At 43.8% G+C, this 132520-nt stretch overlaps 2 protein-coding genes across 3 annotated transcripts in view; both read left to right on the top strand.

The window, feature by feature from the left end:
* Positions 1–20660: 20660 nt before the first annotated feature.
* Positions 20661–84921, top strand: LOC135204902 (tigger transposable element-derived protein 1-like). 2 transcript variants are annotated; one of them, XM_064235144.1, is made up of 4 exons: positions 20661–20870; positions 44936–46927; positions 47058–47157; positions 84079–84921. In XM_064235144.1, the coding sequence occupies exons 1-3, from the start codon at positions 20819–20821 to the stop codon at positions 47150–47152; spliced, it is 2139 nt and encodes a 712-aa protein (XP_064091214.1). In that variant the 5' UTR covers positions 20661–20818; the 3' UTR covers positions 47153–47157; positions 84079–84921. The 2 variants fall into 2 exon arrangements, with proteins under 2 accessions (XP_064091214.1, XP_064091215.1); XM_064235145.1 differs by lacking the exon at positions 84079–84921 and adding an exon at positions 58530–58732.
* A 24666-nt stretch (positions 84922–109587) lies between these two features.
* LOC135204505 (uncharacterized) overlaps positions 109588–132520 on the top strand; it is a 59858-nt gene continuing 36925 nt past the window's right edge. The window contains exon 1 of the mRNA XM_064234675.1: positions 109588–109861. Coding sequence (XP_064090745.1) covers positions 109705–109861 — 157 coding nt within the window. The 5' untranslated portion in view covers positions 109588–109704. The remainder of the gene's footprint in view (positions 109862–132520) is intronic.

The raw sequence follows: 132520 nt of genomic DNA, 5'->3' as shown, positions 1-132520 counted from the left end.
TCTCTTGTGGGGATTCTGATTGGAAGTTCTAATTGGTGAATGTCTCGTGGTAGTGTTCCCACTCGCCCCTATTGCCATACCGACACTTCTTTTTAAGAGTGAGCGAGTCAGTTTTACTGACATTTTCTTAATTTTGTTTTTCTCTGGTAATTTTAGATTAATTTTACCTAGAAAGAATGATATTAAGGATCCTTTCATAGGGCGACACGAGCCAATCACCAGAAATAGATTTTTCCTTCGTCAAAATCCCTTTGTAAGTCGACATAAAATACGTCCAGTCGGCACACGGGGGGAGACAAAAAATGTTGACGTAAAATACGTCCAGTCGGCGTAAGAGGGTTAATAAAAATAAGTTTCTGGTTAGATTACAACAAAAATTTTGAGGTTATGATGATTTTTCAACACTTTTTATGTCGTATTTTTCTATGTTTTTTAGTGACGCCTCATATGCGGAACTAGTTCCGAGAGAATGAATACATACTAGCTTGCGGTGCGCAAAGTTTACATAACAGTCCAAAAGTGCAAATAATGAAAAAATCATTGCTTGTTCCAGTAATAAAATAACAAAACGAAGTTTCTGGTTAGATTACAACGCAAATTCCAAGTATCCAAAGAGAGACATTATCCAGTAACTGGAACCTTGACATACGAATTTAATTTGTTCCGTTACCATTGTCGTATATCAAAACAGTTGTATCTCAAAGCATTTTTCCCAATAAAAATAATGTAATATGTATTAATCCGTTCTAGCGCTATGAAACCACACCTAAACACAGTTAAATTACATATAATATACACAATTTATACACAAATAAACGAGTAATAACTCACATAATGATAAAATAACATGTCATAAATGATAATAAATGTTAATAAAATCAATTAAAAAAAAGAAAGGAATTTTACTTACCACAACGAAAGATGACGTGAGGCCAAGCAGGGGGAGGAGGTAGGAAGGGTTGCAGGGAACGATTTGTTCTCTTTTTATTTACGTATGTACACTGATAACTACGTAATAAACACAAATGAAATAACATTGCTAAACTATCTTTTATTTATTTTTTTTAATCAGTTCGTAGTTTAGAAATAATGGTGATGCCTTTGGAAGGTTTTTATAGCTTCCTTCTGCTTGTTGATCGTGGATTTTGTAGAAGGATTTCGACCATACTCGTTTGCCAAATCGACGATACAAAACGCCATGTTCATGCTTTGCATAATTTCATGTTTTGCTTCCATCGAAATCATTTTCTTGGTTTTTTCTATCACCTGCTTTGTCTTTAGCTTTGAGACCCATGGTAATAATAAAATAGACAAAATAACACGAAAAATAGGCGCAAATACAACGAACTAAACAACGACGTGTTAACGTGCAGCACCAACAAACAAACAGACTGAACGCCATTTATCGGTCGCCTATGCAACTAACACTCATTGCAAAATCGTATCTCAAATATTTCGTTGTATATCAAAGCTTATATTTTCGCAAATTTTCTGTTGTATCTCAAAACATTCGTATATTAGGGCAATCGTATGTCAAGGTTCCAGTGTAATTTGATCAGAGAGAGAGAGAGAGAGAGAGAGAGAGAGAGGAGAGAGAGAGAGAGGGTGAGAGAGAGAGAGAGAGAGAGACGCCTTGGCAACAATGGTCTCGGGGATTGACGTAACGTTTATTTTCTGAACAGATAGGACAGAGAAGTGTTCGTTTCATTAAACGGCCTCTGACTCATGGCAGGAAATGTTTGTTGATACTAATATATAAGCCTATTTAAAGATACGTTTACTTTAATTAGTCTATATGATATGTAAATAGTAATCAGCTGTTCTTGTAGCCCTCAAGATTTGGCAAAATCACTCCAGGTTGTACATAAAACTTCAAGAATGTAGTGTCACCAGAGGATTACAATAGTTTTTACCTTCAAGAACCAGCATTCTTTTATGAAAATAACTCCAGGTTGTACATAAAACTACAGGAAACAACATGTAGTGTAACCAAAGGATTACAAGTAAGGTTTTTATAACTTTTTATTAGTTTAAGACATATTTCCAAGCGTCGTTCCGGCTTACGACGATTTTCGGCTTACGACGCGTCTCAAGAACGGAACCCCCATCGTAACAACCCGGGGACTGCCTGTATATATTACAGTAAAAAACATAATATCAGAGTGTGTCCGTGTGCTATATCCCACGGGTGGATGGGCTCCAAGAGATTCCCTCCTCACTGACCGTCCGGTGGGGGACAGAGTAGTACCGCCGGAGCCGAGAGAGGAGGGAGGGTAGGGGGGTGGGGTGGGTGTAGGGGGACACCTTTCCACCCATCCATGGCCAATGTAAGGCCGGAGGGGGAGGGGGAGAAGGTCCTGAGCCCCGAGCCACGCGACAAGGGAGAGAGCACCAGTGGAGGGGGAAACCTCCCCACTACCCCCTATGAGTCACCCCCTCTCATGCAGACTCGGAAGCTAGCTATGAGCAGCGAGTCATCACCCAGTAGCATGGGTGGGCAAAGTGTGGAGGGGGGGATGGAGGGGACGGGGGAGGAGACCCAACAACCAGGTGGCTCCTCGTGATCAACCAGCGACCCTCCCGCCCAGGTGGTAAACACGTGGTGAGGAAGGCCAGGCGATACAAGGGAAATGGTCGCAAAAGACACACCAATAATGAGCACTGATATAAAAAGAATATATATATAATGTAAAAATACACATGATATCTAATAGTTAGGCTAACACGGGGGAAAGGAAATAAAAACATGATAAGAGAAAGAAGGTCCATGGGTATAGGCTAATCGCCAATCCGCAGAATGGGGTATGTTAGCCTAACCCAAGCGCCTAGACCAATGAGAATGTATCGTAAAACAAAACATAGGGCTAGAGGCAGGACAAAAGGGAGAACATGGTTCTAACGTAAAATAACCCCTAACGAAACGGATGGGCTAGGCTAGGCTAAGATCCGAAACGTGCGGTCGGAGTGGGGTCCCCGTGAATGCCCGAACTAAAATAATGTAGCTAACTGCATGAAATGATATCAAAAAGTTAAATATATCATAAAATACTGCAAAAAGGTAATTCTAATGGTATGGGAGACCAAAAGAAAACCCAGACCGCCATGCGGTTGAAGGAGCCGGCTCGGGGACGGTGACGCTCCCACTACTAAACTCCTACCGAGTATAAAACAGGGAAAATCAGCATAAAATGTGATCTGTAACCTTAAAGCAGTACTTAACTTAGAAGCAGTAGCTGAAGACATCATGAAATGAGTAGAAAAAACCTCGAAAGCAATCGCACAACACGAGAAAAAACAACGTGTGTGGTGACGATGGCGGCTATCAAAGGAATGACGTCACAGGCGTTGGAGGAGCTCACGGTAGTAGTAGAGGGTACCGGGAGCTGTAGTACGGCTCCTCCGTAGTTGGGGGTTTTGTCAAAGGAAGAAGCTAAATGGCAAGGGACCTCTGGGAGTGATTCCACTCGCTCTTTTAACTATACCGACACCTTTATTAAAGGTGAGCGAGCCATTTATCTTGGCATTATATTGTTTCTTTTTTCTCTAGGATGAATAGCAATATTTATACCTAAGAAATAGTATTAAAGGAACCATTTCACAGGGCGACACAGGCTAAGCCCAGAAATGTAATTTTTACATAAGTAACTTACCAAGTAATTACATAGCTGCGTCCACATTGACTGGAAGTGGGATACATGGACTACTCTACCCCAAATCATTATGTGATAATGAATTTGTGAATAGAAAAGGGGGGTCACATTTTTTAAATGCTTGTGGTTTCCTTACCTTGTAAGAGAGCTGCTACAAGAAAATACTGCCTCTGGTCAACGTCATCTTACGTGGTAGAGGATGGTTAGTTTGACCCGGGTAGCCTTTCTACCTTAGTGGGAGCTTTGAAGCAAAGCCTATGGGTCTAATAGCTTGCAAAGATTAAGCACACAATGCCCCTACCCAGTACCAACAAAGACCAGAACAACCATGTTACCCATACCATAAAGCTAAATTCCAACCCTTCACCAAAACAACTGGAGGGTATCCTGGTACCATATACCCCCAGACTCCCCAAAAACACAACCTTAAATCAAGGCAAAAAGTTAGGAAGAAATGCTTCGTAGGTTCTCTTCCCCAACACCATGCCAGCCACTGATACGGGACCTAACAAATGGCATTCACTATATACATATTCTATCTCTTTTAGACAGTGTGATGCAAACACTGACTTGCATCTCCAGAAAGTTGTTTGAAGGATCTCCGTCAGGGAAAGGTTCTTCTTAAATACCATAGAAGGGAAATCGCTCTGATTTCATGCACTTTTAACTTGAGAATAGGTAAAAATTCATCCCCTATTTGAGAGTGTGATTCCCAAATCACTTCGCTTAAGAAGAATGACAAGGCATTCTTAGAAAGACGACGTAAGTGATCCTTAACCCTTAAACGCCGACTGGACGTATTTTACGTCGACATTTTTTGTCTCTCGGGTGCCGACTGGACATATTTTACGTCGACATACAAAAGTTTTTTTAAAAATTCGCGGAAAAATTCTTTTAGGCCTACCAGCCGAAAACTCTTGAATACACGCGCCTTGGGGGATGCTGGGAGCTCCAGGATCAAGGTGTTGTTTTGTTTATAATCGTTACGCAGGCGCGCAAGCGCGAATTTCTTTCTTGCCGCACTGAAAAAGTATCTGTGACATCTCGGAAAATTATTTCGTCACTTTGACATAATTTTTTTACCATTTTAAATTAGCCATTATATGTAGTATTATATATGAAAATGTGCGCATTTTTATGTAGAATACAGCTAAAAAAATACTCATGATTGTAGCTTTATCAGTTTTGAGATATTTTCATCATTAAAATAACGATAAGTGCCAAAATTTCAACCTTTGGTCAACTTTGACTCTACCGAAATGGTCGAAAAAAACGCAATTGTAAGCTAAAAACTTTCTATATTTTAGTAATATTCAATCATTTACCTTAATTTTGCAACTAATTGGAAGTCTCTAGCACAATATTTCGATTTATGGTGAATTTATGAAAAAACTTTTTCCTTACGTCCGAACGGTAACTCTTCCGAAAAAAATCATACATGCGATTGTGGTAATGTTTGCACCATTTTAAATTAGCCGTTACATAAGTTTTTATATATGAAAATGTGCGCAATTTCATGCACAACACAACTAAAAACAACCCATGGTTGTGAGCTTTATCAATTTTGAAATATTTTCATATAAAAAATGATAAGTAACAAAATTTCAACCTTGGTCAACTTTGACTCTACCGAAATGGTCAAAAACGCAATTGTAAGCTAAAAACGCTTATATTCTCGTAATATTCAAGAATTTACCTTCATTTTGCAACAAATTGGAAGTCTCTAGCACAATATTTCGATTTATGGTGAATTTATGAAAAAAATAAAAACATTTTCATTTACGTTCCCTACCCCGCGCGGTAACTCTTCCGAAAAAATCATACGTTCGTTGTGGTTTGGAATGTTTGCACCATTTTAAATTAGCCGTTACATAAAGTTTATATATGAAAATGTGCGCAATTCATGTATAATACAACAATAAATAGTTGAAGGTTGAAGCTTTTCTCATTTTTGAAATATTTGCCATATAAATCACGATAAATAGAAAAAAAAAAAAGCACGTTCGGTCAAATTTGACTCTACCGAAATGGTCGAAAAACGAAATTTAAGATAAAACTCTTACAGTCTAGTAATATTCAGTCATTTATCTTCATCGTGAAATAAATTTGAAGTCTCTAGCACAATATTTAAATTTATGGTGAATTTTTAAAAAAAACCAAAAAACTTTCCTTCCTCCCGCGCGGATTCTCCGTCACAAATCTTTGAAATGCGTAAGTCCCATTCTCGGAATATTTGCTCAGTTTCATATTAGGCATTTCATAGAGTTTTATATATGAAAATGTGCGCAATTTTATTTAGAATAAAACGAAAAATATTTGAAAGTTGTAGCTTTTCTTATTTCCAAAATAACTTGCATATAAAAAAAAATATATAAAAAAAATTCGACATTCGGTCAATTTTAACTCGTCAGATATGGTCGAAAACTGCATTTGTAAGCTAATATTCTTACAGTATAGTAATATTCAATCATGTGTCTTCATTTTGAAAGAAATTGGAAGTCTCTAGGACAATATTTAGATTTATGGTGAATTTTTGAAAAAATTATCTGTTTACGTCCGCGCGTTACGATTCATGCATTATTTTTGTGATAATATTTTCTCTGTGTTGCTTTTATTCGTTTTACAATGTGTATATACCAAAATGATCGCAATTTAGTGTAAATTACAAAAAAAAAGTAACTTGTTACTTTAACCGTTTCGCGCACAGCGCGATTTGAATACAATTATATATGAAATTTCATTTTTGCGCTATCATATATCGCATTATTTATATATGATAATGATAATTTTTTTCATTTCTGATGGTTTGCATACTAACCTTCAAGCAATGAAAAAAAAAGGAGCCAAAAATGAACTCTTAATCTTGAAAACTAAGCGCGCTGTGATTTTTTGAAAAAATATATTTTTTCCGCTTCCGCGCTCACTCTGAAACGTCTCCGGCACACGGGAGACTTTTTTTTTACCGCTTCGGCGTTTAAGGGTTTAATGGACATCCATCAATTACTGGAGGGCCTCTAGTCTTCCTCCGTCCATTTTCAAGTATGAACTTCAGGCTCTTAGAAAGTAAGTACAGTGTCCCCCCCCCCCCCCATATTCGTGGGGGATGTGTACCAGACAACCCTGTATTAATCTTTGAGGTTGTATTATTAACCTTGAACACCTATGCAGTATTTAAAAAAAAAAAAAACGTCTCCTGTATGCCGGAGGCTTTTCTGGGAGTGAGCACCGAAGCGGAATTTTTTTTTTTTTTTAAATCACAGCACGCTTAGTTTTCAAGATAAAGAGTTAATTTTTGGCTCTTTTTTGTCATTGCCTGAAGTTTAGTATTGCAACCATCAGAAATGAAAAATATCATTATCATATATAAATATTGGAATATATGACAGCGCAAAGAAAAATTTCATATATAATTGTATACAAATCGCACTGTAAGCAAAACGGTTAAAGCTAATGAGTTAATTTTTTTTCGTTGTATTGTACAGTAAATTGCAATCATTTTGGTATATAACAAATTGTAAAACGATCAAAGCAACACAGAGAAATATGATTACAAAATGATGCATGAATTTTTAATGCGTGGACGTAAAAAGAGTTTTTTTTTTAAATTCACCATAAATCGAAATATTGTGCTAAAGACTTCCCGTTTGTTGCAAAATTAAGGTAATTGATTGAATATTACTAGCCTGTAAGAGTTTTAGCTTACAATTGCATTTTTCGACCATTTTGGTCGAGTTTAAGTTGACCAAATGTCGAATTTTTTCTATTTATCATGATTTATACGCAAATATTTCAAAAATGATAAAGCTACAACCATGAGTTATTTTTTGCTGTATTCTACATGAAATTGCACACATTTTCATATATAAAACTCTATGTAACGGCTAATATAAAATGATGCAAATATTACGACAATGTGACTCGAGCATTTCGGAGATTTGCGGCCGAGATTCCGCGTGAGGAGGGAAGGAAAAAGTTTTTTCAAAAATTCCCATAAATTGAAGTATTGTGCTAGAGACTTCCTGTTTGTTGCAAAATGAAGGTAAGTGATTGAATATTACTAGACTGTAAGAGTTTTAGCTTACAATTGCGTTTTTTTACCATTTTGGTCGAGTCAAAGTTGACTAAATGTTGAATTTTTTCTATTTATCGTGATTTATATGCAAATATTTCAGAAATGTTAAAAGCTACAACCATGAGTTGTTTTTTGTTTTATTCTACATGAAATTGCACACATTTTTATATATAAAACTCTATATAACAGCTAATATAAAACAGTGCAAATATTACGACAAAGTGACTCAAACATTTAGGAGATTTGCGGCCAAAATACTGCGCAAGGAGGGAAGGAAAAAGTTTTTTTCAAAAATTCACCATTAATCGAAATATTGTGCTTGAGACTTCCAATTTGTTTCAAAGTGAAGGTAAATGATTGAATATTACTACACTGGAAGTGTTTTAGCTTGCAATTGCATTTTTTTACCATTTCGGTCGAGTCAAAGTTGACCGAAGGTTGAAATTTTGGCACTCATCGTTATTTATATGAAAATATTTCAAAACTGATAAAAGCTACAACCATGGGTTGTTTTTTGTTGTATTCTACATGAAAATTGCGCACATTTTCATATATAAACTTTATGTAACAGCTAATATAAAACAGTGCAAACATTGTGACAATCCGACGAAAGAATTTCTGAGTCATCGTGCGGATATAAGGAAAAAGTTTTCTTCAAAAATTCACCATAAATCGAAATATTGTGCTAGAGACTTTCAATTTGTTGCAAAATGAAGGTAAATGATTGAATATTGCTAGAATATAAGAGTTTTAGCTTACAATTGCGTTTTTCGACCATTTCGGTAGAGTCAAAGTTGACCGAAGGTTGAAATTTGGCAATTATCTTGATTTATATGAAAATATTTCAAAACTGATAAAAGCTACAACCATGGGTTGTTGTCTGTTGTATTCTACAACCAGGCAGCAAGAGAGAGAGACCAAATTAGAATAGCCTAACTTTATCTCGTTTTCTAGTTAAATAAGTTAACCCTTTAACGCCGACTGGACGTATTTTACGTCAACATTTTTTGTCTCTCAGGGGCCGACTGGGCGTATTTTACGTCGACATAAATAAGTTTTTTAAAAAATTCGTGGAAAAATACTTATAGGCCTACCAGCCGAAAACTTTTGAATCACAACGCCTTGGGGGATGGCTGGGAGTTCACCGGATCAAGGTGTGTTTTGTTTTACAATCCGTTACGCAGGCGCGCAAGCGCAAATTCTTTAACTTGCTGCACTGAAAAGTATCGGTGACAAATCTCATGAAATTATTTCGTCACTTTGACATAATCTTTGTACCATTTTAAATTAGCCGGTACATGGAGTATTATATATGAAAATGTGCGCATTTTTATGTAGAATACAACAAAAAAATACTCATGATTGTAGCTTTTATCAGTTTTGAGATATTTTCATATAAATAACAATAAGTGCCAAAATTTCAACCTTCAGTCAACTTTGACTATACTGAAATGGTAGAAAAACGCAATTGTAAGCTAACACTCTTATATTTTAGTAATATTCAATCATTTACCTTCATTTTGCAACAAATTGGAAGTCTCTAGCACAATATTTCGATTTATGGTGAATTTATGAAAAAACATTTTCCTTTCATCCGCGCTGTAACTCTTCCGAAAAAAATCATACGTGACGATTGTGGTAATGTTTGCACCATTGTAAATTAGCCGTTACATAAAGTTTTATATATGAAAGTGTGCGCAATTTCATGCGCAATACAACTAAAAACAACCCATGGTTGTAGCTTTTATCAGTTTTGAAATATTTTCATATAAAAAATGATAAGTGACACATTTTCAACCTTCGGGGCTCAACTTTGACTCTACCGAAATGGTCAAAAAATGCAATTGTAAGCTAAAACTCTTATATTCTAGTAATATTCAATCATTTACCTCAATTTTGCATCAAATTCGAAGGTCTCTAGCACAATATTTTTGATTTATGGTGAATTTATGAAAAAAATAACATTTTCCTTACGTCTGCGCGGAAACTCTTCCGAAAAAATCATACGTGCGATTGTGGTAATGTTTGCACGATTGTAAATTAGCCATTACATAAAGTTTCATATATGAAAATGTGCGCAATTTCATGTAGAATACATCAAATAATAATTGAAGGTTGTAGCTTTTCTCATTTTCGAAATATTTGCATATAAATCAACGATAAATAGAAAAAAAACTATGTTCGGGCAACTTTGACTCCACCGAAATGGTCGAAAAACGCAATTGTAAGCTAAAACTCTTACAGTCTAGTAATATTCAGTCATTTATCTTCATCTTGAAACAAATTTGAAGTCTCTAGCACAATATTTAGAATTATGGTGAATTTAAAAAAAAAACTTTCCTTCTCTCCCGCAAATCTCCGAAATGCGTACATCGCATTCTCGGAATATTTGCTCCATTTCATATTTGGTATTTCATAGAGTTTTATATATGAAAATGTGTGTAATTTCATTTAGAATAAAACGAAAAATGTTTGAATGTTGTAACTTTTCTAATTTCCGAAATAATTGCATATAACAAAAATATATAAAAAAATTCTACATTCGGTCAACTTTAACTCGTCAGATATGGTTGAAAACTGCAATTGTAAGCTAATACGCTTACAGTATAGTAATATTCAATCATTTGTCTTCATTTTGAAAGAAATTGGAAGTCTCTAGGACAATATTTAGATTTATGGTGAAATTTTTGAAAAAATATTTGTTTACGTCAGCGTGTTACGAATTCATGCATCATTTGTGATAATATTTCTCTGTGTTGCTTTTATCGTTTTACAATGTGTCATATACCAAAATGATCGCAATTTAGTGTACATTACAATGAAAATAAAATTAAATTGTTACCTTTAACCGTTTTGCGCATGGCGCGATTTGAATACAATTATATATGAAATTTTGTTTTTGCGCTATCATATATCGCATTATTTATATATGATAATGATAATTTTTTTCATTTCTGATGGTTGCATACTAAACTTCAGGCAATGACAAAAAAAGGAGCCAAAAATGAACTCTTAATCTTGAAAACTTAGTGGGCTGTGATTTTTTGAAAAAAATATTTTTTCCGCTTCTGCACTCACTCTGAGACCCCCTCGGCACACGGAAGACGATTTTTAATATATCCCTTCGGCGTTTAAGGGTTAAAAAACACAGCAAAAGAGAATAAATGTGTACAGCCATGAACAGCCGAATAAGAAACATTTTGGTAAGTACAACCGAACTAGATAACATCTATTTAGCTTGCATTTCAACCATTTTACAATAGTAAACAATTACCGCAGTTATGTTATAAATGACGTTATGTATAATAGGACTGATATTTTCATGTAATAACTGTGTTCACTATAGATTAAAGATCACCAAGGAAACATACTGTTAAATTTAAACAAAGTTGTAGCTGAAGTTGAGAACACTTTTCGAGCTGCTAATTACTGTTATTGTGCATCGGTAACAAAGATAAAACTCTCGTAAACTTATCCGATCAAGCATTACCATAGATAAAGTTGAGAGAGAATCATTTCAATCAAAACTTCAGGTATTGAAAGAATACAGTTTACTGATTTTTTTATGCTGATAAAAGATACACAGTCATACCCTTACATACGAAAGTCCCTACGTACGAAAAATCCACGTTACGAAGGCAAAGACGAAGATTTTTTTATTCTGTGTACGAAAATAATTCAGGTTGCGAAAGGATAAAGTCTGAGATTTGCCCAGGCTGCCAAGAACAATTTTAAAACTTGTGCGCCGCCAACTCAGTAGACTCGCTACCATCCTCCTGCTCTCCCATTGGTTCCTGATGCTAGTCACTGCCGTAAGATCCTACTCTCCTATTGGTCAGCGTCTGTCCCATCATGCTTCTATGTAAAGGTGTTCTTTGACCATTTTTTGCGGCAGTGTTATCGTGAATACCTGGAATTCGTTCATTCACATAGATTTCGTTTGTTAACGTAAATTTGTGTTAGTGATTTGACTTTCGTTGTACTGTAAGTTACTTTATCGTGTTGTGTGTGAACTTAATTACTTATGCTATTAGCCATGGGTCCCAAGAATGTTGCTGAAGTTCATGGAAAGAAGAGGATGCTTTCCATGGAGACGAAGTTGGAGATAATCAAGAAGTGTTAATTTTTTCTGCCATTTGTTAATGTGTTTTGTAAAGTTTAGTGTTAATGTTTTCTGCCATTTTTTAATGTGTTTCGTAAAGTTAAGTGTTCATGTTTTCTGCCATTTGTCCTCCTCCTCTGTCGCCACTTTTGGACATCACCTCACTCGAAAGGTAAGGTTCCACATTTTACTACATATGTACGTACATGTACATACAGTATTTCTTGTACCCTGTACACTTTATGTACAGGTACAGTCATGGTTAGGTTAGGTATTGAATGGTCCAAATTGTTGTATTTCATTGTTTATTGGTCAATTTAGCTTTATTATAAAATTTACCGTGGTGTTTTTGTAGGGCTTGGAACGAATTAGGCAGTTTACATATAAAACCTAGTTATAGATACGAAAAAATCAGGTTATGAAGGCCGCTTCAGAACGGATTAATTTTGTAACCTGAGGCACTACAGTATAACGTAATGGTAAAGCTTTTACTACGAAGAAATCATGTGAAAATAGCGAACAGAATCACATGATTTTCCTTACACAATAAGCATACCCACAAAGCAATCTATTAATGAAAAAATCATTTAGTTCCATACGAGGTGTATTAAATTCATATTTCGACTTAAAATCAACACTTCCTCATAACGAAAAGATGACCTTGTCTCTTATAAGTAAAGTATCTAGATATTCGTTTATGCTAACTAGAAGCAAAACAATTCGCTCCGAATTGAGTTAAATATGACGAAATTAACTCTTATTTGACATCAGCTGATTCCCAAACCAAAACATTGACCACTTTGTTAGTATTTTATGATACAATACGTAATATGAGAATACATACAATATAATAGGATAGAGTAATGTATCATTGTTTTAAAAGATTCATGGAAAAGATGCATATTCATTATGTTTTTATTCATAATTATATGTAGGTGTCAGCAGCCTGATAGGTATCACTCAATTATGCCGATATCAGTCCGAATCAAAGTCCGATTTACCATGGTATCTATCATTGTATACGCTAGGCTAACTTGTTTGTTATTCAACTTCTCTTAGTACTGAATTATCATGAGCCAATATGCATTGAAGCTAGAGAAATAACTGAAATTAATATTACAGTGGTCCTCCCCCGTATTCGCGGGGGGATGCGTACCAGACCCCCCTGTGAATAGTTAGAACCCGCGAATAGTTGAAACCCCTATAAAAATGCTAAAAACAGCCTATTTTGTTAGTTAAAACTCAAGAAAAACCACTAAAAATTTTTATACTTGATTTTTTAATAGCTGTATGACAAAAAGTGCATTTTATGATGAAATTTGTGGATATTTCTCATAGAAAAAATACCGCGAATGCACGAATTTTCCGTGAATAATGCAGGGAAACATTCCCAAGAGAAATCCGTGAATGTGAGAGTCCATGAATCTGGAGAACGCAAATAAAGGGGGGTGGCAACTGTACTATGCCTTATATGTATAAGTATACTGTGTGGTGTAGGGTATGCTACCCTATATGTAAAGATACTACTGATTACCCTATGTAGGGTAGGCTATATTCGAGATATGATTTTTTCTACATACAATGAGTTTTTCGGAACCTAACCCCATCGTAAGTAGGAGAATATCTGTATACCTACAGCCAATAAGAGAGAGAGAGAGAGAGAGAGAGAGAGAGAGAGAGAGAGAGAGAGAGAGACCATTGAATGGCAACATCATAGATCTGACCATCAAGAGTGAAATTATGAATTATTTCTGAGACAGAGAGAATAATAATGGAGAGAGAAAGAGAGAATAACTCCTTGACTCGACTCCTTCCCCCCTCCCCAGTTTGTATATCAAACAAGTGGATAAAAAGACTGGGAATCACTATTTTTTTTATTAATCTTGTTAATATTTGAAAATTAGTTATAAGGTAAATCATTTATTTATACTACAAAACAGATAAACAACGTAAGAGAGAGAGAGAGAGAGAGAGAGAGAGAGAGAGAGAGTAGATGAGAGAGAGAGAGAGGAGAGAGAGAGAGAGAGAGAGAAATGTTATTGTTTAATCTCATTAAACTTATCGTTATTTGAAAGCTAGTACACTGTATATTATTATTTTACCATAAAATGCAGTAATGCCGCCCTCAAAGATATACTATATACATACACTTCCAGGTCAAACAGAGGGCGGGAGTTACCACTGTGACATAGGTATCTGTAGCAAAAGAGAGAGAGAGAGAGAGAGAGAGAGAGAGAGAGAGAGAGAGTTACCCTTATTGTTCATACGTGATCAAACCTTCGGTCTTAACAGTAGGATAATTTCAAGCGCCTAGCTGGAACCGGTTAAAAAACACGACCATTCACCTACGATCACTCATCAGTCTTTCTTTGACCACCTGGGCGAGAGTAGTGTTTACCTCTCTTGGCCTTTACCCCGGTTCATTGTCCGTTTTGCTTGCATTTAGTGTATGTGTGTGTTTGGCAGATATTATGGCTTCTTCTGCTCCTTCTTGGCCTCGTCAACGTGTGTGCCCCGGAATTCCAGGTTTTCTGTGTTCTCATCTTTGGCTTCGGCAGCGGCTGACCCCCACATCGTGCAGTAGGTGCTGTTCTAATTTTTGCACCATGGATCCTTGCACGGAATGCCGGGCATGGCCTTAAGAGCAGTGGAAGTCATTTTATGGTAAGAGAAAACATCGGAGGGTTTTGACTCTACCTTCCTGGGAAGGTTTCTCGCCCCTTCTAGATGTTACGTCTCCTGCAGTATTCAACCCCCATAGTAGACTTGTTCCTGTATCTCCTCCTTTTTCTTCCTTTGATTCGTTGCTGGAAGTATCGGGAGGCCACCAGGCTGATGTTTGTAATGTCGCCCCTTCTTCTTCGGGAATTAATTTGATTCCCGGGAAGGGGGAGGCTTTTTTTTTTATCATTCCCATTTCTTCCAGAATTGGAGGTGTCCAAGATGGCGGCGATTGGAAGACGCTCGAGCTAGGGGTACCCCGTCCGTTCTGGAGGGGTTGTTTGCGCGCCTTTTGGAGGCTCGCTACCCCCCCCCTCCTCCTCAGGCTGGCCAGGCCATCTCCTCTCCTCCCAGCCTTGTCTTTGTGGGTAGTCGAGGTCAGCCAGTGACTGTTGCCACTATTTCGAGTCGGAGGGAAGCTGTGACGTCACAGGATCCATTGTAGTGTATTCTTCCACCAGTGGTGTCTGATTACCCTTCTCACCGAGGGAAGGCCGTGACGTCATCACCGCTTGTGACGTCACTGCCAGTCATCATCTGAGCACTGCCTCTCTCCGTCGTGACGTCATCCCTGCCGCCCCGTTCGCTACTTCTCCCTTCCATGTCATCGGAGCCTTCTCTTGCAGATCAGTCTGCGGTTATATGCCAGGCAGTGCTTAAGAGGTTGGACTCTGTTTTGTATGTTAGGTTGGCTGCCTTGTTGGTTGGGAGCATTGGACAGAAATGCGTTGCTTCGTTCTCGCCTCCTGCGAGGAGATCGCTTACGGAACCAGTGCTATCTTCTCCCTCTTACCCCTCTGCACCATGTCGGCATATCAAGTGTTGGAAGGCTAAGGACTTTGCTCTTTCTTCGCCTACGAGGGAGGAACTATGAGGACGTGTTCTCAAGAATGTTGGTGTTTTGGAGAGCATTAGTGGCTTCGTCCTCTGCGTCGAATCGCTGGCTTGTTGCAACTTCCCCTGTCCATGCACGTCTCGAGTGTTGCAACCTCCCTCATCCATGCACATCGCGAGCGTTTTGCAACCTCCCCTGAGAGTGTAGTGTATCTTCCATTGTGTATCCTGCAGCGGCTGCTTCGTCCTCTGCATCGAATCATGGGCATGTTTTAACTTCCCCCATCTGTGCACATCTCGAGTATGTTGCAACCTCCCCAGTCCATGCACATTGCGAGCGTGTTGCAACCTCCCCTGTCCGTGCACTTGATGCAAGTGCTGCTTCTTCTCCACGGCCTATTCGTCGCTGTAAGGATCTCAAGGTGCCTGTCAATAGGTCGAGGGTGGTGAGCGTGGAGTTGCTCCAGCAGGAGTGTTTGCCTGCCTCTCGCACTGATGCTTCTTAGAGTTCGATTCTCGAGGATTCTTCTTAAATCTCAAGTGATCGGGATTCCTCTCCAACTCACGTTCGTAAGTCGGCCACGCCCGTGACCATTCACGGACATGTTAATGAATCATCTGTTGGAGGAGAACATAGTGATGTTCGTTGTGTTATAGTGGGTTTGTCTCGGGAGCCAACTCGTGCACCCAGCCCAGACAGGTTAGTTGGTGTGTTGGGCTGTTTGGTTGCTGATCCTACCGTTAATTTTAATGAACAATGTACCTTAGAGGGGCCTACGCATCCTTCTCATCCTTCTCATCGTCGGTCTCTGTTGCCAGAGCAGGAGGAGGGAGACACGCAAGAGTTTTTGTCATCCTTTTCAGAACTTGTTGATCTCATTTGTGGGTTCAACAATTTGGAAAGTAGGTCTCAGGTTCAGTCGTCTTCCCTCCTTCTTGCTTGGAATCCTGGTGGGAGCTATTCAGGATCCCAAATCTTCTCTCCAGTTTCCCTTGGGTTAACGCCTCTGTTTCAGACCGGGACGGTTCGCCTTGCTCTAGAGGCTCTGCCAAGTTACTACTCCTGCCTCTCATGGGGCTAGGAAGTACTATGCTACGAGCTCTACTTTTTTTATGTTGCGCTATCTTAACCCAGACATTGTTCGTCTGAAGCCGGGATTGTCTTTGGAGCAGGTGTAGCCGGTGGCTCCGTCCTTGTCTCCGCAGGATGCCTCAGCATTGGAATCTATGGGAGCCTCCATGCTGCTCATGGTTGCTTGGCTGGACTTCTGGTCTGTGATCATTGCTAAGATAGCTCCTGACAGGTCCCCAGAAGAGTTGGTGACTGCTTTCTGTCTTGCTAATCTGTTGCAATCCAGAGGCAAGGCATTTTTGTATATGGCTCACCTCAGTGTTAATTTATGGAATATCCTTCTGCTGATTAGAATACGATAGGCCAGCGTCGGGCTGCCACCAAAGACAGACTGGTGCGCCAGGCCATGTCTTAAGTTGGAGTCTCGTCCTTGGAAACATCCGGCTCCTCCTCCTCCCTCGTCCAGCAGTAGTCAAGAAGATCGTCGCCTGGTAGGCCATTGAGGAATTCGAGTTCGGCAGGGCCTTCCCGTTCGACTCAGCCTTGGTCAGAGGATCAACGTCCCTTTCGTTCTCGTTCCTTTAGACCAAGATTGGCCGAAGGGGCAGAGGTAATGGGGCCCTCGGTAAGTTAGGCGCCTCTTCTGTGCCACGGAGGGGGGGTGCCTAGTGGGCCATTGGGCCAAGTGGCAGAGTTGTGGGCGGAGAATTGGGTGGTAGATACTCTTTGGGTGGGGTACCTACTGCCATTCGATTTCTCTCTCCCTCTGTCGGACAAACCGCAGCTCACAAAGGCATATCTCCAGATTCTCTGAAGTTCTTGGCTCTTCGGGAGGAGGTGCAGAAGATGCTGGGCAAATTGCGATAGAGGAAGTGGTGTGTCCGTCTCCATTTTACAGTCACATCTTCTTGGTGCTCAAGGCGTCGGGAGTTTTGTCATCCCTGAAGTAGCTGGTCCCTCATGGGCGTCTTCATCTTCGGTCTCTGCAATGGAGATGGAGAATTCTGGTCTCCAGTGGGGGACTCACCCCTGTTAATGTTCCCTCTGTTTCTGGAAGTGAGAGAAGACCTTTGTTGGTGGTTGGACGACCAGAATCCTTCGAAGGGTGTCCATCTGCATCTCTTCCACCAGACTTCCTTCTTTTCTCAGACGCCTCCCTTGCAGGTTGGGCGGCCTTATGTAGGCGACCTCATCGCTTCAGACGTTTGGAGGACAAGCAGCAACATATCAACTTTTTGGAGTTGAAGGCAGCCCTCCTGGGTCTGAAGAAGTTTTGGGAGAAGATAGAATGTCATTCTGTCGTTCTCATGTGAACAAACAGGGATGCCTGGTTTCTCGTCAACTTCGCGCCTTGACCGTCGAGGTTTACCAGTGAGCGGTCAGCAGTTAGGTAGAGCTCTCAGCCAGGTATATCCCAGGCAAACTGAATGTGGTCGCAGTCAAACTCAGTCGTCGGGATCAGATCTTAACACTGAGTGGTCGTTTCATCAAGTGGTAGAAGACAAGCTTTTCCAGGTTTTGGGTAGACCCATGTTGGACCTTTTTGCGACTCGCTTCAACAGGAAGCTAGAGATATTCTGTTCATAGGTCCCAGATCCTTTAGCATTGGCAGAGGACGCATTCCAACATCCCTGGGACAACCTGGAGGTGTATGCCTTCCCTCTGTTTTGTTTGATCCGTCAAGTTCTGAACAGGCTAATGAGTTCACAGGGTCTCGGGATGACTTTGGTAGCCCCTCTGTGGCCTCAAGCGGAGTGGTTCCCAGATCTGCTGTAGTAGTTGTCAGAGGTTCCAAGGGAGATGTCCCCCTTGGTGACATCTCCTGTGTCAGCCCCATGCGGAAGTGTTCCACCAGTCAGTAGAATCCCTGTCTTTTCTCGGTTGGAGACTTTCAAGTTTCTCCTCCAAGCGAGAGGCTTTTCTCAGGAGGGCGGCAGGGCATATGTCCAACAGTCTCAGAAAGTCGACCTCCACGGTTTCCAAGGCAATAAGTGATGTACTGTGATTGATGTCGTAACAGGGTTTTTCTCCACTCGCAACCTCTATTCAGCGAATCACAGACTTTTTAACCTTCCTCAGAGATGAGAAACATTTGTCCGTTTCTGCCATTAGAGGCTACAAGGCGGCCCTGATTTGGTGTTACACCTTAAGGGTATCGACATCTCTTTTCCCAAAAAAAAAAAAAAAAAGTGGGAACTTTCCCTTCTAGTTAAGGGGTTTGAGTAGTCAAGTTCTCCTAGAGAGCTCAAGCCTCCGACGTGGGATGTTTCCTTGGTTCTCAAGAGCTACACTAAGAGTCCATATGAGCCCTTGCATCGCTCATCTGATAGGAACTTGATGCTCAAGACAGTTTTCCTTCTGGCTTTGGCATCTTCCAAGAGGGTAGGAGAGCTCCTTAGTCTGAGCTATGAGGTGAAGCACACCAGGGGTTGGGGGTTGATGTCCTTCGAATTTGTCCCGGAATTCGTGGCCAAGACCCAAAATCCCTCTGTGCACGATGACATGTTCACTTCATTTTCCATTCCATCACTGAATGATATTGTGGGTGGTGATGCTCAAGAGCTTTTGTTGTGCACTGTCCAGGCCCTACGTTACTATCTTAAAAGGACTCGGCACCTTAGACCAGGCTGCCGCAGACTTTTTGTTAGCACAGACCGTACAAAGAAAGAGGTGTCTAACAATACTATCTCTTTCTGGATACAGAAAGCCATCAGACAGGGTTAATTGGCTCTTGATGATTCCACCACCACGTCTGTGCAGGCTAGAGCGCATGACGCTAGGGGTATTGGTCCCTCTCTGGCTTTCAATAAGAACTTGGCTGTACAGAGAGGGCTGAGCGCTGTTACTCGGTTACACCAGTCCACGTTTGCCTCTTTCTATCTTAAGGATGTTGCCCACAGATCTGCGGACACGTTTTCCCTGGGTCCTGTGGTGGCTGCCCAACAGGTTGTGTACTCATAGTTGCCCCAAACAGGGCACATTTGTATCTTTCCTAAGGTGATTGTGTGGATGAGAGAATGAGGGAGTTGGCTAGTCTCCTTTCTCTTGTACCTTTCCTTCTTCCTTCAGGCGGGTTAAGGAATAGACACGTCATTCGCTGGACTGGTCTGATACAATGAGTAAGGTAAGGTAATCATACTGATAGTGTGGTCACTTATTATGCAAATGTTGAACCCTCTATTCGGTAGCATATGCTCCACTCCTAGGCAAGGAGGAGTTGAGTGGTACAATCCCTGGTGTGTTGGTTTGCTATTAGACAGTCAAAGTTTCTCTTTAGTTCCCTATACAATGGTTCTCCCATATATCATTGTACATCACTCAGGGTCTGAGTGGTTAGATATCAATTTATCTAGCTTCTCAACAGGCTACAGTCCCTCTCCAGAAGTCATTTCTTCTGGAAGCTGGACTGGTGGGTAGGCCCCCAGCCGGTTTAGGAGGTCTTGTACCTCCCTCCAAGTATGAGTCTATCCTGTTGTTAAGACCAAAGGTTTGCTCGTGTATGAACTTATGACAAATGTTCTAAGACAATTTGTATGTTTCATAGCTACAAACCTGAGGTCTGAACATTATACTGCCCGCTTCTAGCTGCCCCTCTGTTTGTTAAGACATCCTGAGTTGGGAAAGACTGATGCGTGTTTGTAGGTGAATGGTTGTTGACTATCCTTCACCCGATATACGAATGCATTGCCAGATATCACAAGATTCCTTGCTTTCATCTGTTTTTTAACCGGATCCAGCTAGTCGCTAGAAATTATCCTATTGTTAAGACCTCAGGTTTGTAGCTATGAAAAATACAAATTGTCTTAGAAAATTTGTCATTTTAAAAGAGTGAAATGGATAGATTATTGTATTTCTTTAAAATACTGTCACATATGAATTTTGAAATTATTTATATTATTAATATTATTATTATGTGAAAACATTAATAAACTTATACACATGTACCATAGAAATTCTCTCATCTCAGTAATGAATTGATTGCTTTTTACATTAATATTAATATTTGAAAATTAGTAAGTCATTTATTTATCATACAAAAAACATACATCTCTGTAAGAGAGAGAGAGAGAATTATTATTGTTATTATGTGATATCTTTTAATCTTTTTAAACTTACTAATACAGTAATTTTATCATGAAAATACCCTTTTATTTAACTTCTACCTCCTCAGGCCTTCTCTAACACTCATATGTATTTGTCTTTCAGCTATTGCACCCCCCCGTGGAAAGAGAAGGAAAGGTTATCTTTTAGATATTGCACCCCGTGGAAGGAAAAAAAAAGGTCGCTCAACGAATTCAGTTGCTACCCAGACTTCAGTGGCTACCCAGACTTCCTTCCTCCACACTGAGTCTCCACCCCTAGGCTACATGAGCAAGGACAACGATAGTAATGACCCTCCTGATATAACATATTATTCAGGTAAATCATAGCCTAGTATGAGGAAAATCTTCTTCTTCCCAGCTTGTTCCCATTTTTATATGGGGTCGCCGTTTCGGATGAGCCGTTTCCATCTATTTCTATCTTGTGCTTCTGCCTCATCAATTCCCTTCTCATGTAAGTCTCCTCTCACACAGTCCTTCCATCTCTTTCTTGGTCTCCCTCTTTTTCTTCTTCCTTGCACCTCCACCCCCATAGTATGTCTCCCAGCGTGGTCCTCATCTCTCCTCAACAGGTGTCCATACCATCTCAGCCTCCCTCCTGCACTTTCTTTGATACTTCCACCACTTAGTTGACCCCCTTGCCCCCTTATGTAGTCATTTCTGATCCTATCCACTCTTGTTACCCCAGACATCCACCTAAGCATTCTCATTTCTGCCACATCCATCTTCTTCTGCTCTGCTTTTCTCATGCTTGCTGTTTCCGTACCATACAGCATTGCTGTTCTTACCACCGTCTTGTGAAATTTTCCTTTTAACCTAAGCGGCACTCTTTTGTCACAAAGAACTCCGAGGCCGCCTCTCCAGTTGTTCCAGCCTGCCTGTACCCGATGTACTTCTTCTTCCATACTTCCTCCAGCGTTAACAAAAGATCCCAACAAATACTTAAACTTATCAACTCTCCTTATTTGCTCTCCACCAAGCTGAATACTTTCTCTATCATCCCCCTCAGTGGTGGTACACATATATTCTGTCTTGGATCTACTTATTCTCATTCCTCTGTCCTCCAGTACATGTCTTCCATCTTTCCAATTTCACTTCCAGATCTTCCTGCTCTCTGCACACAGAACAATATCATCCGCATACAATATGTTCCATGGTACTGTCTCCTTTACTTCCTCTATTATAACATCCATCACTATGTTAAAGATAAATGGGCTCAGAGCCGACCCCTGGTGTAATCCTACTCTCACCTCAAAACCTTCTGTCTCCCCAACACTGCTCCTCACTCTGGTAAATACATTCCGGTACATCTCTTGTATCAATCGCACATACTTCTCTGGCACCATCTTCTCCCTCAGGCTCCTCCATACCTCTTGTCTCGGGACTCGGTCATAAGCCTTTTCAAGGTCAATGAATACCATATGTAGGTCCTTTGTCTTTCCCGAATTTCTCCATTATTTGCCTCAGACAAAATATACCATCTGTTGTTCCCCTTCCCTTCATAAATCCCATCTGCTCTTTACCTATTTTGTAATTCTTCTCTCAGTCTAGCATCTATCATCCTTTCCAGTATCTTCAAAGTGTGGGACATCAATTTAATGCCCCTATAATTACCACACTCTTGGACATCGCCTTCCCTTTAAAAATTGGGATCAATATACTCCCACCCACTTATTTGGTATCTTTTCCTGTTCAAGGATCTTTATCATAAGAATCGTACAGTATATCCACTCCTTCATCTCCTAATGCTTTCCATTCCTCCACCGGGATCATGTCTGGTCCGGTTGCCTTCCCATTCTTCATCTTCTTCAGTGTATTTAGTACCTCTTGCCTAGAAAACCTCATTACCATGCCAATGTTCACTTGCCCATCCTCTCTTATTAGTCTATTATTTTCTTCATTTAACAACTGTTCGAAATATTCTTTCCATCTCTTCACAATGTCTTCCTCCTTTCTAAGCACTACACCCTCTTGATCCTTTATTTGTTTGATATGTGTTATATCTTTGGTGCTCTTTGATAGCTTGATCATCTTCTTTAATCCTTCCTTTGTCCCCAGCTCATTATACACATCATCATACGACTTGCTTTAGTTTGGGCTACCACCTTTTTCACCACCTTGTTTTTCTCTCTGTACCTATTTCTGTATTCCAACGACTGTGAACTAATCTTCCCCATCGTTTTCTTTGCCTCCTTTCGTTATCTTTTACTACTTTCTCAATGTCTTCATCCCACCACCAACTCTCCTTTTCTTCCCATATGATACCAGATGTCTCTCCTAGCAGCTCCTTTCCATGCCTTCTTATTACTGCTGCATTTCGTGCCCACCATTCTTGAACATCTTCAATCCCTATATCAATATCCTCCAAAACCCTCCTCTTAAACTCTCTCTTCTTATCCCCTTCCTTCTGTAATTCGTACCATTTAATTTTCCTTATCCCTTTAGCTTTGGTTTTTCTTTCCCTTTTCAACTTCAAGTCCATACATAGCAGCCTGTGTTGGGGGGCTACATGGTCGCCTGGAATAACTTTGCAGTTCTTGACCTCCACCAGATTTATCCTTTTATACAAGAAATAGTCTATCTGGGAGAATCTTCCCCCACTCCTATATGTTATTAGGTGTTCCCTTTTCTTCTCAAAGAATGTGTTTACTATTGCCATGTCGAATGACACAGCAAAGTCCACTACACTCTCTCCTTCTGGGTTTCTCTCCCCAATTCCATGGCCCCCATGCACCCGCCCAATCGCCTCATTTTCACTTCCGACATGGCCATTCAAATCTGCCCCAACTATCACCCTCTCATGCTCTTCCAGTTCTTGCATTATTCCATCCATGTCTCTCCAGAAATTTCCCTTCTCTTCTTCTGTGCAACCAACTTGTGGTGCATATGCGCTTATAATATTCAGAATCTCTCCTCCATAACATATCTTCAATCTGATGATACGGTCATTCGTTTCTTATGCACTTCTATTTACCGAGTTCTTTAGTTCACTAGACAGTACTATGCCAACTCCATATTTTTCATTTACCAGTATTAATAATGCAAATACAGTAAGCTTCTGTGCCTGGTGAAGGACAAACAGTCTAACTGGTGAATAATTGCTTAATCTATTGAAGTGAGGCATAGTAGTGAAACCCGGTCCCATATGTTAATATCTGAAATCTCATATCTTATTGTATTTACCAGTGTCCTACAGCAGACAAGATAGAAATGCCATAGTTTTTCCTTATGTTTGTCAGTCAGTCTTTACATCTGTCCATCCGTCTGTTTGTGATCAGCTGTGTGTCTGTCATGCTTACTTAGACATTAGTTGAAAGGATTCTGGTCTGGCATAGTAGTTTGTACTAAGGTAGAACATGCATAATTGTGCATGGAGGGAGTTGGTCATTCTGTCCATTATTATCTTTCATAGTTGTCATGGCATTGCAAGAAAAGCATGAATGGGATCTCAGGATCTTATTTTAACTTCCTATGTAAGAGCCAAAATGTAAAATTGTGGTTCCAAATTCCATAGACACTGTGAGTAACTTTAACCTTGGTACGAACTAGCTTCTGAACCTAATAAATGATAGAGACTTTATACATGACATTTACGTATATTTCATTAATAAGCTCTCTCAAGTTAGACCAGCTTAGTGATGTCGTGAGTTTGACCTTGGCCTTTACATGGAAAATAAGTGGTGCTGTGGTATTCATGTATGAAAAGCACTTTGTGTAAAAGGAGAATACATATTGCATGAATTAAGATGTCGTGTCTGTAACATTTGAAAAGTGACTGAATGTTAAAGACATCACAAAGAGGATTTAGTCAGTTATTTGTTAAGGGCCATATGTTGCTTTATCAATTAAAATTTTTCGGAATTCTTGTTACATTAGCTCATAATCAGATGCTTTGGAGATCTGGCATTCTGATAAGTAAACAAGGCCTTATGGTATAGCCTACACTTGAACATTCAAGATATCCCACACCTAACAATAATTCTATATAATTTCTAAAGAGGAATCAAGACAGTTACTTCATCTCTGAGTACCTTGCATTTAACTTAAACCCTATAAATTTCTAGACTGGATCACTAAACTTGATAGTAGTATATTTACTCAGGATGAGAATATAAAGTAGCATGAAGTTATGCTGCTTGCTAGATATTTTAGACTTCTGAGAAGAGATTACTAGTACTAATATATACAATTAAGTTGTATATCCTGTTTTCATTAGTAAACAGTCCTCACGCAAGTGAACCTGCCACAAATAATGATAATAAAATAGTCTGTAAGATTATCAAATGGTTAAACTCGATGCTCAGGGCACTATTTTTGTTCCGATACGCAATACAAACCATCGGTCCTTTAACAATAGGAATGTAACTTGCGGCAGCTGGAACCGGTCGTAAGATTCGAACAAGGGAGTTCGGTAGTTAACTGCTTGTCCGACAGTCAGCGCATCGCGTGACTGGGAGGTGAAGAATCACTTTGCTTTCGGCCGCGCTGGTTGACAGACGTGTTCTCCACTTCTCTCTGGCCACCTTTTGTCGTATGCTTTGGATCTTCAAATCTTTGGTTTGCTATCTAATACTAGTGTGCTTGTGTCAAAATACTGTGAGTACTTGTGCATTTTGTATTTTTGTTATTATTATGGATTCTCGTGAGCTGGAGAGTTCCCCACGTCCCCCCATCAGCCGCAGACTATGCCCTGGTGTGGAGGGCCGTAAGTGTGGAGCCTTCCGCTCCTTTCCTGAGGTTGACCCTCATAAATTATGTGCTCGGTGTCGGGGGCGCGAATGCTCTCACACCGAGCCCTGTGATATTTGTTGTTTGTGGTCGGAGGAGCAGTGGGCGCGATATGAGGGGAGGAGGAAGCGACGTAAGCCTGCCAGGGAGTCATCGGAAAGTTCTCTGGCTACTCCCCTGGTCACGGACACGTCGTCTTCTTTCCTTCCTCCATCTCAACTCCCACGTATGGCTCCTTCTCCTTCGGGGGGTGGGGGGGGGGGGGGTCCCTCGCTCCTTCTCTTCGCCTGATCCGTCGAGCGTAGAGGAGGGGGCGAGATACCCCGACATTCAGTTGTACACGGGGTCTTCCGTTCGCTCGGGGGTGGGACTTGTCCCCCCCCCCCCCCTTAGGCTTAGGCGAGGGGGAACCCCCTTACTAAACACCCGACCTTTGCCTCCTCAGGTGTGCCTGCCGCAGGTGACGACCTCGGCCAGGTTTGGTTCTCGCTGGGTCCCCAGTGGACACCGAGTGTTTGGGGGCTGTTGCATCACCTGGCGAGTGGCTCTGCACCGGTAACGCACGGTCCGGTAACCACTACTACCACCACCGTCTCGACCCCGGGGTATGCCGCCATTCTCACCTTGTGTACACTCAACATGTGACGATGGTAACACCTTCAGCTGCTGTTCAGGCACCGCTTCCAGGTATTCAGAGGAGGGTCGTGATCCTCCATCCGTCCTGGATGGAGGATCTGACGACTGTCCTGAGGAAGCTGATGAAGAAGAGGAAGAGGAGGAAGGTGTCGTCGTCGTCTTCATTGTCTTCTTCGTCGTCGTCTGCTGCCGCCTCTTCCCCTTCGACTTCCAAGGCTTCACAGCCAAGGAAGAAGAAGGCCGCCTCCTCCCCCCCTAAGAAGTCTCCTTCGGGAACTTCTAAGGGCACGCCTCACTCCGGTGTAACGGGGTGGTCTTCCGCTGGTCCTCCCGCTACTTCGGGAGCGGGGCCCGTCTCTCCTTCCGCAAGGAAGAAGATGGGGACCAGAGGGGTACTGGCTAACACCGGTACCTCCTCACCTGGTGCTAGGGGCTCTGCTGCTACATCAGGTTCCGTCTCGGCCTCTCGTTTGCGAGAGGTACCGGATGTGCGGTCGCCCGCGGGTGACCGTGCAACCAAGGCTCAGGCTTCCGAGTTTGCTCGGCGCCAGGACCGAGGCACGGAGCGGAAGACTGGTGAGAGTCGCTCAGGTGACTCCCACCAGACCAGCGAGAGCGATCCACTGGTACCCAGGGTTGACGCGACAGTCCCAGACTGGCCACGGGCTGAGGCAAGGAAGAGGTCCCCTCGGTCGCCGGTTCCAGCGGCACGACGCGCCATGAGGACAGGCCCCGATCCCACCGCGACAGCAGACTCTGCCGGTCCCCTGACCGCCACTCCCACCGGCACTGGGCGGGCGGGTAGGGGGATCAGCAGCAGGCTCCTCTTGACGCTCACCGGCAACTGGGACGGGTAGGGGGATCAGCCAGCAGGCTCCTCTTGACGCTCAGGACCAGAGCCGCTGTTTTCGGTCCAGCCACTCTCCTCCGGAGAGACGCACGACCAGGCGTGCAGCTCGATCGCCTGCAGCCCCCCAAGCGCACCGGTTGTGCTGGCTGGACGAGGGGGGAGTGGTCAAGGTCATCCTCTCCGATCCTTTCAACTTCCTCAGGTTACACCGGGAAGAGCGAGGCGAAGGAGGAGGGTCTCGGGAGGCGCTCTTGCTGGAGGGACTTGACGGTCCAACTCCACAGGACACAGTCACTCCCGAGATCCCGAGACCTCGGGGAAGGATCGCCGCTCCCACCTTCTGACCCTATGTCCAGGCTCGAGTCGTTCTGGGGTCCTAAGAAGGAACCCAAGACGACAGTGGGTCTGCCGCGATCTGCTCTGGCTGACTCGGTGCTGGGCCAGGTGGACGCCCTCGTCTCCGGACAGGAGGGTTCGCTATGGTCTGGCAGTCTTCCAAGCTACTTCCCCCCCCACCCCCGCCTCTACTGCGACAGAGAAGATTCTACGTGCCATCGGAGGACCCTATGCCGCCCAAACAGGTGAACCCGAGCTTGCTAGTTCTAACTCTGGGGGGTGTCTGCAGCAGCTCCTGTCGGAGAACCTATGGTTCTTGCAGCAAGAGGCACTCTCCTTGGAATCGACCGCCAGGGCGGCATTCCAAGCAGTCTCCTGGCTAGACCTGTGGTCCCTCATAGTGTCTAAGGTTGCGGCCACCTCGGGGAACATCACTCCTGAAGGTGACCCGGCTTTCGGGAGACTGTGCCATCTGGAGGTAGAGCCATCTCCTACCTAGCCCACCAGACGGCAAACCTGTGGGCCAACCTGGTTCTTCAGCGTAGGGACGCAGTCCTCACCCGAGTGACCAGGGCGGCTGGGCGTGAGGCGGCTCTGGGTCTTCGCAACACACCGGTGCGGAGTTCCTCCTCTCTCTTCTCAGGAGAGATGGTGGACGCTGCGGTGGAACAACAGTGCACTGACGACAGTGACCGTTTAGTCCACCAGGCAGTCTCGAAGGTGTCTGGGCAGCCTCGAGCTACTGCAGCCAAGCCTAAGAGTTTGGTTAGTGCTTCCTCTGCAGCCAAGACAATCGCATTGTCGAAGCCCAGAGGAAAGACTCTGCCTTCGACTTCTTCAAGGAGCGACCATCACCGAGGACCCTCCTCCAGCCCTCCTTTCTCACGAGGGGGAGCTGGGAAGAAGAAGTCGAAGAGAGGTAGGAAACGCTAGGGATGGCGTTCCCCCTCACCTGCTGCCGGAAGTGTGGGGGTGCCTGGCGAGCCATTGGGCAACATGGCAGCGCTATGGAGCGGAGACCTGGATAGTAGACGTCCTTCGGGAGGGGTATCTACTACTCTTCGAGTCTCGGCCACCCCTCACCTCCAACTGGGTCCACCTTCAGACACGTTTCCGGATCATCCAAGGACGTAGCACTTCGGCAGGAAGTCCAAGCCATGCTGAGCAAAGGAGCTGTGGAGATCGTCAGGGATCGGTCACTGGGCTTCTACAGCCGTCTTTTCCTGGTGGAGAAGTCTTCGGGGGCCTGGCACCCGGTGATGGATCTCTCTCCCCTGAACCGATTCGTTCGCCAGTCTTGGTTCACGATGGAGACGGCATGCTCCGTGCTCGACTCCATCAGGGAGAACGACTTCATGCTTTCGGTGGACTTGAAGGACGCATATTTCCAGATACCCGTTCATCAATCCTCCAGGAAGTACCTCCGCTTCATCCTCGATGGGACGGTGTACCAATTCAGGGCACTTTGCTTTGGTCTCTCAACCACCCCACAGGTGTTCATGTGAGTGTTCACTCTGGTGTCTGCTTGGGCCCACTCGTCATGGATACGTATCCTAACTTCCCTTCCAAGAGTTGCCACACTAGATACCACGAGTGAATGTTGCCATGTAACTCTTTTTCATCTATTTCAGGGGGAGATTACGGTTGTTTCTGAATACTTAAATTTTTATCATAAATATATTATATGTATGTACATGTATGTGTGCATGTATGTATACACAGTATATATCCAAATGTCTCCATCTAGATAGCCAGCAATAATGTTTTCTGGGCTGACCTGTGTTCGCCGGTGAAAAGATCCTGCTTTCCTCTTTTCTAGTATAAATAATCTCTAAATATACCAGAGAAAAAAGTTGGCATGGTATGCAGAGGTTACTACCCTCGCGCGAGCACCCAAGGGGCGTCGGGTATAAAGTACTGGGCGTGTGGAAGCCACAATTCACAGGGCTCCTGCCAATTAGAGGTTTCCTCCCCAAAAACCCCCAGAAGGGGTGAGCTGACCCAACGGCAACGCCTCCTCCAGCCTCGAACCACTACTGCTACTACCCGACGCCAGCGACCTCTTTAATCCTGTTTTAGAGATAGAACACGGTGTACCACCTTTCGTATGCTCGCTGTTTTTTCTCTGCTTTGTGCTTGTGTTTGCAATGGCTGCTGCAGCTATGTCTCCTGCACCAAAGTTGAGTACCCCAATTTATGTTTTTTCCATATTTAGGTTGTTGCGGGACCTTTACGGTGCTCTCAGCCCGTCTGAAAATTGTTGGGGGACGCGGCGTCACCCGCCATCTTGAAGATGAGCGCTGAAGCATGCTGTCGGGTACCTCCCTTTGTTTACATTTTATTCTTACGGTACCCGACCCGTGTTTTATGATCTTTTATTTATATTACCATGTTTATGAATACGCTTCGTTCGCGCCCACGGCTTATTCGGAAGTCGATTGGGACCTTCTGTTACCTGCTTCGGCAGTAGTACGGATTAATTTCAAATTGACACCCCCCCTCCTTTGTTGTCCCCCCCTCCTTACTCTTAACTCGTGGGCGCGTTCGTGTGACTATGTTTAGATTTTATATTTATATTATTATTACATAGCATTTATGCATATTTGCATTTACAAGGCGGAGAGTTGCTCATGTGGCCGTATTTTCGTAAGGTAGGCTAACCGCCTATATCCGTTCCCCCGTTTACTTCGGTTACTGAGCCCTGCTTTTGGCCCCTTTCTCATGCATTCTATGACAAATAATTCGGTTTAGTGCGTTTTGTGAGGCCAAGGTTCTAAACACGGGTTTAGTAGGTTTAATTTGGGATGCAGACCACTAGCGATCAGGCCTATCGGTTTTTCCCTTACGTTTACCCATTTCACACGTAGCCTATGCAGCTCTTTCCTATGCCTCTTGTAGAGTATTGATTTCATTTTATGTCCGTTTTCCTGTGTACTCCCTGGGGCCTGGTCTTCACAGTCTCGGCCTAGTCTCCTGCGGTTTACCGCAGTTGTAGGCTTACCTCTCAGTCGAGGTCCCCCTCTGGTCGTGTGGCTACTGTTATATGGGTATGCGTTAAACTCCGGTGACGGAGGGGATAAATGATTCTCCGCCGGTACCCCACAGGTCCGGAGGCACTCCGTGTACTAACTTCCCCACCCCGATAGTTGACTATAAGCCTCATTCTTTGTACCGTTAAATGTGGAATGGCCGGAGTTAGCGAGACAGGGGAGGACTCCGCGCCTGTCAACACGTCTCCGTAAAGGGTGCATAACCTCATACTATTCCACAGTGATGGAGACCAAGGGAGAGGCCATGAAGCGTGAAAGGAAAACACGGCGCCGGAGTATGCACACCATTGGCGGAGCTCTGGCAGCCTAGCTCTGGGCTAGAATCCTTATACGCTGACCCCTGGTCCATCACCCCCACCTCTCCTCCATCCCAGCCCCTACCACTCAGGGACACTTGAGCGGACATACTCTAGTAGGAATATGGAACCGCGAGTAACGACTCGGCTGAGCCAGAGACGTAAGAGGGTAGGGGGAGAGGGGGGTGGGGTGGTTGGTCATGGATGTCTGGCTGCCTTCCCGATCAGAGGTGGCCACACCACTGGTAGTGTAGGCTACGCCCGTAGGGGAGTAGAGAGATGAGACCATGGCCTGTCGTGAATGGTACGGCCACCGGTTTGGAGTGGTCGACCACAAGCCGATGTATAGGCTACCACTTGCAAGAGGCATAGGGTAGAGCTGCATAGGCTACGTGTGAAATGGGTAAACGTAAGGGAAAAACCGATAGACCTGATCGCTAGTGGTCTGCATCCCGAATAAAACCTACTAAACCCGTGTTTAGAACCTTGGCCTCACAAAACGCACTAAACCGAATTATTCGTCATAGAATGCATGAGAAAGGGGCCAAAAGCGGGGCTCAGTAACCGAAATAAACGGGGGAACGGATATAGGCGGTTAGCCTACCTTACGAAAAAACGGCCACATGAGCAAAACTCTGCCTCGTAAATGCAAATATGCATAAATGCTATGTAATAATAATATAAATGTAAAATCTAAACATAGTCACACGAACGCGCCCACGATCTTCCAGGCTGCATATATGAAATTCCTTGCAAAAAGTGTGATAAAGTCTATTACGGACAGACCGATAAATCTCTTTCACAACTTCTCAAGCAACATCAATATTCTGTGAGAACTGGACAAATATCGAATGCATTATCGTTACATATGAGATTTAGACCATCCTATTAAACTGGAGTCAAGCAAGAGCCTTAATCCCATGTAATGACCACAGTTAAAAGGAATATCATTGAATCTTGTTTTCATCAAGTCAAATAATAGAAATGTTCTAAATTTAAGTCTTGGTTTATTTTTAACTTGATGCTTTCATTATGAAAAAAGTTGTAGATAAATATAAGCAACAAAATTAATATATATTCAGTTTTTACATGTTTTGGACCTGTAAAGATACTTTGTAGTTTCGGTTAGGTTTGTGTGACCGTGTGATATCCGACAATCCTGATTATCTCTTTAAATTTTTACCCTTTTGACAATTAACCATCTGGTATTCTTGATCTTTTTTTGTACCTGAGACCTTTATCTCCAATTGTACTTCATTAGCTCCTTGACAATGTCTGAGTAAAGACGAAAGCGCTTGGATTTCTGAATATTATTTTCCTGTGGTATTCGCTTATTATGAAGTCACGTGCATCTACAGTGATTTTTTTAAAGCATATTATATTATATATATTATATATATATATATAATATATCTATATATATATATATTATATATATATATATATATAATATATATATATATATATACAGTGGGGCCTCGTTATCCACGGGGATAGGGCCCAGAACCCCCCCGTGATAAGTAAATACCCGTGTTATCCTGATACCCCCCTCAAAAATTGCTTAAAACTGCCTACTTTAATAGTTAACCCACCCAAGACCACTATTCCAATGTTTATAACTGCCTACTTTAGTTCAAACACCAAATATGTTTTCAACTATCACCTAAAACTAAATTCAAGACAGTTTTAAAGTTATTGTACAAAATTAGCCTTAAAAAATAAATGTAGTATGTATATGTACTACTGTACATATGTAGCCTACTAGCCTAGGGATTACAGCTAGAAGCCTACATACGCATGGTGGGCCTCTTTTTTTTTACAAGGAAAGAGAGGATGAATGGTAAGAGAACTATCAAAATATGTAAATCATATGGGTACTCACCAACAATCTATGTTGATAAAAGATGGCGACGATTTTGCAGTGCAATCCAGTAATATAATAACTATAATGCTACCAACAGTATGCAGCGAAACACCTCTTCCCTTCGTCACAACACGTTAATACTAGTATATTCCACGTAAAAACCTTCATCTGACCTTTAGGCGTCTTTCCCATAAGAGTAAAAAGAATCAGGGCTTTTGGATGCCACATAATTAAACTCGTTTATATGGGTACAATTTAAAGAACGCGCCGCACACCACATTTCATAACAACAACAAACAAACGTTTGTAGGCCAGTGTTGCCAACTGGGAATGGCAATTTCTTGCTAGATTTTGTTCCATAAAAGGCTAAAAAAAATCACATACCGTATATACTCGAATAACGTGCAATCTCCCATATCGTGCGACCCCCTAATTTTCACCAATAAACAGTGGTTTTGTGTTTTGTCATGTATCTCATGTATCATGCAAGTTCATAAGGTTGGTGGTTTAGCCTGCTAATGGCCGAGTCATTCAGATGTGTGCTAATGCTAGTCAATTTACGGTAATTTTCTTATTAATCTCGAGAATTGAATAGAAAATCTCAAGATTAAAAAAAAATCCCAAGATAATAAAATAATTGTAAAAATAACACGCCTTGGAGTCCTTAATCATTCTCTCTCTCTCTCTCTCTCTCTCTCTCTCTCTCTCTCTCTCTCTCTCTCTCTCTCTCTCTCTCTCTCTCTCTCTCTCAGGAATAAATACGTATGTACTGTAATTTGCAGTAAAGTGTAGACATTGTGTGCGTGTTTAAAAAAATGTGCAGTACACACACATTCCGATGTTTCGGTTTTTGGAATTTTTCAGATTTCGGAAATGTGAGGTCAGATGCATAATCAACAAACACCACTACTGCAGCAAAAACATTTTTTTCCCTTTATGTTTTTCATTATTGTTATTTATTAATTACAGTTTATTTAAATAAATATTAATATAATACTGTTAAATGAATGTGAGATAATTAAGATCACCTATAATAAAATAGTGGGACAATTAATACAATATGTTCACTAATAGGTATTATTTTCAAAACAAACATTCCGAAACAAAACCAAAAAATATAATACATAACAATCAAAATATAATAATGTTTTGCAGTTCAACTTGTGAATTTTAACAATAAGTATGACTATATAAGGGATTTTGACGAAGGAAAAATCTATTTCTGGGTGATTGGCTCGTGTCGCCCTATGAAAGATCCTTAATATCATTCTTTCTAGGTAAATTTAGCCTAAAATTACCAGAGAAAAACAAAATTAAGAAAATGTCAGTAAAACTGACTCGAATCAACTATTAAAAACGAACGTGTCGGTATGATAATAGGGGCGAGTGTGGAACACTACCACGAGACAAACACCAATTAGAACTTCCTATCAGAATCCCCCCAAGAGAGAGCTGATACCAACGGGCGATGCAGCCTCTACTACTACTACTAGAGGGACGCCACGGACAGCAGCGCCCCCTAGCGGACATCCTTAATTAAAACAGCTAAATACATCTTGTCCTGCAAGGGGGGGGGGGAAAACAAACCATAAAAAATGGGGGGGGTTTCATAGGGCGACACGAGCCAATCACCCAGAAATAGATTTTTCCTTCGTTCAAAAATCCCTTTTCTGGGCTCAGCTCGTGTCGGCCTATGAAAGAGTACCAGAGAAACAGACAAGATGGGAAAAAAGGGAATAATGAAAAACAGTTTAAAATGATGGATATAATATAAGTAAATCAATTACAGCATACAAACTAAGCACTTAAACTAACTTATACTAAACAGTAAAATAATAGAACGTTAGTAATCTTAAAGTACTTAAATGGTAATTACAGTAAATTACAGTGCTGCATGTAATATAAAGAAAAAAGGGAGATTTACTTAACAAAATTATAAAATATACAAACTCATGTGTCCTACCCTAGCATAAAAATAAGGGTAGGTACACTGAAATCCATCATTAATACAAGTATTGTAACATATATACAAACACATTGTGTCCTACCTAGCATATAAAAATAAGGGTAGGTACACTGAAGTTTCATCATAAATACAAAAATGGTGAATATATACAAACATATTGTGTCCTACCCTAGCATAAAAATAAGGGTAGGTACACTGAAGTACATTATCAGTACAAGTGTGGATGTCCCTAGCAAAAAAAATAAGGGACAATCCACTATATGATTCAACGGCTAAGGCTATGATATTGAGTAGCCTGGCGATAGGGTGAGGCATGTTGGCTGATGTAGGTAGAAAGGAGACCTGGATCTATACTACAACTACTATACAGTATCAGGGGAAACTATGTTTCCCGCTGCTACTGCTGAAAACTTTAAGATTCCCAAGGACTTTAGATAATGCCGTTTAAAGACTGTCGGATTTTCCTCAGTATACTTTCTAAGATCCTCAAAGTTTCATATGTTGGAAAATAATTAATTGAGGTGGCTACTCCCCTGATATCATGTGCTTTTGGGAATGACTCAGGGTTGGCTTGTTTAATGAAGTAAAGGATTTGTTGTCTAATGCCTTTCACTGACAAAGTACCACCTTTTTCTCTCATGAAGAGAGCACCTGAGGATCTTGAAGAAGTACGAGATAGAAAGGCTCTAAGAGTTGATACTGGGCAGAGAGAAGGATCCTGTGGAAGTGGGATAACCTTCCAAGGAGCCCACCTTGCAAGAGGATCCTCATTCTTTTGGCTAAAAAGCTACGATCCGGAGCAAGTAGAACTTCTCCTGATGGGAGAAATTCCACATGACCCGCATCCCTGGATAGAGCCGACAGTTCTGAAATTCTAGCTCCTGAGGCTAGGCTTAATAAGAATAATGTCTTCCTCAGGAGCATTATGAATGTACAAGATGAGTTGTCAGTATCTGAAGCTAGTTTGAGGACATCATTTAAGAACATGAAACTGTAGTAGGCCTCTGAGAAGGTCTAAGTCTAGCACAGGCTTTAGGGATAGATGTGAAATAAGATTCAGTCAGATCTATCTGAAAACTACTTGAAAGATTTTCTTCAAAGCCGATGTATGAGTGGTAATCGTGCTAGCTGCTAAACCTTTTTCAAACAAGGATCTGAAAAAGGATATAGCCAAATTAACTGTCATGGTTGTAGTGTTCGATTCTCTCAAGAAAGATGCTAATTTTTTAACAGCTGAGTCATATTGTCTAATGGTTGACTCTCTCTTATCTGATTCTAGGAAGAGAATATTCTGTGGATCAATATCAGCATCTTTATTAGCCGCAAACTTCATGAAGTCCATAAAGTTAGGGTCTGGAGAGTTCCTGAGGAAGCGAACACAGTCCTCATTTGTACTGATTGTGATAGCTTGGGATTGGGGATCCGTTGAGGTCGGAGACCCAATTCCAGAAGAAGAGGATACCAGTTGCTCTTGGGCCAGTCCGGTGCAATCAGAGCTACTATCCCTTTGAAAGACCTTAGTTTGCTAGGACTTTCAAGAGAAGATTCACTGGAGGAAAAACATAAATTCTCCTCCACTAATTCCAATCCAACGACAGGGCGTCCGTGGCATAAGCCAGAGGGTCCAGGTTGGGGGCCACATAGCAAGGGAGCTTGTGGTTCGCTTGTGAGGCGAAGAGATCCACTTGGAGACCTGGGACTCTCAGGCTTACCCACTGGAATGACCCGACGTCCAGAGACCACGTCTGATTCCAGAGGAACTGACCGGGAACCAGGGCGTCTTGCTATCACATTCCTTAACTCCTGCCAGGTGAGTGGCAGACAGATGCCATTTGTGTTTGTTTGCTAATGCAAAGATGGCTATCATGACATGATTCACATGCTTGGATTTGGACCCTCCTCTGTTGATGCAATGAACTACCACTGCACTGTCCAAAACTAACCTTAGATGAGACTTCTTCGGGGGAAGCAGTCTCTTCAGAGTAAGAAATACTGCCATTGCTTCCAACACGTTTATGTGGAGCTGGCGAAATTGAACTGACCAAGTCCCCTGAACCTGTTTGAACTGAGAGTATCCCCCCCATCCGGACAGGGATGCATCCGTGTGAATGGTTAACACTGGGAGGGGATATTGAAGGGGTACTTTCTTGGCTAAGTTCTTTACTTTTGACCAAGGCCGTAGTTTGGTTGCGGAGGATCTGTGGAATTACTGACAACTTGTCTCGATATTTGGAGTTTGCTTTTGACCGCCAAATTCGATTTATATCTTTTAGCCTTGCTTTCAGAAGGATATCTGTTACGGAAGCAAACTGAAGAGACCCTAGGATTCTCTCCTGGTTTCTTCTTGACGTTTGTTTGCATTTGAGAAATTGCCTGACAGATTTTGCTATTTCCTTCCGTTTGACTACTGGAATTGACAGATTGTGGGAAGACAAATCCCATTGGATTCCTAGCCACTGAAAACGAGATTCCGGAGTAAGTCTGGATTTCGTTTTGTTTATCTGGAACCCCAGATGTTCCAGAAAGTGAACTACCTTTTTGGTGGCTTTGAGACATTCCTCGACTGTTGGTGCCCAGATCAACCAATCGTCGAGGTATGCTGCTACCATGATTCCCTGAGCTCTCAATTGTTGTACAACCACTTCTGCTATCTTTGTGAATACCCTGGGGGCTACATTCAGACCGAAGGGCATCACTTTGAATGAGAATGTTTGATTTCCTAGCCTGAATCCTAGGAATGGGCGGAAGTGCCTGGCTATAGGGATATGATAGTATGCGTCTGTAAGATCGTGGAGCATGTGACGGCTCCACGCGGAAGTAAGGTCCTTACTTGCTGAGAGGGTAAGCATCTTGAACTTGTCGCAACGAATGAAGAGTTTAGCCTTGACAAGATCTAAGATTACCCTTCTTTTTGTTGAGCCTTTCTTTGGCACGCTGAATAAGCGACCTTGAAATTTTAGATGTTGACTCTCGCAATAGCTCCTTTCTGAAGGAGTTCTTCCGCGTAATCTGTCATTCCTTTGACGGTATCTGATGGAATGATTTGATTGGAGGAGGATCTTTGATCCAACTCCAGCCTAATCCTTTGGACACTATGCTCTGTGCCCAATTGCTGAACCCCCACCTGTGGCGGAAGAGGAACAGCCTCCCTCCTACCTGGGGAGCCTCATTGTTGATGGGCGGGTTGGCCACCACGCCCTCCTCTGAACTGCCTGCTCCTCGTACCCCTTCCTGCGCCACGCTGACGAAAGTAACCTCTCGCCCTACCTCTCGGCTGAGTGTAGCCTTGAGCCTCATATGCAGGGTTGAAGGCCGGCGAGATAGCGTAGGAAGTGGATGGCTGAGATTGCTGGGGCAACAGGAGGATCGGCTGGTTCTGCTTTGAGCTGGTAGGTTGTCCCTGTTGGGTAACCGGGACCGCCTGCACAAATTGCTGCTGTTGCTGGAGTTTTTTATATGGCTGGAACCTCTTACCAGCCTTCTTCGGTTTCTTGCCAGCAGTGGGAACGGATTCCTGTTTCCTCTTTGAGGAAATACCACCTAGCTCTAAGGCTCTGGTTGAGTCTAGCAGCTTCGTGGTGTACCTCGTTAACCGCGGACTCTGGGAAGAGATCCGCTCCCCACATGCTAGCGGCCAAGAGTCTATTAGGCTCATGCCTGATGGTACATTCTTGTAAGACATGCTTCCGGCAGTTCCTCCTAGCCTGGAAGAAGTCAAAAGCGTCCGTTAGAACCGTCTGGAACTGAGATTTCGCCAGAATCTTGAACAGCGGTTCCGTCGCGTAAGAGAGGGCAGCCATTTCCGTGATTATCAGGGAATTGAGGGACCTGCCAAACCTAGTTCGCGCATCAAACTCTGCCTGGATTAGGGAATCCGGCAGCCTTGGTAGTTTCTCGCCGAACTGGTCCATGGCGCAGTCCGGTTTGAGCTTACCAAGCGTGAACGTAGCTGGCAAGTTCTCCCACAATTCTCCGAAGGCAGGGAAGAGCGGAGAAGTAGACTCCGCCTCCCTCAACTGTGGAATGGGCTCATCCTTGAGGACTGCCTGAAGGGACTTCTCCACTAATTTCGTGGCGAACGGAAGAGAAACCTCCTCTTCCGTCGCGAAAATAGTGAAGGTGGACTCTTGAAGGCCTGGAGTTTGGTGTTCGTACACTCCCAGTCCTCAAGGCAGTGAACCCATTCCCGCTGAGCGTGATCTCTACTATATAGGACCGACTCCTTAGAGATCTTGTCTTCCCTCGTCAGAGCCGTTGGCGTCAGCCTAGCATAACCGATGAAAGGCTGCGTCAGACCCGGAGGGTAAAACTCGAAGTCCTCAATCCTTCGAGTTCCACACTCCGGGATAGAGATCATTCCATCTTTGAACGGAGCGTAGGCAGCTACTCTCCATGGGTTCTCCATAGAGAAAGCTGGCAAAGAGTCATATGGCGGGAGTTGAAGAATCCCCGTGCTTGACGCTGGGGAGACTGGGGGAGGAACCTGAGATAGCCCAGCTACTCGGTCCTCATTCTCTCTCATTCTGTTAGAGAGATCCTGGATGATGGCCAGATTGAGACAGAGTGTTTGACAACTGTGCAAACATCTGCTCGAATCGTGTCCCCAGTGCGGAGATTTGCGAGCCTACCAGCACGCCCACCTGTTCCATCACCCCTGCTGAGAAAGCAGAGGGATCAAAGGTGCTAGTGCCTGCTACCCCTACCGGCGTAGCCGGAGTGGAAGCGGTGGAGGCGGGAGAAGGCAGTGGCTCGCGGGAGAGCGAGCCTTCTCCTTCGAAGAACCTTGTCTTCTGGAGCTCTTTGGGTGAGAAGAGCTCGGCTTTGCTTTCACCGCATCGGCGTAGGAAGTCGACGACTTCTTAGCCGAAGAAGACGAAGACGACTGCCTAGAAGTCGTCTTGGCTAGAGTCTTCGGTTCTCTCTTTCCCTTTTCCTTTGGAGGTACAGAGAGAGCGGGAGAGCAAGTAGGGATCTCAGATCCCACAAAGCCTTGGAATGAAGCGCTAGAAGAAGGGACAGGAGAAGATCCAGAAGCACCCAAGGAAAGACCTTGGGCGCTCGACACACCTACCTCAACCAACAAATCCTCTACCCCTACCGCCATAGGTTCAATGTTAAGGTCCAGGGCAGCGACGTCCGGGACCGACTCCTGGGAGGCTACGACATCAAAGGACTGCTGGAGGTCTTGCTGGATGGAGGCTATCAGCGGGGCAGCGGACAAGGGGTCAAACGTAACCCGTCGACTTGCCCGCCCGAAGATCTGGACGGCCAGCTTCTTATCCAGAATGTAGGGCTGGCCTTTGGCGGCGTTCTTCCCGAAGCCGCCCACCCACGCTTTCAGGTGGCGAGGGCGACTTCCCTCACACCGGTAGCCTGAAAGAAAGGCGAGATTAGTTGCCAATGGTGGAACGGGGTTAACAAACTTACGACTAAAAGTTGTTAGTAAAATGATAAGTAAGCCTATAATGGACTTACCCCATCTCCCAGCTGACCGACCAGGTCGTAGCAGATGGCGCAGGCTTCAGGATGCCAGACGATCGTCTCGTTGAACGACGTGGCACAGGGGGCGTGAGACCTACACTCATCATGTCCACAGGGGTCGAACAGCGTCGCGTTACACGCTGGGACCTGGCAGTTGGTAGCCTGTAAGTGGAAAAGTACATGAGTACCAAGTAAACACTTACAGTCTAACAGATGCTCCGCTGGTGCCGGAGCGATAAAGTTAGATTAAACCAGAGCCCCGCTAAAATACGTGTGGTAACCAGGTTGGTATCCTAGGCTATGGCTCCGCTGATGGCGGAGACACAAAAGGAAACCAACCAGGAGTGGTGGTAATAGGAAACCACGACGGAAAATAGCGGGGATGGTAGATAAAAATAATAATATTACACAATTCATTGTAAAATATTGTACAATTAGGGTATATCCTTAAATTAAAAATAATAAAACAACCTCTCTCCGCCCGTCTACTAGAAGAGTGCGTAGGTAAGAAGTAAGCTCCCTTCGGTAGCGGGGGGGGGAGAGATATAAGGATATAGTAGGCAAGCAACCGACCACTAGTAGTGCCCACCCCGCCCGCTAGCGGAGCCAGTAGCCTATAACCAAAGGTGCCCCGGCTGCGACGGAAGGCTCCTTTCGTATAGCAAGGGAGGTGGCTGAGCAACTGGGGAGGGGGGGGGGGGGGGGAGGAAGGTCTCGGCGAAACACGGCGGGAGCGAGAGAGGGGGGAGGGATGGCCTACTCCTCCCCGCCTCACCGGCTACCCGCATGGAGACCCGGTACCTCATGAGTGGCCGCCCTATACCCCCCGCTGGAAGGAACCCCTGGCCACCTCCTAGTAGGAGTGAGAGAAGGCGACTAAGGTTGTCTTGACAACCAAGGGGTCCCCCAGCTCCTCCCTATACCAGAAAGGGAGGACAGGGGCAGGGTAAGGTGCGATGGAACACGTGACCGCAAGTGGCCTAGGCCGCGAGCAACACAACCGTGGGAGGGCCACGTGAACCAAGCTGTACCAATACACGGAACAAGCACCTAGGCTAGCCTAACACCCTAAATAAAATATATACATCGAAAAGATGGAAGAGACACTTTTAGTAAAAGAGAAAGAAGCCCAGGAGGAGGCAGACTGTTCCAAGAAACAGAAGCCTACTCGGAGCCAGCGATAGCCGATGTAGAGCAAGAGCCGGGATGCTGGGCCGGAATAAAAATAATAATAATAGCCCTAAATACCAAGCTATGAGAATGGTAGGAGGGCTAAACTAGCTAAAACTCGATGTAAAACAATGAACGTGATAAAGTAAGCCCATAAGTATAAGAAGTCCCAGTATGGAGGACCGGGAATTCTTACGAGGCAGCATGGCCGCCACGAGACAACCGGGGAACCGTATATGACCTATTAAGAGGAAAATACTGGTACCCGGAAGATAAAACTGTGGTAAAATATTACTTATGAGTTACTTAACTTAGCCGTGGCAATTGCAGAGCGTTCCATCGTAGATTATAAGGATAAATCCCAAAAAAGCACAGCACAAGAAAAATGGCGACTTGTCGCTAGCGCTAAAAATTAAGGATGACCGCTAGGGGCGCTGCTGTCCGTGGCGTCCTCTAGTAGTAGTAGTAGAGGCTGCATCGCCCGTTGGTATCAGCTCTCTCTTGGGGGGATTCTGATAGGAAGTTCTAATTGGTGTTTGTCTCGTGGTAGTGTTCCACACTCGCCCCTATTATCATACCGACACTGCTTTTTAAGAGGAGTGAGCGAGTCAGTTTTACTGACATTTTCTTAATTTTGTTTTTCTCTGGTAATTTTAGGCTAAATTTACCTAGAAAGAATGATATTTAAGGATCTTTCATAGGCCGACACGAGCTGAGCCCAGAAAATATATTTATTTCCATATCGATCTTGAAGTTGAAGAGTCGTAAAATTCTGAGGATGGTCCGGGAAAAGGATTTGTACTTTGTGATTACGTATCGCTACAACACCATGTGGTATTTTCATACCACCCCTATATTGATGACGCATCGCTACGACACACTGGTGTTTTTCATACTATACGTTAAAGTTAAAAAACATGACATAGAATCGACTTTGCGACTCGTTCACTTTGATATTTTTAACGATACAATAACTATCATTTGTACTACTAAAACCATCTTCACATAAGTAATTTTTCGTAAAGTATATGTTGTTGCAAAAGCTAGCTTATACATAAAAGGCTTTTATAATTTAAGTCATCTTAGATATACATATGCACCCAAACTCATTGTGTAAATTTACTACTGTTTCCTCGGATATTGAAATACTTTAGCATCATTCAAACACTTTAATAATATAATGCATAAATACTAGGCTATACATATTTACATCGTATACAAATACTACATACAGTTTATATACACATACTTTTATATACAAAGTTAACAGTTATATACACATATTTTATATACAAAGTTAAGCATCATGGTAGTGATCAGACGACAGCTGTGCACTGGATTACGTACGTACTACTTGGAAGATAAAACGAACAAAAATTTTGTTGTTGTTAGTCGCCGGGATAGATTAACATTTTTCCAGAGATTAAAAAGTTGTTGAATTTGTTTTGAAGTATGCCAACCGCGATATTATATTATTGTTTTCACGAAGGAATAATTATATAAAGAAAATTATTGAGTAATTTTTGCAGTCAGCAGTCAGAAAATCACGAACATGGTAACGTTCAAACCTAGTGCCATCCATGGCGTATGTCTATAAATAGAACAGAAGCAGAGGGCAGTCATTGGATAACAGATCTCCCCAATGGCTACCAACCAACCAATCAGGTGTTAGTTATACTACTCTGTAATTTCTTAGAATGAACGTTTACACACACGAAGCTAACGATGATGTATGTGTTTTGCATACAGTACGTAGTTTTAGTTTTTTATTATTAGTGTAAGTAGTTTACTGATTTCATGAAGAATAGAATGATTCCTTCTCATTACTTTGAATGCAAAATGGCTTGAAGATTCTTCCGCAAAAAGAAGAGAAAAAAAAATTCCTTAGAAGATGATACTATTTACTAACGCGGTTGACATACCTTCAAAAACAAAATTCAGTCTCTTTAATCTCTGGAAAAATGTTAATCTATCCCGGCGACTAACACAACAAAATTTTTGTTTGTTTTCATCTTCCAAGTAGTACGTACGTAGTCCAGTGCACAGCTGTCGTCTGATCACTACTCATATGATTAATTTTGTATATAAAAGTATGTGTATATAACTGTTCTAACTTTGTATATAAAAGTATGTGTATATAACTGTGTTTAGTATTTGTATACGATGTAAATATGTATAGCCTAGTATTTATGCATTATATTATTAAAGTGTTTGAATGATGCTAAAGTATTTCAATATCCGAGGAAACAGTAGTAAATTTCCCCACAATGAGTTTGGGTACATATGTATATCTAAGATGACTTAAATTATAAAAGCCTTTTATGTATAAGCTAGCTTTTGTAACAACACATATCTTACGAAAAATTACTTATGTGAAGATGGTTTTAGTAGTACAAATGATAGTTATTGTATCGTTAAAAATATCAAAGTGAACGAAGTCGCAAAGTCTATTCTATGTCATGTTTTTCCTAAACGCGTTGACTTAAAGGAGAACGTTATTTTGGTTGTTTTATCACTGGCACAAACCCATAACAATGCAGTGTATGTATGATAATTCTAAACTATTATTCACTACCAAAATAACGATGATATTTTGTATTGAAAATTAATGATACGTATATTCCAAACATTATTACTACGTAGCATGAATAGTACTATAAAAATTTCGAAAGATAATCTTGCTGTGAACGCTACCATAATTTGATTTTCATATACGTATGTACATTTTGTCAGCTGGCTGGCCTCGCATAGATAAAATTGATTTCACTGATATGGAATTACTCCACGAATAGCCTTTTTATTATGAAGATATGACGATAATATATAAGGTAAAAAATGCTTTTATGTATTTCGTTTACGCTTCGTCGCCAATAACAAACAGCAATACTTACGATAATCTATGACAAATAGCGTTTGTATGACTTCATTGTTCAGATAAGTTATACGTATACGAATACTGCCAAAATAATAATGAAGTTCGAATTAATTTTAGCATTAATGTTATTACTACTGTAATTACACTACCACTACTATTAAAATTTCTAAAAGTTTATCAAAACAAAAAATGTCGCTTTGAACGCAACCGTGTACATAAACCATTTTCGTACGTAAAGGTATATGCTTACATTTTGTGGCTGGCCACTCCGACGATAAGTTGAGTGCAATGATGTGGAATTATTCTTCGAATAGGCTATTTATTATGAAGATATGACTATAATATATATGGTAAGAATGGTATTACCTTTATTGTCAGTTAATATCATAATGTGAATGTTTGTGTACGTTGGTGGTTATCGCACTGCAACTACGCTTAGCCTACCAATGAACGTTGTACATAGGTAAACCTTGAATAGGCTATTTATTTCGAAGATAGGACAATAATATATTAGGTGAGAATGGTTTTATTACCTTTATTGTCAGTTAATATCATTATATGAGTCTTTAAATGAATGTTGGTAGTTATCGGACCACGGCCGAGGGTTAGGCCTACTGAAAATAAAACATAAGCATACGCAAACAACAAACCCAAACCCGTGAGTGCAGCTGATTTACATACCAGTGATGTAAACATGAGAAACGGTCCAAGAAAAAACCCGTGATTAACTGGATCCGTGAATACTGATCCGTGAATAAGCGATGCCCCACTGTATATATATATATATATATATAGTATATTATATATATATATATATATATATATATATATATATATATATATATATATATATATATATATATATATATATATATATATTATTTTTAGTTTCCCATTTTATTTATTTCAGCATTAATAACCTAAGTGTTGTGATGGTAGGTTTAGTAGCTATAATCAATTAATCAATCCCATTACTCATACATATTATTCTTCAAGATTAATCTGTAAATTCATTTGTAATATTTATCCTCAAACTTCACCATAACATGAATCATGGTAGTATCTAGTTTTTTATCAGTGTCTTGAATGTTCATACTTGTTTTATTTCCCTCTCTATTTCCTATCTTTGCAGAGGTTGAAGCAGAACTTGGAAATAAGTATGATGGTTATTTGAGTAGTGAGGAAATTGATATAAAGGAAGAGCCAATTGAGCCAATGGAGGAGCCATCCAATAGAGAAGGTATGGCTCCAAAACGTAAGGTTGATTCAGCCGATGGCAGCGCATCAAAGAAAAGGAAAACCGTCCCATTGGACATGATATTAGAAATATTTATGCTTTCAGAGAAGGGAGAATCCAACGTGAGCATCAGTCGTGCGCTGGACATTGGTCATATGACGGTTACATTTATACTAAAGAATAAGAAGAGTATCCTTGAACAGGTCAAAATTACTGCACCTGAACGGGTCAAAAGTGCTGCACCTGAACAGGTCAAAAGTGTTGTTCGTAGAACGCCCTATAAAAAGAAGAGTATACATGAACATGTCAAAAGTGCTGCACCTGAACGGGTCAAAAGTGTTGTTCGTAGAACGCCCTATAAAAAGAAGAGTATACATGAACAGGTCAAAAGTGCTGCACCTGAATGTGTCGAAAGTGTTGTGCATAGAACGGCCAGTAAAATGATGCTGGACACTGTTGAGTTAGAAAGGTCATTGTTGTTCTGGCTTAAAGATCAGAACCAGCGGCGTATGCCATTAAGCCTTGGTGCAATTAAAGAGAAGGGTAGAAGGTTACATGAGGCATTAGAAAGTGAAAGGGAGAAAGGGAGTACAAGTGGACAGTTTGTGGTGAAGAGTGATTGGTTTAACCATTTCATGGCTCGTGCTAGATTGCAAAATCTTAAGGTGCCAGTTGAAGCTGCTCGTGCTGATGAGGAAGCAGCAAAATATTTTCCTATTTGGTTGGCTGAGATAATTAGGGAGGGGGGTTACTTACCGGAGCAAGTGTTTAATGTGGATGATACAGGCTTATTTTGGAAGCGTATGCCTAGTCGTATGTTTGTCTCCAAGGAGGAGAAGTCGGCACCGGGTCATAAAGTCAGTAGGGAAAGACTGACTTTACTTCTCGGTGGTAATGCTAGTGGTGACTTAAAACTTAAGCCTTTGTTAGTGTATTTGGCTGAGAATCCAAGGGCATTCAAGGGAATTTTGAAGAGTCAACTCCCCGTCATTTGGAAGTCTAATCAGAAGGCTTGGGTTACACTTTGTATCTTTGAAGACTGGTTTACAAATCACTTTGTGCCAACAGTGAAGGAATATTGTATTCAGAAGAATCTGCCTTTTAAGGCTTTGCTTGTGTTGGATAATGCCCCTGGACACCCTTCACAATTGGATTACATGCATCCTAATGTGAAGGTAGTTTACTTTCCCCCAAATACTGCTTCCATTTTGCAACCAGTGGACCAGGGTGTCATGGCCTTCTTCAAGGCCTATTACCTCCAAAGGATGATGAACAATGCCTTTGAGGCCATTGGAAGAAACAAGGAGTTGACTTTCAAGGAATTTTGGAAGTCATACAACATTTTAGAAGCTGTGAAGAACATTGCAGGTGCTTGGGACGAGGTACAGCAGACCAGTATGAATGGGGCCTGGAAGAAACTGTGTCCGCAGTTTGTGAATGACTTTATAGGATTTGAGGACTTAGAGACTCATGAAAGTGTCACCAACAATATTGTTGCAATTAGTAAGGTGCTATGTTTGGAGGTGAATGCTCACGATGTCAAGGAACTGCTGGAATCACATGCAGAGGAGTTTTCTGAAGAGGACCTCATTCAGTTGGGGAAACAGATGACTGAGGAGGAGGAAGAGGCACCAGTCCCAGAACCCAGGTTATTAATTGATAAGGATTTGTCAAAGGCGTTTTTCCATGTAGAGAAAGCGATAGCATTGTTTCAGGCTGCGGACCCCAACATGGAAAGGCACACCAAGATACTTAGAAGGGTCATGGATAAGCTCACGTTTTATAGGGAGACTTTCGAAGAGGAAAAGAAGAAAAAAACTCTCCAGTCTAGCCTTGATTGTTTTTCCAACAAGCAGTCTCCAACATCATCTGCCTTTCCTAACCTAGGTAAGGAATTCTTAATTTTTTCATTTATATAAATTGTTTTATAAGTTTTATATAAAAAAAGTACAGTACAGTATTATAATATTTATATTTATTGTTGCATACTCTATAATTTTTATCATTATCATTCCAGAAGTGAGCGTCGTCCTGCCCAACCCTAACTTCCAGTACATCATGTTAGTTCAAGAAGGAACTGTCATCGCCTACCAGAATGAGCCTTTCTCTTAACCCAGGTAAGGAATTCCTCACTTTTTATACTGCATTCAACGAGCGAATGGGTAGGGGTAAGACAGTGGATGTTATGGTTTATAACCATTCCTTTCTCTTGTAAGTGAATATGGCTACTGTGTATGACAGGTGATCTAATATTTGTGTTTGTTTTCTGTGTTAAAGATTAGGTTGTATGGATTGTGGTCTGTATTTGGCAATATGGTTTTTTCATCTTCTTGTCTTCTCTATTGAAATTGCTAGATTTTGTAAGGTAAGTTACAAGACCAGATTGACTAATTGACATACAAACTCACAAACTTGCATGGATCATCGAGAAGTGGTGTGTGACTGTCACCCTTCATGATCATTGAAAAGATTGGTCTATGGGAGAGATAGAGAGAATAAATTGCAAAATTAAAAGAGAAAGATATACTTCAGAGAGGTTAGACAGAACATTCTTGAATCTAGGTTTTCTTTAGAATTAGCACTAGGTCAAGGGAGAAAGAGAGAAGTCTATATGTACAGTCATCCCTTGTCTATCGCGGGGCTTAGGTTCTAGAACCAACTGTGATAGAGGTGAAAATCCGCAGAGTAGTGACCTTATATTTATTTTGTTCCTACACGATATACAAACCCTCGGTCCTTTACATGAGGAATTACTTTCAGCGTAGCTGGAATTATGGCTGTTAAATTCTTGAACAGGGTGGTTAGGCAGTAACTTCCGTGTGGGAGGCAGGTAGGCTAGCCTGCCCGGATTGTAAACACTCCACTTTTCTTTTGTCCATCTTCCGATGAAGACGTGTTTTTGTGAGCTCTTGCTGACTGGCCATTGATAATTTTCCCGGTAGGATATTTCATTTTTTATTTTTTTAATAAATATGTACTGTATGTACTCGCATAACACGTGATCTCGCCTATCATGCGACCCCCAAATTTTCACCCTCAAAAAATTATTTTATCACGTATCTCATGTATCATGCGAGTTAAATTTACGAGACCAAAATTTAACAATATGGGCTAACTTCTTTCCTTTTTTTTATACTATTCCCATTTTTTTAATTAGGCTAACCCCTTTTCCTCCATCTCTTAATCTGTCCCATCTTCTAGTTAGTTTAAAAAAGTAAAAGACAATGCAAAAAGTGTCTGTAGTAATGATATACTTGTTTGGGAAATGCATACAGCCAGAAACAGCTGATTTGCTGTGAACAACCAATCCGATAAAAAACAGCCTTTTTGCTTGCATTTCAACCATCGTACGACAGTAAAAAATTACAGTAGTTATGTTACAAATGACATTAATGAGAATAGGACTGAGATATTTTTACTTTACAGGTAGTAGTCAACTTACTACTGCAATTGGTTATGAACAACCAGTCATAAATTGATTTGGATGTAAGTTGGCCCATGTTATTTTACCGTAAGAATATTATACTAGCGTAGCCTACACTAGGGTAATCAGTACCAGCTTTACATATAGGGTAGCCTAGCCTAACTTTATACATATATGGCATACTGATTAGTAATTTCAGCTAATTCTATGATGATTCAGTACAAAGAGAAATTGAATAACATTTAACAAGTTAGCCTCGCCTATACAATGATAATATCGTGGTACATATATTGTATATATACGAATACAGTAGCCTAGCCTTCAGTATACTGTACTAGCTAACGTATACAATATATTTAGTAATTTACTAATAAAAGCAATTTTGGTGTTTCAATGCATTCTGACTGTGACATATTAGCGGGGGGGGGGATTGCGACACGAAAACGGGAATCAGATTTGGACCCTATCGGCATACCCAATTGAGTGATGTCAGGCTGCTGACGGCTACGTATATTTATGAAATAAATACACAGTGAATATGCAGCTTTTCCGATTCTTTTAAAAAGTTATACATTACAGTATCCAATAATATTTTATGTATTCTCATATTATTGTATCAAAATACTAACAAAGCAGTCAGTGTTTTGTCTGGAAATCAGAGTTTATTTCTCCGTATTTAACTCATTTTGGAGCAAATTGCCTTTCTTTTAGTTAGCATAAAATATCTAGATACTCTACTTATATGAGACAAGGTAATTTGTCACTGGATGACGTGTTTTTAAGTCGAAATATGAAGTTGATACGTCTCGTGAACTATACGTAGTATTTTTTTTCGTTAACAGATTGCGTTTGGGCATGCTTATTGTATAAAAATATTATGTGATTTCGTTCGCTATTTTCACTTGATTTCATCATAGTACAAACTTTACCGTTACGTTACTTATCTTTTATCAGCATGAAAACAACAGTAAAATGTTTTCTTTCAAGACCTGAAGTTTTGATTAAAATCATTTTCTCTCAATTTTATCTATGGTTGTGTTTGATGGCATAAGTTTACTGGAGTTATATCCTTGTTGCCGATGCACAATAATAGTATTGTAGCCTTACTCGCTATGGATAAAAGATCAGCAAGGGCATATACTGCTAAATTTAATCTGTAAGTTTTAGCTAAAATTGAGGAAAGAATGTTGATGTGCTAAGGACTATTATCGTGCATCGGCAAAGTGGATGAAACTTTCGCAAACTTTGGTATAGTACCATCCTACTCGACCATAAACAAAATTTGTGAGAAACGTGTTTTAATTAAAACTATTGGGCATCAAAAGAACACATTTTAGTGTTTTCACTCCAATAAAAGATAAATACATAGAGCTCGTAGTATTCCGATGAGAAAATGTTCTAATATTGAACGGAATGTTGATTTTTGTTTACGCAATAAACATGCCCTTAGCGCCATCTACTAACAAAAAAAATAACTAAATCTCGTTCACAAACGATACGTTTTCAAATTATATTTCCACTTGAAAACACTTTGTATAACGTAAAATAACCTTGTCTCATATAAATAGAGTATCTTGAGATTCATTTACGCTAACTAGAGGCAAGAAAGTCGCTCTGATTTGAGTTCAACACAGCACAACAAACTTTCTTCGCAATCGCCCAAAGCTGATTTCCAAAACAAAACACTGATTGCTATGTTTGTATTTTGTAATACAAACAAACTGTAATATGAAAATACATATAATATTTCTGGGCTTAACCTGTGTCGCCCTGTGAAATGGTTCCTTTGATACTATTTCTTAGGTATAAATATTGGCTATTCATCCTAGAGAAAAAAGAAACAATATAATGCCAAGATAAATGGCTCGCTCACCTCTAATAGAAGTGTCGGTATAGTAAGGAGCGAGTGGAATCACTACCAGAGGTCCCTTGCCATTTAGCTTCTTCCTTCGACAAAACCCCGAACTACGGAGGAGCCGTGCTACAGCTCCCGGTACCTCTACTACTACCGTGAGCGCCTCCGACGCGTGTGACGTCATTCCTTTGATAGCACGCATTGCCGCCACACGTTGCTTTTTTCTTGTGCTGTGCAATTGCTTTTTCTGGATTTATCAAGGATTTTTCAAGATGTCTTCAGCTTCTGCTTTTAAGTTAAGTACTGTTTGGGGTTACTGATCTCATTTTATGATGATCTTCATGTTTTTTGTATGTTCGGAGCCTTATCGGCCCGGTCTGCCCCTCGACTGCATGGCGGTAAGGGTTCTCTCTTTCGGTCTCCCATACCGTTAGGGATTTCCCTTTTCACAGTACTATTGATATGGTTACTTACACATAGTCTCTATATCTTTTATGCAGTTAGCTTATTAGTTAGGCCTTCACGGGGCATGCTCCGACCGCACGTTTCGGGCCTTAGCCTAGCTATGCCTTACGTTGTTAGGAGTTTTTATCAGTCATGGTTTAGAGAGTCATATCATACTATTTATTCTTATGTTCCCTCTTGCCTACTCTAGTTCCTGATTACCGTTTAATCTTAATAGTAGGTACTAGGTTAGGCTAACATACACCATACTTCGGAATGGCGATTAGCCCACCCTGTTATCACTGTCCTTACCGTTAGGTTAGGCTATCATACCCCAATTGTCGATTGGCGATTAGCCTGCCCCCCTTATCTTGAACTAGAGGTTAGATTAGGCTAACATACCCCCTTTCTTCGGATTGGCGATTAGCCTATACTTTTCTGATTGTTTAGTTTATTCGTGTCCCCCGTGTTAGCCTAGCTTGAAGATATCGCATTATATTTATTTGTTTTGATTGATTTATTTTATTATAAGTAATCCTATATATATCAGTGCTATTAGATTCGACCTTGGGCAGAGGTAAATAGGATGGTATTTAACTCTGATATATTTAAATCAATAAATTATGGAGATAAAGAAGGAAAGCTATATGCATATAGGGGACCTAATAACGAGACAATCACAAATAAGGAAAAAGAGAATGCTGCTGCAAAAATCCTACTAAATGTACAGGAGCAGCTCTCCGCTTTAGTAGGAGTTTTTACGAAGGAGAATCCCAGAAAAAAGGACTCTTTCCTTCCGATAAAGAGAACTAAAGGAAGAAAAGAAGGATCTAACATAAAAATTGCGGATTCTCCTCGGACGAGTATGAAGAATGCGCCAAAAGCGCCAGCCTGGCGCAATGCGCCAAATGCGCCAGATGCACCCAGATGCGCTAGAAGATCCATATGAACCAGAAGAGCCAGAAGTGTCAGATGTGCCAGAAGCGCCAGCCTGGCGCAATGCGTCCAGCCTGGGCGCAATGCGTCAGCCTGGCGCAATGCGCCAGAAGCGCCACCCTGGCGAAATGTGCCAGAAGCGCCATTCTGGCGCAATGAGCCACGAGCGCCAACCTGGCACAATGCGCCACAAGCGCCAGCCAGGCGCAATGAGCCAGAAGCGCCATCCAGGCACCAGATTATACAGACTTCTTCCAAAAGACATTTAAACCAAGAGGATTTGTCTAGCTTTCGGAAGGATAAGCCCTTACCTGGCAGGGACTCTAGATGTCGCACAGGCGGCCGTAGCCCCTGTCAGGATAGGGTGGTTTCCGTTGAGAGCGATAGGAGAGGACATCCTTCCTCTGACAGGAGAGAAAGATGTCGCACAGGTGGCCGTCGCTCTTGCCAGGAGAAGGAAAATGTTGTGTTGCAGGATCAACCTATCTCTCGTAAGGACGCAAGTTGTCGCACAGGCGGCCGTCGTTCGTGCGAGAGTGGGGCAGATGTTTAAAGAGACTCATCTCCTATCGAAAACTAACAATCCTCTTCGGAAATTGAATTGGATTTGGAAGAAGTTTCGGATTCGGAAGATCATACGGCTCCAGGCTTGTCAGATTATAAGACTCTGGCAGCCCTCTTACTTCAAGAATTTGGAGACTCATTAAGCCCTACTGCTCCGCCTTCTCCGAGGTCTTTGTTTACCAGCACTAAGGTCTCGAAATCATCCTCTTTCATTAAGATGAAACCAACCATTTCTATGAATAAGGCTCTTCGATTTGTAGGAAATTGGTTTAAATCCAAGGAGAAGGCGGGGAAAACCATCTTTGCCTGCCCTCTTTCCAAACTTTCAGGAAAGAAAGGAATCTGGTATGAGACGGGCGAATCACTGGGTCTAGCTCTCCCTACCACTGCCGAAGCAGATTTTTCAAATCTGGTTGACTCTTCAAGGAGACAAGCCTTGTCATCGGCCAAGATCACATGGGGGACTTCAGAGATGGACCATCTCCTCAAGGGATTGTTTAATGTCTTAGAAGTCTTTAACTTCTTAGACTGGTCCCTTGGGGTGTTGGCCAAGAAGACTCAAGAGAAGGAGTCTCTTAGCCCAGAAGTCCTTTATAGTGTACTGTCCTGCATGGACAAAGCGGTCCAAGATGGATCAGGAGAAGTGGCCTCGCTTTTTGGAACTGGAATTCTGAAGAAAAGAGTTTTGTTTAGTTCCTTACTAACGAAAGCAGTTACTCCTATCCAGAGGTCATCTCTTCTTTATGCTCCTCTTTCGGATCAATTGTTTCCTTCACAATTAGTGAATGATATTTCACATTCTTTGACGGAAAGGCCACGCAAGATCTCTTGGCCCAATCTGCAAAGAAATCAAGGACCTCTGTTCCTGTAAAGAGAGAGACTCGTACACCTCAACAGCCCTTTCGAGGGATCTCCTCTTCCAAACCCTCCTTTAAGAAGAGAGGAATACAGAAGAGAGGTAGGTCTTCATTCAGACCTATCAAGAAAGCAAAATGAGACTCCAGTCCTTCAAGCACCGGTAGGAGCCAGACTTCGAAAATTTTCCGAAGAATGGACTCTGAGAGAAGCAGAAAGATGGTCCCTTTCAGTAGTAACGAAGGGATATCTTATCCCCTTCGAGACAGTCCTCCTTAACAACAATCCTGAGGGAACTGTCAGCCAAATACAGGGACCCTGCCAAGAAAGAAGCATTATTGCAACTGGTAGAACAGATGTTGCAAAAGGAGGCTATCGAATTGGTCCGGGATCCGCATTCCCGAGGATTCTACAACCGTCTTTTTCTGGTTCCGAAATCCTCGGGAGGGTGGAGACCGGTCCTGGATGTGAGCGCATTGAACCGATTCGTAGAGAACACAAAGTTCTCTATGGAAACATCAAAATCGGTTCTTGCAGCTCTTCGTCCAGGAGATTGGATGGTCTCCTTAGATCTACAGGATGCTTACTTTCATGTTCCCCTGCATCCCTCATTGAAGAAATATCTTCGATTCATGATGCAGGGCAAAGTATTCCAATTCAGAGCCCTGTGCTTCGGCCTGTCTACGGCTCCTCAAGTGTTCACGAGACTAATGACGAATGTTGCGAGATGGCTACATCTAGAAGGGATAAATATATCCCTTTACCTAGACGATTGGCTAATAAGAGCAAAATCGGAACGTCAGTGCTTGAAGGACTTAGAGAAGACTTTAGAGTTGACAAAATCTTTGGGACTACTCGTGAACCTCGAGAAATCACAATTGATCCCCAGACAGAACATAGTCTATCTGGGGATACAGATGGATTCTCGGGGTTTTCGGGTTTTTCCATCGCAAGAGAGAATTGCTCGAGGCTTAGAAAAAATCTTGAACTTCTTAGGGAAGGAACGGACCACGGCGAGGGAATGGCTCAGTCTGTTGGGCACCCTTTCCTCGTTAGAGCAGTTCATTTCCCTAGGGAGATTAAATCTCAGACCTCTGCAGTTTTATCTCAGACAAATGTGGAGTCAAAAGACAGGAGAACTGTCAGACTCTTTCCCATTCAACAGGGGATAAAGTCAAACCTGACGTGGTGGTTAACCCCATTAATAAAGAACGAAGGAGTGTCCCTCTTGATTCGGAACCCTCACCTAGTGTTGTTTTCCGATGCCTCGGAAACAGGTTGGGGAGCAACACTGGGTCCAAAGGAAGTGGCAGGTACCTGGACCAAGGAACAGACTACACTGCACATCAATGCGAAGGAACTCCTGGAGATTCATCTAGCCCTGGAATACTTCGAAGCGGAAGTCAGGGGAGTGGTTGTTCAAGTCAATTCCGACAATACCACAGCTCTGGCTTACATCCGGAATCAAGGGGGCACTCACTCTTTCTCACTGTACGAAATAGCGAGAGATCTATTGACCTGGACAGAGGAACGGGGCATAATACTGCGGACAAGGTTTGTTCAGGGTGTAAAAAACCTAAGGGCAGACAGGTTGAGCAGAAAGGACCAAGTACTCCCGACAGAGTGGATGCTCCACTCAGAAGTCTGCAGACATCTGTGGTCCCTCTGGGGAAGACCTCAGATCGACCTGTTTGCCACATTCCTCTCCAGGAAGATAGACAACTTCTGCTCTCTAGAGAAGATCCCAGAGCCACGGCGATCGATGCTTTCCTTATGGACTGGTCAGGCATAGACGCCTGCGCCTTTCCCCCATTCAAATTGCTGAGGGAAGTGCTAAGAAAGTTTGTTGCATCGAAGGGAACAAGATTGACTCTAATTGCTCCCTTCTGGCCTTCCCGAAACTGGTTCACAGAGGTACTGGAATGGACGGTAGACTTCCCCAGATCTCTACCAAAAGGACAGATCTGCTCAGACAACCCCACTTCGAGAGGTTTCACAAAAACATCCAAAGTCTCTCCCTGACTGCCTTTCGACTATCGAAAGACTGGTCAGAGCGAGAGGCTTTTCGAAGAAAGTTGCAACTGCAATTGCTAGAGCCCGCAGAGCCTCTACCTTGCGGGTCTACCAATCGAAGTTGGGAAGTTTCCGTAGATGGTGTAGGTCGAAGAAGCTGTCCTCTTCCAATACCATCTGTGACCGAAATCGCCGATTTTCTCCTCTTCTTAAGAGAAGAGTCGAAGTTGGCGTATCCACTATCAAGGATATAAGAGCATGCTCTCAGCTGTTTTTAGAAACAGGGGCCTGAATTTGGAAAATAATAAAGATATTCATGATCTCATCAGGTCTTTCGAGACTTCTAAATGGAGATCTTCTATTCCCCGAGTTGGAACCTTGATGTAGTCTAAAATTCTTGATTTCGGACAGGTTCGAACCTCCAGATAAAATCTCATTCAGAGATCTTACAAGTAAATGTATATTCCTGTTGGCCCTCGCAACTGCTAAGAGGATCAGTGAATTACATGTTTTGGACTCTCGGGTGGGTTTTAAAAAAGACTCAGCTGTGATTTCTTTCCAGGATCTATTCCTAGCGAAGAATGAGAACCCTTCTAAACCTTGGTCTAGAAGTTTTGAAGTCAAGGGACTCTCTTCCCTAGTAGGTAGAGAGTTGGATCGGTCTCTTTGCCCAGTCAGGACCTTGAAGTTCTATCTAAAAAAGAAGACACAGCTTCAGGGATGTCGACAAAGTCTCTGGTGTTCAGTGAGAAACCCCAAAAGACCTATGTCAAAGAACGCACTGGCGTTCTTTGTCAGAAATGTGATAACTGAAGCTCACAGGGATTGCCAAGAGAACTCTTTAAAGCTGCTTAGAGTAAAAGCTCACGAAGTCCGGGCTGTGGCAACTTCCCTTTCTTTCACTAAGAATATGTCTATGAGAAACATTTTAGCAGCAACTTATTGGAGATGCAATTCAGTATTTGCATCCCACTATTTAAAGGATGTTAGAGTAACATACGAAAAATGTTTTGCTCTTGGACCGTATGTATCAGCAGATACTATGCTGGGGACAATGGAGCAGATGCCGAATTCCTTAATTTCGTTTTTGTGTTTTTAATGATTATTTGTAATAATATTGTTGTCGAGTTGTGGGTTGCTTGAAAGGATGTTCGGGGATGACTCCTTTCAATCGTAGTACTAACCCTACTTAGGATCAGGTGATCGGGATTAGTGTCGTGCTCTATGATCATGCCAATAGGCAAGCTGTTTTGTCATGTAAGTGGATAGGACCCCATTGGCAAAGATCCTAAGGTTCTGTCGCGTAAGTGGGTAAGACCCCTGTGACAGACCATCAAGAACTCTTAGCATGAGGTCACTACCTCGCTGAGGCTCTTGAAGCGATACAGGCTCCTAGGCAGTAGCCATGAAGGTTTTTATTTTTATTACCTACAACATATGTTGTTTCCTGTCTATTCAGTAAATTAGCTGTCTCTTACCCTCCGCCAAAGGTGCCAATCACTAAGTATATATCTGACAGGTAAGTTGAATGCATAAAAATGTTATTGTCATGATACAATAAAGTTTTATGCATACTTACCTGGCAGATATATACGATTAATGGCCCACCCAGCCTCCCCTCAGGAGACAGGTGGAAGAGAAAATCTGTCTTAGAAAACGGGAATGGTTCCTATTTCCGCCACCCAGCGGCGGGGCGGTAGATCACCTGACCTACCTGTAGAGTGTGCCGCGAAATTCGAATTTCTATCGGGGACGATGGAGTCTATAGCTAAGTATATATCTGCCAGGTAAGTATGCATAAAACTTTATTGTATCATGACAATAACATTTTATCCATCTTCCTACTTCGTCCACTATATTATGTTTTCTAATTTTCTGCGTTAATATATTATGTTTACCTTGTCAAAAGCTTTTGCAAAGTCTAGATAAACCACATCTGTTTCTTTTCTATTCATGTACTTTTTCCAGGTACAAAATCATATTGTCTTGTATTAAACAAAATTTTTTTAATTAAATATTTCATGATATTTTTCTTCATTACCCTTTCATACACATTCATAATATGTGATGTTAGACTCACAGGCCAATAATTACTTGCCTCTAATCATGATCCACTTTTGAAAGTAGGGGTAATATATGCTAATTTATGCTCATTATGAATCTTGCCTTTATCTACACTTTGCCTTAATAATATTGCAAGCGGGTTTTGGGATAGAATGAACTACTTTCTTTAACAGAATGGCAGTGACACCATCTGGCCCAGCTGCTGATCCATTTTTAATTTTATTAATAGCCTGCACTATCAGCTTCATTAATGTCTGTGTCTGATAAATATTCACTATTTCATCTCTTAATTTCTGTACTCCATTCATCTTCATTATCAAATCTAGGGGTGGGTAAATTCTCTATTATATCTGATCAAATGTCTTGCAATTATTTCCTTTTGTTTTTTCCATTCGGTTAATCTCCCTTCAATTCTTAGAGGGCCTATTTCTATTCTTTTATTCGTCTTAGGGTTTTTTACTCCAAGGTGTGTTTTTTATTTTCTTTTGATTGTATAATCTTTTGTTCTGTATTTTTTATCATACGTTTTAGTTCCATCATTTTACATGAATTCTTTTCTTTTGCAAGACCTTTTTTCCACTTTCTTATTTTCTCGAACAAGATCCTTCTGATTTTTGGTATGCATGACTGACGTTTACTTTTCTTCTTTGGTATATATTTATCCACTATTTTCTCTAATATTTTATATAATATATCCGTATTTAGTTGAATATGTTATCCCAATCTTTGTTTAATTCTTCATTTATTTCTGACCATTTTATATTCTTATTATAGAAATTGTATTTTCCATATCCTTCCTACTTTTTCATCTCTTTCTTATCTCTGTTTTCACTTGCTTTGGAATGGACTGTTAATTCTATGACATTATGGTCTGAGATACTCACATTATAAACTATTATTTCTTTAACATAATTCACCTCATTTACAAATACTAGGTCTAAAGTATTTCCTTTCTTGTTGGCAGGTATTTTATTTGTTGAAGTTGTGTTCTAGTAGCATATCTAATAGCTTTTTGAATTGCCTCTCATCGTCCACACTACTATTATTCTTTTTTTATATGTATAAATACAACCACAATCTCCTGTTCTTTCTTTTCAATCTACGAAAGGAAAGTTAAAAAGTCTCCAGATAGGAGGATAGTCCAGTTTTTATTATTTCTAAAATATATCATCCAATTTTTCTATTATTGTGTCAAACTCATTAGTATTAGGGGGTCTCATATATTACAATGCTCATTAATTTTTCAGATTCAAATTCTACCGCTATTAAATCACATTCTGAGTTACTATATGTCTCTTACATTTTTCCTTGTTTTACGTCTCTCCCATATACAGTGGAACCTCTACATACGAAAGTCCCTACGTACGAAAAATCCAGGTTACGAAAGTAGTGACGAAGATGTTTTTGCTTCTGTGTACGAAAATAATTCAGGTTGTAAAAGGATAAAGTCCGAGATTCGCCTGGGCCGCCAAGAACAATTTTAAAACTTGTGCGCCGCCAACCCAGTAGACTTTCCACCATCCTCCAGCTCTCTCATTGGTTCCTGATGCTAGTCATTGCTGTAAGATCCTACTCTCCTATTGGTCAGCATCTGTCCCATCATGCCTCTATGTAAAGGCGTTCCTTGACCATTTTTTGCTGCAGCGTTATTGGTAAAACACCTGGAATTCGTTCGTTCACATATATTTCATTTGTTAACAAATTCGTGTCAGTGATTTCGCTTTCGTTGTACTGTAAGTTGCTTTATCGTGTTGTGTGTGAACTTAATTACTTAAGTTATTAGCCACGGGTCCCAAGAATGTTGCTGAAGTTCACGGAAAGAAGAGGATGCTTTCTATGGAGTTGAAGATGAAGATAATCAAGAAGTGTTAATGTTTTCTGCCTTTTGTTAATGTGTTTCGTAAAGTTGAGTATTAATGTTTTCTGCCATTTTTTTAATGTGTTTCATAAAGTTAAGTGTTCATGTTTTCTGCCATTTGTCCTCCTACTCTGTTGCCACTTTCGGACATCGCCTCACTCGAAAGGTTAGGTTCCCCATTTTACTACATGTACGTACAGTATTTCTTGTACCCTGCACACTAATACACTTTATTTCTGGGCTCAGCTCGTGTCGGCCTATGAAATATCCTTCAGATCATTATTTCTAGGTAAAATTAATCTAAAATTACCAGAGAAAAACAAAAATTAAGAAAATGTCAGTAAAACTGACTCGCTCACTCTATAAAAAGAAGTGTCGGTAGTGAATATAGGCGAGTGGGATCACTACCACGAGTCATCACCATTTAGACCTTCCAACATAAAATCCCCACCAGAGAGAGCTGATACTAAAGGGTGATGCGCCGACTACTACTACTACTACCGACGCCACGGACAGCAGCGCCCTAGCGGTCATCCTTAATCATTAGGTTCGCAGCGCTTGAGTGCTTTTTCCTCTCGTGTTGTGTTTTCGTAATTTTACCTCGTCATTACGATGGAACGTGCAGCTATCGCATCGGCTAAGTTAAGTGCCTCATAAGTAGTATTTTACTGTTTTTTAGTCTTCCAGGACCAGTATTTTCCTTCTTAATAGGTCATATACGGTCTCCCGGTGACTCGTGGCGGCTGCGTGCCGCCTCGTGTTAAGATTTACCCGGTCTCCCGTACTGGGACATCTTATACTTATGGGCTCTTACTACTACGTTTCACGTTATTTATTACATCGTTTTTATAGCTAGGACAGCCCTTTTTACCATTTCTCTTAGTTTGGTATTTAGGGCTATACGTGTTTCTGGCCCACCCAGCATCCCGGCTCTTGCTCTACATCGGCTACCGCTGGCTCCGAGTAGTCAACTGTTCTTTGGAACAGCTTGCCTCCTCCTGGGCTTCTTTCTCTTTACTAAAAGTGTCTTTTCCCCCTTTACGATGTATTTTCAGTGTTATTTAGGGTGTTTAGGCTAGCCTAGGTGCATGTACCATGTGTTGGTACAGTCTGGTTCACGTGGCCCCTCCATGGTTGTGTTGCTATCGCGGCTTAGGCCACCTGCGATCACTTGTCCCATAGCACCTTACCCTTCCCCTTCCCTCCCCTACAGGTATAGGGAGGGGTCTGGGGGACTCCTTGGTTGCCATGACAACCACAGTAGCCTTCCTCCCTCTCTCTCTGAGGAGGCCAGGAGCTCCCTCCCAGCTGGGGTACAGGGCGACCACTTGTCTCGGGTACCGGGTCACCGAGCGGGTAGCTGTAGGGACGGGGAGGGGTATTAGGCCACCCGCCCCCTCTCTCTGTCTCCCGCCGGTGTTACGCCGGGACCCCCCACCTATTGTTCAGTCCCACCCTTCCCCTACTGTAAGACGGAGCCTCCGATGAAAAGCCGGAGGCCCCTTTGGTTATAGGTTCGTTCTGGCTCCGCCAGCGGGCGGGATGGACATTACTAGTGGTCTGTTGCTTGCCTACTATATCCTTTTTTCCGCTACCGGAGGAGAGCTCGCTCCTTACCCGGGCACTCTTCTAGTAGACGGAAAATTTTATACTTCGTTATATATACGGATATACCCTAATATTACGGTGAATTTTAGTTTTAATTTATTTATGTGTGCCATCTCCGTCGTTCTCCGTCGTGGTCCCCTTTCATGGCTCCTCACCACTTCCATGGTTGGGGAACTCTTTTTTTCCTTTCCTCGATCCGGCGGGTAGCCTTAGACAACTCCAACCGCCTAGTTACCACACGTATTATTGGCGGGGCTCTGGTTTAATCTAACTTTCACGCTCCGGCATGCAGCGGAGCAATTGTTAGGCTGTAAGTGTGCACCTGAATACTTATGTATCTCTCCACTTACAGGCTACCAACTGTCAGGTCCCGGGTTGCAACGCAACACTCTACGACCCCTGCGCCCATGAGGAGGGTGTAAGGAACTCACGCCCCGTGTGCCACCACCCACAATGGACTGATCGTCTGGCACCCAGAAGCTTGCACCATCTGCTACGACCTTGCTAGTCAGCTGTTGGGTGGGGTAAGTCTACTCTTAGACTTCTTGGTCTTATCACTAATAACACTTAGTTTTAAGCTTTGTACAAAACCCTGTCTCCGCCGCTAGAAGAACTTCATTTCGCTTCTCTTTCAGGCTGCCGCCGTGAAGGAAGTAGCCTTGGCAACCCTGAAGGCTTGGGTGGGCGGCTTCTTGGGAAGAACGCCGCCAAGGGCCAGCCGTACATTCTGGACAAGAAGCTGGCCGTTCAGATCTTCCCCGGTGGCAAGTCGACCGGCTATGTTGACCCCATCTCGGCAGCCCCTCTCATAGCTTCGATCCAGCAGGAGGTGCAGCAGGCGTTCGGGTCCGTCTCCACGCAGGAGCCGGTCCCAGATGTGGCTAACCTGGACCTGAACATCGAGCCTATGGCGGTAGGGGCAGAGGATTTGTTGGTTGAGGTAGGTGTGTCGGGCGCCCAAGGTCTTTCCTTGGGCGCTCCTGGATCTTCTTCTCCTGTCCTTTCTTCTGCCTCTTTCCAAGGCTTTACGGGATCTGAGATCCCTGCCCCGCTCTCCCGCTCTTTCTGTACCCCCGAAGGTGAAGGGACAGAGAGAACAGAAGACTCTCCATAAGACGACTTCTAAGAAGTCGTCTTCTTCAGCTAAGAAGTCTACGACTTCCTACGCTGACGCGGTGAAGGCAAAGCCAAGCTCTTCTTACTCTAAGAGCTCTAGAAGCAAGGCTTCTAAGGAGAAGGCTCGCGCTCCAGCCGCCAGCCAACGCCTTCTCCGGCATCCACCGGATCCACTCCAGTAACTCCTGTGGGGTGGCGGGACCAAGCTCCTTTGTATCCCACCACCTTTTCGGCAGTGGTGATGCAGCAAGTGGGAGAGATGGTTGGCTCGAGGATGACCGCCCTCGGGTCTAGGTTTGAACAGATGTTTGCGCAGCTGTCAAACACCATCAAACAGGTCTGGACCAATCCATTCAGGATCTCTCTACTAACAGAGTTAGAGAGCAAGAGGACCGTTTTGCTGGACTTAGTCAGGTTCCTCAGCCAAGCTCCCCCGTAGCAGGTACTGGCATTTTGCAGTTACCTCCCTACGAATCCCTACCAGCCTTCTCCATGGATAACCCATGGAGAGTGGCCGCTATGCCCCCTTCAAGGACGGCATGATCCTTATCCCGGAGTGTGGAACTCGAAGAATTGAGGACTTCGAGTTCTATCTCCTGGACTGACTCAGCCTTTCATTGGGTATGCTAGGCTGACCGTTGCTGCTCTCACTAGAGAGGACAAGATTTCCCGAGAGGACTGTGCTGTATAGTAGGGATCACGCACAGCGGGAATGGGTTCACTGCCTGGAGGATTGGGAGTGTACTAACACTAAGCTCCAAGCTTTCAAGAGTCCGTTCACTATTTTCGCTACGGGGAGGAGGAGCTTCTCTTCGTTCGCTACCAAATAGTGGAAGCGACTCTTCAGGCAGTCCTCAAGGACGAGCCCATGCCACAGCTTAGGGAAGCGGAATCTACTTCTCCGCTATTCCCAGCCTTTGGAGAATTGTGGGAGAACTTTGCCTGCCACGTTCTCGATTGGTAAGCTTAAGCCAGACTGCGCAATGGACCAGTTTGGCGAGAAGCTTCCAAGACTGCCTGATACCCTGATTCAGGCAGAGTTCGATGCTCGAACAAGAGATTTGGGAGGTCCCTTAACTTCCTAATCATTACAGAAATGGCTGCCCTGTCTTATGCACATAACCTTTATTCAAGATTCTGGCCAAATCTCAGCTCCAGACATTCCAAGCTGATGCTTTCGACTTCTTCCTAGCTAGGAGGAACTGCCGAAAGCACGTCTTGCAGGAGGCCACTATCAGGCATGAGCCTAATAGACTCCTGGCTTCCAGCATGTGGGGTGCGGACCTCTTCCCAGAGTCCTCTGTGAACGAGGTGCACCACGAGGCTGCTAGGCTCAACCAGAGCCTTAGGGCTAGATGGGGCATCTCTTCCAAGAGGTAACAAGAGACCGCCCCTGCTGCTGGTAAGAAGCTTAGAAGACAGGAAGAAGGTTCCAGCCTTACCAGAAGCAACAGCAGCAACAGCAGTTTGTTCAGGCGTCCCAGTTACCCAACAGGGACAGCCATCTACTTCAAAACAGACTCACCCATCCTCCTGTTGTTCCTCAGAGTCAACCGTCAACCTCCTCGCAGTTTCGCCGGCCGTCAATTCTATGTACGAAAGCCAGGCCTACCCAGCCTTTAATAGGTTCTCTAGGGGTAGCAGGGCGAGGGCCACTTTCGCCAGCGTGGCACAGGAGAGCTGCAAGAGGAAGGCAATTCGAGGAGGGCGCGGAGGTCAACCCGCCCAACAACAGTGAGGCTCCCAGGTAGGAGGGAGGCTGTTCCTCTTCCGTCACAGGTGGGGGTTCAGCAAATGGGCACAGAGCATCGTGTCCAAAGGATTGGGTTGGAGTTGGATCAAAGATCCCCCTCCAATCAAATCATTCTATCAGGAACCATCAAAGGAATTGACAGATTATGCGGAGGAACTCCTTCAGAAAGGAGCTATTGCGAGAGTCAAGCATCTAAAATTTCAAGGTCGCTTATTCAGCGTGCCAAAGAAAAGGCTCAACAAAAAGAAGGGTAATCTTAGACTTGTCAAAGCTAAACTCTTTCATCGTTGCGACAAGTTCAAAATGCTCACCATCTCGCAGGTACGGACCTTACTTCCCGCCCCTGGTGGGGCCGTCACAACCTCCATCGATCTTACAGACGCATACTATCATATCCCTATAGCCAGCAACTTCCGACCATCCTTCCTAGGCTTCAAACTAGGAAATCAGACGTTCTCATTCAAAGTGATGCCCTTCGGTCTGAATGTAGCCCCCAGGGTATTCACGAAAGTAGCGAAGTGGTAGTTCACAATTGAGAACTCAATGGATAATGGTAGCAGCATACCTCGACGATTGGTTGATCCGGGCACCAACGGTCGAGGAATGTCTCAAAGCCACAAAGAAGGTAGTTCATTTCTGGAACATCTGGGGTCAGATAAACAAAACGAAATCCAGACTTACTCCGGAGTCTCGTTTTCAGTGGCTAGGAATCCAATGGGATTTGTCTTCCCACAATCTGTTAATTCCGGTGGTCAAAAGGAAAGAAATAGCCAAGTCTGTGAAACAATTTCTCAAATGCAAACAAACATCAAGGAGAAACCAGGAAAGAATCCTAGGTTCTCTTCAGTTTGCCTCAGTGACAGACATCCTCCTGAAAGCAAGGCTGAAAGATATAAATCGAGTTTGGCGATCGAGAGCAAACGCCAAATCTCGAGACAAGTTGTCAATAATTCCACAGATCCTTCGCAATCAGCTCGTCCATGGACAAAAGTGAAGAACCTTGCCAAATTAGTACCCCTTCAATATCCCCTTCCAGTGTTAACCATTCACACGGATGCCTCCCTGTTCGGATGGGGGGGATATTCTCAATTCAAGCAAGTTCAGGGGACTTGGTCAGTTCAGTTCCGCCAGCTTCACATAAACGTCCTGGAAGCAATGGCAGTATTTCTTACCCTGAAGAGACTCCTTCCCCCGAAGAAGTCTCATCTAAGACTAGTTTTGGGGACAGTGCAGTGGTAGTACATTGCATCAACAGAGGAGGGTCCAAATCCAAACACGTAAATCATGTCATGATAGCTATCTTTGCGCTAGCAGACAAACACAGATGGCATCTGTCCGCCACTCACCTGGCGGGGGTAAGAAATGTGTTAGCAGACGCTTTGTCCCGGTCAGTCCCTCTGGAATCAGAATGGTCCCTGGACGACGGGTCATTCCAGTGGATATGCCGGAGAGTCCCAGGTCTCCAAGTAGATATCGTCGCCTCACAAGCGAACCACAAGCTCCCTTGCTATGTGGCCCCCAACCTGGACCCTCTGGCTTATGCCACGGACGCCCTGTCGTTAGATTGGAATCAATGGAGGAAAATTTGTTTTTCCTCCAGTGAATCTTCTTTTGAAAGTCTTGAGCAAGCTGAGGACTTTCAAGGGACTAGTAGCTCTGATTGCTCCAGACTGGCCAAAAAGCAACTGGTATCCTCTGCTTCTGGAATTGGGTCTCCGACCTCAACGGATTCCCATAATCCCAAGCTGTCGCAATCAGTACAAATGAGGACTGTGTTCGCTTCCTCAGGAATTCTTCAGACCCTAACTTTATGGACTTCATGAAGTTTGCGGCTAACAAAGATGCTAACATTGATCCACAAAACATCCTCTTCCTAGAATCAGATAAAAGAGAGTCAGCTATTTAGACAAATGATCAGCTGTTAAAAAAATTAGCATCCTTCCTGAAAGAATCAAACACTACAACCATGACAGTTAACTTAGCTATATCTTTTTTCAGGTCCTTGTTTGAAAAAAGGCTTAGCAGCTAGCACTATTACTACTCATAAATCGGCTTTGAAGAAAATCTTTCAGTTGGGTTTCCAGATAGACCTAACAAAAGAATCTTACTTTACGTCTATTCCAAAGCCTGTGCTAGACTTAGACCTTCCTCAAGGCCTACTGCAGTTTCATGGTTCTTAAATGATGTCCTCAAACTAGCCTCAGATACTGACAAACTCGTCTTGCACATTCATAATGCTTCTTAGAAAGACGTTTTATTAAGCCTGGCTCAGGAGCCAGAATTCAGAACTGTCGGCTCTATCCAGAGATGCGGGTTTCATGTGGGAAGTTCCTCCCCATCAGGAGAAGTTCTACTTGCCCGGATCGTAGCTTTTTAGCTAAAAATGAGGATCCCCTTGCAAGGCGGGCTCCTTGGAAAGTCATCCCACTTCCGCAAGATCCTTCTCTTCTGCCCAGTATCAACTTTAGAGCCTTTCTATCTCGTACATCCTCAAGATCCTCAGGTTCTCTCTTTATGAGAGAAAAAGGTGGCACTTTATCAGTAAAAGGAATCAGACAACAGATCCTTTACTTCATTAAACAAGCCAATCCTGATTCATTTCCAAAAGCACATGACATCAGAGGAGTAGCCACCTCAATTAATTACTTCCAACATATGAACTTTGAGGATCTTAAAAAGTATACTGGATGGAAATCACCGACAGTCTTTAAACGTCATTACCTAAAGTCCTTGGAATCTTTAAAATTTTCTGCAGTAGCAGCGGGAAACATTGTTTCTCCTGATACTGTATAGTAGTTGTAGTATAGATCCAGGTCTCCTTTCTACCTACCTCGTCCAACATGCCTCACCCTATTGCCATGCTACTCGGAATACTCTAGCCTTAGCCGCTAGAATCATATAGGTGGATTGTCCCTTATTTTTTTGTTTTTTTGCTAGGACATCCACGTTATGTACATATAATGTACTTCAGTGTTTCTACCCTTATTTTTATGCTAGGGTAGAACACAATGTGTTTGTATATTTTGTAAATATCTTGATTAAGTGAATCATTCTCTATTGTTTTGCCATTACATTATTATATGTTACTATGTTTAATATAAGTTAATTTTAAGTACTTTATATTGATTGCTTTCTTTATCATACCATTGTTTAGGATAAGTTAGCTTTAAGTACTTTGTTTGTATACTGTAATGTCCCTGATTCACTTATATTATATATCTCTTTTTACTATTGGGTTTCATTTGTCCTTATTCCCATCTTGTCTGTTTCTCTGGTACTATTTCATAGGCCGACACGAGCTGAGCCCAGAAAAGGGATTTTGACGTAGGAAAAATCTATTTCTGGGTGATTGGCTCGTGTCGCCCTATGAAACCCACCCTGTTTTCTTTTACCCACCCTGCAGGACAAGATGTTCATAGATTAAGGATGACCGCTAGGGGCGCTGCTGTCCGTGGCGTCGGTAGTAAGTATTAGTAGCGGTCCGCATCACCCTTTAGTATCAGCTCTCTCTGGTGGGGATTTTATGTTGGAAGGTCTAAATGGTGAATGACTCGTGGTGATCCCACTCGCCTATATTCACATACCGACACTTCTTTTATAGAGTGAGCGAGTCAGTTTTTACTGACATTTTCTTAATTTTGTTTTTCTCTGGTAATTTTAGATTAATTTACCTAGAAATAATGATCTTAAGGATATTTCATAGGGCGACACGAGCCAATCACCCAGAAATAGATTTTTCCTACGTCAAAAATTCCCTTTTTACAGGTCAGGTCACATTTAGGTTAGGGTATTGAAAGGTCCAAATTGTTGTATTTCATTGTTTATTGATCAATTTAGCTTTATTATATAAAATTTACTGTGGTGTTTTTGTGGGGCTTGGAACGAATTAGGCAATTTACATGTAAATGTAGTTCTTGATACGAAAAAAATCGGGTCACAAAGGCCGCTTCGGAACGGATTAATTTCATATCCTGAGGCATTACTGTATCGCGGTCCCTCTTGATTCCTATTTTTTCTGTGATCTATAAGTTTGGAACCCCTTTATCTGATCATCATTACCAGTCTCTTGGAATACAGGTTTCACGTATATATATATATATATATATATATACATATTTTTTTTTTTCAGTTTGCATTAGTTCTAAGAATTCTATTTTTCTTTTTGAGTTTCTCGTAACTAAACCTTGCGCATTCATCACTATGATGGTTTGCACATTATCCCCCATCATTTAATATGGGTAATAATATGGATTTTTTCCCATGTCTCTTTGCTTCATTTCCAGAAATTCCGACATTAAAAAGCCCAACTTTTCCAATATATTGATCTTCCTTCTTCATAATTATTCATTTTGTGTATAAATCTGCAATTATCTCCATATCTGCACCATCCCATGGGATTGTATATACAGTGCTTGTTTCTTGCACTGTATCTTGGAGCTGACGCTTGCATTCTCGATGCTGACATTCCATAGCACGGTGATGGCTTGTTTTTTTCTTCACCTCATGTTCTTTGTTGTAGGGGTTATTGTGAGTAGTTCGCTTCTCTTGGTCCAGCCACGAGAGCCTATGTGCCCGGTTCTGTCTTAGGACCGGAGATCATAGGGGAGCTGGTGAGGTTCTTCTGCTGAAGGAAGAGTGTCTCAGGAGGGGCTCAGCCAGGATGGACCTGATGGTCCGTTGCCTCAGGACACAGTCACCCCTGAAATACTTCCTGGTTATACCAGAATAAACAAGGAAATAAGAGAAATTCTGTGGAGTCTACTCCTCAGAATTCAAACCCGAGAGACTGTTTTTGGTTCAATCCTAGGATCTTACCGAACATATGTCAAACTGTTCAGGATGGATAGCACTGAGAGGTTTGATGACCTCTCCAGCGCCACTGTTTTGGGAACATCCAGTTCAGCTTAAACTACGTAGTCAACTTCGGTATCATGTTATCACCGTAGAAGTCTCCCTCCGGGAAAACTTCACCTTTGCTTTCTTCATTAGAGAATGAAGGTCTGCTTCCAGTCCTTATTCTTGTTCCTCAAATGAAGAAGAATTAGGCTGGAGTGCGATGTACAGGAACCTACAAATATACTATGTATATTACTCTCGAGACATGCTTCTGTTATCAGTTGCAATGTCCATGTAATAGGCACATAACTGTAAGTTAACTCTTCTGGTATGTGACCGAGACAAATAGTATCTTCTCTTAGTGCTTAACCCTTAAACGCCGACTGGACGTATTTTACGTCGACATACAAAAGTTTTTTAAAAATTTGCGGAAAAATACTTTTAGGCCTACCAGCCGAAAACTCTTGAATCACGCGCCTTGGGGATGCTGGGAGTTCACGGATCAAGGTGTTGTTTTGTTTACAATCGTTACGCAGGTGCGCAAGCGCGAATTTCTTTCTTGCCGCACTAAAAAGTATCTGTGACACATCTCGGAAATTATTTTGTCACTTTGACATAATTTTTGTACCATTTTAAATTAGCCGTTACATGGAGTATTATATATGAAAATGTGCGCATTTTTATGTAGAATAAAACAAAAAATACTCATGATTGGAGCTTTTATCAGTTTTGAGATATTTTCATATAAATAACGATAAGTGCCAAAATTTCAACCTTCGGTCCACTTTTACTCTACCGAAATGGTCAAAAAACTCAATTGTAAGCTAAAATTCTTATATTTTAGTAATATTCAATCATTTACCTTCATTTTGCAACTAATTGGAAGTCTCTAGCACAATATTTCGATTTATGGTGAATTTATGAAAAACCTTTTTCCTTATTCTTTACTTCCACGCGGTAACTCATCCGAAAAAAATCATACATGCGATTGTGGTAATGTTTGCACCATTTTAAAATTAGCCGTTACATAAAGTTTTATATATGGAAATGTGCGCAATTTCAATGCACAATACACTAAAAACAACCCATGGTTGTAGCTTTTATCAATTTTGAAATATTTTCATATAAAAAATGTGACAAATTTTCAACTGCCTTCGGTCAACTTTGACTCTACCGAAATGGTCGAAAAACGCAATTGTAAGCTAAAACACTTATATTCTAGCAATATTCAATCATTTACCTTCATTTTGCAACAAATTGGAAGTCTCTAGCACAATATTTGGATTTATGGTGAATTTATGAAAAAAATAACATTTTCTTTTCGTCCGCGCGGTAACTCTTCCGAAAAAATCCTACGTGCGATTGTGGGTAATGTTTTGCACCATTTTAAATTAGCCGTTACATAAAGTTTTATATATGAAAATGTGCGCAATTTTATGTTGAATACAACAAAAAATAATTGAAGGTTGTAGCTTTTCTCATTTTTGAAATATTTGCATATAAATCACGATAAATAGAAAAAAAAAAAAAAAAAACCACGTTTGGTCAATTTTGACTCTACCGAAATGGTCGAAAAAAAAAACGGAATTGTAAGCTAAAACTCTTACAGTCTAGTAATATTCAGTCATTTATCTTCATCTTGAAACAAATTCGAAGTCTCTAGCACAATATTTAGATTTATGGTGAAATTTAAAAAAAAAAAAACTTTCCTTCCTTCCGCGCCGCGGTTCTCCGCCACAAATCTCTGAAATGCGTACGTCCCATTCTCAGAATATTTGCTCCGTTTCATATTAGGCATCTCATAGAGTTTTATATATGAAAATATGCGCAATTTCATGTGAATCAATGAAAAATATTGAAGGTTGTAGCTTTTTCTAATTTCTGAAATAATTGCATATAAAAAAAATATATAAAAAAATTCGACATTCAGTCAACTTTAACTCATCAGGTATGATCAAAAACTGCAATTGTAAGCTAATACTCTTACAGTATAGTAATATTCAATCATTTGTCTTCATTTTGAAGGAAATTGGAAAGGAACTCCTAGGACAATATTTAGATTTATTTGGTGAATTTTTTGAAAAAAATATTTGTTTACATCCGCACGTTACGAATTCATGTATTATTTGGGATAATATTTTCGCTTACGCGCTCACTCTGAAACACCTCCGGCACACGGGAGACAATTTTTAATATACCCCTTCGGTGTTTAAGGGTTAAATTAAACGCCTATTGGACGTATTTTACGTCGACGAAAATTGTCTGTTGGGTGCTTAATTGACGTATGAATCGTTGATGCAAAAAAAATTTTTTTTTTTAATTCGCGGAAAAATAGTTATAGGCCTACTTTGCGAAAAATTTTAAATCACGCGCCTTGAGGGGATGCTGGGAGTTCACGGATCAAGCTGTTGTTTTGTTTACAAGCGTTACCCAGGCGTGCAAGCGTGAATTTCTTTCTTCTTGCACTAAAAAGCATCAGCGACACATCTCGGAAATTATTTTGTCACGATGACATAATTTTGCACCATTTTATATTAGCTGTTACATAGAGTTTTATATATGAAAATGTGTGCAATTTCATGTAGAATAGAGTTTTGAAATATTTTCTTATAAATAACGATAAGTGCCAAAATTTCAACCTTCGGTCAACTTTGACTACCAAAATGGTCGAAAAATGCAATTGTAAGCTAAAATTCTTAATTCTAGTAATATTCAATCATTTACCTTAATTTTTACAACAAATTGGAAGTCTCTCGCACAATATTTCGATTTATGGTGAATTTAAAAAAAAAACTTTTTCCTATGTCCGCGCCGGTGAAACTCTTCCGAAAAAAATCAGAATTTTTTTGTTTTTCGTCCGATTGTCGTAATGTTTGCACCGTTTTATATTAGCCATTGACATAAAGTTTTATATTTGGAAATGTACGCAATTTCATGTAGAATACAACAAAAAAACAACCCATGGTTGTAGCTTTTATCAGTTTTGAAATACATATTTTCATATAAATAATGATGTGCCAAAATGTCAACCTTTGGTCAACTTTGACTCAACCGAAATGGTTGAAAAACGCAATTGTAAGCTTAAACTCTTACATTCCAGTAATATTCAATCATTTACCTTTATTTTGCAACAAATTGGAAGTCTCTAACACAATATTTCGATTTATGGTGAATTTTTTAAAAACTTTTTCCTTGTGTCTGCACGGTAACTCTTCCGAAAAAATCAGAATTTTTTTGCCCTATTGTCGTAATGTTTGCAGTTTTATATTAGCCGTTACATAAAGTTTTATATATGAAAATGTGTGCAATTTCATGTAGAATGCAACAAAAAACAACCCATGGTTGTTAATTTTATCCGTTTTGAAATATTTTTGTATAAATAACAATAAGTGCCAAAATTTCAACCTTCAGTCAACATTGACTCGACCAAAATGGTCGAAAACCGCAGTTGTAAGCTAAAAATCTTACATTCTAGTAATATTCAATTATTTACCATCATTTTGCAACAAATTGGAAGTCTCTAGCACAATATTTTGATTTATGGTGAATTTAAAAAAAACAAACTTTTTCCTATGTCCGCGAGGTAACTGCTGAAAAAATCAGAATTTTTTTCGTCCGATTGTCGTAATGTTTGCAGTTTTATATTAGCCGTTACACAAAGTTTTATATATGAAAATGTGCGCAATTTCATGTAGAATACAACAAAAACAACCCATGGTTGTAGCTTTTATCAGTTTTGAAATATTTTCATATAAATAACATTAAGTGCCAAAATATCAACCTTCGGTCAACTTTGACTCAACCAAAATGGTCAAAAAACGCAATTGTAAGCTAAAACTATTACATTCTAGTAATATTCAATCATTTACCTTCATTTTGCAACAAATTGGAAGTCTCTAGCACAATATTTCGATTTATGGTCCATTTTTGAAAAAACTTTTTCCTTACGTCTGCACGGCAACTCTTCCGAAAAAATTAGAAATTTTTTCGTCCGACATGTCGTAATTTTTGCACCGTTTTATATTAGCTGTTACATAAAGTTTTATATATGAAAATGTGCGCAATTTCATGTAGAATACAACAAAAAACAACCCATGGTTGTAGCTTTTATCAGTTTTGAAATATTTTCATATAAATCATGATGTGTGAAAATTTCAACCTTCGGTCAACTTTGACTCGACCGAAATGGTTAAAAAATGCAATTGTAAGCTAAAACTATTACATTCTAGTAATACTCAATCATTTACCTTTATTTTGCAACAAATTGGAAGTCTCTAGCACAATATTTCAATTTATGGTGAAGTTTTTAAAAACTTTTTCCTTATGTCTGCGCGGTAACTCTTCCAAAAAAATCAGACATTTTTTTGTCCGATTGTCGTAATGTTTGCACCGTTTTATATTACCTGTTACATAAAGTTTTATATAAGAAAATGTGCGTGATTTCATGTAGAATACAACAAAAAACAACCCATGGTTGTAGCTTTTTATCAGTTTTGAAATATTTTCATATAAATAACGATAAATAAAAAAAATTCGACCTTCGGTCAACTTTAACTCGACCAAAATGGTCGAAAATTGCAATTGTAAGTTTCAACATTTACAGTCTAGTAATATTCAATCCATATTTCAATTTATGGTGAATTTTTGAAAACTTATTTTTTCTTTTTTACGTCCGCGCATTATGAATTCATGCATCATATTGTGATAATATTTTCTCTGTGTTGCTATGATCGTTTTTCAATTTGTTATATATTAAAATAATTGCAGTTTAGTGTACAATTCAAATTACAATTACAACTGAAATTAAATGTAAATAGAAGTAATGATTTACACTTAGAGTTATCTTAAAAATGTGCAGTTTATTACATTTCAATTACATTACAATAGCTTGCCGTTGGCATACAGCCCTATTGTAGTGGGCGGGGCCTTATTTGGTAACAGTTGCTGACTAATCAATTTCCTTCGCTTCAGAGGCAACTTCCTTTCTTATAACCATCTTGTTCTCACCAAATGTTCTTGTTCCTATTTAACATAAAAGAATATCTAGATACTTCACTTATATAAAACGAACTCATTTCATTATACAGTGTTTAAAAAAAAAAGAATTACTAATACACCTCATTGTGAACTAAATTTCTCTCTCTCTCTCTCTCTCTCTCTCTCTCCACGTTAATAGTCTGCATAAATCCAGCGTTTCCGTTTGTTTTAACTCTTTTCATCGGTAATAAGAGCTTTATGTTACGTATCGTATCGGTGTGAAAACAACAGTAATGAAATCTTTTATGCCAGTAGTTTGTTTAAGTTGTCTCATCTTACCACGGCTGTTTGAATATATATCAGTTTTATTCATGTTGATAATGCATGATATAATTCATTAGCAGCCTGAATATTACTTTATCAGATTCAGCTTTGTATTGCATTTAAAGTTAAAATAGCCAGGATGATCTCACACCTAGTGAGGTTATTGCATAGTTCACATCGGTCCTATTATACATAACATTATTTATATCATGCCTACTGTGAGTGTTCCTGTTGTGCGATGGTTGAAATACAGGCAAATCGGATGTGGTTACGGGGTTTGGTTGTATTAGCAGACAAACTAGTTTCTCATTCGGTTGTTCCCCCCTCGAAGGCCAAAGAAGGGGAAGGTATCTTCTCCGTCCGCTAGGAAGCCTTGCCTTGAGGCTTCCAAGGGTTTGCATCCTCCCTCTGGGGGGGGAGGCAGTTTGCTCTTTCGTCTCCTCTCCCACTCCTTCGGGAGAGGGAACTTGAGACGCTTTCCCCAGGGTCTAGTCTCACGAGCCTCTGGAGCTTGGACCAGTGTTTGTCCTTCAGTCCCTAGTTCCAAAGGCATTGCCCATGGGACAGGGGCCGTGTCAGAGACTTGTTCACAAGTTCCTCCAAATGTACAACCTCCCAAGAGAAGTTGTGCATCCACAGTCAGTGATGGAGAGTTAGCATCATGACTGGCACAGGCCGGGAGAAGAGACTGAGCCGTGGTTTGGACTCGCCTGCAAAAACAAGCTTAGTAGTTTGTCTGAAGCCATGGTTGATGTCCCTGTCCCTTGAGATAGGGTATCTGGAGAAGCTAAGAGGAGGTCCCCTGTACAGACCTCTTCGCTAGAGGCTTCGGCATCGAAAAGGGCTCGGGTGGGTTGTGAGGATGATGCACGTTCTTACCAGGTAGGGAACCGCATCACAGCTAGCAGTGCTGCTGCTAGCAGGGGTGCGATAACACCAGCGTGGCGGGAACCACTGCATTCTCCTCGGGAAAGTATCTCGTCCAGGCGATCACACACTCCTAGACCTACACCCCTGTCACCACCGCAGGTTGGTGCAAGGGCACAGCTCACCGCCTCCCATGCAGCAGCGCTGCAAGGAGGGGTGAGAGCAACTGATCCTCATCTCCTTTTCCCTCTACTTCCTTGGGTTACACCGAGAGGGGCAAGGCAAATAAAAAGAAAGATGAAAGATGCTGGGTAGAATGGATTTTCCTTCATTCTTAGACAATATTTGAATTTATAAACTAAAGTCTTACAAATTCACTGGTATAGTATTTTCTTTAATGAATTGACATTATTGCTGTTGACATTAATATTGATATTTGACAATTAGTAAATCATTTAATTATCATAGAAGAATGTACATCTCTGTAAGAGAGAAGAGAGACCTGAACCCAGTGCTGCACAGATTCTGAAAACTGCTGTAGAGGAAAGTACTCCAACAGTGATCACAAAAGGTGCCAAGACTCCTGCTGAAGTCCTGGCCCTCTTCCTGGACGACACTTATGTTGACTGCCATTTGTACGCATGCAAACGAGAGGATGAAGGTTCTGCGGGGGAAGTTTAAGGATAAGACCAGCAACACCTTGAAAGACCCTGAGCTCATGGAATTGAAGGCCTTTTTTGGGATCCTGAATCTGTCGGGCATTAAGGGCAACTATCTACCAGTAGTGGAGATGTGGTCGCAAGCCATGATGCCATCGTCTACGGGAGTACCATGTCTCATCATCAATTTTTCTTCATTATGAAGGCCCTTTGGTTCAACAAATCTGTCATCAGATGGGAGCAAATGAAAGCAGACTGGTTTTCCCCATATGTGTGCCCTATGGGTATGGGTTGTAGTGATAGGGCACTGCATTGCTAATTACATGCTTAGACCACACCCCACTATATACAAGCAACTCCCTGTCATCAGGAACACTGCATCTTTAGGATATACTTCTCCAATAAACCAGTGAAGTAAATTTTTAAAAATCTTTTCTGGGCTCAGCTCGTGTCGGCCTATGAAAGGATCCTTAATATCATTCTTTCTAGGTAAAATTAACCTAAAATTACCAGAGAAAAACAAAATTAAGAAAATGTCAGTAAAACTGACTCGCTCACTCTTAAAAAGAAGTGTCGGTATGATAATAGGGGCGAGTGTGGAACACTACCACGAGACAATCACCAATTAGAACTTCCAATCAGAATCCCCCCAAGAGAGAGCTGATACCAACGGGCGATGCAGCCGCTACTACTACTACTAGAGGACGCCACGGACAGCAGCGCCCCTAGCGGACATCCTTAATTTTTTAGCGCTAGCGTCAAGACGCGATTTTCCTTGTGCTGTGCTATTTCTGGATTTCTCTCTTTAATCTACCATGGAACGCTCTGCTATTGCCACGGCTAAGTTAAGTAACTCATAAGTAATATTTTACCTCATTTTTATCTTCCGGGTACTTGTATTTTCCTCTTAATAGGTCATATACGGTTCCCCGGTTGTCTCGTGGCGGCGCCATGCTGCCTCGTTAGAATTCCCGGTCCTCCATACTGGGACTTCTTATACTTATGGGCTTACTATATTACGTTCATTGTTTTTACATCGAGTTTAGTTAGTTCAGCCCTTCTACCATTTCTCTTAGTTTGGTATTTAGGGCTATTATTATGATTATTCCGGCCCAGCATCCCGGCTCTTGCTCTTCATCGGCTATCGCTGGCTCCGAGTAGGCTTCTGTTTCTTGGAACAGTCTGCCTCCTCCTGGGCTTCTTTCTCTTTTACTAAAAGTGTCTTTTCCATCTTTTCGATGTATAATTTTATTATATTTAGGGTGTTAGGCTAGCCTAGGTGCTTGTTCCTTGTATTGGTACAGCCTGGTTCACGTGGCCCTCTCACGGTTGTGTTGCTCGCGGCCTAGGCCACTTGCGGTCACGTGTTCCATCGCACCTTACCCTACACGCCCTCCCTTCTGGTATAGGGAGGAGCTGGGGGACCCCTTGGTTGTCATGACAACCTCAGTTGCCTTCTCTCACTCCTTCTCTGAGGCGACCAGGGGTTCCTCCCAGCGGGGGGTATAGGGCGACCACTCATGAGGTACCGGGTCTCCGTGCGGGTAGTTGGTGAGGCGGGGAGGAGTAGGCCATCCCTCACTCTCTCACTCCCGCCGTGTTACACCGAGACCTTCCTCCCCCCCTCCCCAGTTGCTCAGCCACCTCCCTCGCTATACGAAAGGAGCCTTCCGTCGCAGCCGGGGCACCTTTGGTTTTATAGATTACTGGCTCCGCTAGCGGGTGGGGCGGGCGGGCACCTCTAGTGGTCTGGTTGCTTGCCTACTATATCCTTACATCTCTCCCCCGCTACGGAAAGGGAGCTTGCTTCTTACCCGCGCACTCTTCTAGTAGACGGGCGGAGGGAGGTTTGTATTATTATTATTTTAAGGATATACCCTAATTTTACAATGAATTGTGTAATATTATATTTTTATCTACCATCCCCGCCATTTTCCGTCGTGGTTTCCATTTACCACCACTCCTGGTTGGTTTCCTTTTGTGTCCCCGCCATCAGCGGAGTTATAGCCTAAAGCACAACCAACCTAGTTACCACACGTATTTTGGCGGGGTTTCTGGTTTAATCTAACTTTATCGCTCCGGCACCAGCGGAGCATCTGTTAGACTGTAAGTGTTTACCTGGTACTCATGTATCTTTCCACTTACAGGCTACCAACTGTCAGGTCCCAGCGTGCAACGCGACGTTGTACGACCCCTGCGGACACGATGAGTGCAGGTCTCATGCCCCTTGTGCCACGTCATACAGTGAGATGATCGTCTGGCACCCAGAAGGCCTGCGCCATTTGCTACGACCTGGTTGGTCAGCTGGGAGATGGGTAAGTCCGTTATAGGCTTCCTTATCATTTTACTAACACCCTTAGTCATAAGTTTGTTAACCCCGTTCCGCCACTGGAAGCTAATCTCGATTTTCTTTCAGGCTACTGGTGTGAGGGAAGTCGCCCTCGCCACCCCTGAAAGCGTGGGTGGGCGGCTTCGGGAAGAACGCCGCCAAAGGCCAGCCCTACATTCTGGATAAGAAGCTGGCCGTCCAGATCTTCCCAAGGCGGGCAAGTCGACCGGTTACGGTTGACCCCTTGTCCGCTGCCCCTCTGATAGCCTCCATCCAGCAAGACCTCCAGCAATCCTTTGGGGTCGTAGCCTCCCAGGAGTCGGTCCCGGACGTCGCTGCCCTGGACCTTAACATCGAGCCTATGGCGGTAGGGGTGGATGATTTGTTGGTTGAGGTAGGTGTGTCGGGCGCCCAAGGTCTTTCCTTGGGTGCTCCTGGATCTTCTCCTGTCCCTTCTTCCAGTGCTTCATTCCAAGGCTTTGTGGGATCTGAGGTCCCTACCCGCTCTCCCGCTCTCTCTGTACCCCCAAAGGTGAAGGGACAGAGAGAACCGAAGACTCTGGCCAAGACAACTTCGAGGAAATCGTCTTCGTCTTCTTCGGCTAGGAAGTCGTCGACTTCCTACGCCGATGCGGTGAAAGCAAAGCCGAGCTCTTCTCACTCGAAGAGCTCCAGAAGCAAGGCTTCTAAGGAGAAGGCTCGCGCTCCCGCCGAGCCAGTGCCTTCTCCCGCCTCCACCGCTCCCACTCCGGCTACGCCGGTAGGAGGAGCAGGGCCCTAGCACCTTTGATCCCTCTGTTTTCTCAGCAGTGGTGATGCAACAGGTGGGCGAGCTGGTTGGCTCGCAAGGTCTCCAGCCCTGGGGACGAGATTCGAGGCAGATGTTCGCCACAGTTGTCGAGCACTCTGTCTCAATCAGGCCAATCGATCCAAGACCTCTCTAACAGGGTTAGAGAAAATGAGGACCGAGTAGCTGGGCTATCTCAGGTTCCTCTTCCAGTCTCCCCAGCGCCAAGCACTGGGATTCTCCAACTCCCGCCATACGAATCTCTGCCAGCTTTCTCCATGGATCAACCCATGGGAGTACGATCTGCCTACGCTCCGTTCAAAGATGGAATGATCTCTATCCCGGAGTGTGGAACTCGAAGGATTGAGGACTTCGAGTTTTACCCTCCAGGTCTGACGCAGCCTTTCATCGGTTATGCTAGGCTGACCGTAACGGCTCTCACTAGGGAAGACAAGATCTCTAGAGAGTCGGTACTATACAGTAGAGATCATGCTCAGCGGGAATGGGTTCACTGCCTTGAGGACTGGGAGTGTACGAATACTAAACTCCAGGCCTACAAGAGTCCCTTCACTATTTTCGCGACGGAAGAGGAGGTTTCTCTTCCGTTCGCCACGAAATTAGTGGAGAAGTCCCTTCAGGCAGTCCTCAAGGATGAGCCCATCCACCAGTTGAGGGAGGCGGAGTCTACTTCTCCGCTCTTCCCAGCTTTCGGAGAATTGTGGGAGAACTTGCCAGCTACGTTCACGCTGGGTAAGCTCAAACCGGACTGCGCCATGGACCAGTTCGGCGAGAAGCTACCAAGACTGCCGGATTCCCTAATCCAGGCAGAGTTTGATGCGCGAACCAGGTTTGGCAGGTCCCTCAATAATTCCTTATTAATTACGAAATGGCTGCCCTCTCTTCATGCTACGGAACCGCTGTTCAAGATTTTGGCGAAATCTCAGTTCCAGACGGTACTAACGGACGCTTTTGACTTCTTCCAGGCTAGGAGGAACTGCCGAAAGCATGTTCTACAAGAATGTACTATTAGGCATGAGCCGAATAGACTCTTGGCCTCTAGCATGTGGGGAGCGGATCTCTTCCCAGAGTCCGCTGTCAACGAAGTACACCACGAAGCTGCTAGGCTCAACCAGAGCCTTAGAGCTAGGTGGGGTATTTCCTCAAAGAGGAAACAAGATTCCGTTCCCACTGCTGGTAAGAAAAACCGAAGAAGGCTGGTAAGAGGTTCCAGCCGTATCAGAAACACCAGCAACAGCAGCAATTTGTGCAGGCGGTCCCGGTTACCCAACAAGGACAACCTGCTAGTTCGAAGCAGAACCAGCCTATCCTCCTGTTGTCCCCAATCAATCAGCCATCCACCTCCTACGCTATCTCGCCGGCCTTCAACCTTCATATGAGGCTCAAGGCTACAAACAGCCGAGAGGTAGGGCGAGAGGTTACTTTCGTCAGCGTGGCGCAGGAAGGGCGACAAGGAGCAGGCAGTTCAGAGGAGGGCGTGGTGGCCAACAACCCGCCCATCAACAATGAGGCTCCCCAGGTAGGAGGGAGGCTGTTCCTCTTCCGCCACAGGTGGGGGTTCAGCAATTGGGCACAGAGCATAGTGTCCAAAGGATTGGGCTGGAGTTGGATCAAAGATCCTCCTCCAATCAAATCATTCCACCAGATACCGTCAGAGGAATTGACAGATTACGCGGAAGAACTCCTTCAGAAAGGAGCTATTGCGAGAGTCAAGCATCTAAAATTTCAAGGTCGCTTATTCAGCGTGCCAAAGAAAGGCTCAACAAAAAGAAGGGTAATCTTAGACTTGTCAAAGCTAAACTCTTTCATTCGTTGCGACAAGTTCAAAATGCTTACCCTCTCGCAAGTAAGGACCTTACTTCCGCGTGGAGCCGTCACATGCTCCATCGATCTTACAGACGCATACTATCATATCCCTATAGCCAGGCACTTCCGCCCATTCCTAGGATTCAGGCTAGGAAATCAAAACCCATCTCATTCAAAGTGATGCCCTTCGGTCTGAATGTAGCCCCCAGGGTATTCACAAAAATAGCAGAAGTGGTTGTACAACAATTGAGAGCTCAGGGAATCATGGTAGCAGCATACCTCGACGATTGGTTGATCTGGGCACCAACAGTCGAGGAATGTCTCAAAGCCACCAAAAAGGTAGTTCACTTTCTGGAACATCTGGGGTTCCAGATAAACAAAACGAAATCCAGACTTACTCCGGAATCTCGTTTTCAGTGGCTAGGAATCCAATGGGATTTGTCTTCCCACAATCTGTCAATTCCAGTAGCCAAACGGAAGGAAATAGCAAAATCTGTCAGGCAATTTCTAAAATGCAAACAAACGTCAAGGAGAAACCAGGAGAGAATCCTAGGATCCCTTCAGTTTGCTTCGGTAACAGATATCCTTCTGAAGGCAAGGCTGAAAGATATAAATCGAATTTGGCGGTCAGAGCAAACTCCAAATATCGAGACAAGAGTGTCAGTAATTCCACAGATCCTCCGCAATCAACTACGGCCTTGGTCAAAAGTAAAAGAACTTAGCCAAGAAAGTACCCCTTCAATATCCCCTTCCAGTGTTAACCATTCACACGGATGCTTCCCTGTCCGGGTGGGGGGGATACTCTCAATTCAAACAGGTTCAGGGGACTTGGTCAGTTCAATTTCGCCAGCTCCACATAAACGTGTTGGAAGCAATGGCAGTATTTCTTACTCTGAAGAGACTGCTTCCCCGAAGAAGTCTCATCTAAGGCTAGTTTTGGACAGTGCAGTGGTAGTTCATTGCATCAACAGAGGAGGGTCCAAATCCAAGCATGTGAATCATGTCATGATAGCCATTTTTGCATTAGCAAACAAACACAAATGGCATCTGTCTGCCACTCACCTGGCAGGAGTAAGGAATGTGATAGCAGACGCCCTGTCCCGGTCAGTTCCTCTGGAATCAGAGTGGTCTCTAGACGACGGGTCATTCCAGTGGGTAAGCCTGAGAGTCCCAGGTCTCCAAGTGGATCTCTTCGCCTCACAAGCGAACCACAAGCTCCCTTGCTATGTGGCCCCCAACCTGGACCCTCTGGCTTATGCCACGGACGCCCTGTCATTGGACTGGAATCAGTGGAGGAGGATTTATGTTTTTCCTCCAGTGAATCTTCTCTTGAAAGTCCTAAGCAAACTAAGGTCTTTCAAAGGGATAGTAGCTCTGATTGCACCGGACTGGCCCAAGAGCAACTGGTATCCTCTTCTTCTGGAATTGGGTCTCCGACCTCAACGGATCCCCAATCCCAAGCTATCACAATCAGTACAAATGAGGACTGTGTTCGCTTCCTCAGGAATTCTCCAGACCCTAACTTTATGGACTTCATGAAGTTTGCGGCTAATAAAGATGCTGATATTGATCCACAGAATATTCTCTTCCTAGAATCAGATAAGAGAGAGTCAACTATTAGACAATATGACTCAGCTGTTAAAAAATTAGCATCTTTCTTGAGAGAATCGAACACCACAACCATGACAGTTAATCTGGCTATATCCTTTTTCAGATCCTTGTTTGAAAAAGGTTTAGCAGCTAGCACTATTACCCATCATAAATCAGCTTTGAAGAAAATCTTTCAAGTAGGTTTTCAGATAGATCTGACTGAATCTTATTTCACATCTATCCCCAAAGCCTGTGCTAGACTTAGACCTTCTCAGAGGCCTACTACAGTTTCATGGTTCTTAAATGATGTCCTCAAACTAGCTTCAGATACTGACAACTCATCTTGTACATTCATAATGCTCCTGAGGAAGACATTATTCTTATTAAGCCTAGCCTCAGGAGCTAGAAATTTCAGAACTGTCGGCTCTATCCAGGGATGCGGGTCATGTGGAATTTCTCCCATCAGGAGAAGTTCTACTTGCTCCGGATCGTAGCTTTTTAGCCAAAAATGAAGATCCTCTTGCAAGGTGGGCTCCTTGGAAGGTTATCCCACTTCCACAGGATCCTTCTCTCTGCCCAGTATCAACTCTTAGAGCCTTTCTATCTCGTACTTCTTCAAGATCCTCAGGTGCTCTCTTCATGAGAGAAAAAGGTGGTACTTTGTCAGTAAAAGGTATTAGACAACAAATCCTTTACTTCATTAAACAAGCCAACCCTGAGTCATTCCCAAAAGCACATGATATCAGGGGAGTAGCCACCTCAATAATTATTTTCAAACATATGAACTTTGAGGATCTTAGAAAGTATACTGGATGGAAATCCCCGACAGTCTTTAAACGGCATTATTTAAAGTCCTTGGAATCTTAAAGTTTTCAGCAGTAGCAGCGGGAAACATTGTTTCCCCTCCCCTGATACTGTAGTAGTAGTTGTAGTATAGATCCAGGTCTCCTTTCTACCTACATCATCCAACATGCCTCACCCTATCGCCAGGCTACTCGAATATCATAGCCTTAGCCGTTGAATCATAAGTGGATTGTCCCTTATTTTTTTGCTAGGGACATCCACACTTGTACTGATAATGTACTTCAGTGTACCTACCCTTATTTTTATGCTAGGGTAGGACACAGTGTACCTACCCTTATTTTTATGCTAGGGTAGGACACAATGTTTTTTTGTATATATTTTGCCATACTTGTATTAATGATGGACCTTCAGTGTACCTAACCCTTATTTTATGCTAGGGTAGGACACAATGAGTTTGTATATTTTGTAAATATGTTAAGTAAATCCCTTTTTTCTTTATATTACATGCATCAATGTAATTTACTGTAATTACCATTTAAGTACTTTAAGATTACTAACGTTCTATTGTTTTACTGTTTAGTATAAGTTAGTTTAAGTGCTTAGTTTGTATGCTGTAATTGATTTACTTATATTATATCCATCATTTTACACTGTTTTTCATTGTCCCCTTTTTCCCATCTTGTCTGTTTCTCTGGTACTCTTTCATAGGCCGACACGAGCTGAGCCCAGAAAAGGGATTTTGACGAAGGAAAAATCTATTTCTGGGTGATTGGCTCGTGTCGCCCTATGACCCCCCCTTTACCCCCCCTATGGTTTGTCCCCCCCTTGCAGGACAAGATGTTTTTAAATGTTTTTAGATTAAGGATGTCCGCTAGGGGCGCTGCTGTCCATGGCGTCCTCTAGTAGTAGTAGTAGCGCTGCATCGCCCGTTGGTATCAGCTCTCTCTTGGGGGGATTCTGATTGGAAGTTCTAATTGGTGATTGTCTCGTGGTAGTGTTCCACACTCGCCCCTATTATCATACCGACACTTCTTTTTAAGAGTGAGCGAGTCAGTTTTACTGACATTTTCTTAATTTTGTTTTTCTCTGGTAATTTTAGGTTAATTTTACCTAGAAAGAATGATATTAAGGATCCTTTCATAGGGCGACACGAGCCAATCACCCAGAAATAGATTTTTCCTTCGTCAAAATCCCTTTATTGTGTTCAGAGTAATTAGAATTTTGCTCCTAGTATACCTTTGTTTAAAGACATTATGATAATTACTTTTTTTTTTTACTTAAGCCTTCAAGCCTGTGCTATATTCCCAGTTAGTGGTACCATAGGTTGGATGATTACCACTACTGTATAGGTTAGGTATACTTTTACTTTGCTTTTGTGTGACAAGTGATTACTTTTTTTAAATTATTTTTAGTTGATGACTGACTACGTTTGCTGGGATGACTGAATTTTATAGTTTTAAGATACAATTCTTTTTTTTATGTATGGTCGGTGTTATAAGTAATTACTTTTTTATTTGTGGTGGTTGATTTTCTTTTATTTTTTTATTTCAGGTAGAATATCAAGATTGTGCTATCCTACGATGCTGACACATTTTACTTGTTCAATGTGATTCTTTACCTAGGGAAGGACACCGAGTACCTTAATGTGTCAGTAATAATAGAAAAGTACTCCAACTTGGAGCTTACGGAAGTCTATGGCTGTCAAGGCCGTGTTGTCACCATGGATAATTGGTTCAGATCATTACCCCTGGCTTTGACCCTTCAGAAAGCTGGCTTGCATTTGGTGGGGACTATTAGGAGCAAGCTTTACCTCCTCCATAAAGTATTTGCTGCAGTCGAAGATGGATGTTGGGGACTACAACTACAGAGCAAAGGCTGTGTTGTTGTGCCATCATACCAGCAAGATGAAGAGGCTCCAGATCTTGTTAACAATCCATCATGATCCCACAGTCATTAAAAAGAATAAGATTCATGTGCAGATGTTTTACAGTCGAACAAAGGGGAGCATTGACACCCTGGACCAGCAGGGTGCAACAGTGTCTTGCAGTAGGAAAACCTGTTGATGGCCACTCTGCATCTAGTATGGCAATGTGAACTTGGCGTTCAACAATGCGTATATTGTCTTCTCCTCCATGTGAGGCTGCAAATCAACATCAAGAAGGCAGTTTGGCCATGATGAGACTGCAGCAAAAAAATTTGCTTTAACATAACCTCAGGGCCACTGTTGTGGCAACCAGTTGCATATCAGGTACTATTAGATTTTCTTTGTAAACATTTGGCACCCTGAGTGGTTGAGGCTGTTAAAAAAAATTTTGGACTAACTTAATGTGATTTCAAGTCATTTTTTATGCTACTCATGTTTTTAAATCATTATAGTATATATTCATACAAAATTTTATGAAGATTCACTGATATTTGCTACCCCATAATATTTGTTAACCCTTAAGAGCCGGGCTAAAAAAAAAATATTAGCACCCCAGACCCGGCAAACTTTGAGGTTGGCCAATTTAAGAAAAAATATATATATCGCTTGGAAAGAGGAAAACATGCACATGGTGTAAAAAAAATTTTTTCTCTAATCCTCCGGACCATCAACAGGAAGTTGAAAGTGGCTTATTTACAACCCCTTTTAGTGCCTCTTTTACAAGACGATCGTAAGTTTGACCAAGTTATATGTATTTGTTCTAATAATTTTTTTTGTTTTATTTTGTAAAACTATAATACAGCTCACACAATATCATAACAGATAAGAACTAAAATCAGTAACAGATTCTGAGTATATTTGTTGTAAAATTTTTACATAAATTTAGTGAGATCGAAGATGCAGTAACTTTTTTGGATTACAGTAATACCCCGAACTTACGCGACGTTAGGTTCCGCACCCCCTCACATAAGGGGAAGTTTGGCATAAATTTGGCACGGTCTCTAAAAATGCTAATAAATGCTTGTTTCTAGAGTTGAACGCTAAATATGACCGTAATCGTGCTCCCTAAGTATTAAGCTAATGTTTAAATAAAATTCAAGTTACTGTAATTTGATTTAAAAGTTAGTTTAGTACATTACCCTTAAAAAAGAAATAACTGGTTGTCATAAAAATAGTTACAGTAACTACTATGTACAAACGTATTCATTTTCGTACAAACTATCGTTACCCCTAATTCATGGGATGCCATTTTCTTTTTCCCTCAAAGTAAAAGGAGTTTTCTTTGCGTCACTGGGTGACCTTCATAAGTGTTATAACGAAGGTACTCAATTCAACGAAATAAAGAAATCATGTCTGTACTACTACATGTGTAATGTTTGCAGAGGGTGAAGGTAAAATTCAATCAATTTAAAATCATGTACTAGTGTGAGGGCTAACTATGAGAGAGAGAGAGAGAGAGAGAGAGAGAGAGAGAGAGAGAGAGAGAGAAATACATACATCATGTGAGGTAAAACTCTGGAGGGTAATCATCTTCAAAAAGTGCGAATGGGATCACGTCTGAAAGTACATTAACTGTATGTGCTGTAATTACATAATGTAGTCATACAGATTGTACCAGCACTTTCCTCCGAGGTTAAGATAGTAATTTTCACAGAACAACAACTCTGTTATGTATCTGATATGTTTTACTAGTTCATCATGAAGGTCTTATACATATAGTGACAAACACTGTGAATTACCTACTGCCTTTGTATATATTTTCCAAAATATAAATACCATACACAGAATCTCCATACTGATTTTACATTTAAAAGCATAAAAAAAAAATACTAATTGTAGTATACTAGTACGTACATTAACTGTATGTGCTGTAATTACATAATGTAGTACATACAGATTGTACCAGCACTTTCCTCCGAGGTTAAGATAGTAATTTTCACAGAACAACAACTCTGTTATGTATCTGATATGTTTTACTAGTTCATCATGAAGGTCTTATACATATAGTGACAAACACTGTGAATTACATACTGCCTTTGTATATATTTTCAAAAATATAAATACCATACACAGAATCTCCATACTGATTTTACATTTAAAAGCATAAAAAAAAAAAAAACTAATTGTAGTATAACTAGTACGTACATTACTGTATGTGCTGTAATTACATAATGTAGTACAATACAGATTGTACCAGCACCTTTCCTCCGAGGGTTAAGATAGTAATTTTCACAGAACAACAAAACTCTGTTTATATCTGATATGTTTTACTAGTTCATCATGAAGGTCTTATACATATAGTGACAAAAACTGTGAATTACATACTGCCTTTGTATATATTTTCAAAAATATAAATACCATACACAGAATCTCCATACTGATTTTACATTTAAAAGCATAAAAAAAAATACTAATTGTAGTATACTAGTACGTACTTCAGAAATTAAAGTTTAAAAGTTATATCATCTTTGAAAAGTGCAGTAACTTTGTGAATGGGTGTTGCATCTTGTAAAAGTACATATATGCACTAACTGTAGGTGCTGTAGTTACATTTGTATCATATTTATGCATGTACAAAAATAGAAATAATAAATTTTTAATAATTTTATACGCAAAAGCTCTAAAACTAAAAAATTTACATAATCAATTAAATGTAAACACTTTTGCAGGGTTTTGCAGTGTTTCTGGGGGATTCGCAAGAGTTCGCTCTATTGTGAAGAATTCCCGTATGATAAGTAGTTAGGATCCAATTAAATGTTCGTGCTATTGTGAATTCGCGCAACTCGAATCGTGTAATACATGTTTTGTTCATGAAACTTACCTGACAGATATATATATAGCTGTATTTCTGACGTCCGACAGAATTTCAAAATTCGCGGCACACGTAGTGGGGCGGTCAGGTGGTAGTACCCATTCCCGCCGCTGGGCGGCGGATATCAGGAACCATTCCCATTTTCTATTCATATTTTTTCTGTCGCCGGTGCTGCAAACATCTGTTTACAGTACCTCCGTCTAGGATTTTTTCATTATCTCGCTTAATATTATCTGGATTGACTTTTGGTATCGACTTCTGGATTGTTGGATTGGCACGCGGAATAGTGGATTGGTTTTTGATTTTGGATTGGCTTTTCTAGATTCAGTATGTCTGGATCAAGTTCGGGAAGTTTCAGAGTGTGTGTGAGGAGTGAATGTAAGGTGAGGCTTCTTAAACCTTCATTGATCCTCACACAGTTTGTATGGATTGCAGGGGGCATGTTTGCGTGGTGATGATCGGTGCAATGAATGTAAGGATTTGGATGATGATAAATGGAGGATGTATGAGACCTATCGGCGTAAATTAGAGCGCGATAGAGTCAGGAGGTCTTCCTCCAAGGGCAGCTCTACTAAAGGTAAGGATAGTAACATTTCTCCTCCTCTAACACCAGTAGATTTTGCCCAACCTAATCCTGTTTTGTTGCCTTTGGGCCCCGTGCTGTGTCTGGAGAAGGTAACACCCTTTCTCTGATTCTAGAGTCTATTCGTGCTCTCGAATCTAAAGTTTTGGCCCTAGAAACCGGCCCAGTGAAAGTTTGTGTTAGTGCCCCTAGTGTTGTGGAGGGGGCATCAGATCGGCCCCATAATGCCTCTAGGCCTAGACCTCTTATCGGACTCCCAGGACTCAGGGAGTGGGTATGTCGAAAGCCGCAAGAGGGTTACGGGGCTCCCCACCGATCTGGGCGTCCCTTCGGCAGGCCTTGTTGCTAAATCCCAGGCTGCCAAGGAGCGCGCACGAGCACGTATCCTTAAAGATTGCTTTTCGTCCTCCGAAGCGTCCTCTGCGCAAGGGTGGAGCGCTCGGAGAGACTCGCGTCCGTTGAAAAGGACTTTTCGCTTTGAGGACGCTTCACGTCCTATGTCTCCTCTTTCGTCAGAGGACGCTTATGACGCCTTTCCTCCTCAGAAGAGAGGAAGGCTTTCTACCGATGAGGACGTTCGTTTTCACGCACAGGCGTGTTCACCTGAGAGGCAGATAGCTGTACCTGCTAGAAGGAAGGAGGCGTCCCCTCGCCCCTCGCCTTCTCGCAGTCTCAGTCCTGCCCCTTCTTTTGCTCCTTCGTCACCTACGAAGGATATCCTTGTGTCCCTTCAGGACCAGATTACGTCGCTGATGGCTCAGAGGACTTGCCCAGCAGCAGTCGAGCCTAAGCGTAGGAAGGACGTTCGGCTGCCCGTCAAGAGGACGAAGCGGCCTCATTCTCTCTCAGCTCGCTCGTCTCTCTCTCCGCCTCCGGATCGTCAACGTTCTCGCTCTCCTAGCAGATCTTTTACTCTCTCAGGAGAGGACGCTCGTCAGGACGCTCGGCGTTCGAAGCAGGACGCTTTGCGCTCTCGGCAAGTAGCGGTTGAGGACGCTCGGCAGGACGCTCGGCGTTCTAGACAGGACGCTTTGAGCTCTCTTCAAGACTCTTTTAAGGACGCTCGGCAGGACGCTCGGCGCGCGAAGCAGGACGCTTCTGGTTATAGACAGGACGCTTTTGAGGACGCTCCGCAGGACGCTCGCCGTGTGAAGCAGGACGCTTTTCGAGCGAAGCAGGACGCTTTGGAGACTGCAAAGCAGGACGCTCGCTTGTCTAGGCAGGACGCTTTTGGCGCTGCTCGTCAGGAAGCTCGCGCTTCCTTTCGTAGGGGAGCTTCTGTTAAGACAGTTAACGTGGCTTCTAAGGATGCTTCTCTTTCGGAAGATGTCCGTGCATCTAAAGATCAACGTACGGCTGCTCCGTACCTGTAGTGGATACTTCCAACCAACGGAAGTCTTTATTCAGGATTGAGCCTAAGGGACGTACTCCCTCTCCTGATAGGCGTTCTCCAGTTCCTCTTAGGGAGGAAGGGGAGCTTAGTAGTCCAGGGAGTTCCGTAGAGGAAGAACAGCCGGTAGCTTCAGCTGTCTCGGACTACAAGGTTCTTGTTAGGCTGTTACGTTCAGCATTCGGGGACAAGTTCCAGCCGACAGCACCTAGGTCTCCTCCCTCACAACTTTCGTCGTCCAAGACCGTAAAGACCCCTGAATTCGTCGAAATGAAGACGTCTCTGTCGACCAAGAGGGCGTTTAAGAAACTTCAAGACTTTATGTCCAGAAGGAAGGATCAGGGCAAGACCACTTTCGCCCATCCACCCTCTAGACTCGCCGGGAAAGGAGGAGTTTGGTATGAGACCAAGGAGGATGTGGGGATAAAGGTCCCTTCGTCCGCGTTGGGTGACTTCTCCAGTTTAGTGGACGCCCAGAGGAGGTCTCTCTTAGCGTCTGCTAAGGTGACCTGGACTCCGGTTGAGACTGACCACCACTTGAAGGGACTTCTTCGTACCCTTAATGTTTTTAATTTCCTAGACTGGTGTCTGGGAGTTTTGGACCTTCTTTCCTAGAGTCTAGAAGTCCTGATTCTCTCAGTCTGGGGGAGCTGTCCAGCGTGTTGTCATGTATGGACAAGGCCGTCAGGGATGGTTCGGAGGAGCTAGTTTCGAATTTTGGAACTGCCTTCCTGAAGAAAAGAGCACTGCTGTGCAATTTTACTGCTAAGTCGGTATCTCCCGCTCAGAAAGCGGAATTGCTCTTTTCGCCTCTTTCGGACCATCTCTTCCCCCAGGCTATGGTAAAGGATCTTGCACAGAGTTTGCAAGAAAAGGCGACCCAGGACCTCTTGGTTCAGTCTTCAAGACATCCAGCGGTTCCTTCCACGTCAACATTCAGCAAACCCCCGAAGAAAGTCAAACCCTTTCGCGGGGCACCCCCTCGAGAGCAGCTCCTCGAGGGAGAGGTTTTTCGAGAGGAAGAGCTTCATTCAAACCGAAAAACAGCAAATGAAGATCTCGTCCTTCAGACACCAGTCGGGGCCAGACTGGAATTCTTTGCGGAGTCTTGGAGGCAGAGAGGAGCGGATCCTTGGACCCTCAAGATAGTAGACGGGGGTAACAAGATCCCTTTTCTTCATCCTCCTCCTTTGACTCAACTCCCAGAGACCTCTCTCCATCCTATCAGGGAGAGAAGAAAAGTGTTCTTTTCGATCTCTTAGACCAGATGGTCGAAAAAGAGCGGTGGAACAAGTCTTGGACCTAGAGTCACCGGGCTTCTACAACAGGATTTTCCTAGTGCCGAAGCAGTCGTCAGGTTGGCGCCCGGTCCTGGATGTGAGCAGGCTAAATCTTTTTGTAGAAAAGATAAAGTTCAGAATGGAGACGCCTCAGTCGGTGCTGGGAGCATTGAGACCTGGCGACTGGATGGTGTCTCTAGACCTGCAGGACGCATACTTCCACGTCCCAGTCCACCCTCTTTCAAGGAAGTACCTGAGATTCGTCTTGGACAACAGGGTTTGGCAGTTCAGAGCCCTTTGTTTCGGTCTCAGCACGGCCCCAATGGTTTTCACAATGATTATGAGGAATGTAGCGAAGTGGCTCCATTCGTCAGGAATCAGGATATCCCTCTACCTCGACGATTGGCTGATCAGAGCGTCGTCGAGGCAGAAGTGTCTGAAGGACCTTCAGTTTACGCTAGCCCTAGCAAAGTCTCTGGGTCTGTTGGTCAACACCGAAAAGTCGCATCTGACCCCGACACAGTCCATCGTGTATCTGGGGATTCAGATGGATTCAGTGGCTTTTCGGGCGTTTCCATCCCAGGAACGTCAGCGACTGGGGTTAGAGAAAGTCGCAGCCTTCCTAGAGAGAGAAGCTTGTTCGGTGAGGGAGTGGATGAGTCTGCTGGGCACCATTTCCTCACTAGAAAAGTTTGTCTCGCTGGAAGACTGCACCTCAGGCCTCTTCAATTCTTCCTTGCAAGGAAGATGGACGTCGAAAGGGGACCTGAATGCGATCCTAAGGATCTCCAACGAAGTAAGAGTACACTTAAGATGGTGGCTCGACCCTCAGAAGTTACGAGAGGGCCTCTCCTTAAATCTTCTGAGGCCCCGACCTAGTGTTGTTCTCAGACGCTTCCACTTCCGGTTGGGGAGCAACACTAGGGGGGGAAGAAGTGTCAGGCTCCTGGAGAGGGGAACAGGTAGCCTGGCACATCAATGTAAAGGAACTGGCAGCGATATTCCTGTCGCTGCAGTTCTTCGAAGAAAAACTGTCAAGCAAGGTTGTTCAAGTCAACTCGGACAGTACCACAGCCCTTGCGTATCTAAAGAATCAGGGAGGGACTCGCTCCAGATCCCTTTTTCTCCTGGCGAAGGAAGTTCTGCTATGGGCAGACGCAAGGCACATCAAGATCCTGACAAGATTCGTGGCAGGGGTTCAGAATGTCAGGGCGGACCTTCTCAGCCGCCGGAATCAGATTCTACCAACAGAATGGACCTTGCACCAGGAAGTCTGTCAAAAGTTATGGAAATTGTGGGGACGTCCTCTAGTAGACCTGTTCGCTACATCAAGGACGAAGAGGCTTCCTCTGTATTGCTCCCCGGTTATGGACCCAGGGGCAATTGCAGTGGACGCGTTGCTCTGGAACTGGACAGACCTGGATCTTTACGCCTTTCCCCCATTCAAGATCATGGGGGACGTAATGAGAAAGTTCGCAGCGTCAGAAGGGACAAGGTTGACTCTGATTGCCCCAATGTGGCCAGCAAGAGAGTGGTTCACAGAGGTCATGACGTTCCTTGTGGACTTCCCAAGAACGTTGCCCTGGAGGAGAGATCTACTCAGACAGCCTCACTTCAAAAGGTTTCACCAAAACCTCTCCGCTCTGGCCCTGACTGCGTTCAGACTATCGAAAAGCTGGCCAGAGCGAGAGGCTTTTCAAAGGCAGCTGCGAGAGCAATCGCTAATGCTCGAAGAGCCTCTTCAAGAGCTGTCTACCAGTCTAAGTGGTCTTCCTTCAGGGCATGGTGCAAGAAGGAAGGAATTTCCTCTTCCACGACCTCTGTGAATCAGATAGCAGATTTCTTACTCCATCTAAGAAATGTGCAAAAATTGGCAGTTCCTACAATCAAGGGTTATAGGAGTATGTTGTCTGCCGTTTTTTCGCCACAGAGGAATGGACCTCTCCGACAATAAGGATCTGCACGATCTCTTAAGGTCGTTTGAAACTACAAAATTCCACAAGCAAGACCGCCCTCATGGAATTTAGATGTGGTGGTGTTGAAAAACATCTGATGCTAAGTCCCTTTGAGCCTCTCCATGAAGCTTCTCTAAGGGACTTAACGAGGAAAACGCTTTTCCTAACTTCTCTGGCGGGACGGCGAAGAGAGTTAGTGAAATCCAAGCGTTCAGTAGCCTAGTGGGTTTCAAGGGAGACAACGCTTTCTGCTCGTTGAACCCTTCTTTCTTGGCTAAGAACGAGAACCCGTCTAATCCTTGGCCAAAGAGCTTTGAAATCAAAGGAATATCGAGTCTCGTGGGTCAAGAACCAGAGAGAGCCCTGTGCCCTGTCAGGGCTCTCAAGTTCTATGTGAATAGGACTAGAGAGATAAGAGGTCCCTCAGGTAATCTCTGGTGCTCGGTGAAGAGACCGGATTTGCCGTTGTCGAAGAATGCTGTTGCTTTCTTCTTGAGGGACGTCATTAAAGAGGCTCATTCATCTTGCCAGAAGACTGATATGAGCCTCTTTAAAGTGAAAGCTCACGAGGTCAGAGCCGTAGCTACCTCTCTTGCCTTCCAAAGGAACATGTCTATCAGAGATATTCTTGATAGCACCTTCTGAGGAGCAATTCCGTATTCGCCTCACATTACCTCCGGGATGTGAGGACGATTTACGAGAACTGTAGTTCTTTGGGACTTACATTTCGGCAGACACAGTTTTGGGGGCTGAAGGTAGCTTTCTCCCTATCCCTTAGCTTAGTTAGGTTAGTTTATTGTGTTTTTTGGTTGATGGTGAGATCTTCTGTGAAAATCTCCCATTCCATAGTGTTAATATCAGGGGTTTTTTGCGTTAGTTGGTCAGGTGGTGGTCGGTTGCTGTGTTACTGCCATATGTTTGCCTAGATGGTCTTGTCGCATTGTGGTCACGCCCCCGTTGACAGAGCATCCAGAGAGCGCCAGCACTACAGGTCAACACCTGGCTGGCAACTCTGATAAAGCATAAGCAGGCTTTAGGTGACAGTAATCACATAGTCTACTTTGCTATCAGGTAAGGAACCAATAAGTTAATCTTTTATTTTAATTTAAATTTCCTAAAAAATCCTAGTCTGTCTCTACCCACCATCCGAAGGTGTGATTCAGCTATATATATCTGTCAGGTAAGTTTCATGAACAAAATGTTATTGTTATAATACAATTAAGTTTGTTCATACTTACCTGGCAGATATATATACTTAGAGTGCCCACCCTCCTCCCCTCAGGAGACAAGGGCCATGAATAAATATGAATAGAAAATGGGAATGGTTCCTGATATCCGCCGCCCCAGCGGCGGGAATGGGTACTACCACCTGACCGCCCCACTACGTGTGCCGCGAATTTTGAAATTCTGTCGGACGTCAGAAATACAGCTATATATATATCTGCCAGGTAAGTATGAACAAACTTAATTGTATTATAACAATAACATTTTTTCTAATATTTCTTTGCAAAATTACAAATATATGTATAGCTGACATATATACTATCATAAAAGATAAGAAACAGCAACTCCTGGTTATATTTACAAGAAAAATAAATGAAAAGATGTCATGGGAGAAAGAAAAGCACAAAATGCCCTCTTGAAGTCAAGATCACAACTTACTCATGAGCCGCCTGACCCTGGCGCCTGCAATCGTTGATCTGAGCCAATCGAAAAGTTGCCATTAGTAAATTTATGGGCCATAGAAGTAATGGAACCTCTTTCCTGCCCAATTCCTCCAAATCAATGGCATGTAATATTGATGCTCACCATCAGTGAATCTGCCCACCACTCAAAACCTGTTATTGTACTCATATGATGGTATCCATCCATTAAGGGTTAAAATTGGTGTATGATTTGGGGAATAAAAAATTACCCCACTTTTCTTCTTCAGAAGTTTTTGTATGGAAATTTTTGACACCAGATCATGTCAAAAACTGACTGCAGGATTGCAGTCAAAACCTAAAAAAAATCTCAAAACCTATCTACGTTGTTGTACTGCTGAAAGATAAATAAAGAAAAATTAATTATATATTTATAAATAAAAATATAGTATTTTTTATTCGATTTTTTATTTTGCCTTAACAGTCCTGGGTCCAGACCAAAGTACAGTACTTTGTCTGTCTGTAACATGCAATTCTTCAAAAGTCCAGGGCCATCTGCAAAGGAACACTGAAAGAGACTGGACATTAAATAAACAATTTAATTTTATATTAGTTTTTCCCTGTGTAATATCATTACAAAAGGTAAATTAATAATTATCAAAGCAATTAACTTTATCTTTGATGACTCTAAAGTCATAGTCTGTTCCAGAAAGTTTCCTTTTCACCCAGTGGATTTTCCCCATAACATATAATAGGAACTACGTATACTATACTCAGTTTTCTTCCATCTGTCCATCCGCCTGTGGTGTTTGCGCATGGTAACACTGCGTCCCGGGCTTTAAATAATATCCTATTTCGAATATTAACGGTGTAATTTGCATACAGCAAATTATTAAAACACTTTTCTGTTGCAAATGTACACAAAGATATCCTTTTATTGACCTAAAACTTACACATAGCGTAACTATTTAAAGCCCGGGATGCAGTGTTACCATGCGCGACCACCACAGGCAGATGGACAGATGGAAAAAAACAGAGTATAGTGTAATCATTTCTAGATATGAAATTATTTAATAAAGGCATTTTAACTTGAATTTAACAAACCTAGCATGTTGCAATTATACAAAAGAGAATATAAAGTAAATAGGTTAAACAAAATTAAAATGCATTCTTGCTTTACATGTAACTGGGAGAGTTGCCTACGTAAGAGATGAACTGGGAGACCTTCATTGTATGGAAAGGGAGACCCTTTCCATGAAAACAGCAGGCAGCAGTGCTTCTGGGGGTGTTCTCTTTTCTGTATCATAAGGAATTTTACCACCTCGATTAGTTGTTTTCTTTCATGGGATGATCGGAATGGTTGTTTTCCAGTTGGTTCCCAAAGACCTCTTGGTTTTGTTTTCTGTTTCTAGTTGTGCAGGTGAGGTGACTTCTGACTGCAGCATGGGAGATGAATACCAGGCACTCCCCCCCCCCCCCCATCCCCATGTAGCTAGAACCCCCAAATAGCTGAAACCCCTATACAAATTCTTAAAACTGCCTATTTTGTTAGGTGAAACTCAAGAAAACCCACTAAAAAGTTTTATACCTGGTTTTTAAAAAATAGTTTTATCACAAAAAGTGCATTTTATGATGAAATTAATAAAAAAAAGGAATTTTTGGATATTTCTCTTAGAAAAATACTAATACAGGCAGTCCCCGGGTTACGATGGGGTTTCCGTTCTTGAGATGCGTTGTAACCTGAAAATCGTCGGAAGCCGGAACATCATCAAAAATCCTAATAAACCTTACTTTTAATGCTTTAGGTTCATTCAAAACTATATAAACTGCATTCTTAATGCATATTTCATCAAAAAACCTTCAAATATTGATTATTTTGCATTTTTGGTGTCTTATTTCTTCTGCCAGATCAGTATTGTAGGCGTCGTAACCCTGGAAATAATTTCTGATGAATATAATTGAAAAGCGCCTTAACCCCAGAATGTCGTAAGCCAAACCCGTCATAACCCGGGGACTGCCTGTATTGAGAGTGTAGGGACCTGGTTGGCATTTGAGTTGAGTTGAGTTGAGTAAAGAATTTAAGCCAAACGCCAAGCACTGGGACCTATGAGGTCATTCAGCGCAGAAATGGAAGCTGACAGTAAAAGGTTTGAAAGGTGTAACAGGAGGAAAACCTCAAAGCAGTTGCACTTTGAATCAAGTGTTAGAACCTCAAGTAATCCCTACAGTACACCACGTGAGGTCCACTGACGGCAATACCCACCCTCCTACGGGGTTACTGTAAATGGAAAGAAAGCGGAAGGTAGACTAACAATAAAGAAACTGTCCGTGTGATTATGTCTCATGTGAAAGACATAGGAGTGAAAAATGGAGTTGAGAATTTGGGGAGCACTGATAATTGATGAAATGTAAAGCTAGACTTTTGGTAATTAAAAACATCCAATTAGTAAAATCGCAGAAAAAGACACGAGTTAGGTGCATAAGGTTTGAACTATGTGCAGTACACAGATTCACGTCAACCAATTATTTGATGTCTAGGTCCGTCCCTTATGACGCTCCTGATTGGCTGTTGATAAGCCAGTCACAGGGCTGGAAACTTCAAGTCTCACTTGAGAGTTCACATAAGCAGGATGTACTTCCGACCTCTCTTTTTAAAAAAAGTGCCTCAGTGGCGTGGTAGGTTTGGTGTTTGCTTCTCACCTCGGTGGTCACGGGTTTGATTCTCGGCCATTCCATTGAGGAGTGAGAGATGTGTATTTCTGGTGATAGAAGTTCACTCTCGATGTGGTTCGGAAGTCACGTAAAGCCGTTGGTCCCGTTGCTGAATAACCACTGGTTTCATGTAACATTAAAACACCATATAAACAAACAAACAATCTCTTTTAAAAATTTTAACTTTCATTACACGTCAGTTTTACCTGCAGAGAAAGAGTGTTAATGAATTTCATCGCTAAACGTATTCAAGCCAATGATTTAAGAATTATAATGATATAAGAATTATGTACTTCAGTAAACTTAATGCTAAAATATTTATAGTGAAATAAACATGAAATTCTGAATATCGGATATATTCTTTCATTCCTAACATGAGATCCCAGTACATTCATCATTAATTTTCTCTTTTTGTGTTTCATACAGTTTCATAGCTTAATGGTCATGGAAGACAATGCTACCCAAAAAATTATAGATGGGGCTATCAATATGAAAATAACAAGCAAAAGATTGAGAATATCAATCTCTCTCTCCTATCTTCGTGTAGTCAGGTGTTGCTCACATGATCACTCGATGATGTCATTATCATGGTCACGACCCCTCGATAGAAGAAGTCTTATGGGGGAAACATAATAATAAGACTTCATTATCGTCACTATCATTATTACCATCACCCTTTCATATCCTATAGTGGAAATCTCTTGTATGAAAAAAATTGTTACTTAGATATTGATACCTTATGGAGGAAATTCATTCATCCCATTGATTTTTCATTCCTGCAATTAGCCCTCCTATATCCCTCTCATTATTCCTTTTTGTTATATATAATTTTCTTCATAATTCGTATATAATTATAATCCTTAAATTACTTGCTTGAAGATGTTTAGTGAGGAAATTTGGAAAACACTCCTTTTCTGCAGGTAAAACTAAGGTGGAGGCAAGACTGAGAGTTTCCACCCCTGTGATTGGCTTATCAACAACCAATTAGGAGCGTCATAAGGGACAGGCCTAGACATCAGATGCACAGCTGATGTGAATCTATTATAGCTGCAACCCCTTTTATTTTTTCTTACTGTACCTTCCATCATATGTCCACCAATCATAGCTCTATACTGCAAGCTTTTCCTCCTGTTTCACCTTTCAGACCTTTTTAGCCTACTTTATAGTTTCCCTTTCAGCGCTGAATGACCATAGGTCCCTCCCAGCACTTGGCCTAAATTTCATATTCCACTCTAGTAGCTTTAAGAAAATTTAAGCAGGAAAGTCCCTGTAACTCCAACATTCCATAAAGTAAAGGATTGACAACAAAAGCGATCTAGTACTATCTAATGTAGATACGAAAACTTCAAAAGCTGATATGGAGAATGTAGGTTGCACAGTTCAGTAAATAACTGATAAGAGCCAGTGCCATAAATATAAGGCTACACCAATGATTCCCTCCCCTACAGCATCTGTTGCCCGATCTCCATAGTCCTTTGGAAGTTGTCAAAACAGTACCAGTTAAGAATGTACACCCACTTTCATTCAAGCAAATTATTCCTAGTGGGGTGAAAAGTACATTCATCTGTTCATCCGAAGGTTGCATGGGCAATCATTCTTGATTCCCAAGGGGATTAATTAATAGTAAAAGTAAAACTATCATAGCCAGAATATTACTACCATACACCAGTACCTAATTAACAGCCCAATACATAATTCCAGTTATATCTCTCAGCCTATATACACAGCTGATCTTAAGCCTTCTTGATTATGACAAAACAAATAACCAGCGATTTAACTCTGATAACTTTTATTTAACGATTTGTTCCGACACGTTATACAAACCCTCGGTCTTTTACATAAGGAATTACTATTCAGCGCCAGCTTGACCGGTCGTAAGATTCACTACTAAGGTAGTTTGGCAGTAACTGCTTGTCCGATGGTTGGGAGTCCCCCCCGACTGGAAGTAAACATACCACTTTGCTTTCGACCGCCGTCGGGTGAAGACGTGTGCTCACTTCTGTCGTGAGATTGTTTTCGAGCTTACTTGCCTTTCAACCTGTTTTCTTAGAATACTAGTGTGAAGTGCTGTAATTACTTTTTTTTTGTGGTATTGCATCGACTAGATTAATCATTCAGTCCCACAAATTGAAGAGGCCCTTGTGCCCCACATCCAACTGGAGAGTATTCCCTGGAGTGGGAGGCCGAAAGTGTGGGGCTTTCAGGTCCAGTGATGTCGTGGACCCTCATCCTCTGTGTACAAGGTACTGAGGGCGTGAATGCTCTTGGGATTTAACTTATGTTGTTTGTGTCTCTTGGTCGGGTGTTGTTTGTGTCTCTTGGTCGGAGGAGCAGTGGGAGCTGTACGAGAACAGGAAGGTGTCGTCGGAAAGCTCTCCCTCAACACCTTTGGTGATGGATACAGCACCTTTTCTCCCTCCTCGTCAGCTCCCGCGTATAAGCTCTCTCCCCTTGGGGGGACGTGTCTCCCTCCGCCTCTTCACTCAACATCCCGACCTTGAGTTGTACTCGTGGTCTTCTGTCCACACAGGGTGGGATCCTTCCCCTGCTGAGCGAACAGGAACCCACCCATTAACCAGACTGTTGCTTCCTCAGGAGTGTCTGCTTCTGCAGGTGGGGATCTTCAGCAGGTGTGGCGCTCGCTGATTCTTCCAGGCACTCCGAGTATTCAGGGGCTCATCCATCATGATGCTGCAGCCCCAGTCACTCACGGGGTGGAGACGAGGACGACTACAACTGTGATGACCCCGGGTTATGCATCTCCACCTCACCTGGTGTATATCCAGCACGTGACCACAGTCACCCCTCGGCTGCGGTACGAGCTCTGTTGCCGTACGTGCCCCAAAGGGAGTTGGTACCCCCTCCACCTGGTTTTGCTGTCCGCTGCCTGACTTCGAGTGCCTGAAGAGCTCGCCCTTAGATCGCCCTCTTATTGCCGTCGCCATACCTACTGTCCCTGTTCCTGCCCGTGGAAGTAGTGCTGCCACTCCCGCAGGTCCTTCCACCCAGGTAGAGTTGGGCCCCGTTGCCACCACAACCGCCCCAGCTCCAGCCTGGATGGGAGACCTGTCTGCTGTCCTGAGGAAGTTGGCAAAGATGTCCAAGGAGAAGAGGAAGGTGTCGTCGTCGTCTACATCTTCTGCTGCCTCTTCCCCTTCAACTCCCAAGGTCCCCCAGCCAAGGAAGAAGAAGGTGGCCTCGGCCCCCTAAGAAGTCTCGCACAGAGACTTCTAAGGGTCTGTCTCGCTCCGGCGGGACAGGTGGGTCTTCTGCTGGTCCTTCGGGGATGGGGCCCATCTCTCCTTCCTCAGGGAAGAAGAAGACGGGGACCATGGAGGTACCAGTCACCGCTGGTACCTCCGCTCCTGGCTCCAGGGGTGACTGGGAACTGTCTCGGCCACTCGCTCGCTCGCGTCACCGAGTGTACAGTCACCTACGGGTGATTGTGCAGCCAGGATCCAGATGGCTGAGTATGCTCACTGTCAGGACCCAGGCACGGAGCAGAAGGATGGTAAGAGTCGCTCAGGTGACTCTCGCCAGACTGGCGATCACTCTTGCAGCGATCGACTAGTTCCCAGGGTTGACGTGACAGTCCCACCAGACCATTCACGTGTCGAGGCTGGGAAGAGGTCCGCCCGGTCACCAGGAACAGCCTTGGCTGCTTCTGGGACTATGGCGTGTCGTGGGGACGGTGCTCGCTCTCATCTCGTTAGGGAATGCTACCAGTCACCCGACCATCGCTCCCATCGGGACCGGACAGCTCGCACGGCTGGTAGCAGCTTCCCTGACGCGTGAGACTGACGCTACCATCCTCTGCCCAGCGTTTCTCTGCAGGGAGACCGCTGGTAAAGACCTGCGGCTCGATCACCACCGCGGGTTGGCGATCACATGCAGTCCTCCCAGCATACCGGCTCTGCTGGTAGGCAGGGTAGGAGCATCAAGTCTTCCTCACCTGTCACTTCAACTTCCTCGGGCTACACCGGGAGGAGCGAGGCGAACAGGAGTGACTGTGAGGAGTGCGCTCCAAACAGATCGTATGCTCAAGTGGTTGGAGGAGACCATGAGGGGTCTGGTGAGGTTCTTCCTCCTGAAGAAAGAGTGTCTCGGGAAGTGATCGGCCTGGATGGATCTGACGGTCCATCTCCTGAGGACGCGATCACCCCCAAGATACAGAGGTCATTGCGCTGATTTGTCAGCACAACGACCTTGGGGGAGTATCGGTGGTTGCTCCCTCTGACCATCCATCGAGGTTAGAGTCGTTCTGGGGTCCTAAGAAGAAACCCAGAGCGACAGTGGTGATACCCCGGTCTTCCTTGGCCAATGGAGTGCTGGATCAGGTGAATGCCCTTGTCTCCGGACAAGAGGTCTCACTCAGGGCCAGCAGGTCAGACAAGCTGCTTCCCTCTCCTCTGCCTCGTCAGCGGCGCTTCTATGTGCCTTCAGCAGACATGTTGTCGACCTAGCAGGTTGATCCGGAGCTAGGTCGTCTAACTCCAGGAGTGCCTCTTCAGCACCTGCTGTCGGAGAAGCTCTGGTTCTCGCAGCAAGAGGCATCGGTCCTGGAATCCACTCCTTTGGCAGCTTTACAGGCCGCTCCTGGCTGGATCTGTGGTCCCTCACAGTATCCAGAGTCGTAGCCTCCTCGGGAGCTATAGTTCCTGAGGAGGACTTGGCGTTTGGGACACTCTGCCAGTCTGGAGGTAGGGCAGCCATCTCCTACCTTGCCCACCAGACAGCCAACCTGGTTTTGAGGAGAAGGGACGCAGTCCTGACTGGGTAACCAGGGTGGCTGTTCAAGCGTTAACATCGGGTCTGCGTAACGGATCGTTGCTGGGTTCCTCCTCTCTCTTCCCCAGAAAGATGGTGGACGCTGCGGTGGAGAGCTGAGGACAGCGACCGCTTAGTACACCTGGCAGTTATGAAGAGGCAGTCGTTCAACTGTGGCTAAGCTTTGGTCTCTCAACCGCCCCACAGGTGATAACGCGAGTGTTCACTCTGGTGTCGGCTTGGGCCCATTCGGTCAGGATACGTCTGATGAGGTATCTCGACGATTGGCTGGTCCTGGCAAGCTCCCACTCGCAGTTGCTACAAGACAAAGACCGAATCCTCGACTTCTGCTGCAATCTGGGGATCGTGGTAATTTTTGAGAAGTCAGATCTCGAACCCAAGCAGAGGATAAAGTACCTGGGCATGCTGATCGATACGGTAGCACCATGAGTCTTCCCCGCAGACTCGCGGATCAGCAGGTTCAGGGGTTCCTGTCACGACAGTAACAGTCAGCTCAGCAGTGGCAAGTCGTGATCGGTCACCTGTCGTCACTAGAGAAGCTAGTCCCTCACAGGCGGCTTCACCTGCGGTCTCTACAATGGAGACTAAGGGAGTGCTGGTCACAGGCATGGGATCCACAGTTCTTCCTGGTTCCTCTCACGTAAGAAGTAAGGGAGGACCTGGCCTGGTGGCTAAACGACAGGAACCTCTTAATAGGGGCGCACACCTGGAAGAGTTGCTGGTTGCAGGATTGTGGAACCATCACGACAAGCACCTTCACATCAACGCCCTGGAACTCAAGGCAGCGTTTCTTGCACTCCAGGAATTCCAGGAACGACTGATGGGACACTCGGTGGTGTTGATGAGCAACAACACCACGGTAGTGGCATACATCAACAAATGGGGGCCTAGTGTCCCTCCCGTTACACCAGTTGACGATGCAGGTGCACGACGAGTGGGCTGTAGCTCACTTGGTAGAGCTGTCAGCCAGATATATTCCAGGCAAGAGGAACGTAGTGGCAGACAAGCTCAGCCGCCAGAATCAGGTGATTGGGACAGAATGGTCTCTTCACCCAGACCTGTGGGGGTGTCCAGTAGTGGATCTGTTCACCACCCGGCACAACAGAAAACTTCAGGTTTTCTTCTCAGTTGTGCCGGACCCATGGGCAGCTGCAGAGGACGGTTCCAACACCGTGGGACAACCTCAGTCTACGCCTTTCCCCCGTTCTGTCTGATTCGCAAGGTGATCACCAGGGTGCTGGTTACCAGCAATCTTCAGATGATTCTGGTGGCACCCAAATGGCCTCAGGACATTTGGTATCTGGACCTGCAAGCTCTTCTCTTCCTAGGCACAACGAGAGATTCCCCCATGGCACAACCTGCTGTGTCAACCGCATGTAGAACGGTACCACCAGGCAGTACATTCCCTGTGTCTTCACGGCTGGTGGTTATCCACCATCTCTTGCGAGCAAGAGGGTTTTCTCGCTGAACAGCAACAGAGATGGTTGGTTATCTCAGACAGTCCTCTGCAGCAGTATACCAGGGAAAGTGGTCCGTCTTCTGTGGTTGGTGTAGTAGACGGGGTCTCTTTCCCAGTTAAAGGATACAGAGCCACCCTGGCCCTAGTCCTTAAGCTGCAAGGAGTTGATATTTTCTCCTCCATGGAAATATCTCTCCTAATGAGGAGCTTCGAGAGGTCTTGCCCACCCCAGGGAACTCAGGCCCCCGGGGTGGGATGTGACTCTTGTCTTAAGGAGTTTGACTTGTAGACCCTACGAGCCTCTCCGGGAGTCATCAGACAGGGATCTGACCCTCAAGACCATCTTTCTGCTGGCCCTGGCATCGGCGAAGAGAGTAGGAGAACTTTGTGGTTTTTCCTTCGATGTTAAACACTCAAGTGGATGGGGATCACTTAGAAACCTTCGGTCCGTGATGCCAGGTTCGAGTCCTTCACGATCCCCTCCCTAGAGGACTTCACCAGTAATTATATGGAAGAGATGCTGTTTTGTCCTGTGAGGGTGCTACGGTGCTATCTGAAGAAAACTCGACACCTCAGACCTGAGTGTTGGCGTCTCTTCGTTAGCACCGGGGTGACCAAGAAAGAAGTGTCCAAGAAGATTGTTTCTTTCTGGCTTCGTGAGGTGATCAGGAAAGCATACAACTCCGAGAGGAGTGCCGACACCAGTACCTTTCGTCCGAGAGCCCACGAAGTTAGAGGTATTGCTCCAACCCTTGCATTCCGCAAGAACTTGTCCGTCGCACAAGTGCTGAAGGCAGCGGTGTGGTCCAACCAGACCACCTTCACCTCCTTCTACCTTCGGGATATTGCCCATAGGTCCTTGGACACTTTTTCCTTGGGACCCGTGGTGGCTGCTCAACAAGCTGTGCGGCTTGCCCAGCTCCTGAACAGGACAAGGTTGCATCTCGTCCTCTAGATATTGCATGAATGGAGAATGAATGAGTATGTGACCAGCTCCTCTTCCTTCTCTTTTCTTCCCTCTCCTTGCGGGCAGAGAGTAGCAGTCGTCACATGCTGGACCGGACGGTGCAGGTAAGCTACATAACCGAGCTCCATCCTATCCTTTTCATTAGGTATAGAAGCGTTTATCCGTCCCTTCCCTGGCAAGGGGGGAAGTGGACACCAGTAAGAGACAAACCCAATATTTTATATTTGGCTTCTTGCTTAGGACTTAGTTCTTGCTTGTGATTTTCATAAGAGGTACGCTTGCCTCCCTCTTATGAATTGGTCCAGAGGTCTGGCCACTGATCCTGCAGTTCTCACTCCGATCAGTTGGACAGAGGCTAGGTCTCCCCCCCCCACCCCCTTTGCTCTTACGACCAGGGAGGAAACCCAGGTTGGGCGAACACCAGTCTATTCATAAAACTCAGATTCCTTCCACCAATAAGTGAGTCTTCCTTATGTAAAGGACCACCAAGGGTTTGTATAATGTGTCAGAGCAAATCACAATTTTTGAAGGCAAATTGTATTTTTTCTAACTATACAAACCTGAGGTCCTTTACATATAGTCCCACCTCATGCCACCCCTCACTCTGTTCCTGGGCCTAAAGCAAAGTGGTATGTTGACCTCCAGTTGGGTGGGACTCCCGACCATCGGACAAGCAGTTACTGCCGAACTACCTTGTTAGTAAATCTTACGACTAGTCCAGCCGGCGCTGAATAGTAATTCCTTATGTAAAGGACCTCAGGTTTATATAGTTAAGAAAAATACAATTTACTTTCAAAAATTGTGATTTTGTATTAATTGGGATGTAGCTATTGACTTTTCTTTGCAATCCATGCATGTATGCAATGTCAGTAACTTTTATGGAATATTCTGCTCGACATTTGTAGAATGTACCTACAATGTTGAGCAAGATTGAATAACATAAGGTGTGTTCACCGAGGGATCCGATCGCTAATTTCCCTCTCTCAGTGACGTCAATGGAGCACATCGACTGGGCGATGCACTTGTCATTCCGTCAGTTGCATTGTTGCAGTTCACGATTATGTGTGTGTATTCCATATTTGGGTGCACTAATAGTTGCAGACAGTATGGGATTTGTTTTCACAGGTTCCCTAGAGACCCCGAGGTGTCCAAAGTATGGATTAATGCATGTAAAAGAAGTTATAACATTAATGTTAATGATGCCAGGATTTGTTCTGTCCATTTCCGGACAGAAGATTACGAAAGAAATCTTCAACATGAATTGCTACCACAACTTTACCAGAGAAGTTATCACAGATTAAAGAAAACCGCAGTTCCCTATTTGAATTTACCTGTTAAGGACGTAAAGTCAGGTATGGTTTTACAATTTGTTTACAATCTCGTTAGTGCAATTTTTAGTGATATATCTTCGGTTGATAAGTAGCCTGGACTAAATTCTTGAAATGAAGTACTAAATTAGATTAGGCCTAGCCTATGCAATGAATGAAGAAATTATCTGATTAAGGCCATACAATTTTTTTTTCTTTTATACTTTCATTTTATGGATGTAAAGTTGTTCGAACAGGTGATTAGACATATGTTTAGTGACGTACTTCTGAGTACGTCTTCCTGTGTAGACAATAATTAGGCCTAGATCTTTTATTTCTTAAGAACCGCACTAAGGGATATCGTGGGGTCAGAGTATAGACTGAGTTCAAGTGTAGAATGAGGAATTTCTTGTTAGGTAAGAACCACATTTTAAGCAATCACGGTCATATTGTCGCTCCCTATGATGATAACATGCCATGTATGAGTCTAATACTAGTGTTATGGAACCAGGTAAGTCTTGGGTTTCCAAAACCCCTGAAGAAAGTGACCCCAGTCATGTTGACTTAGACTCTGAATTATGTATCTCTGTTCATCTCTTGATAAGAATTCCTCAGGAAGGTCTACCTAATGAGCTGGAGGAAGAGGATTTTGTAGATCTTGGAGTAGAGTCTGAAAATGGTATAGAAATTGAAGCCTTAAATTATCTGGGAGGTTATATAGCTCATAAGTACAGAAATAAATATCCTTCCTTAGGATTCCCAGAAAATGAAGGCCTAAACAACGACTGGATCTCCAAAGTGAAGAGGAAATTAAGTGTTGTTTAGGCCCAGTCCTCAATTTGTCAGTATTTGAAAGGAAATGGAATAACTTTTAAATCTTTTCATGGGGAACATTTGAAACCATGTGTTGATGGGATTACGAAATTAGTTAAGTAATGAAGTTCTTTATTAGGTGCAAAATACATTTTAGGATGAAGATATTAAATGCTGAAAGGAAGTCAGACTTTCCTAAAAAAAAAAAAAGGTGTAAACAAAATGAAAAAAAAAAAATCTTCAGTAATTTTTGGTAAATAAAAGAACAATACGCTAATTCAATGAAAGTCTGGAAAGTTTTTTTATATATATATTCATTCACCCTCGTTACTTTCGTTATTTGTATTCCAACAAGATTATATTCTGAAAGGTAAGGTCTTAGATATCTTGATATAACTTTTTTAAGTGATTATATATATATAATATATATATATATATATATATATATATATATATATATATATATATATAGATATATATATATATATATATAGAGAGAGAGAGAGAGAGAGAGAGAGAGAGAGAGAGAGAGAGAGAGAGAGAGAGAGAGAGAGAGAGAGAGAGGAGAGAGAGAGAGAGAGAGGAGAGAGAGAGAGAGAGAGTATTTTCCTGTATGGAAATTATGAACACCAGCATAGCAACAAATTACTGTCAAAACATACTAATCATTGAGGTGCACTGCCCAGCAGTCGACGCGCACCTGTGACGTCACAGTGCGGGAACCATGCGACCGACGATCTCACCTTGTTATTCCCAAGGTATATAGAATGGTCAGGTAGAGTCATTTGTGGGGGGTTGCAGCTTATCCCCCCAAGAGCCGCGCCACCTGGAGGTCAAGTCAGGGTGAGAAGTCACTCAGCTTTAGTTTCATTCAAATGTATATCACAGGTCACTTCAATCATCTGTATCGATTTATTTTTACATTCTTCGAATATAACCATAGTTTTGATTTTTTGGTTGTTATTCAAATAGTATAAAAAAAGGAGGTATACCATTTTTCCGATTCCCTCGTGATGAGAAAAGAAGACCTCAATGGGTTCATCGTTGTAAGAGAAAGGACAACTATAACCCTACTACTCTTCGCATATGCAGTGAACATTTTGAAGAAAGTGCATATAAAAGAGACCTGCAGCAGGAACTTCTTGGATCGCGAGGCCCAGCAATGAAATTCAGACGTATGAATGTGAGGAAAGCAGTGCAGCTTCTTTCGAAAAAAAAAAAAAAAATCTAAAAGCTTTAGATTTTTATGGAAGTCAGGGACTTTTGAAGATCATGTCCTGGGAAAGTACAAGGGACTTTATAAAGCTTGCCGACTCCTGGTTTGACGTGTTCAATTCAAGGGTACCTTATGACAAAAAAAATCTAGTCATGCTTATGGGATGCAACTGACGGAACAGAATAAAATCCTTGACAATATGAAGTGTACTGCTGAAACAATGCGAGTTTGCAAAGGTAATAAGATCTATCAGTTCCAAAAGGGACTTATTGTGTCATGTAAATCCTTGCCAAGGTTGCATGATATGTTGAAAAATAAATATGATGTATCATACATAATTATATCCAGACTTAACCAAGATGGACTGGAAAACATGTTTGGCTGTCTTAGACAAATGGGTGCAACTTATGATCATCCTACGCCAGTTGAAATCAAACAGAATAAGGTCATATTTACTTGGCAAAATAAACTCTATAACTGGAAAAAATTGTAACTCGATGAAGGAGTGCGATTCTTCAAATATGTCGGAAGGAATGTTCAGTCAAGAGAAAAGTTGTGAAAATAATGATTCAAATGAAACTGATCTTGAAAGCTAGAGAGCTTATGATTTCTGCAATGGTGTTTGCCTCTAGTGAAGATGAGAAGATGCCAGAAGAAGACAGAAAACTTTGAAAATGAATTTCATGAAAGAACTTTAGAGAATGTTGCAGACGAAGAGGGCCTTCGATATGTTGGAGGTTATGTGGCATCTAAATTTCCCGATTATCAGTTCTTAGGATGTAAACTTAAAAAAGTGAAAGGTACCTGGATTAGTGCAGTAGAGCGACATGATGATAAATTAACGGAACCAAGTGCTGAGTTTTTTGAAAAATTAAAGGTAATGGAAAAAATGTTTCAAACATACAATGGAGAAAATACACTGAGACCAGGCAATGGAGTATTATGCGACTTGACACGCCATATTGAATAATTGTGTATCCTTGCCTTTTAAAGTAATATTGTTTTTTGTCAGATGTCTGATGTTTTTTTTTAAATGAGAGCTCTGAATGCCCAAATTTTATCAAGTAGGCAAAACAAGAAAAAGATGCATAAATTAACTAAATAATGCCATGAAAATTAATTTTTTTTTCACTTTTACTAAGTATTTTTCATTTCCATTATGAAGCCAGATACTATTATGTGTTATCTATGTCTATCTATGTTAGTTTATTAAATAATGTATTGTAAAATTATAAATAAGCCTTTGTAAATAAATGCCAGGTCAAATGAATAATTTTTAAAGTCCTGTCAAGCATTAAGGTTTCTATTATATATTAGAAAGCCAAACATTATCGATCCATGATTTTGTATGTGTAGTACAGTGACCTATATGAATTCAAAATAACACCAAACGTATACAAGATAACAGAGTGAAAAGGACATCGGACACTTAAAAGCCTAATCCCTTCGACCCAAGGTATTAGAGTTTCCCAAGGTAGTACTTGCCTTGACCGCTCCCACCCTGGCCTCCAGGCCTGTCACGGAAACACCCCACAACTATCTCAGCGACCAAAGTGACTGTGCCTCTCCCTTATTATACCTTGGTTATTCCATCTTGATGTTGAGGTATATAATGTACGGACCTGTAATTACCAATCGAGTGGCATTTTTATTCATGTGAGAGACGAAGGCCATGTAATAAACTGGAAAGGCATGACAACACTATAAATCTAGCGATAGTTTTCAGAAAGACTCCTAATACAATCACGTTTTATTGATAAAATTGATAATATGAACCTCAGTCCTCGATTTTATAATGTTGCCAGCTATGACAAATGAGATATTTAAAGAACCAACAGTTAAATGAGCCTTAAGGCAGCATGGTAATTACCCTTCATACCAGTGGACTGTTAGAGGTATTCGCTAATTTGTAAATACCAACAATTAGATGATCTTCACTTGTTTATGCATGTATTTTTTTTTTATCAGACGAATGTAATGTTACATTATCGTACTTTTCCTCCTCTTTGTTGTTACTGTGATCAGGTACGGTCTTTCTTTTCACATTTTCTTGGGATCGCTTCTTTTATTAGTTGATGTGAAGGGCATTCGTCATCATAAAGATTGTGAATGCGTTTACAATTCTGTAAAAACAAATAAATAGACAAGCCTGTGACTGTACGACGTTTGTGTATATAGGGTAATATAGATGTATTTTGTACGATATTCGAGAATCAAACCATGTGACTGAGAATAACAATGTTTGAATGTCTCTTTCGTAAACAAGAGAAACTTTTGTTATTTAACTAATTACGTCGGAGTTCGTGATAGGAGGCAATCATCTCCAATATGAGTGACACATTAGACGCCAGTAAGCTCAAAGTGGCCGAATTGAAGGCCGAACTGCAGGTCAGGGGGCTGGATACGAAGGGAAATAAGGCGCTGTTGGTGGAGCGCTTGAGGGAGGCCCTCGAACGGACTGACGACAACGACGATGAAGGGACAGGTTTGTGGCCGAAGCATTTTATTGACGAACTTGACTACCATTTTCTTTACATGGCTTTACTTTTGAGCTCTAAATATTCGATAAAAGTTTAGGGCGAGGGCTTGTCATCTGTCGAGTACCGCTGGGCGGCCTCTGTAATTCGGGTGAACGCGATGGACGTCGTCGGAGTTTCGATACCTAGCTAGGTAGCTACCCTTATGCCCAGATTTTACGGCGGATTTGTTATCGGTAGAAGATTTGATTTTATTAATCTCCACTGAATTAAACCTAAATCTCAGCGGATACAGACTTGGGAGGCAGAGGCAGTGGCAGACGTGAAAACGGCCCGAATTTATGGTCACCATTAGGGTAAGCAACCAAATGGACAAGCTGCGGTCACCGTAAACGTGTTCGGACCCACCTTCAGAAATATTACTTTAACAAGTCCTGACACCGGAGATGGGTACCAGTCATGAGTCATACTACCTAGTAGGTCGTGGGAGTAATAGGTACTTACCTAGTAGGCTATACTACCTACCTAGGGTAGATCATCACAGCAGGCCAAGCAGGCCACCTACCATCAATGCAAGCCACCCTCCGAAAAAGTACATTATAACGCGTCCTGACACCCGAGATGGGCATCAGTCGCGACTTGTTGTTGGTGAGAAACGGAGCTAAAGACCTCTACTCTCCTTTCGAAGTAAGTATTTTCTCAAAAGTTAGAAATTAAGGCCAAATTTTAAGATTTAAACAGAGGGTACTGAAAACGGTCTCAAACGTAGTGCAAATCTCACCAAAAAACGCGTTCAACATTTTACTACAACTCGAGGTATTTAGAAAGATTGACGCCATCTCGATGTTTACGGAGTAGCTTGTGTCAATAAAAACTAACCATTTCCTGTGATAAATCCGCACACCACTTGTACCCACAGACGCTGGAGCACTTTTATCACAACAATCGAAACACGATTTCTCATCAACAACAAGCCAGGCGTAAACAGCTGTTGGGTAGAAGATGACGAGAAGCGTGCTCTTGGCTAATTTTTAAATAAGTAGTAAAACATCAATATTTTACATATTTATGATGATTAATTTGAAAATATTCATTATTGAAAAAGTAACTCGACTCTGACTCAAATTTAAGTAATTATTTTTCTGAATTAGAACGTTCTTTCAAGTTCTGTATTATGACGTCACGACATCTTGACTTTCGTCCCTATTGTAAATAATTGCTATACTCAACTGTCATTGCAGAACAGTTTACCAGTTATTCATGCAGATTGTTATCAGCTATACATGTAATTGTTATAATCGTAATGCGCATATATATCTTTATTATTTACTTTTTGGATATATGAAGATGTTTTACTGCTGGATTATCGCCGTAGTGTGACGCAATCGTTTTCGGTCCATGGGCCTCTTGTCTGTTTTCGCACCATAAGAAATTATGGGGCCGAATTTGCAATGACCAGAAAGTCGTTAAAAGAGGAAAGTTAGCATTGAGGGGCATATGTTTTGACTGAGAAAAATACAAATTTATTCAATAGCTAGCTTGTAAAAAATACTTGGTTATAAAAACTTGATTGACAACTAAGCAGCATGTCTACTATGGGTTTCAGAGACAGTGCAAGCAGGTTTTTGGGCAATACCTATTTCTGTAACGAACACTCTTAACAGAACGAGATTTTGCTATAGTGCATTACACCCAGTGCCGTAATTTATAAGGGTATCGTGAATCACTAATCGTAAAGAATAACGACACTTGTCCTTGTACCAAGAGACAAAAACTCCATTATGCAGAAATGGATACGAACACGCGTATAAAGCTCCACCTACCCTCTCCCCAACGACCCCTCCACCGCCATCCCTCTTTTCTTCGTCCGCCTTCTCTCTCTCTCTCGCTCTCTCTCTCTCTCTCTCTCTCTCGCTCTCTCTCTCGCCTCTCTCTCTCTCTCTCTCTGTTGCCATTCGGTATGTGTTGACCCTCCAAACTGGGTATAAGACTACACACAAAACGTTGAAATTGGTGAAATTAGGCTATGTATTGGAAGTATATATACATAAATATTAAAGCAATTTTTATCATTATTGCATTACTATGACAACTAGAATTCATGGAAACAGTTTATAACCTGTTAAGCGTCACCCACGTAATAATACGTTTACCGCGATCTACTCGGTAGCGCCTTCAACGGGATATTACGTTCAAGACTTTAACTGTGCTTGTCAAGCCGTCAGCCCCGTAATAATACGTTTACTCGTATAGAAAGTGTAGGAACATCATTTGGTAACACTCAGCACATGGGAAACTTATTTCCAGCCTGGCAACTCTTTCCTGGTGGTCGCTTATGCTAGAAAACTGCCTGTCCCTGTTGGTTTTCTTTCAATACGCTTCGGGCGTTTATCGAGACAAATTGGATTTCGCGTCTTTCACAATGAATGTCCCAAGAGGAGGCATATTTCTTTAGGTGAGATCAATCAAATACTAGATGAGGAGTGTGATATTGATAACCTATTTGATGATGAGAGCTCTAGTTTTCTGAATCCTCCAGTGATGATACAAACTTTTCTTCCAATTGCGGGAGTGAAGATGACTTTTCTTTGCCGAGTGACTGGACTCCGAGAGAGAGAGAGAGAGAGAGAGAGAGAGAGAGAGAGAGAGAGAGAGAGAGAGAGAGAGAGAGAGAGAGAGAGAGAGAGAGAGAGAATTTCCTACAGTTAATTACAGTATGAATAACAAGCATAAAAATCAATATTAACTTTGAAAAACTATCATCAGTGCTATGATCGCTGATTACAAAAAAAGCGTGACGGTACGTTAGCAGCGAGCTCATCAGGGGCGGACGCTTAACAGGATAATGGAACGGCGTATGTGTGAAGCCTCCACTAATGTGGCAACGATGATTTTGCCATTCTTAGCATGCAAACATTAAAGCATGAAACATTAAGGTTACATTTATTTCTGGCATACGATTATTTAAGAAATTCAAAATACTAATAAAGACTGAAATCAATGAAAAGTGCTAGCAAAAACAAAAAAGCAAAAAAAAAAAAAAAACGTAGTCGTTCCTCTATGCACTTTTCCGTATTCGTTCCTCTATGGTTTTCGGCAGCCAGATGTACGAAAACGTTAGACATGAATTAAATCAAAATTTTAAATAACAATGTTAGAAATTTAAACTAAATAACGAGTAAAGTAAACAGTTTAGGGAATAAAACTTTGCAGTTTCGTCGTCTGTCGTCGTCTGCTGTTTGTAATTGTGTTTATGGCGCGCGCGCTTAGAAACCAGGAACAGCAACGGGTTTAAAGTGCAATGTGGAGTGAACTGAGACCAAAATGTGTATAATAACAATCAAATAAGCACTGTGGAGTTTCAGTTGTGATGGCAGTAAGGATAAAAACCGCCGATTACAAGGTAAGAATGAATTCAGTTCCAACCATAACCCCGGGAATAACAAGTTTCATACTTTCACTAATATAGGCAACAAAATGTTGTTTGTTCCGACACGGCATACAAACCTTCGGTCCTTTTACAATAGGAAGGTACTAGCGGCAGCTGGATAGGTCGTAAGCTTTCGAACAAGGGGTTCGGTAGTTAACTGCTTGTCCGACAGGCGCGCGCGCGCGACTGGGAGGTAAACAAATCACTTTTGCTTTCGGCCTCACAGTGGATGGACGTGTGTGTTCGACGCTCTCTGCCCGCTGCTCGTCGTTTGCTTTCTGAGTATTTGGTTGTAATTGTGTATGAAAGAGTATTGTAAGTACAATCATTCTCTCTTTGCATAATAATTACTGCCTTCAATTGAATTATGATGGAATCTCCTCGCCTCGCTACCCCAAGGAGACTTTGCCCGGGTATCGAAGGGCGTAAATGTGGGAAGTTTAGATCGTTCCCAGAGATTGACCCTCATATTTTGTGTGCTCGGTGTCGGGGTGCGAATGCACCCGCCCCGGGCCGAGCCCTGTGATGTATGTAATGACTGGTCGGAGGTGCAGTGGACTTTGTATGAGGGCAGGAAGAAGCGAAGGCCTGCAAAGGAGTCGTCGGAAAGCTCTCCCGCGACTCCTTTGGTGACGGACACTTCGTCTTCTTTCCTGCCGCCCGCTCAACTTCCACGTCTCGCGCCTTCCCCTTCTTCGGGGGGTGTCTAGGTCCTTCTCCTCTCCTGACGTGTCGAGTGTGGAGGAGGGCGCTAGATACCCTGATGTAGAGTTGTACTCTGGGTCCTCTATCCGCTCGTCTTCGCTGCGAGCGGGTAGAGGATCCCTTCTAATCACCCGACTTTTGCCTCCTCAGGTGCGGTTGCCGTGAAGGATGACCTCGGACAGGTGTGGGCATCGTTGGGGCTGCAGGGCGTGCCGAGTGTCCAGGGCTGCTCTATCATCTCGCTGGCTCCGTGGCGGTCACTCATGCAACGGTCACAACCACCACCACGACCCTTACAACACCCGGCTACGCGTCACCTCCTCACCTGGTGTACACCCAGCACGCGGTCTCTGTGACACCCACAACATCGGTGCAGGGGCCAGTCGCCGTAACTCGGGGGAGTGTGATGCCGCCACCTGGGTTTGCCGTGCTGCCGCGACCGGACTTCATGTGCCACGAAGAGCTCGCCCCTGGACCTCCCACCGGTACCGAGGACGTCTGTGCCGCTGGTTCGACCACCTGGACCGCCCACACAGCCTGCCGTACCTGCCGTGACCACCGCTGCTGTTCCTGTTCCTGCTCCTGCCGTCTCGACTGCCGTTCCTGTGATGCTCGCACCTGCTGATGTTGTTCCTGTTCCTGGCGCCGCTGCTCCCGATGCTGGTCTGTTCGGACAGGTACGTCCGGGCCCTGTTGCTTCGGCAACAGCAGCCCCGGCTCCGTCCTGGATGACAGACCTGACGTCGGTCCTGAGGAGGTTGACGAAGAAGAAGAAGAAGAGGAGGAAGGTGTCGTCGTCGTCTTCATCGTCTTCTTCGTCGTCGTCGTCGTCTGCCGCCTCTTTCCCCTTCTTCTTCTAAGGCCCCACCGCCTAAGAAGAAGAAGGTTTGCCTCCCCCCCCCTAAGACGTCTCCTTCGGGAACTTCTAAGGGCCCGTCTCGCTCCGGTGAGACGGTGGGGGGTTCTTCCGCTGGTCGCCCTGCTCCTTCGGGTAGCAGGACCCGTCTCTTCTTCCCTCCCTTCTTCTCCGCCGCAAGGAAGAAGACTACGGGGACCAGAGGGGTGCCGGCTAACACCGGCACTTCCTCGCCTGCTGTCAGTGGTTCGGCCACAGCAGCAGGATCCGGCTCGGCCGCTCGTCTTCGCGAGAGGTACCGAGTGTACGGTCGCCTAACAGTGACCGTACAGCCAGGAACCAGACCTCTGAGTCCGCTCAGCGTCAGGTTCACGGCACGGAGCGGAAGACTGTGACATCCGCTCACGCGGCTCTCACCAGACCAGCTCTCGCTCTCACGGCGAGCAGCTGGCTGGCACCCCGGTGCGGGACGTGACGGTCCATGACCGGCCACGGGCTGAGGCTGGGAAGAGGTCCCCCCGTTCGCCGGCACCAGCCACGGCTGGTGCCAGCGAACTGACGCACCGTGAGGATACGCACCGATCTCACAGTGACAGTGGAGCTCGCCGGTCGCCTGACCGTCGCTCTCTGCAGAGAGCGATCTTTTTTGGGTACGGCGACCAGCACTAGCTCCTCTGACACACGAGACCGGGGCCGCTGTTCTCGGTCCAGCCGTTCTCCACAGCGAGACGGCTCGACTAGGTCTGCAGCTCGATCACCACCGCGGGTTGGCGAATCGACCTGCAGTCCTCCCAAGACCCCACTGGTTCTGCCAGCGAGCGAGGAGGGGTGGAGCGTCAGGTCTGCCTCTCCCATACCTTCAACCTCCTCGGGTTACACCGGGAGTGACGAGGTATTGAGGAGTGATCGTGAGGGGTGCGCCCCTCAGGATCCCGCCACGTCGTCGTACGTACCAGGCTCGGTTCTCGGACCAGCCAGGTCGTACGCACAGGTGGTTGGAGGAGACCGAGAGGGGGCTGTCGCTGCTCCTCTCCTTGAGGGAGGAGGGTCTCGGGAGATGCTCCTGTTTGAGGGACTGGACGGTCCGACTCCACAGGATGCTATCACGCCCGAGATCCAGAGGAACTTTGCCGAGGTTATTGCGCTGATTCGTCAGCACGACCTCGGGGAAGGATCGCCGCTCCCACCATCCCGAGCGTCCCGGCTCGAGTCGTTCTGGGGTGCCCGAAGAGGGAACCCAGACCGACGGTGGGTTTGCCGCGTTCACAGCTTGCGGACTCAGTGCTGGACCAGGTTGAATCGCTTGTCTCCGGGCAAGACGGTTCGCTCAAGTCTGGCAGGTCGAACAAGCTGCTTCCACCTCCTCTGCTACGACAGCGGCGGTTTTACGTGCCATCTGAAGACCCGATGCCGCCCAAACAGGTCAACCCGGAGTTAGCTAGGCTGACTCCGGGTGTGTCTCTGCAAACAGCTCCTGTCCGAGAACCTGTGGTTCTCGCAGCAAGAGGCACTAGGCCTGGAATCTACCGCCATGGCAGCTTTCCAGGCCGTCTCCTGGCTAGATCTGTGGTCCCTCACAGTATCTAAGGTCGCAGCCAACTCCGGGGGATTTTCTCCCGAAGAGGACTCGGCCTTCAGGAGACTTTGCCAGTCTGGGGGAAGAGCCATCTCCTTCCTTGCCCACCAGACGGTGAACCTGTGGGCCAACCTGGTTCTCCGACGAAGGGACGCTGTCCTTACTCGGGTTTCCAGGGCGGCCGGGCGTGAGGCGGCGTTGGGGCTTCGAAACGGACCTCTACGGAGTTCCACGTCTCTCTTCCCAGGAGAGATGGTGGACGCTGTGGTGGACAGACGGCGCACTGATGACAGTGACCGTCTGGTTCACCAGGCAGTCTCGAAGGCTTCTGGGCAGCCTCGGACTGCGGCCAAGTCTAAGAGCTCGGCTAGCGCTTCCTCGGCTGCTAAGACGGTTGCTGCGTCGAAGACCCCGAGGAATGACTCTGTCTTCTTCGACTTCTAGCAAGGGGGGCCGTAACCAGCCCTCCTCCCAGCCCTCCTCATCCCGTGGAGGCTCTGGGAAGAAGTCGAAGAAAGGGGGGAAACGCTAGGGACGGCGTTCCCCCTCACCTGCTGCCGGAATGGGGGGGTGCCTGGCCAGCCATTGGGCAACTTGGCAGCGCTACGGCGCCGAGACCTGGATTGTAGATGTCCTTCGGGAGGGATATCTATTACCCTTCGAATCTCCGGCCACCCTCACCTCCAACCCGGTCCAACAGCAGTCGTACGTTCCAGGGTCATCGAAGGACGTAGCACTCAGACAGGAGATCAAGACCATGCTGAGCAGAGAGCTGTAGAGATCGTCACGGATCAGTCACCGGGCTTTTACAGTCGACTCTTCCTGGTGGAAAAAGTCTACGGGAGGCTGGCGCCCGGTGATAGATCTCTCTCCCCTGAACGGTTTGTTCGCCAGACCCGGTTCACGATGGAGACGGCACGCTCAGTGCTCGACTCCATCAGGGGAGGAACGATTTCATGCTTTCATGGGGACTTGAAGGATGCGTATTTCCAAATACCCATTCATCAGTCCTCCAGAAAGTACCTCCGCTTTCATCCTCGACGGGACGGTGTACCAGTTCAGGGCACTGTGCTTCGGTCTCTCAACCGCCCCACAGGTGTTCACGCGAGTGTTCACTCTGGTGTCTGCTTGGGCCCATTCGCACGGGATACGTCTGATGAGGTATCTCGACGATTGGTTAGTCCTGGCGAGCTCCCGCTCGCAGTTGCTACAGGACAGGGATCGACTGCTCGAGTTCTGTCGCGATCTGGGGATCGTTGTGAACTTCGAAAAGTCCGATCTCGAGCCCAAGCAGAGGATGAAGTACCTGGGTATGCTGATCGACACTGGTAGCAGGGCGAGTCTTCCCACCGCAGACTCGCGGATCAGCGAGGATTCAGGGAGGCAGCCACCAGTTTCCTGTCTCGGAGGAACAGGTAGCTCAGCGATGGCAAGTCGTGATCGGACACCTGTCGTCACTCGAGAAGTTAGTCCCTCACGGGCGTCTCACCTGCGGTCTCTTCAGTGGAGACTAAAGGAGAGTTGGTCACAGGCGACGGATCCCCCAAGCTTTCCAGTGTCACTGACACAGGAGGTGAGGCAGGACCTAGCCTGGTGGCTCGACGACAGGAACCTCTTAAGAGGAGTGCCACTGCGCACTCCCCCCCCGGACATGCAGCTGTTCTCAGACGCATCGACCGAGGGATGGGGCGCACACCTGGAGGAGTTGCTGACTTCAGGAGTGTGGGACGAGAACGACAAGCCTACCTTCACATCAATGTTCTGGAACTCAAGGCAGCGTTCCTCGCTCTCCAAGAGTTTTCAGGACCGCTTGATGGGACACTCAGTGGTGTTTGATGTGCGACAACACCACGGTGGTGGCTTACGTTAACAAACAGGGGGGGCCTAGTGTCTCTCCCGTTGTACCAGTTGACTCGGCAGGTGCACGAGTGGGCTCAGGCACACTCAATAGAGCTGTCGGCACGCTACATTCCAGGGAAGAGGAATGTAGTAGCAGACACGCTCAGCCGTCGGGATCAGGTGATAGGGACCGAATGGTCTCTACACCAGGACGTGGCGGAAAGGCTCTTCGACCTGTGGGGGCGACCAGTCGTGGATCTTGTTCGCCACCCGGCACAACAGGAAGCTCCAGGTGTTCTTCTCGCCGTGCCGGACCCATGGGCAGCTGCAGAGGACGCTCTTCAACACCCGTGGGACAACCTCTTCGCCTATGCCTTTCCCCCGTTCAGCCTGATTCGCAAGGTGATCAGTCGAGCGCTGGTCACCCCGAATCTCAGGATGATCCTGGTGGCTCCCAAATGGCCACAGGCCATTTGGTATCCGGACCTGCTGGCTCTTTCTCGCAGGAGAACCGAGAGAGATTCCCCTTGGCACAACCTTCTCGCCCAGCCACACGTCGAGCTGTACCACCGAGCAGTCCAGTCCCTACGTCTTACACGGCTGGCTGTTATCCACCATCTCTTGCGAACGAGAGGCTTTTCTCGTAGCGCAGCAACAGAGATGGCTGGAAACGTCCGTCAGTCCTCTGCAGCTGTGTACCAGGGGAAGTGGGCCGTCTTCTGTGTGGGTTGGTGTCGTAGACGGGGTCTATCTCCTCTCAGAGCCACTCTTCAGCAGGTAGCGGATTTCCTCGTTTTTCTTCTTCGCCGATGAGAAAGCTCCCTCCCTCAGTCCCCACAGTTAAAGGATACAGAGCCGCCTTGGCGCTCGTCCTGAAACTGAGGGGGTTGGACATCTCGAACTCGTTCGAGATCTCCTTGCTTATGAGGAGCTTCGAAAGGTCTTGCCCACCCAGGGAACTCAGGCCCCTGCGTGGGACCGTGACCTTCTCGTCCTTAGGAGTCTGACTCGAACACCGTTCGAGCCACTCCGAGAGTCGTCAGACAGGGATCTGACCCTCAAGACCCTCTTCTTGCTGGCCCTGGCATCGGCGAAGAGAGTAAGGGAACTTCATGGTCTTTCCTATGATGTACGACACTCCAGGGGATGGGGATCCGTGACGCTCGATTTCGTCCCGAACTTCGTTGCGAAGACTCAGAAACCGTCAGATCCCTGATGACAGGTTCGAGTCATTCACGATTCCCTCCCTATTGGACTTCACCGATAATGATGCGGATGAGATGCTGCTTTGTCCTGTGAGGGCGCTACGGCGCTATCTGAAGAGAACTTCGACACCTCAGGCCTGAGTGTCGACGCCTCTTCGTTAGCACCGGGGTCACCAAGAAAGAAGTATCCAAGAACACTCTTTCATTCTGGCTGCGTGAGGTCATCAGGAGGGCGTATGAGGCTGATGGTAGTGACGACATCCGTACGTCCCGTCCGAGAGCTCACGAAGTCAGAAGTATTGGCCCCTCGTTGGCGTTTCGCAAGAACTTCTCCGTGGCGCAGGTCCTGAAGGCAGGGGTCTGGTCTAACCAGACTACCTTTACGTCCTTCTACCTTCGGGATATTGCCCACAGGTCCTTGGATACGTTTCCTTGGGACCCGTGGTGGCTGCTCAACAAGTTGTGTAGCTAACCCAGACCCTCGCAGGCTGAACAGCATCGAGTCCTGGTGTGACTGTGTGGATGGATGCGTGAGTGAGTGAGTGACTGGCTCTCTCTTCCCATCTTTTCCTTCCCCTCTACCTGTGGGCAGAGGGCCATGGTCGTCACTACGCTGGATGAGGACGAGATGCAGGTGAGCTATATGACAGAGCCCCATCCTATCCCTTCACTAGGGATAGGAGCAGAATATCCACCACTTCCTTCTGCAAGGGGGGGAAGTGGATGCCTACAAGAGTCAAACCCATGACTTTATATTTGCTCCTGTACAGGAACAAGTTCTTGCATTGCTGGTACGAAGAGATACGCATGCCTCTCTCTTAGTACTCGGTCCAGAGGTCTGACCATTGATCCTGCGGTGCACACCCCGATCAATCGGACAGAGGCTTGGATCCCTCCCTCGCTCTTACGACCAGGGAGGCTTCCAAGGTTGGGCGAACACCAGTCTGTTCACAAAAGACTCAGATTCCACCCACCAAGAAGTGAGTCTTCCTATTGTAAAAGGACCGAAGGTTTGTATGCCGTGTCGGAACAAATGACAATTTGTCCAAAATTGCATTTTTCCTAACTATACAAACCTGAGGTCCTTTTACACATAGCCCCACCCTCATGCCACCCCTCACTCTGCAGTTTTTGCTTGGGCCAAAGCAAAAGTGATTTGTTTACCTCCCAGTCGCGCGCGCGCGCCTGTCGGACAAGCAGTTAACTACCGAACCCCTTGTTCGAAAGCTTACGACCTATCCAGCTGCCGCTAGTACCTTCCTATTGTAAAAGGACCTCAGGTTTGTATAGTTAGGAAAAATGCAATTTTGGACAAATTGTCATTTTATTGTGCTGATTACAACTGCAATCTTGAGTAAGATCAATAAACGTTACATACATACGCTAACATTGTTCAAATGAGTGCTGGGAAGGCTGGGGAAAGATGGTGGCCGTCACTGATGAGAACCGTCCATGAAAAACGTAGCCGCCATATTGGATTTCAAAACTGCCTTGAAAACATATTTTACGAAGAGCTCACATGCTTATTTTAGTTCGTATGGGGCTTTCATATATCACAATATGTTGACGAAACTTCAGTCTTTTAAATGGTATGCTTAGAGTTGCAATTGTATTCATGTTTCACCAATTAAATATCGAGTGAATAAGACCCGTCTACCGTGATGAGGGTTGGCCTGTTGTGATGTTTCCCCCTAGGTAGTACCTGAGACGAGACTCGTGGTTGGTGCCCATCTCCGGTGTCAGGACTTGTTAAAGTTCTTTGGTAGATGAGAATACCATGTCCTGACCTAGGCTAAGTAACCAGGATTGGGGCGCCATTCCTGGCTGGGTGTTGGGGGTCAACGCTCCACCTGGACCCCCCAAGTACCAACTCAATACTGTATCGGAAACGGATTGGCACCTCGGTGGGAATAGGTTAAAAAAACCGCATGGTACAGGGGTGGACCATGTACGATCAACGTGTACAAACCCTAATAAAAGTACATTATAACGCGTCCTGACATTGGAGATGGGCATCAGTCACGACTTGTGTTGGTGAGAAACGAAGCTAAAGACCTCTACTCGCCTTTCAAAGTAAGTATTTTCTCCCAAGGTAGAAATTAAGGCCAAATTTTAAGATTTAAACAAAGGGTAGTGAAATGGTGGTGGTACAAGGCAAGTCCAAATCTCACCAAAACGCGTTCAACATTTTACTTACAACTCGAAATATTTGAGGGATTGACGCCATCTCGATGTTTACAGAGGCGTATTGTGTCAATAAACTTCCTATTTTCTGTGATAGCTAAATCCGCACACCACTTTCACCCACAGACACTGGGGCACTTTCATCACAATAATCGGAACACGGTCCCTAACCAGCTTGTTTGTTAGTAAACAACTGTTTTGATAGAAGACGACGACGAAGCGTGCACTTGGATAATTTTTTAAATGAATAGTAAAACATCAATATTTTACATATTTATGATGATTAATTTGAAAATATTCATTATTGAAAAAGTAACATGATTCTGACTCAAATTTAAGTAATTATTTTTTGGAATTAGGGTAGATCACCACGGCAGGCCAACCCTCATCACGGTGGACGGGTCTTATTCACTCGATATTTAATTGGTGAAACAAGAATACAATTGCAACTCTAAGCATACCATTTAAAAGACTGAAGTTTCGTCAACAATGTGATATATTTTTTTTGAAAGCCACCCCACACGAACTAAAATAAGCATGTGAGCTCTTTGTAAAATATGTTTCAAGGCAGTTTTGAAATCCAAAATGGCGGCTACGTTTTTCATGGAGGTTCTGATCAGTGATGGCCACCATCTTTCCCCAGCCTTCCCAGCACTCATTTGAACAATGTTAGCGTATATATGTAACTTTTATTGATCTTACTCAAGATTGCAGTTGTAATCAGCACAATAAAACAACATTTTGTTGCCTATATTAGTGAAAGTATGAAACTTGTTATTCCCGGGGTTATGGTTGGAACTGAATTCATTCTTACCTTGTAATCGGCGTTTTTATCCTTACTGCCATCACAACTGAAACTCCACAGTGCTTATTTGATTGTTATTATACACATTTTGGTCTCAGTTTTTCACTCCACATTGCACTTTAAACCCTTGCTGTTTCTGGTTTCTAAGCGCACGCCATAAACACAGTTATGAAAGCAGACGACGACAGACGACGAAACTGCCAAGTTTTATTCCCTAAACTGTTTACTTTACTCGTATTTAGTTTAAATTTACATTGTTATTTAAAAAATTTTGATTTAATTCATGTATATTATCCCTTTTTTGCAACCAAATTACCCCGAAAAATTACAGATATTTCTAAAAGTGATAAAATCAAAATGTTTTCTAACGTTTTCCGTACATCTGGCTGCGAAAACCATAGAGGAACGAATACGAAAAGTGAATATATACATGTTTTTTTTTTTTTTTGCTTTTTTTGTTTTTGCTAGCACTTTTTCATTGATTTCAGTCTTTATTAGTATTTTGAATTTTCCTTTAACTAATCGTATGCCAGAAATAAATGTAACCTTTTAATGTTTGCATGCTAAGAATGGCAAAAATTCATCGTTGCCACATTAGTGGAGGCTTCACACATACGCCGTTCCATTATTATAAACTGTTTCCATGAATTCTAGTTGTCATAGTAATGCAATAATGATAAAATTGCTTAATATTTGATGTATATATACTTCCAATACATAGCCTAATTCACCAATTTCAAACGTTTTGTGTGTAGTCTTATACCCAGTTTTGGAGTCAACACATACGAATGGCAACAGAGAGAGAGAGAGAGAAAGGAAGGCGGAGGAATGAAGAAGAAAAGGGATGGCGGTGGAGGGGGGGGGTGTGGGGAGAGGGTAGGTGGAGCTTTATACGCGTGTTCGTATCCATTTCTGCATAATGGAGTTTTGTCCTCTTGGTACAAGGACAAGTGTCGTTATTCTTTACGATTAGTGATTCACGATACCCTTATAAATTACGGCACTGGGTGTAATGCACTATAGCAAAATCTCGTTCTGTTACGCGTGTTCGTTACAGAAATAGGTTTGTTCCAATACGTAATACAAACCATCGGTCCTTTAACAATAGGAAGTAGCTAGCGGCAGCTGGAACGGTCGTAAGCTTCGAACAAGGGGAGAACGGTAGTTAACTGCTTGTACGCGCGCGACTGGGAGGTAAACAAACCACTTTTGCTTTCGGCCGCGTTGTGAAGGACGTGTTCGTCATCGCTCTCTGCCCGCTTCATCGTCGTATGCTTTGTGTTTATATTGTGTTTTTCTACTAATGGTTTGTTTGACTTGAAAATGAAACTGTAAGTACACTGTTTTCATTTTCATTACTTAATTATGAACCAACATGGAGTTATCGCCGTAGATGCGGCGATTTCCTCTCTTTTCATGAATTGAACCCTTGAATTATGTCTCGGTGCCGAGGGCGGGCGCGCTTGCGCCGAGGTCAGTATTTTGGGCGAAAGTGTGTAATTGAAAAATGTAAGTACCTCTTTTCATTATATTTTTGCCCTGTGCGTTCGTTACCGAGAGTGTGATTGCGCTCGGCACGAGCCTTTTAATTTTGTATAATAGAATGCAATGGAAGTGGATTCGCAATTGCAATATTCTTTTCATTTTCATTTATTTATTTGCATGAAATTTAATTTGGATCAATTTTCGTTCTTACCCGGGAATTGATCCTTACGATTTTTTTTATGTGAAAGTGAAATCGCAAGTGCAGTATTCTGTTTCATTTTCATATATATTTATGATAGCATCATATTATTGAATCAAGTTTCCGTTCTTACCCAAGGGAATTGATCTTTCCCCCTTTAAGTTCTATGAAGTGAATCGCAAGGGCAGTATTCTGTTTCATTTTCATATTACTTTTCACTGCTGTGCGGGGGTAGGGGAAGCGAAGGTCTGCCAGGAAGTCGTCGGAAAGCTCTCCCGCGACTCCCTTGGTATCCGATTCTTCGTCTTCCTTCCTGCCCCCGCTCAGCTTCTTCGTTGTATTTGTATTTGGGGTCTTCCTTGCGTTCGGGTGGGGCATGTCTTCCCCCGTGCGTGAGGGAACCCCTCTTACTAATCTATCTATGTTACCGCAGGTACTACATCCGTGGGAGACGACCTTGGACAGGTATGGACCACCGCGGAGGCAGGGCGTGCCTAGCATCCACGGGCTGCTGCAGCGTCTAGCGAGGTCTGGGGCGGTCTCCACTACTACCACGGCCGCTTATGCTGCTCCCCCCCCTCCTGGTCTACACTCCCCTTGCTGTGTCGATGACGCCGTCTGCCGCTACTAGGGCCGCCGCCGTACCGAGGTGGGGTTGCCGCCGCCGCCTGTTTCTTCGTGTTGCCTGCCCCAGACTTCCGCTGTTCCAGCAGTCGCCCTGGACCGGCCGCCAGGACCCAGGTTCCGCTGGCTGCCGATGATTCTACGAGGCGATCGCTGGCCTGCCGTACCTGCTACTGATGTGATTCCCGCTGTTGGCTTGGCTGTCCCTTCTGGGTCTACCGCTGCCGCTGTGCCTGCCGCTCCTGAGCTGGTTGCTGTTCCTGTCGCTCCTGGTTCCTGAGCCTGTCCATGCTGGTCCTGCCCACGGTGGTGTCTTCCCCAGTCCCAGGTCCTTCCGGACAGGTGCAGCTCGGGCCGTGTTGCTTCGGCAATAGCCCCGGCTCCGGCCTGGATGGAGGACTTGACGACTGTCCTGCGTGAGCTGACGAGGAAGAGGAGAATGAGGAAGCTGTCATCTTCGTCTTCATCGTCTGCTGCTGCCTCTTCCCCTTCGACTTCTAAGGCCCATAAGCCGAAGAAGAAGAAGGCTGCCTTCCCCCTAAGAAGTCTCCTTCGGAACTTCTAAGGGCCCGTCCCACCCCAGTGGGACGGGGGGGTGGGGGGGTCCTTCTGCTGGTCTCCTGCTCCTTCGGGAGCGGGCCGTCTCCCCTTCCGTAAGGAAGAGATAGACGGGGACCAGAGGAGTATCGGTTTAGCTCTGGTACTTCCTCACCTGGTGCTAGCGGCGATGCCCGCTACGCCAGGTTCCGGCTCGGTCTCTCGTTCGCGAGAGATCCCGAGTGTACGTTCTCCCTCGGGAGACCGTATGCAGCCAAGTTTCGGCACCAGAGTTCGCTCGGCGCCAAGACGCGGCACGGAGCAGAAGGCTGGTGAGAGACGCTCAGGTGACTCTTGCCAGGCCAGCGGCCGCTCTTGCAGCGACCAGCTGTCCCTGGTAACCCGGGTTTTCCCCCCTAAGAAGGCTCCTTCGGGGAGCTCTTCTGCTGGCCTCCCTGCTCCCTCGGGAACAGGGCCCGTCTTTTCTTTCTACCAAGGAGAAGAAGACGGGGCGGGGACCAGAGGAGTACCAGCTTCGGCTGGCACTTCCTCGCCTGGTTCTAGCGGTTCTGCCGCTAAACCAGGATCCGCCTCGGCTTCTCGTTAGCGAGAAGTACCGAGTGGACGGTCTCCCGCGGGAGACCGTCCAGCCAAAGTCTTGACAACCCGAGCTCGCTCGCACCGCCAAGGACCGAAGCGCGGAGCAGAAGACTGGCGAGTGTCGTGCAGACGACTCTCGCTAGGCAGTGGACGCTCTCGCAGCGACCAGCTGGCTGCTCGGGTTGACGTGACGGTCGCTGACCAGCCACGGGTTGAGGCGAGAAGGGTCCCCGCGGTCGTCGGTACCAGCCACGCTGGTACCAGCGGCTCGACGCGCCGAGAGGACGCTCGCCGGTCTCACCGCGACAACGAGCCTAGCAGGTCACCTGACGCCGCTCCCATCGGGACCGGGCGGAGACGGTAACCAGCAACAGCTCGCCTGACGCTAGAGATCAGCGTCGACGTTCTCAGCCGAGCCTCTCGCCCCAGCCGAGCGGCAAGGCTAGGCCTGCTGCTCGATCGCCACCGCGGGTTGATGATCAGCAGCAGCCCTCCAAGCACGCTGGTCCTGCAGCGAGCTAGGGGGGGGCGTCAGGTCTGCCTCTCCTGTACCTTCAACCTCCTCGGGCTACACCGGGAGGAGCGTGGTACCTATGAGTGATCGCGAGAGGTGCGCCGCTCGCGATCCCGCTATGACGCCGTATGGACCAGGCACGGTTCTAGGACCGACCAGGACATATGCGCAAGTAGCTGGAGGCGACCGTCAGGGGTCTGCCGCTGTTCCTCCTTCGGAAGGAGGAGTTATCTCGGGATCTGTTCTTGCTGGAGGGATCTGGACGGTCCTACTCCGCAAGACGCGGTTGGACTCCCGAGATACAGAGGAAATTGCAGAAGTCATTAAGCTGATTCGTCAGCATAATGACCTTGCGGAAGGATTGCCGCTCCCCACCAGCAGAGCCCACGTCTCTGCTCGAGTCGTTTTTGGGGCCGAGAGGGAACCCAACAAACCGACGGTGGGTCTGCCGCGATCGGAGCTGCCGATTCTCGTCTCGAACAAGAAGGCTCTCTTTCTCTCAGTTCTGGCCGGGTCGATCAAGCTACTTCCACCTCCTCTACTGCGACAGCGGCGTTTCTACGTGTTCTTCGGACACCGTATTTTAAATACTCCTTCGGTCCTCCTGAGAGGTTTCGACCTCGACGAGGACTGGAATGAGTCGGAGGACGGTATCGGCTCTCTCCTGTCAGGTGTCGATCAGCCCCACCCAGACGACGTTCACAGTGGCGGCAGACCCTTACCTACAGTGAGAGTCGTAACCCTCCGCGGGAAAACGTTTTCTCCTGACGATACGTTTTCCCGGACTCTGAGAGACCATCGCCGCAAGGCGATGGCTGCTCCTATTCTTCTCCAACTGCTAGTTCCACTGGGAAGGCGAGCGAGTATCCAATTCCTCCCCCATTCCCTCTCTCCTTACGGCTACGAGGGAAAGGGGAGGGATCCTACAGAGATTTCTCTGTAGGATCCCACGTTCGGGACTGCGCTACCGGGGGGGACCTTCGGGTCCTACCTGACGTAAGCCCCGGTCGTTGAGGAGGGATCCTGCCCCATTCTCGATTTCTACGGGAATCGAGAGGACCACCAGCCGATATCGTTTCACGAATTCGGTGGGGGTTTCGCAGACTGCTTAGAATTCTAAGGAATTTCTAGCGCATTCAGAGTGTTCGAGTTTTTACGATCTCCAAACACTTAGGCGAGACCACGGTCTAAAGTGAGCGAGACGAGAATCCCCGATGTTACATGATAATCGGGAACCTCGCCTATGCTCGAATTCCTGGAATTTCTAGCATTGGGAAGAAGACTGCTGCTGAAAGAAACTATCTTACAGTAGGCGGACCACCTGGAATAGAGAAGATCGGACGGGAATATCAGTTGGCTTGAACTATCGTCTTAGTATTCTGTTCACCATTGAAGCTTTCCTTCGAGGAAGACTTCTCCTTCACTCTTTGATAGAGATCGAAGGTGGTCGATCTCCAATCCTTATTTTGTTTTCTTGAAGGAAAGAATTTAGGATGGAGATCGTTGTTCAGAATCCTACAAATATACTACGTATATTAACCTCGCGACATGATTCTACTAAGCATTGAATTGTCCGAGGGGTAGGCGCATATCCTAGTTTATCTACGGATTGCGACTTAAAAGAGAAGTATTCTAATTGAACTGCAACTCGGGGTTGCCTGCAACCTCCCAGGAGTTTTCAGTTTCAATTTTCATATACTTATGGTTTTGTCACGGACAACACCATTTCAAACTTTATATTTACCGAAATTCGTTTCGCCTAAATATAATTGCTCGAGCATATCTTTTATGCTCGGTAGTTTCTAGACCGAACGCATTCCCTTCGTGGAATAATGATTACCTGGCAACTCAGGATGACGGCAGTCAGCGAGAGCTCAGGCTCAACTACTGCGTATTGAAACTGCCTGATAGCAGCTCAGTATCAGCTGGGCCTCCGATATGCGCGGTCATGTATGTCTCTCTCTGCCCTGCTTTGATTGACTACCGAACCGTATCTCTGCCCAACAATCATGGACTTAGGTCTCTGATTAACGGGGATTCTCGCAATAATGAAGGACCCATCTACTGCTGTGACGCTAGATTCCATCGCTTCGACATTGCGAGAATTTTCAATAGAGATATCTCTTGGACTCTTTCATCTTTCTGTTTACCGCACGGTAACAGAAGTCTGTACAAGTCTCCCGCTGCATCGCACTGCGATAATGCGAATGATTTTGCAGACATCTGAGTTTTGTCTTCAAAATATCTCGTATTCGTAGGTGTACAATTGTTCATTGTTCAAAACCCGAATTACAAGATGTGTCAGAAGACATCGCCTACTCTCCGACCTGACAGCTCTACTTCCAAATGTTCAGCCCAATGAGAAGCAGTTCTTCAGGCGGCTTTCCCCTGTGTTTTCATTACTGAAGAACGCCCCGCTTTCATTGCAACTACGACTTCTCACCGGAACAGCAATGAAATAGCGGTTAGCGTTTTCAGTCATTTGTAAGCACAGGTTATGAATCTTGAGAACCTTCTTTCGATTCGTCTGTGAAGACGTAGGTTGCATTCAATATCTACCTTCGTCTTCAACGGTACATAGTGTTGTTTCTCCTTAGCTGAGATTCAACAACCATGAGATGTTTTGCCTTCAGGGACCTCGGTCTCTAGAAGGCAATTGACTTTCGCCTGTTGGGCACATGCCTTAAGAGAATCATCACCTCGCTGTCCGGCATTGGTGACAAACAAATACATTATTTGGTTTGGTCTCTCGGCATAACCCTTTAAAGGCGAAGGTCACGTGACTTACTCGGATGTTTTGACAACTTGCCTCCTACCGAACGCAGTCAGTCGGCAGCTGTCAGAGCGCCCCCGAGTCAGTTACGAACTACGCTGTTGACTTAGTTCGGTTGTTACAGAGCAATCATTACTTCGTTTTAATAGCTTGTCACAGTACCCATACCATTGCACACCCACCATGGAGTGTCGGTGTCCTATCCACTACCGAGAACTTCGCTGCATGGGGATAGGAGGATGCGAGAGACTTCGTGGCAAACGGACAGACCAGTATGGGTACTGGACATCACCGAAGTAGAGAAGAGGGATAGGTCATGCGACTATTTCCTTCTTTTCCTCTGAGGAAAACTGCATGACTTCTCCTGCGAAGTCAAGCATCCAGGGGATGGGGATCCGTGACGCTCGATTTCGTACCGAACTTTCGTAGCGAAGACTCAGAACATTCGGTCCCTGACGATTGGTTCGAGTCGTTCACAATCCCCCTCCCCCCCTAATGGACTTCACCGCCTCGATGCGAAGGAGATGCTGCCTTGTCCGCAAGAACTTCTCCTGGCGCAGGTACTGAAGGCAGGGGTCTGGTCCAACCAGACCACATGCCCTTCTTTACTTACCTTCGGGATATTGCCCACAGGTCCTTGGATCTTTTTCTTGGGACCCGTGGTGGCTGCTCAACACGTTGTGTAGCGAACCCAGACCCTCGCAGGCTGAACAGCATCAAGTCCTGGTGTGACCGTAAGAATGGATGAGTGAATGAGATGTGACTGGCTCCTCTTCCCATCTTTTTCTTCCCCTCTACCTGTGGTTAGAGGGACACGGTCGTCACCCTGCTGGATTAGGACAAGATGCAGGTGAGCTACTCAACAGAGTCCCCATCCTATCCCTTTCACTAGGGATAGGAGCGTATATCACACACTTCCTCAACAAGGGGGAGGAAGTGGATGCCAGCTTGAGACAACCCATACTTTATGTTGCCTCTTGCAAACAGGAACAGTTCTTGCTTGCTGGTACGAAGAGATACGCTTGCCTCTCTCTTAGTACTCGGTCGGGCCCAGAGGTCTGACCATTGATCCTGCGGTGCACACCCCGATCAATCGGACAGAGGCTTGGATCCCTCCCTCGCTCTTACGGACCAGGGAGGCATTCCAGGGATGGACGAACACCAGTCTGTTCATCAAAAGACTCAGATTCCTCCCACCAAGAAGTGAGTCTTCCTATTGTTAAAGGACCGATGGTTTGTATTACGTATCGGAACAAATGACAATTTGTCGAAAATTGCATTTTTCCTAACTATACAAACCTGAGGTCCTTTACATATAGTCCCCCTCCTCTGCCACCCATCACTCTGCGTATTTGCATGGGCCAAAAGCAAAAGTGATTTGTTTACTCGCGCGGTGGCGCGACTGTCGGACAAGCAGTTAACTACCGTTCTCCCCTTGTTCGAAGCTTACGACCGTTCCAGCTGCCGCTAGCTACTTCCTATTGTTAAAGGACCTCAGGTTTGTATAGTTAGGAAAAATGCAATTTTCGACAAATTGTCATATTGCCCAAAAACGTGCTTGCACTGTCTCTGAAAACCCATAGTAGACATGCTGCTTAGTTGTCAATCAGTTTTTATAACCAAGTATTTTTTACAAGCTAGCTATTGAATAAATTTGTATTTTCTCAGTCAAAACATATGCCCCTCAATGCTAACTTTCCTCCTTTTTAACGACTTTCTGGTCATTGCAAATTCGGCCCCATAATTTCTTATGGTGCGAAAACAGACAGAGGCCCATCCGGACCGAAAACGATTGCGTCACACTACGGCGATAATCCAGCCAGTAAAACATCATTCATATATCCAAAAAGTAAATAATAAAGATATATATGCGGCATTACGATTATAACAATTACATGTATAGCTGATAACAATCTGCATGAATAACTGGCAAACTGTTCTGCAATGACAATTGAGTATAGCAATTATTTACAATAGGTACGAAAGTCAAGATATCGTGACGTCATAATACAGACTTAAAAGAACGTTCTAATTCAGAAAAATAATTACTTAAATTTGAGTCAGAGTCGAGTTACTTTTTCAATAATGAATATTTTCAAATTAATCATCATAAATATGTAAAATATTGATGTTTTACTACTTATTTAAAAATTAGCTAAGAGCACGCTTCTCGTCATCTTCTACCAAAACAGCTGTTTACTCCTGGCTTGTTTGTTGGTGAGAAATCGTGTTTCGATTGTTGTGATGAAAGTGCTCCAGCGTCTGTGGGCACAAGTGGTGTGCGGATTTATCACAGGAAATGGTTAGTTTATTGACACAAGCTACTCCGTAAACATCGAGGATGCGTCAATCTCTAAATACCTCGAGTTGTAAGTAAAAATGTTGAACGCGTTTTGGTGAGATTTGCACTACGTTTGAGACCGTTTTCAGTACCCTCTGTTTAAATCTTAAAATTTGGCCTTAATTTCTAACTTTGGAGAAAATACTTACTTCGAAAGGAGAGTAGAGGTCTTTAGCTCCGTTTCTCACCAACAAGAAGTCGCGACTGATGCCCATCTCGGGTGTCAGGACGCGTTATAATGTACTTTTTCGGAGGGTGGCAACCGTTGAATGTAGGTGGCCTGGTTGGCCTGCCGTGGTGATCTACCCTAGAACATTCTTTTAAGTCTTGTATTATGACGTCACGACATCTTGGCTTTCGTACCTAGTGATTGTAAATAATTGTTTTACTCAACTTTCTTGCAGAACAGTTTACCAGATATTCATGCAGATTATCAGCTATTCATGTGATTGTAATAATCGTAATGCGCATATATATCTTTATTATTTACTTTTTGGTTATATGAACATGTTTTACTGCTGGATATTGCCGTAGTGTGACGCAATCGTTTTCAGTCCCTGGGCCTCTGTTTTCCGCACCATAAGAAATTATGGGGCCGAATTTGCAATGACAGAAAGTCGTTAAAAGAGGAAAGTTAGTATTGAGGGGCATATGTTTTGACTGAGAAAAATACAATTGTTCCGACACGGCATACAAACCTTCGGTCCTTTTACAATAGGAAGGTACTAGCGGCAGCTGGATAGGTCGTAAGCTTTCGAACAAGGGGTTCGGTAGTTAACTGCTTGTCCGACAGGCGCGCGCGCGACTGGGAGGTAAACAAATCACTTTTGCTTTCGGCCTGCTGGCGTGTGGACGTGTATCATCGCTCTCTGCCCGCTTCATCGTCGTTGCTTTCGCATGGTTGTGTTTTTCTTTTTCTATTTATCTAGTGAAACTGAATTGTAAGTACAATCATTTCATATTTATTTCCATTGAATTCAATTGTGAATTAAGG

This window comes from Macrobrachium nipponense, chromosome 47 (genome assembly GCF_015104395.2).
Source record: "Macrobrachium nipponense isolate FS-2020 chromosome 47, ASM1510439v2, whole genome shotgun sequence".
Classification (NCBI taxonomy): Eukaryota; Metazoa; Arthropoda; class Malacostraca; order Decapoda; family Palaemonidae; genus Macrobrachium; species Macrobrachium nipponense.
This window is presented reverse-complemented; position numbering and strand designations above follow the sequence as displayed.

Bases quoted from the DNA above. Each gene is read 5' to 3' on its own strand.
- LOC135204902 (XM_064235144.1), top strand. From the start codon at position 20,819: ATGAGCAAGGACAACGATAGTAATGACCCTCCTGATATAACATATTAT. The intron at 20,871-44,935 runs GTAAATCATAGC...CTATCTTTGCAG, and splicing joins TGATATAACATATTATTCAG to AGGTTGAAGCAGAACTTGGA. The intron at 46,928-47,057 runs GTAAGGAATTCT...TTATCATTCCAG, and splicing joins ATCTGCCTTTCCTAACCTAG to AAGTGAGCGTCGTCCTGCCC.